Source organism: Thalia democratica, chromosome 5, assembly GCF_965202585.1.
Source record: "Thalia democratica chromosome 5, ktThaDemo2.hap1.1, whole genome shotgun sequence".
Classification (NCBI taxonomy): Eukaryota; Metazoa; Chordata; class Thaliacea; order Salpida; family Salpidae; genus Thalia; species Thalia democratica.
Genome location: NC_139169.1, coordinates 75,309,993 through 75,454,171, shown reverse-complemented (window position 1 = coordinate 75,454,171; position 144,179 = coordinate 75,309,993). Strand labels below are relative to the sequence as shown.

At 25.3% G+C, this 144,179-nt stretch overlaps 4 protein-coding genes and 1 long non-coding RNA gene across 7 annotated transcripts; 1 reads left to right on the top strand and 4 right to left on the bottom strand.

Moving 5' to 3' along the window:
• Window positions 1-10,373: 10,373 nt before the first annotated feature.
• LOC145836108 (uncharacterized) lies at window positions 10,374-12,066 on the bottom strand. The gene is made up of 2 exons (XR_014369883.1): window positions 11,948-12,066; window positions 10,374-11,092 (listed from the first exon to the last, which is right to left on the bottom strand). It is a non-coding gene; the product is annotated as an uncharacterized LOC145836108 (long non-coding RNA).
• A 10,126-nt stretch (window positions 12,067-22,192) lies between these two features.
• Window positions 22,193-33,268, top strand: LOC145836188 (uncharacterized). The gene is made up of 4 exons (XM_082944005.1): window positions 22,193-22,368; window positions 29,104-29,234; window positions 31,992-32,063; window positions 32,527-33,268. Exons 1-4 carry the CDS (start codon window positions 22,227-22,229, stop codon window positions 32,674-32,676), a joined length of 495 nt encoding a protein of 164 aa, XP_082800131.1. The 5' UTR covers window positions 22,193-22,226; the 3' UTR covers window positions 32,677-33,268.
• A 37,857-nt stretch (window positions 33,269-71,125) lies between these two features.
• LOC145836900 (uncharacterized) lies at window positions 71,126-73,824 on the bottom strand. The gene is made up of 3 exons (XM_082944673.1): window positions 73,755-73,824; window positions 73,102-73,268; window positions 71,126-71,494 (listed from the first exon to the last, which is right to left on the bottom strand). Exons 1-3 carry the CDS (start codon window positions 73,822-73,824, stop codon window positions 71,300-71,302), a joined length of 432 nt encoding a protein of 143 aa, XP_082800799.1. The 3' UTR covers window positions 71,126-71,299.
• Window positions 73,825-74,100: 276 nt separating this feature from the next.
• LOC145837117 (sushi-repeat-containing protein SRPX-like) lies at window positions 74,101-79,055 on the bottom strand. Of its 3 annotated transcripts, XM_082944884.1 has the most exons (5): window positions 78,926-79,055; window positions 77,441-77,645; window positions 75,830-76,026; window positions 75,100-75,309; window positions 74,669-74,800 (listed from the first exon to the last, which is right to left on the bottom strand). In XM_082944884.1, exons 2-4 carry the CDS (start codon window positions 77,550-77,552, stop codon window positions 75,139-75,141), a joined length of 480 nt encoding a protein of 159 aa, XP_082801010.1. In that variant the 5' UTR covers window positions 77,553-77,645; window positions 78,926-79,055; the 3' UTR covers window positions 74,669-74,800; window positions 75,100-75,138. The 3 variants fall into 3 exon arrangements, with proteins under 3 accessions (XP_082801011.1, XP_082801010.1, XP_082801012.1); XM_082944885.1 differs by lacking the exons at window positions 77,441-77,645; window positions 78,926-79,055 and adding an exon at window positions 74,101-74,296 and having other exon boundaries at window positions 74,618-74,800; window positions 75,830-75,958; XM_082944886.1 differs by lacking the exon at window positions 78,926-79,055 and having other exon boundaries at window positions 77,493-77,632.
• A 12,875-nt stretch (window positions 79,056-91,930) lies between these two features.
• LOC145835537 (sushi, von Willebrand factor type A, EGF and pentraxin domain-containing protein 1-like) lies at window positions 91,931-115,216 on the bottom strand. The gene is made up of 18 exons (XM_082943183.1): window positions 115,079-115,216; window positions 113,902-114,033; window positions 109,514-109,658; window positions 108,830-108,933; window positions 105,568-105,798; window positions 105,110-105,304; window positions 102,324-102,521; window positions 101,536-101,742; window positions 101,071-101,289; window positions 100,255-100,494; window positions 98,329-98,550; window positions 96,716-96,913; window positions 96,090-96,299; window positions 95,605-95,787; window positions 95,192-95,303; window positions 94,790-94,926; window positions 94,319-94,485; window positions 91,931-92,638 (listed from the first exon to the last, which is right to left on the bottom strand). The coding sequence occupies exons 1-18, from the start codon at window positions 115,143-115,145 to the stop codon at window positions 92,438-92,440; spliced, it is 3,168 nt and encodes a 1,055-aa protein (XP_082799309.1). The 5' UTR covers window positions 115,146-115,216; the 3' UTR covers window positions 91,931-92,437.
• Window positions 115,217-144,179: the final 28,963 nt, after the last annotated feature.

Genomic DNA, 144,179 nt, shown 5'->3' with positions numbered 1-144,179 from the left:
TGTGTTATCTTTTATTAATTCTGGTTAAACTATTTTATTAAATGTTTATTTGATATTTTAAAAGTTGCAATAATTAATAAAAAGTATCTTTTTTAAACAAGAACTAAGTTCTAGAACTGAAATAAAATTTAACGAGTACGCAGAACCAAAATTTGGTATAATTACTATTTTTCTTTGGTTTCTATTTGCTTCTATTGACACTTTTCTTTCACAACAATTTCTTAAGTAAAACTTAAATTTTATCACTTAATAGATTATTTAACTTCTGAAAAAAGAACAATTGACTTGTTCCTTTAACAAACTAAAACAGTGAAGGAAATATTGACTAATGCACTCAATGTTCCGACTTTTAAGTTTTAAAATTAAAAGTTTATAACTTCAAAATAGAAACTACTTTATGACAAAAACGTGGTGCCATACTTGGAAACAATCAACAATCAAATATAACACTATCTATATCAGGGGTCGGCAGGTCAAAAAGGAACGTTTTTTTAAGTGCAAAACTTTGTTGTTATGGAAACAGTAATGTTTCAGCATATCTATATCAACAAAAAGTTAGAGCTGAAACAGTACTGTTTCCATAACAACAAAGTTAGCTAACACTACACAGATTTATAAGTCATACAGGGTTGCCACTGACTTTTGGCAAATTTTCTCCAGGTTTTTCAAAGTACTTGTTTTGGGTCTAATTTTAGTTTAAACTGAAATTTAAGGTAAAAAACTGTGTTAAGTAGTACAAAAACATTAAAAAGATACTGTAAAGCTACTTCAAATGTATTTTTTGATTAAAAAAATTTGGTGATGACAAAAAAATTTTATTTATATGGTAGATTTTTCGTGTCAAATCAAAATTTTTCCGCTTAACATGTAAAAATTGTTTAAAATTCCAGGTTTTATTTGCCCAAATTGTCTACCCTGCCCAATATACAAAAAAAATGTTTAATTAAAATTAAAAAATTTTGAACTTTGAGGTATCTAATTAAAAAAATTCGTAAAACTTACAAAGTTTATTTAAATTTAAAAAATTCAATTAAATAATAATTTTTAGGTTAAAAAACTATTAATAAACATTAAATTACATAACTGGCAATAAAGAAACTTACCCCTAAAACAATGGAGCTTACCCCAATTTTAAAATCGCTAATCTATAGGATAGATTTTTTGTATCAAATTGAAGTTCATTACTTAACGTGTGAAAATTTTTGAAATTACAGGTATGTAAAATGATGTCAAATAAAATTTATTGATTCTACTTTTATTTTACGGATCTGAAAAACAAAATTTGTTTATTAAAAAAAGATTATTAAACGGATTTATCTAAATCGTCTCATTCTCGGTTACAGAAGTTTTGAAATTTAAGGTTGTTAATTTTATTGTTAAGGTTTTATATAAAATTGACAACACGTATTTCCTTGAACAGGAAAAATAAATGTAAAGAGAAATGAAACCTTACGCAAACAGATACGAATACATCAAACCTGTCAAACTAGTTGTTGGCTTTTATGGACCGCATGCTTTCAGTTGGTACTTTTGAAGCAAACAATTTTTGAGTTTATGTAACGCGAGTTTTTAAGAGAGCGCTCAGCCAATGTAAACAAACTTAGTTTACGTAACTGGGTTTCGAACGAAATTTACGTAAACGATTTCTTGTTAAAGTGGTAATTCGAACACAGCACGAACTGTTTCGTAACCTTTTTGTTTTGAAACGCAAAAAAAAATGTTTGTTTTATTTTTCCCAAGCAAAAAATTTTTTTTAAAGAAAAAAAGAGTTCATTTAAGAAAAACGTATTGTTTTAGATTTTTTTCATGCAAATTTGGTTTTGAAAATTTTGAAAAAAAGTTGGTATACTTCAATATTGTAAATTTAAGTAACAATTTTTGTCAGTGTGTAAGTAAAATACAAAAAAATTATTGACAGATCTCAATAAAATGTATTTTTTAAATCTCTTTAAATTTATCAATTGGAGAGATTTAAATTTTGCTTGAAACATTCAATGACACTGTTTGTCAGCAATTACAAGTTAGATTTTTACACAATTAGCCTGACCTAATTTTTATGTGAAACTAACAAAATAACATAATCAGAAAAAAAACTGATTTGAAAAGTTTTTTTTACGTTTAAATTAACATTTAATTTTGATTGTTACTTAAAAACACAATATTGAATTCAAACAAGTTTTTGTCAAAATTTTCAAAGCCAAGTTTGCAAGAAAAAAAATCTTAAAAAATTTAAAAAAATTCCTAAAAAATATTTTTTTTTGGAAAACAAAACAAACATTTTTTTGCCTTCCCAAAACAATTCATTAAGCTGTTTACCCTTTAAAACTACCTTAAATGCGTACAAATTATTCAATCAAAATATTTTGTTTGTGCATAATTCATGAGCGCGGAGTGCGCGTTAGATAACAGCGAGGCGCATATGAGAGAATAACACGAGCGCCGATTTACGTAACTGAGCGCGCATCGCACACACACCCCGCGAACCTTTCCTTTCTTGCGAGCAACACGCTCAATTCAACCAAACTTTTGTTAACAGTCGCAGATGTGTTTTTGTTAATAAAAATTTAGAATTTTTTATTTGATTATTAAAAAAACCACTTAACTTTTAAACGTAACAGAGCGAGGTTCGCACGCAACCCGAGAAAAGTTTGAACTTTTGTTTATTTTTATTTTTATGTAAAATTTGAACTTTTTCTTTTTCATGCGCAACGCACACACTCGCACCCAATTTCAAACTGAAACCCAATTTTTGTATTGCTCGGCGATGGTTTTATTCTTCCAAAAGAAACTTGTCGTTTGGGAAAAGTCTCACTGCTTAAGATTTTTTCGCACAAAATTGGCTTTAAAAATTTTGTCACGAGGTCGGTCAAATTCATTACTGTGCGTCTAAGCAACAATCCAAGTCAAATGTTAGTTTGAATTGGAAAAAAAAACTTTTCCAACCAGACTTCTTTTCCGAATATACTATTAGTGGAATGGAAAACAATCCGCCTTTTCGGGTTGATAGGTAGGCGATCTTGTGACTTTCTGACAAGTAAACTTTCGCTGGATCTATTTTAAGGTGATGCAAAAAAAAAAGTCAATTTTGCTCGAGTCGAACGCGGAAACCGTTGCGTAACTTTGTTTTTTTAGTAAACAAACTTTTGAAATCTGAAACTTGCTTGAAAGTAAAATAAAAACTACAAGACGCGTATCGGAAAACTTTAGATAAAAACTAGCATACATGGCCTTTTATCTAAACGTTATCAACATCATTACTTATCTGTTTCTGAACAAAAACACTTGCTATTTCAATATGGAAAACTTGAGCCTCAAATTCAGTGCCTGTGTTACGTAACAATTTTCTAAAGTTGAAGAACAAGCCGTTAAATTTTTCACTTTGCTCGACTAAATTCTAGGTCAAAATACAAATTGAATAAAAACTTAACCTCGCGAGCTTATTATGACGTCAAATACAGAGTTCAAACACAACATTGAGTTTGCGCGAACTTATCCCAGAGGAGACTGGCTGAGATAAAAATATTTTTGTGCCAAATACTCGCGGCTTGAGTGTGGACTAAAAGATATTCAAATATTGGAAATTGTTATGTTTTTTTTTTACTTTTAGTGAACAAAAAATAACAACTTTGGGCGACCATAATTGAAAGATATGAAAGCGATTTTCTGTGCAAAGGGAGATCTAAAAGTGAAAGAAATATTATTTTTTACGTAATATTTTCAGCATTGGATTTTTCAAAGTCTTTCACTATTTTTAAAGCGCCCCAAAGCATGAAAACTACAAACAGAAAGTCCACTCAAAAAAAGGTACATTCATTTTCGATGAGTTTCAAAAAAATATTTAAGAATGTCAGAAACCCAATTAAAAATGAGTTGAAAATAAGTTTAATAGGTTTGTCCTTGTGGTTTTAAATAATAAAATAAAAACCAGCAACGAAAAATTGTGTGTGCTCTTGCGTGAGGAGTGGGTGAACATGTTAGATAACACAAAGCAGAATGGTGAGAAGAAAAAGAGCAGCTTTCGAGCGATTTGCGAAACAAACACGTACATAGCTGCTTTTCTGTTTCGGTGCGCAAGAAAATTTCAACTTTTCACAAACTTTTCTACCGAGTTTTTTAGCTTGCATTACAAAAATATAACTTTTTATTAAATTTTTGGTGATAGCGTCAAAGAAAAAACATACTAAATCAAAAGTGTCATGGTTCAATATTTTTCAAAGTTTGTGCTTCATTTTTCTATTTGGTGCAAAAGTTATAATTTTTACCAACTTTTTAAAGTTGCTTACATTGCAATTGTATAGATGTGAAAAAAAAAATTAAGTTTATATTTTTGTGACTTTGCCACAAAACTACTAAACAGAAAAAAAATATTTAATGCATTAATACTTTCTTTTTCAATACAAATAAAATATAGATCATTGCTGTTTCACTGAAGTTGCTCACAATAAAACATGTTTGATTTAGTTTCAAACTGTTATTTTAGTGGTTACGTCATAATGAAGGTGATGACGAAATTTGAAATAACGCAACAAGTTGTGACATAATGAAATATGAATAGTGCAAGTAATTAACTTTTAAGTGTTATGTAACACAATAAAATAAGTTGCATAAATTTCAAGTTAATGAAAAAAAACTCATTTTATTTTATATACTTATTTTTTAATTGACTTTTAATTGTTATGTAACACAACAAAATAAAGTACTAAAACTTAAAGAGATAAAATTATTTATAAAAATTATTTTAATCGTACATGAACTATTTTTCAGAAAAATAAAAAACTAAGTGAACTTTTAAGTAGATATTAAAGCTAAAAATGATCTTGAAAAAATTTTAAAGCTCACTTCCGAGTAAATGTTAAACAGTCTGAGTTCAAAACTTGAGAGTTCAGTTACTCTGGCCTTCAAGTGCCTTACTATACATACATAATCGAAGTCAATGAAAAAAAAAAACTTGTTTTATTTCACTCTTTTTTTTCAACAGCCTAACATCAACTATGGGCGTTTTTAAGCAGACATTTGAACCAAAAATAAACTTGAAACACATTTCCAAGTGAATGTAAAATAAGCTGAGTTCGAAACTTGTGAGTTCAAAGATTCTAGCTTTCAAGTGTCTTAATATGCAGAAACGTACCAAGCTACGTCCCTGCTATAAACAAAAAAGTTTGAAACACACTTCCAAGTATGTAAATGTAAAAAGCTGAGTTCAAAACTTGTGAGTTGAAATATTCTAGTTTTCAAGTGCCTTACTATACACATGCATGTTTTTTTATATATTGTTCAAACACTGATCAAATTTGAACACTGAAGTGTCATATTGGTCAGCAGCATGAATTTATGAAGGTAAAAGCAGCATTTTTAATTTTACAATTTATAGTAGAGTTTATGGAAATGTTTTAAATTTGTGGTTATTTTTGGAATTTTAATACTATATTATAGCCATACGAGTTTACAAACAATATAACACAAAGTGTAGTATAAATTAAGCTAGCTGAAAAATATAAAAAAACAGTTTTAATATTTTTATCACAACAATTTAGTTAAAATTTTAGTATGTTATTATTGTTTTATTCAGGGTTGCCACTCGTTTTTAAAAAAAAATTTCCAGGTTTTTAAAAGTACACATTGTTGGGTCTATTTTTAGTTTTAAGTTAATCTATATAAGGAACTGTGTTAAATAGTATAAAAACATTGAAAAATATTGTAAATTTACTTAAATTTTTTTTTTAATAAAAATTTGTTTGATGATGACAAAAAAATCATATTTATATAATAGTTTTTTTTCTGTCAAATCGAAATTTTACTACTGAAAATATTAAAAATATTAAAAATTCCACGTTTTCCAGGTTTTTTGATCAAAATTCCAGGTTATTCCAGGTTTTTTTCAAAATTTCTCAAATTCCATGTTTTTCCAGGTTTTTTTTTTGCCAAAATTGTCTAATTCCAGGTTTTTCCAGGTTTCCAGGTAAAGTGGCAACCCTGCTCATTATATTTTTTGTTAGGGTAAACATATTATCAACTTAACAATATAACAAGTTATCCTAGTAAAAATGTTTAAGTTAAATAAAACTTAATGTTTAAATTGGTTTTTAATGTTTAGTGCCAACATTAGACACTGAAAAAACAACTGCCCTTCTTTAAAACTCAACTGAACAACAATAAATTAAGAGCCGAATCATAAAAATTTGAACTTATAAAACTTCAGCCTGCTAAAATGCAGATATGCTGACAGCTTTTAAATTTAAAAATAACTTATTATGTCAGTGAAATCCAAAAAAAAAAAAAAGTGAGCTTACATTTTAAACTCAGCAAGAAATTTATATTTAAATATGTTGATGTAAGTGCAAAAAGGTAAACATATTATTTTCAACTTTATACCCAAAACAAACTATTTTCAAAACACAACACCAATCATTTACTTTAAAAATATTGTATTTATATTTTAACAAATTAACTACCTATCAACCTATGAAATTGAATTATAAAATCAAGCTCTGACTTTTGTAAATTTGACTTAAATCAAAATCAACTTATACATGGTACCCACTACTTTTTTAAATCCTTGTAATTCTTTTTTTTGAAAAATATATATTTACCAGTGTAGTGGGATATCCTGCTTACGTTTATCACTTGCAACAAAATCTATACTTATAACAGGTAGGTGTCAAATTTACAGGATGGGACTAAATTGCATGAAGATACTTTTGGACGAGCAGACAATTTTGCACAGATCTTTTTTACTATCACTGTTACCCCTAACCCTTGGTCAGAGACGTAATTTTTTTTTTTTTTAATTATTTATTAACATTTTTTTTATTATCACTGTTACCCCTAACCTTATACCTAGGTTGGTAAGTTTTTTTTTATTAATTTATTTTTATTTCTCTTTTTTATTAGTTATTTTTTTACTTTTACTATCAACGTTATCCTTAACCCTAACCCTTTATCAGTACCTTTTAGTTTATCATTTAGCTTTATTTTTCTGTTTTTTATATAAATGTTTTTTTACTCTTGTGCAAAAATGACCATCCGTGCAAAATTGACCCTTGGTGCAAAATTGTCTTTGTGAAACTTTGACCCGTCTCCACTTAAAACATATACAACAATTTCAATAACTATGAAATACTTACAACTGCTTATGCTTATAACTTACAACAACAAGACCACTTTTTTACAAATTTACACCTAAATAAAATCAACCTCATACAGACAGGGTTCTGGTGAATTTTCAAAAAATCCTGATTTTTTTTTTTTAAATTTCTTATTATTTAATTTTATTCAATCCAGTAGGAAAACCTGCTTATAATTATTACGTTAACTGTACTAAAAAGCATAATAAAAACAATAATAATTATATTTAAAAAACTAAGTAACAACAACAATTCACCTTCACAGTGCATTCCGGGTGCACGGAAGAGCGCCCCCTGATGGTCATCAACTTGCAGTTCTTCAGGGTGCAGTTCCCGAACCCGTCGCTGCGCAACAGCGTTCCCTTGACAACCGACCCGTTTTTCATCTCCACCTCCACCACCTCGCCCCTCATGCCCATGATGAAGGAGGACAGTGTGTTCATCGCGTGGAACCTCTCCCGCTTGGACATGCTCATCAGCGTCTGCTGGAAGTAGGTGGGTCTCTGGTTGCAGCCGCTCATTATTTATATATCTGTTGACGTATTGCTGTGTTTGAAAAAGTAAATGTAAAATTTGTTGCCACTCTAATCTGTGGCAAGAACATGTATTTTAGTTAAAATTGAGTATTTTGTTATACTTATCAAAGGTTTTTGGCAAACTTTCCCCAGGTTTTTAAAATTACACTTTTAGGGTCTATTTTCATAGTTTGGAATTAAGTTTATGGCAAAAAAAACTGTGTCAAATAGTATAACGACATTAAAAAGATATCCTAAAGCTTTTTTAAATGTGTTTTTTGATTAAAAAAATATTTTGATTGATGACAAAAATTTTTATCTATACGATAGATTTTTTGTGTCAAATTGAAACTTTATAACTGTACATAAAAAAATTGTTTAAAATTCCAGGTTTTTTTTTTTTAAATTTCTCAAACTCCAGGATTTTTTTAGCCTAAATTGTTAAACTTCAGGTTTTTCCAGGATTCAAGGTTTTTTGGCAATCCTGATCATATGTAAAAAAACAAATTATCATTGGCATATGGTTAGGTGAGATGCTCATTAATATTACTAATATGTGGAGCAAAACTAATTTTTTGAGCTATAAAATTTCCAAAGTAATAGTATGAACAATCTGTGGTGGTAAAGAACGTTTTTATATTTTAAAAACTTTTTCTGTATGTATCAAGTATGAAAATGAATAACTCAGTATAACTAATGGTCGGTGGGGACAGGTGTAAAAATTAGGGTAAAATTTTTAATGTTTTTAAAGTATCCTCAATGGTATAAAAATCATTAAAAAATCATTATATTTTCAAAAAATATTGATGCTAAATAAAAACATGTTCCAAGGTATTTAGTTTTCTTTTATGAATTAAACTGTATATACTTCTGTATGATACTATACTTTTTTCTTTGATACTTATTTAGCTAATATTTTGCTTAAAAATATTTTCATTTGTATAGCAATAGTTTCTAAAGAAAGGGTGAGCCATCTTTGTTACAAAGTTTTCTTGGTGCAAATATTGCCAAACATTGATCAAATTTGGAGCAATAACCATTGACACATGAACAACTTCTCATACAAAATGAACAGTTTCCCTAGGGAGCAACAACGCCCCCTACTTTAGGAGCTACTGCTATTGATTGCCAAATCTTTTAGAGAAATTTCCTCCAGGTTTTTTAAATTACAAGTTTTTGGGTCTATTTTAGTTTAAAGCTAAGATAAAGGTTAGTGATTTTTGTTTAAAACTCTAGTTTTTTTTTCTAAATTTCTCAAAATCCAGGTTTTTTTAGCCTTAATTGTCAAATTCCAGGCTTTTTGGCAACCTTGTGCTTTACAGTCTTGGATTAGAGCTGTTCACGATGTTACAAATATTCTGGGTTCATTTAAACAACTGTCTTACTTTCTATCAGGTTTTCTCAGTTTAATACTAGTCTGAGTTTACGAGAAAACTGAAAAAAATAGTATTAGCCAAAAACTGATAATTTATTTTAAATAATTGACTACTAGAGCTCATTGAATACAAACACCAAAAAGAGCATTAAGTAAATCAATCAGCACTATAGTCTAATTCTTTTTTGCCTACCAAGGATAGGTTTTCAATTTAAAATGCATGTAGCTTTCATTTTGACCAAGTCAAAAACATTAGAACAACTTCTTATTTTCTTAAATCTCTCCAAATTGCAATTTTCAGCTTAAATACTTGAATTTTTATAAATAGAACTATTGAAAATACATTTTTAAAATCCTGAGAACTAATAAAAATATCTCAACTAGACTGATTTTTTTAGTTTAAACTAGCCGGAGTTTGTAGCAGCCTGTTTTATGTTTAAGAATAAGAATAAATAGCAGTAAAACATTGACAACAACAAATAGAGAAATCTTTTAAAATAGTTGAGTTTCAACTTTAATATTACAAAACTATAAAAATTTTATTTAACAGTTGTTAAACAATACTTAGACATTGCGAACTTTAAGTTCCAGTCACCTTTTGTACAAAGCTATAATCATGTTTATGATTATACAGAAAATCAAAATATTTTAATTTGAAATAAGGACAGCTTTCATAAAGTTTTAGTTTTAAATGATAAATACAAACAATAAAATATTTTTCAACAGTAATTACTAATGTATGGACATTAAATGGACAGAATTAACTTAAGCTTTATTACGTAATTTCAAGAAACTTGAAGAAAACAGTGGAATAGTTTTTTGTAAACCAGTGGTCTGAAATTCCCTTTATCTTTATCTCTATACAGGGTTGCCACTCATTTTTTCAAATTTTTTTCCAGGTTTTCCAAATTTCTTCTAGGTTTTTAAAAGTACACATTTTTGGGTCTATTTTTAGTTTTGAGTTAATTTCTATTTAAGAAACTGTGTTAAATAGAATAAAAGCATTGAAAAGATACTGTTAAGTTACTTCAAATGTGTTTTTTAATAAAAAATTTTTGATGATGACAAAAAATCTTAATTATATGATAGATTTTTTGTGTCAAATCAAAATTTTACAACTGCAAATGTTAAAGTTATTAAAAATTCCAGGTTTTACCAGGTTTTTTGATCAAATTTCCAGGTTTTTCCAGGTTATTTTCAAAATTTCTTAAATTCCAGGTTTTTCTAGCCTAAATTGTCAAATTCCAGGTTTCCAGGTTAAGTGGCAACCCTGCTCTATAATTTTTAATGTATATTATTCTATTACAAACAAATACTTGTTATATAAAATATATATTATACAAAATAATGAGATTGTTTTCAAGTATTCAATTTTTATTACAAAAATGAATGCAGTAAAACAAGTAATCAATATAATTCATATTACACAGGAATTTCAAAGCACCAAAAGTTTTGGTTGGGTATACCTCAAATTATTTTGAATCAAATTTTTAAAGCATACTACAAGCTTAAACAAATGTTTTTTTTGCTTAAACATAATTAAACTTTAAGGAATTTCAAAAGCTTCTTACTACAACTCTTTTAATTTTTTATTACAACTCATCAATCTTTCAATCACATTTTCAAAAAATCTAAACAACATAAAAAAACTTCTACAAAAATCAAATATATAAATAACATGAAAAAATAATAATAACATATTTGCAGCAGACACAAAAAAAATTAAAAACTTCCATAAACAACTAGTACACATACATATGTTTAAACGTGGTAAAATTTACAAGCGTCCTTAAAAATTATCCCAGCTTATGACATTAGTCCCCATAGATATTTTTCTTCTTTTTTTTTTGTTTTCAAATTCACACCGACTCCTGCTGCCCAATCCTGGAAGCCCCCTCACTCTCCATGGGGCTCGGGTCGTACCCGATCCTGCGCTGCACCTCGCTCGCCCTGCTCTTGTTGGTGGTCAGCAGCTTGCGCTGGTTGCTCAGCAGCTGGGGCACGCTGTTGATGTTGGCCTGGGTGATGGAGGCCGGCTTCTCCTGCACTTTCTTGCCCAAGCCGCCCACTTTCTGCTTCTGTTTTTGATTTTTTTTTTTGATAATTCATTTTTGCACAAACAGATTTTATTTTGTTGAGCTACAAGTTGCTTTTTACTTGTTTTTAAGTTGAAATAATTTTATAAGTACAGCTAGTTAAAGTCTGCAATTAGTTCCTAATGGGAAACTAAAACAGCAAAGAAATAGAAATCAATAAAAATCTATCTCCTGTGTTTTTTGAGACAAATGCCTCAATTTTTTTAGGAAATGTACTTTAAATACTAAGAAAATATTTTGTAATAAACTTTTAAAAGTTATACAAATTTATGACAAAAAAACTAATTTTTAAATTATATTAGCACTTAATTATTTTTTTTTTAATTTTTGTCCCCTATCCCTTAAATTAGCTTGGCATTAAAAATTTTGGAAATGACTATAAAATAATAATTTCTTATTTTCTAAGCTTAGCTGATAAAAATTATTAATTTTAATTAACCATTTTTCTATCATAAAGAATTTTATTTAATTGTATAAACAACAAATTAGATAAATATATTTCTAAGGTCATAAGGGTTCCTTCAAATTTTTTTGAAAATGCATTATTTATTGAAAGTTTTTAAGTATTTTTTATAAAACTTGGTATTTACAATTAATTTATGAAATACAGAATGAAACTTTTTATTTGTTAATATGAACTATATACAGGATAACTTAAAACTTGTAGAATTACTGTTCATATACCAGCTGGCCAATTATACTAAAACTTTATAAATACCGATCATAAGTTTTATTTTTTGAAACTAAAAGTCTTAATTATTAATTTATTTATTCCATTTTTTCTATATTACTTAAAGTAATTTATTATGCTTACAAACAATTAATAATTTTTCTCACCTGATAGTTGAAAAAGTCTGTGAGGTCATCCAAATCTAAAGCTATTGATGATGGTTCACGCCTCAGCATCTTGTTTGAGTGTTGGAGTTACTTGTTAAGCACAAAAATCTGAAAATAAAATTCAACTGAAAATAAGAGTAGTAATTCTTAGTTCAGATTTTAAAAACTTTAATACAAAAAAAAATATTCTTAATAGATAAATTTTGTCTATTTTATAATGTTATTTTGTTACTTATGTTTAACATTTATTGATTTATTTTTTAACATTTTACAGGGATATAAATTTTGTCAAGTGTTTTTAATGAATAAGAAATTAGTTTAGGACAGAGTTTTGCATAAATAAAACAGACCATAAAAAACTGTTATATACTATTAACTTAACAAAGAATTTGTACTTAAAGTATAACATGCTTGCTAAAATAAAATAGTGTATTTGAATTCAAAATGAATTGACTGTTTAAAACAATAAAATCTGGGTAGACTTTAGAAATTTCAAATGTTACATCATTTGGTTATTTTTAAAATATTAGTGAACAACTAATTTTGGTTCTGCACAACAATTGGAATTGCTTAAGCAAATGGTAGGGAAGTTGGTGACTGGTAGTCATCATACTGTATAATTTCAATTTTAACCTCAATCAAAAGTTTTACAAAAAAGTGTATCAATCAAATAACTATAAAATAAAAACTTAAAATGAAGTTTATATTTTTTCTCAAATAAAATATTGTTAAAATTTTGTCAAGTTAAAGTAATACTTTTTTTTCTATTTTTTTTTAAATGAGAGATAAAAAAAAAACTATTACTTCAATTAGACAAAATTTAAACAATTTACTTTAAAGAAAACTAAAAATTTGTTTTTTCGGTTTTATTTCATAGTTATTTATTTTAGTTAATCGTAATTATTTAATTAGTTAATTTAATTTTATAGTTACACAACCTAACTGTCAAACTACTTAGTTTTATATTCTGTACAAATTTAAACTTGTGAGTTTTGATAAAGTTTAAATTACAAATAACTGCACATTTAAAAAATTGTTATGAAACATTCCAAGTTGACAAATTTGTGTTATACAACAGCCCAGCTTTGTATGGGAAACCAATAATTTTGTTACAAATCAATAGTTATGTAACTTAGAAAAAAAGTCCAAAATGTACTGGCTCACCGAACCTAGTTTTAGTTTTAGTCAGTTAGTCGCTGCTATTTAAAAAATAATAATTTTGTTATTAATTCAAACAAAACTTAAGCAATTGAAACGTATAAACATTAAATGTTGGCTTAAAATAAAGCTAACAACTAAATTAAGTTGAAACAGTTGTAACTTCTTAATAAAATTTTATTGAAACATTTCTTTGATCTACATATATATCGCTTAATGTAATAAGATGTCAAAAATTTAAACAATTGTAACATATCACTCAAACTTTTTAATAATTACTTTACTTTTATATCTATTTTGTTAGTAAACCTACAAACTTTTATTAAAGTGTGCATTACTACTAGCAAGCTGAAGGTTTTTAATGATTTGTAATAAAATTAAGTCTTAAAAGGATAGCTTTTAATACAATTTAATAGTTGTATAACTTTTAAAGATTTTCAAATCAAAAATAAAAACAAAATATAAAAACAGACGATATACAATAAAGACCTGAATTTATATTTTTATTGATTTAAATGCATTGCTTATATTCTTTAGATTTAACCTTTTGCAGTTACTTTTGTCGTTTTTACACTCATGTGCAAAAAATAGAAAATGTTAAGTGAAACCTTAAATACTTCAGTAAATGTACATATAGTTTAAAATGTTTTACGGAGGTTTAGAATCTTTTGAAAAAAAAAACTTGATATAAATAACATAAATAAAAACAAATTATACAGTAATCTTCCTTTATTCTACCAACATATGTTTCTGTGTGTCAACGAATCAACACACTTCAACTGGGTTCTGTAAAAAAATAATTACTGTAATGAGAGAATAGAAGCATAGAATAAAGTAGGTGTATATATGTTTTCATTAAAATAAGATATATTCTACAGATAATAGTTATTAATAGGTGAAATACTTAACATTAAATCCGACTGTTATAAAATTATATGATATTTGTAATTATTAAGTCTAAAATAAATAAGTAAGCTAAACTACACAACAAAATATAATATAAACAAACAACTTACGTTAATAGGAAAGATAACTAAATCAAAATTTACCGTTGTTAACTAACGAAAAAAATACATTCGTTACAACTAATAATTACGTCACAATGTAAATGAGGCCACCTAAACTATTCAATTTGTACTGCAAGAAAACTAATTTTGTTTTTATGTAATCTATTTTGAACAAAAATAAAACATTAACCATCAGTTAGTAAATCAATAAAATTCAACAAAACTTAACGGCGCTGAAGGCAATAAAAGTCACAGAAACTCGGTGTAACATGCACATTATACATTGAATGTTAGCAATGATTGAATCAAAGTTATATAGAATTAGGAAGCAGATTTAGTTCAAATGTAAAAATCAAAGAGTGAAAAAATGAAAAAATTAAACTTTAAGGAAAAAATTAAACTTTAAGGAAAAACTAAGCACAAAAAAAAAATAATTATTATTACTAGGCTTACAATGTACTGACCGATAATTAATTTACAGCGGCATACATAAAATCATAGTGACCTGAATTAAATATATATTGTATTTTATAATTAATAAAATAATTAATTGGTAAAGTAGGAGTCGGCTGTTTAATTTAAATATCCCTTACAGATATTTTATATATTTAATAAGTAAATTGTGTTATATGTGAAAGTTAAAATGTAAAACAACAAGGTAGTCATATGCTAAGTATAAACCTGCAGTAAAAAACCTACTAGCTCTCTTGGGCGTAGTAGGTAAAAAAGCACGGTTTATCTGTGATTTGAATACAGGCTTCCAATTAAACTTGGAACTTAACATATAAAGGTGTGAAGAATTATAGTCGGAGGGTAAAGTGAATATATGAAATTTCAGAGAATAGAAAGTGACTTGTGTGAAATAGATATAAATAATAAATGAATAAAACTATATGTTACTTAGGATATATAATTATATTAATATATGTTAAGTGAATGTGTGTGTGTATGTGGAAGGTGAATGAAAAGTATGAAAGGTGAGAAGGCGCCAAGGTGTTATTTGAAGAAGAACCGTCGGTTGTGTACACAGTTGTTTGAAATATCACGTCTTTTATTTAGTAATTGTTTACTATCTTCTGCTAAAATTGCCATTCGTTCAAGGTTGCATATTTGGCAGATCTTGCTCGCGCTACTGATGTTATTGTTGGCGTGGTGGAGGATGCTCCATTCCATTTCTGGTTTGGTTCCATACCTATCAAAATACTGCCAAACGAAATCTGACAATCTTGTACTATTCTTTTTATTTACATGCTTAAAAGTATACTTGTGCCCGGTGTACCTATCTTTAAAGTGACCTCCTGTCGAACCAATATACACCTTATCCTTATTATTATCATTAACATTATTATTGTTTATGTTTTTATCTTCACTAAGTTTACATTTAACACGCATCTTATACACAACATTTTTAATTAAGCAGTTACCATGTAACGGACAGTTTATTTTATTCGACTTACGACAGTTACAATTACAATAAACTGTCCGTTACATGGTAACTGCTTAAGATGCGTGTTAAATGTAAACTTAGTGAAGATAAAAACATAAACAATAATAATGTTAATGATAATAATAAGGATAAGGTGTATATTGGTTCGACAGGAGGTCACTTTAAAGATAGGTACACCGGGCATAAGTATACTTTTAAGCATGTAAATAAAAAGAATAGTACAAGATTGTCAGATTTCGTTTGGCAGTATTTTGATAGGTATGGAACCAAACCAGAAATGGAATGGAGCATCCTCCACCACGCCAACAATAACATCAGTAGCGCGAGCAAGATCTGCCAAATATGCAACCTTGAACGAATGGCAATTTTAGCAGAAGATAGTAAACAATTACTAAATAAAAGACGTGATATTTCAAACAACTGTGTACACAACCGACGGTTCTTCTTCAAATAACACCTTGGCGCCTTCTCACCTTTCATACTTTTCATTCACCTTCCACATACACACACACATTCACTTAACATATATTAATATAATTATATATCCTAAGTAACATATAGTTTTATTCATTTATTATTTATATCTATTTCACACAAGTCACTTTCTATTCTCTGAAATTTCATATATTCACTTTACCCTCCGACTATAATTCTTCACACCTTTATATGTTAAGTTCCAAGTTTAATTGGAAGCCTGTATTCAAATCACAGATAAACCGTGCTTTTTTACCTACTACGCCCAAGAGAGCTAGTAGGTTTTTTACTGCAGGTTTATACTTAGCATATGACTACCTTGTTGTTTTACATTTTAACTTTCACATATAACACAATTTACTTATTAAATATATAAAATATCTGTAAGGGATATTTAAATTAAACAGCCGACTCCTACTTTACCAATTAATTATTTTATTAATTATAAAATACAATATATATTTAATTCAGGTCACTATGATTTTATGTATGCCGCTGTAAATTAATTATCGGTCAGTACATTGTAAGCCTAGTAATAATAATTATTTTTTTTTTGTGCTTAGTTTTTCCTTAAAGTTTAATTTTTTCCTTAAAGTTTAATTTTTTCATTTTTTCACTCTTTGATTTTTACATTTGAACTAAATCTGCTTCCTAATTCTATATAACTTTGATTCAATCATTGCTAACATTCAATGTATAATGTGCATGTTACACCGAGTTTCTGTGACTTTTATTGCCTTCAGCGCCGTTAAGTTTTGTTGAATTTTATTGATTTACTAACTGATGGTTAATGTTTTATTTTTGTTCAAAATAGATTACATAAAAACAAAATTAATTTTCTTGCAGTACAAATTGAATAGTTTAGGTGGCCTCATTTACATTGTGACGTAATTATTAGTTGTAACGAATGTATTTTTTTCGTTAGTTAACAACGGTAAATTTTGATTTAGTTATCTTTCCTATTAACGTAAGTTGTTTGTTTATATTATATTTTGTTGTGTAGTTTAGCTTACTTATTTATTTTAGACTTAATAATTACAAATATCATATAACTTTATAACAGTCGGATTTAATGTTAAGTATTTCACCTATTAATAACTATTATCTGTAGAATATATCTTATTTTAATGAAAACATATATACACCTACTTTATTCTATGCTTCTATTCTCTCATTACAGTAATTATTTTTTTACAGAACCCAGTTGAAGTGTGTTGATTCGTTGACACACAGAAACATATGTTGGTAGAATAAAGGAAGATTACTGTATAATTTGTTTTTATTTATATTCCAGTGAAGTTACTTTACTAGGATCTTTTGTTAGCAAACAATTAAAACTATATTTTGAACAGATATAAATAACATATTTTTTTAATTTCATAAACAGCATAGATATAAATGTGCATTGTTAAAAAAGCGGTGTCTAAAAATCAATGAATTTTTTTTTAAATATATGTCTACATTTTATTAAAATTGAAATAAATATTAATACTGTAAAAGCTGATATCTCAATTGTTTTTATTCTTTACAGATAAAATCAATTACAGTTGTTACACTGAGTGAAAAAATTTAGACATTAACTTGAAGAAATAAAATTTATTTTTGAAAACTACAAGAATTAAAAAATATGTAGAATTAAAAGGTAACTTGGAGGAGGGTTTTACGTTTATAAAAACAACAAAACATGATATCTTTCACTAGATTTTTTCTTAAGCATACCTAAATAATAAGATCTGGGTACAGCATTCAGAAATATCCGTTTGATTTAAAAAAGATACTGACCAGTAAAGTACGACTTATTGCTGAAGAGTTGTCTATGATATGTGCCATTCCATCGCTTTTTTTACATCAGTATCTAAAGCATAAAATATATAAGTTTGTGATACCAGGAAAAAATAATTATAACTATAATTTTTTTATTTATTAAAACTGCATTAATTCATAATAGAATTTAAATTTGTAGTAATTTAAAGTGTGTAATTTTTTTATGAAATTTTTTAAACATACTATAAATGGTTTAGATCATTGTGTGTATTTTTATGCCTATTAACAACAAAAAAAATAGTTTTTGTTTACAAAATAAAATAAGCTTAACACAGTTATCTTGCTGATTTATATGTTAGAGAATAAATATTCAAAATATAAACTTAAGCTTTTGTTAACAAAAGATCCTAGTAAAACAAGTTCACTGGAATATATAATAATAATAAATTGTACAGTATCCTTCTTTTATCACACTGACATATGTTTCTGTGTGTTAACGGATTAACACACAGAAACATATGTCAGTGCAATAAAGTTGGATACTGCATAATTTGTTATTATTATGTTAGAGAACAATCATTCTCATTTGTTGAATTTGTTTTAAGCTCTAAGCTTACACTTTATAAAGGTAAAACTTTTGTAATTTCGTTGAATATATACAAAAATAAAAAGTTAGTCACAATAAAAACAATCGCTTAACCTTATTTGCAGTACCTAATGTAAAAACATTAACTAAGTATATTAAAATGCTAAATCACTAAATATAAAAAACTAGTCTTTTAATTTAAAGAAAATAGATTGCTTTGTATTTTAAATTAAAAGATTCTAGTTTATAAATTTGTTTCAAACATTTTGAAACATGTATGGCTTTTGTTAAGAGCAGCAAGTTTTGAATCAAATACCTAATTTATTTTCACTTAGAGCTGTTATCTGTCTCTATCAAACTTTTTCTGTTTTTGAAAATTTAATTCAATTGCAGACGCAGACTGTTTTTTTTTTTTTGCTTCTTATATGTACTACGGTTAAAGTCTCATATAGTTTCTTTCCCTACATGAAAAACATTAAAAATATTCACAATAAAAAAATTTTAGAAGGTAAGAGCAAATGGACAACATAGCTGTAGAACTAAACTCAATTGACTATTCAATGGTGAATGCCTTTAAAAGGGGATTTATAAAGCCACAGTCAAGAATAAAGAATACATTAGTTCAACCGGAGTTTCATTCAAAACAAGAAGGCAACAGCACAAATACAGTATTGTAAATCTCAAACAACAACTCTGTCTAAATTCGCTATACCAAATAATATCAAATTCTATGAAATAAAGTCGCAAGTGCTACATAAATAAACAGTTTAGTACCAAGAAAATCAGAAAAATTTTCTACTTGTATACTTTAAAGGGCCATTGCCGATGCAGATAGAGTTAAACGACTATAGCCATGTTTCCCCATTTAAGGTTTTGTTATTTCTAATTTTTCAGCTATTTACAAAATTTTATACTTAATTTATTAATGGTTACATTATCATAAGTTTTTTTTTAAATTCTATTCCATATTAGTTTTTCTTATTATACAATTTTGACAAGTGCTATTTATTAAGTGCTGTTAGGATAAAAAAATCTTCGTTTGATTAATTTCCCTCAGATTTAACTAAACATATTGATAAAATGACTAACTAATTACTAGTTACTTTCTCACTTTTTGATTACTTGTTAAATTGGTCGTACTGTATATATGTATGCTTCATATTATTTATTGTTACTTTTAAGCTATGTAGTAAAGCGCTAAAAATAATTGATCCTAAGACATGGTGCACGAAGAACCTTAAGGTTATCGATTCGTACACCACGGATACATTTCAACGTCTTATCCGAGACATCCTATGGTGATCCTTTTAGGTGAAACTTTTGTAGCTCAGTGACGAATTGTTGTACTTATGTAATTAAGCTCTCTAGTTTTTTATACAGATTTATCACTTTAAGTCATATAGGTTTTTAACTTATGCATTAAGTTATTAAGAATAACATTTAAGTCATTTATCTCAAAAGATTTTAATTTCTGTTATCTCAAAAAAGTTTCATAAACAGTGTTTCAGTTCATCTTATTACTATACATAAATACATCTGACAACAAAAGTTATTTAGTTTAGAAGTTAGTTAGCATTAACTTTTTGCTGAAACTTGAATATAGAAACCAAGTAAACTATAAGTTTAAAACAGGTATTATAAAGTTTTAGTTAATTAATATCTGAGAAAAATGCAGAAGATTTTTAGTTAATATTAAGTGTTGGTTGTTGCTTTAAGATACAAAAAAAAGGTTGAGTACAAGAATTAAGAAATGAAACTAAAAATATTTTTATAATTTGTACGTAGTGCTAGTAAATATTAATTAGTGATTAGAACCTTTACCTAACTTCAAACTAATATATGTTAACTATGTTAATTATTGGATAAAACTTTAAAACTAAACTTTTAACAGAATTATTTTAACTAATGATAGTAAAATTTCATTATAAATAACACACTTTTTTCGCAATAATATTATTATGTTTATTGAACGACAAAAATAAGCGCACGATATTATTGGACCTAAACCTATTGTACAAAAAAACCTTTCGATTATCGAGTTTCACAATTTTTGGATACAGTTTAACGTCTATTAGAGTAATGTCAATTTAAAGATAATATTAAAACAAAACTATTTTAATGTCGTGTCGAATAATTTAACTAACATGTTCAGTTTTTATAGACTACAAAATAAAAACCTATAAAACATAAGAAAATAAAACGTTTTTAAAAGAAAAAAAAACCTTTAAAATGCAGAATAATTTTCTAAAAATATCTTAACTAAAAATTTTTGTCCTGGAAAAGACGTTAAACTGTATCTAAAAACTGTACGACAGTTCAACGATAATCGAATGATTTTTTGTACTTAAAATCCTAGGATCAATTATTTTTAGCTTCTTTTTTGTCGTTCAATAAACGACATTACTTTCACAAGTAAAAATTATAGTTCAACTTTAACGTTTCTGTTGTTTGAAGTAAAAGCACAAAACATATTTCAAAAGTAGTGCATAAACGTTTTAATAATACAAGCATTTGCACTTAAAATCTTATGAAGTTTAGTTAAAATTTACTTTTTACTAACAGGCTTTCAGTATATAAGTATTTTATCACATGATAAATAATGGTACAAAAGCGAATTTACTATTCTATTTATTACTTAACAGGTTTCATTTCAGTGGAAAAAATCTGACATTGTCAAATACCAAATTAAAAAAGGAAAAATTTAAATAAGCTCTTTACCCAGTAAATTAAACAGTTCTTTTTTATAGTCAGCACAAGTAATCACATGACATGATACTGAAATTTTAGTAGTATCAGCTGTATTTGAGTAGCGTAGACTCTGTGCCGCAGAGCACAAAAACTAAACTACTTTATGATTAAATTTTTCTACATGTTCATACAGCATTTGGCTGTTTATATTTTTATACTCAACATTTACATACTATGAAAAAAGTACAAGCAGATCTACTAAATAAAACTATCATTGAATAAATAAAACTTACTTTTTTTTGATTTTATCAAGTTTTTTACAGATTCTAGGAAATTAGTTCTCGAATCACTGTTCATTAAAACTTACGAGACGAAAATATGTACACAAAGAGATGTATGTAACGTTAAACTACATAAGTAGTGCAGTTTTTTGTATTTATTATTGTAGTTTTTGTAATCTTTTCTACTTAGTACTTTTTATTCAGCTTAAATTTAAATTTATTAACATTTTCAATGTTTTTATTTTATTAATTATATCTTAAATTTAGCATTAAGTCGGTAAATATTAAATCGATTCAAAATTAAAACCTTTACACGAACACGTTTTAAGTTTTTATGGCGTAACAAATTTCTTTAAACCTTCATAATATACAAACTTCCTATACTTTACTGTTACTAGTTTTTATTGTGACAAGAGCTAAACGAAACTATAAAAATTTTACGTCTTTCGAAACGCATAACTTATGTATCAAATTAATTAACGTTCATAAATTAGCTTTTTTTAAATTTTAAATACTTTTTGAATACAATATTTGAATAGACTCTTTGTTTAAAAACTACTGTAGAAACCATTATTATATATAAAAATACAATTGTTTTACTTTATATGCAAAAAAATGTTTTGTATCTAGTTTAGTCTTTATGCTCAAAAACTAAGAGATTAATTAATAAAAGTTCAGTTATTTTTTACTTAAAATACTTACAGTGTTTTTTAGCATATTTCAGTTTTTAGATTTAACCCATGTTTTGAAAAAATAAAGTTATGTCGAATATTGAGTCTTAAAAATTTAACATGCTTCTGAACAAAATACATTGAAACCAAGCAAACTTCATACATTTGTTGCAATATAAAAAATATTAATAAAATATATAAAAATGTCTGGAAGATTTGTAGATATAAACAAAAAAATTGCTTATCTGACACATGCCAAGTGCAGGCATAGCAACAAGCTGAAAACAAAGGACCCAATTGCACTTCAGAACAAGTATTTTGCCAAGAAAGCCAAAAACTCTCAAGGTTAGACCAGATATTACATATAGTAACTAATTTATTACAATATTTTTAAGTTTTCTTATTTTCTGTTATTTATTTGAGTTTTTGATAGCTGTTCAACTGTAATATATAAAATTTGATAAGCTGTTTTTAACAACAGTTTCCAATCAGATTAAAAAACTAAAGTTCTTTTATTTTTATGTTTCATTGTATTTTTTTTGACCACAAGTCAGTAATCTTTATTAGATGTAATCTCGATAATAAATGCTTTTATAAATTGTGTAACAAATTTGAAAATAAATAAAATCTTCAGTAAAAATCTTGAAAATTAAAAAAACAAAAAATCAACATTTGATAATGTGTTGTATGTAAATGCATCAACTGTCTTCATCTTACAAGTAAAGTATGACAGTACAAAACTTTTAGAAAAACAAAATGTTTTTATAAAAATACAAGGTAGTAAAAGAAGGTGAAAACAGAACATTGTACACATATTAAAAAATAAAACATTTAATAATTTTTAACAATTAAATAAAAAAACTATTAGTTTCAAATATAATCAGTACATCTAGGTTAGTGGCCTTAATTGAAATAAAGTTATGGAGAAATATGTTAAGTTTTATTCTATATTAAAACTTTTTGCAGTTTATATCTAACATCTTGATATGAAAACATCACCAAGTAAAACTAAAGTGTTAGTAGTTAAACATATACATAAGATAAAATTAGTAAATGTTTTAAATTTCAAATAACCATACTAAAATATAAAAGTATCACGTGGTTTTGTTTAAAAATAAACAAAGATAATGTTTATATTTGAATGTAATAAATAAAATTTTTGTTTGTGGGCGTTTAGAAGTTCTGAGTAATATATTAGTAAATATTTTGATCATATCAACATTTTTAGTTAACTAAATGGCTAAAGTAGTAATGAAAAGATATACAAAACTAATAAAACTTTAAGAAAAAAATAATCATAGATATGTACATCAACTTTTACTCTATAATATTTTTTATAGAGTCATTAAACTTAGTTTTTAATATTTTGGTCATTTGATTAAGTATATTTGATATTTATCTTCAAGCTTGGACAAGGAAAAGTAAGAAAAATTGGGCATAAAACCTTGTATAAATATATATGCAAACTTCTTGTATAAATATAAGAGCACATAAATTCTAGTAAATATATTGCATACTGAAAGTTAGATCACATATTAGAAATATTCCTGATAAAAACTATTTTATGTATATCACTTTATTATGATCACAGTATTTTAGAACTTACTGTATGTCAAATAAAAGTATATAATATTTAAATAATGGTATGAGTAGAAAAAAAGCAGCTTTTTAAAATAGTATGTGAAAATAATAAATATAATGAACACTACTTTGAAATGTACAAATATTTAGTTTTAAGTAAATATACAAATTAATTTTATAGATTTTTTTATAATTATGTTTAATTTAATAAAAGGATTAAAAATTGAAAAAATTATACTTTAAGGCAAGCAATAATTAAGGCATGCATTTAACATTAATTCACAGAGTTTTGATCTTGCAATGCTCAACTTAAAAAGTTTTCAAAGTTCTCATTAATACCCCTTCATCAGGCCACACAAATACAAATAAAAATGTGTTACATTAAACACATAAGTAAACAATAAAAGAGAATCAAATTATAATAAAGATGAAAATTTGGTTATAAAAATCACTTATTATCTGCTACCTTTTTTTTATATAGATTTAAAAAAAAACTACTTGATTGTTGATTATAAATAAGCTGCTCATGAAATGTCAGCAGCCATTAGTGTTTAACTTACTCAACATGATCATAGTAATATTTAAGGCCATAGGGGGGGGGTCCACTTTGTTTTTTACAACTTGATCTTATTTTGTATAATTTAATCTCGGCTATCAGACACTTTTAACTGCTTAAAAAAACTCAAAGTAACTTTTGAGATATAAGCGATCAAAGAAAGGGCGTTCAATAGGTTCCTTATGGAAGGCGAAAACTAAAAATGCGAAAAAGACTATTTCACTAAAAATCTGTCTCCTCCTTCATTTTTTGAGTAATCTTTCTCAAATTTTCACAGAATGTGTATCATTAAACTTTAAAGAGATCTATTGTAGGAATTTTTTTAATTTTGAGTAAAAAAAAAATTATTGTCAAAAAACTACCCTTTTTTTTAGTTTTTTGTGGATAAAATTTTTATTTTTCAAAATTTCAAAAATTCCAACATTCAGATTCTTTAAAATATTAAAAGGAACATTTCCTGAAAATTTGAAGTCTCTAGGTCAAAAAATGAAGGAGGAGATAGGGTTTTAGTGAATTTTTAAATTTCCGAGAAAATTGACCCCAAAAAATTTGCGGTCCATATGTTTGTATCGGAAACTTTTTACAAAAAATAAAATATCTCAAAAGTTAAATTTTTTCTAAAAAAAAAAGTCGGACCCCCCCTATGGCCTTAAACGACAAACTCAATGTAAAAAGTAATTAATTAGAAAAGAGAAATGAAATAACAGTATAGAACAATTTGAATATTACTTCTCTCAAAGTTTTATTTACCTCCAAACATCAACTCAATGGCAATTTCAAAATTAAACAAGAAAATAAATAGTTACACATAGAAATTTGATACTAATACAAAAAAAGAAATACATATGGTAGTTTTTAAATATATTTTATCAATAAAACAGTTTTGATTTTAGCTTGAGGTTATAATTCAAATTATAAAATTTATACACTGCTATATGATGTCATGGTCTTTTACTATTTTTGGAATCAATTGATAAATTTTAGTGATTAACTACAATTAAAAACCCCATAATTCAAAAAAACCTAATATCAACTTTAAAGTATTAGATTAAATTAATGGTTTTAATTTGTACTGAAATCCTCTAGAGGGTTACTTTAGTTTTTGTCTTCCATAAGAAATCTATTTTACTTTCTCACTTTACTGGCTTTATCTTGAAAGTTATTTAAAGATTTTAAAATCTGTAAAAAGCAACTTAGAGCTTAATTAAATCTCAACAAAATAAATCAATATGTTATAAAAAGTATTTATGCCCTATGCCCTTAAATAGCAGTACAATATCTATAAGATTTAAACTGATTGAAAAACACCTTTTTAAGATAAACTCACTACTGCATATGGTCAAAAAAGATGTGCTCTGAAAAAGCTTGAAGAAAATCTAAAAAACTTAGAATCCTGGAAAATCTTTGATTAGCCTGGAGTTTTAAACAAATTGCATAATATTGTTAAGTATTGTTAATAATTGAATATTTAAATAATTCAAGTATTAAATTTGACTACATCGCACTAATTTACATTCAATTTGGATAATTTGTATAAAATAATGATATTTAGATTAGATATAAAAATCTATAACATACAATTTTTTTTGTATTGTCTACAATTTTGTTCATCATAAAACACATTTAAAGAAGCATTGTAGTATCACTTTAATGTTGTTTTACAATTTACAATTACAGACTGTTTTGCACCTTAAATTTTATACTAAAAATGAACAAAAAATTGGACTTTCAAAAACCTGGAAGAAATTTCAAAATACATGTGGCAAACCTAAAAGAATATTGTCTTATAAACTTATAAAACTGTTATTAAATTAACTCATTAACAATTTTTCATTTTCAATTTTCCTGGAAAGTTTAAAAAACTTCACTAGAAATATTTCTTCCCATTTCAATTTTGAGCTAAAGACCTCAAATGTTTACAAAATGTTCCTTGCAATATTTAGAATTATCTATCAAAACAAGTTTCAAAAAACTTGAAGAATATATGATCAAACAAAAAATGTCTAACTTTATGTATATCAAAAAAAAAACTATCTAAAAATTAAAAACTCCGTCTCAGAAATTTTCTTAATTTTTTAAAGATTGACTGAGAAATTTTAAAAAGACTGTTCCAAATTTGTAGAAGGAGATATATTTCAAGAAAAATAGTACTTTTTACCTATTTAGTTCAAATCTAGCATTGGGAACATATGAAAATTTCAAACTATGACCGCCTGCACCATATAAGTTTTTCTTTTTTCTAACAAAAAGTAAAGTTATACTGTTTCTTACTAAAAAAATTAGTTTTTTGTTCTTTCAATGCACTTTAGTTTCTTTTAAAACAACTGTATACCAAATTATACTAACAAAAAGCTTATTACAAAAAAGTATTAAAAACAGTAATAATACTGGTATTTACTTGTATATCATTTCTTTGTAAGTAAAAAAAACTTAACTAATTTAAGATAAAATATTTTTGTAGCCTTTAGTTAATCATTTTCTAACTCACGAAAAAGTTCAATACAAACATGTAGCAGGGTTCTATTTGTTAAATATTAAAAAATTTATGAAATTTTTTTAACATAGTACAGGTTTTGAAGCACATTGTCTGTATCAAAAAAAGAAAATTTATTTGAATGCTTTTGAATCTCATTGTTAAGCATTATTAAAACTCAAATATATAGGAAAATAGAATCATTTTTGTATTTAAAAACCAATTTTCTTTTAATTTTTGTTAGTTACTACAACTTTAAATAATAAAGATTAAAAATTATGTTATACTATATTGGTAAATTAAGTTTTTTACTTACAAAGAAGAGATATACAAGTAAATATCAGTATTATAATTATTATGATAATGCTTAGTAAACATGTTTATAAAGATATTATTGAGCATAAAAGCAACTGAAAAATTTTACTTAACTTTAAAAATCAATAAGGTATTTATTTTTCTAGAAATTTTTTGCTGACAAAAATTATTAAGTTTGTAAAAACACAGGAATCTTCAAAAAGTTGAGTCAAGTTTAGTTTAACTCAGTTGAGTTGTTGGACTTTCAGTCTGGCTTTTTTACCTCAAAGAATAGAAACCTAGTTTTTATTTTTCAACCTTTGTTATTATGACAATGTCTAGTATACTTATCATTATTCCAACAGTTGTATGCTTTTTATTCTTTAATTTGTAATATTTACTGAGCAACATGTTTACGGTTACTATTTGTGTATTGACAGCAATAAATAAACCATATAGTCCAGCGATTCTTAACCTGGGGTAAATTTACCCTGGGGGTAAATTCCTTTGTTTTAGGGAGTAAATACTCTTAATTACAAATTATGTATATTGTTAATAAATTATCATTTTAATTCATAAGTTATTATTTAACTGTAATTTTTAAAGTTAAATAAACTCCTTAATTTAACTAATTTTTATAGTTAATAAGCATAAAGTTCAAAAAATCTAATTTTTTCAACAAAATTACACAATTTTTTGTATATTGGGGATAAATATGGTAAATACTTTCCAAAAAGGGGTAAATTTGGTAATAACCTTCTAAAAAGGGTAAAACATGAAAAAAAGATTATGAACCACTGATCTAGTCTATCTTCTATATCTTCATAAGGAACTAATAAGTGAAATTATTAAATTATTAAGTTATAATTTAATTAAACTTTTCTTAAAGCATTTTTTGTTGATGTTCAAAAAACAGTTAATTTTAGATTTATGTTATAAATAATATAAAATGCATTTTACATGGATATTAATGAATAAACTAATTTTAAATAGAAATAAACTATTGTTTTTTTATAGTGTTTTTAAAACAGTCTTCTTTAAAGATTTTATACACTTGATTAAATTTTTTTAGTTTTATGTTTTATTTGAATCTTGTTTAAAAAAAAAAACTACATGAGACTTATTATTCACTCTTAAAAGAACATGCTGATCAACTGTACTGATGTGCAAACAAGCTATTGTTAGCACTTACTATTTTACAACCAGTGATGTATGATGAGGCCACACGAGGATCCATTTATTTTTACTTAATTTAGCTTAGACTGATGTATAAACCTTAAAGTATAAACTATAAGTCAGTTTTTGTATAATATAAAACATTATGTTAACTTTTAAGGTACAGTCATTATAAGAATTTTCCCATACAAACCTATGGAACATGGTCAATTTTCTTGAACATTTAGAAGATTACTAAAAATTTGTTTTATTATTTATCTAGAAACCTCAGACTTTCAGCGACTGTTCTTTGTAATATTTAGTCTCATATGTTGGAAAGGGTTTTGTTTTTGTAAAAAATAAAAGTTTCATGACCAAAAAAAGTTTATTTTTTTAAATTGTGTAAAAAATAGAATGTGAAAGTTGAAAAATAATTGCCCAAAATGTAGTAGGATAGGGAATTTAGTGAATTTTTTATTCATCTTTATAGCTTGCACTTTTCATAAAAAACCTATGAAACTCTCAAACTTAGATCACTTATTTAAAAAAAAAGTTTTATTGAATTATAAAAAAAAGTAGAATCAACTGGTTGTTTAGTTAATAATATAAAACAGATTAAGATAATCTTCTACTGTTTATGGCCTTAAAAAGTCGATGTTTTAAAACCTGTTGACAAGAATCTGGTTAAAAAATAAAAATATCATCATGCCATTTAAAAAATCTGTTTTGTTTTTTAATTACAAATAGACTAATATTTTATCCTCCAACAAAACGTGCCATGTCAAAATGACGGACATGTTACAAATACTTAATAAAACTTGTGGTTAAATATTTATATTACAAGTATCAAATTTTTTGCCCTAGTTTTTCAAAACTAAAACAATTAACAAATTATTTACAATCATAATGCTAACAACCAGGCATATAATAATAAACAATATACATGTAAATGAATAATGGGCTTTATAGTTTTATTATAAAAATTTTTAATGTAAGTTTATACTTATTATACTTTTTACAGCCACCACATCAAACAACACTTGCCACGTTGAAATGATGGACATGCTCGATTGTTTGAAGAGAAACAAGGGTTGCAATCACAAGTGTGGGGAGTTTATCACAAGTTTGCTCGCTTGTGAGAAGAAATACAAGGTTTGTTTGTAAATATGAGTTGTTGTGAAAGTTTGATAAGTGCATTGAAATCATTGCATGGTTCCTGAGCTGTGAAAAGCGGCATAGAGTTACTTTTTACTGAAGTTGTAAATGTTATTTGTACCTGTTTTGGGTGTAGGATTCAACTTAATAACTTTTTGGTTATTTCGTTCGTTATTGCTTTTTATAGCTACATTTCAATGACGCGTCTTGACATAATTCTTGTTTTTTATTGGTCAGTTGATATATAGAACAAACTTCCAAATGAATTAGTTTCTTGCAAAAAAGTTGAAGAATTTCGATTAAGGTTAAAGAAGTTTGATTTATATAAAGTGTTTGTTAGCTGAATTAATAAATTAATTTTATCAACCGTTGATTTAATTTTGAGTTTTAGCTTAGTCCATAGTTTAATTTTATTAGCAGCACCTTTCCTCTACTAAGGCCATGAGGGGGGGGGTAAAACATGTTTTTTACAAGTTGGTCTGATTTTATAGAGTTTTTTCTAAGCTTCAAGATGCTTTTTACTGTTTTAAAAAATTCAAATTATTTTTTGAGATTATGACCAGTCAAAGTCGGGCCGCATAATAGGTTCCCTATGGGAAGAGAATACTAAAACAGCAAAAAAAAAAACTATTTTATTTAAAATGTACTTCCTCCTAAATTTTTCAAGCAATCTTTTTCAAACTTTCACAGTCTAATCTTTATACAATAGCAAAAAAACGTTACTTTGGACTTCAAAAAAATATTTGTAAACATTTTTTTTTAATTTTTGTAATAGTCGGGGTTGCCACTTTACCTGGAAACCTTGAAAAACCTGGAATTCGACAATTTAGGCAAAAATAACCTGGAAAAATCTGGAATTTGAGAAATTTTGAAAAAAAACCTGGAAAAACCTAGAATTTTGATCAAAAAACCTGGAATTTTTAATAATTTTAACATTTTCAGTATTAAAATTTTAATTTAAACTAACTTTACAGCATCTTTTAAATGTTTTTCTACTGTTTAACACTGTTTATTTTATAGAAATTAACTTAAAACTAAAAATAGACCCAACAATGTTTACTTTTAAAAACCTGGAAGAAGTTTGGAAAACCTGGAAAAAATTTAGAAAAAACAAAAGGCAACCCTGGATGGTTTTTGTTTTTTAAATTATTAAAATTCATTCATAATTAACGTTTTTTTCTTATAATCTAAGGAACATTTCCTGGAAATTTGAAGAAGATTGCTTAAAAAATGAAGGAGGAGATAGATTTTTAGTGAATTTTAAAAGAAAAATTTGCGGTCCATACGATTGTATTGGAAACTTTTTACAAAAAACAAAATATTTCAAAAGTTAAATAATATTTTTGAATTCTATAAAAACTGGCTTGTAGTTTGTACTTTTATAAGCGACAATATAAAAAACAATATTAATTTTTGTAAAAAAAAGTGTTTACCCCCCTATGGACTTAATGATGAGTACTTTTTCAATGTGTTCAATGTTTATTTATCTGGCCAGTTTATTGTTAATGTGCTTGCGGCTTTAGGTTTTTATTTTTGTTGGTAGTCAATGCATTTAAATATTTCATGTTGATCGTTCTACATCAATGCGTAAATAAGTAAAAGTTTGTAGTTAAAAATTTTGCTTTTTATATTAATCTACAAATTTTATATCAAAATATGTTTTTATCTTTGTTTTAAACAAAATGAACTTTTTGTTTTATTTCATTTTTGATTTATTCGCCATGTGTCTTTCTGTTCAAGTGACCAAGGTTTTGATGCCTAGGTCCATCATATGGAAAATAAACTTGTAATAATAATAACTAACACAACTTCATAATTTAAATGCTACAATTAACTTAAGGCCATAGGGGGGTCCAACATTTTTTTTTTTTTACAAAAATTAACTTTGGCTTTTATATGAAAGCTTAAAGTACAAACTACAAGCCAGTTCTTATAGAACTCAAAAATATCATTAAACTTTTAGATATTTAATTTTTTGTAAATATTTTTCTATATAAACGTACGGACCGCAAATTTTTTTGGGTCAATTTTCTCGGAAATTTAGAAATTCACTAAAAATTTATCTCCTCCTTCATTTTTCAAGCAATCTTCTTCAAGTTTTCAGGAAACGTTCCTTATAATAAAAAGAAAAAACGTTACTTTAGAATTTTAGTAATTTAAAAAAATAAAAATTTCATCACAAAAATTAAAAAAAAAGTGTTTTATTTTCAAAAAAAATATATTTTTACAAAATTTTTTTTTAATTTCAAAGTAACGTTTTTTTGTTATTGTATAAAGATTAGACTGTGAAAGTTTGTAGAAGATAGCTTGAAAAATGTAGGAGGAGATAGATTTTAAATGAAATAGTCTTTTTTCGCTGTTTTAGTTTTCCCTTCCCATAGGGAACCTATTATGCGGCCCGACTTTGACTGGTCATAATCTCAAAAAATAATTTGAATTTTTTAAAACGGTAAAAAGCATCTTGAAGCTTAGAAAAAACTCTATAAAATCAGACCAACTTGTAAAAAACATGTTTTACCCCCCCTAATACCTTAAAGAAAACTGTTGCAATAATAAGAAGGGCCAATAATTTTTTTTAATATTCAAGTAGAATTGCTAAGTACACTTGTATTCGAGTTAGTTATTGAACAGTTTTTACAATTGAATAGAAATTATTTTGACAGCAATGAAAAATTTAAATATAAACAAATTTTAAGTTTTGGTATCAAATTATTTTGATTGTCATTATTTGAGTTAAAGAAGAACAACTCACAGGCAGAACAGGAGAAGATCAAGATTGAAACTCAAGCTTCGGGAATGACCGAAGAAGGCCGCATTGACCCCAAGGTAAATTGTATATTATTTTCATTAATATTTTCATTAATATTTTCAGTACTATTTGTTGTTAAAATACTTATCGAATACACAAGGTTGAAACATTATTTTCATTAATATTTTCAGTATCATTAGTTATTTGAATACTTATCGAATACCCAAAATTGAAACATGTTTTACATTATTTTCATTAATACTTTCTATATTAATAATTCTTATTTATTTACCCCAAGGTAGCGTACGTGTCATATATTGTTTTCATTATTTTAATTTGTATTATTAATTATTTTTTATCAAATTTCAAGTGTCAGATTATGTATTTTAGAATAAGTTAAATTAAGAGATTGATTTAGAAGAGTCAGAAAAATTTTGGTAAAAAGTCGGGAAATTTTTCTCAGCTTGATCTGTGGCAACCATGTACATGTCATATATTGTTTTTATTATTTTCATCTGTATTATCAATCAAATTTCGCAGGTGGCCAACAACCTGCTGGGGAAGCACCCGAACCAGCCTAGCAAGCAGGGGTGGGCAGAACAGCGGAACTCGCTGGTGAAGCTGGACAGCGTCAAGGTGCAGCCGTTCCCGTACGAAGACGATGGCAGGCAGTACAGGAGCAAGTATTAGAAAAGATAATTAATATTACATAACAAAATTAATATTATTAAAAAATAATATATTTGAAAGTTTTTTTTGATAAAAAAATAATATATTTAATTGGAAAAATATTCAAAACTGTTCTAAAATACATTTTGAGTTCAAACAGTGCTTTTTTAATCCGGTTTATTAAATAGGAGCAAGTATTAGAAAAAATAAATATTATAATATACAAAATATTAAATTAATAAGTTGAATTTGATTATTGGGTTTGCAGTGTAAGATTTGTTAATTGAAAACTTTGAAAATGCCGTAACCGAGTGTAAGGTTCTTAAAAAAATCTTTACTGTAGTTTTTTAAAACTAGGTTTTATACTTGTACTTTGTATTTGTTTCATCTATAAAAATATAAATAATGTATTATACTCACAGAACTTTTTAAAATTCTTAGTACAGGGGCATGTAATAGGTTTGTTTTATTTTTAAATTCATGTTAGTTAATGTTTTTAGTTTTGAAATATCAAATCTGTTATGAAATAAGTTTTAAGTTTTTAGAAACTTATTTGTTCTCAATGAAACTTGTTTTGTGTTATTTATGCGCTAATAAAATTTTATTTATGTTGCTCAGAAGCTATTCTAACATAAGTTTTAAAATGATATGATTTGTGTATTAGTTAAAAAATTTTTATATGAAAATGAAAGACTGTTATACATTTTTTTGTATAATAATAGAAGGTAGCTGGTAATATTTTAAAATATGATTTTAAATTAACTTTCATGTTTTTGTATATACTTTATGGAAAATGCTTTTGTTGTGTTAAAAAAAAAGGTCAAGCTCTTTCAACACATAAAATTAAGAAAAAAAACTGTTTCTTGAAATAAATTATATTAGTGTTTTTTTGAAAGTTTTATATAAAATATGCATAGTTTTATAATCTTTATCACCTAATTAGCTTTGCTTCAAAGTTTCAATCTGTTTAACACATGTATTCACACTGATTTATTGGTTTACAGTCACTAGATGTAATACAAATTAATAAATTTCTTAAAAAAAACAACAACAGCATCCGAGACAACCTACGACCGGTTTCGTCCTTTTTAGGACTCATCAGGCAGGCTTAGTCGCGAGAAACCGCTGCTGTGATCTTAACCAAGCGGGCTTAAGTGCAAAGTACTGAAGCGATCGTTTGGTTAAGATCACAACAGCGGTTTCTCGCGACTAAGCCTGCCTGATGAGTCCTAAAAAGGACGAAACCGGTCGTAGGTTGTCGCTGTTGTTGTTGGTCGTGCGGTGAAGTTCATTGTTTACTATTGTTTCTTAAAAAAAAAAAAAAATTGGATGGCTTACATCATCTTAAACTTCCTATGAAAAATATGTTACACATTTATTAGTTATTAATATTCACAGCACTTTTCTCCTTTGGTATGATGGTAGCTGTTGCAATAGATCAAAAATTTAAAAAGATACATGATATTAAAACTTAACTTCGAACAGACCACTTATTTGTTAATTACTTATATATATTTTTTAAATATAATGGAAAACTACAACTGTTATGTTTATAAAAAATTTTAAAACTTTTCTACACTAGTACAGGGTTGCAACGCTCTGGCTAGTACAATTTCTTTGGAAGCATATATTATTTTTTGAATTTCTTAAAAATTTTTGCTATAAAAGGGTGGTAACTTCACTTGAATGTCCTTAAAAAATGAAAAAATTATTCAAAATGATAGTTTTCAAAATTGCCTACTATTTGAAAGCTGTTTTATTATCTGTTGCTAATTGAAATAACTTGAGGCTATAAGTTACTTGATCAATAATACCTATGTGCAAGAAGGAAATAGTTATAAGTATTTCAAAATTGTCTATTTTTAATTTTACTGTAAATTTGTGCCAACAGTAAAATTATCAAAATAACATTGCTGTTAGCAAAAAATCAGTTAAATTTATTTATAAGTTTGGTTTTATTGTTTAAAAAATTAAAATTTATACACAGTTTTAAATTACTGGTACGTAAAGTTTTTTTCAATTTATGTTAGCTTATTATTTTTGTTGTTTAAAAGCTTACTAAGGATTATGTTTGCTAAGTTTTAAAAAAGGTTTAAATTTTGTACTAATTATTTTAGTTTTAAATGCATATCTTTCTTTTTGATGCATAAATAAACATACTTGTACCAGTAATGTTTTTGTATTTTGATGACACATCTTCTAGAATAGTTTTAAGTTAATTAAAGTGTTTATAAGTTTTACTATAATGTAAATTAAGTCAGTCCTAATATCTATAAACCACTTGTATATTCTTATACTTTTTATTAAATGGAAAGTAAATTGTTTACATTTAAATATTCAGAAACCTTTTTAAGAGGAATTTTCAATAAGTTGTTTTGGTTTTTCCAATTAGATATATACTTAATAACTTTTAATGTTAAAATTCACTCATTAGCTAAAGTTTTATACAGTGCACAGGTAGGTAAAAAACGTTTTACATTTTGTAATATTTTGTTACAAGTTTCGTGTATAAGTTGAAAAATAAACTTATATTTTATTTATTGAGCTTCAATCAGTGCTACTTAAAATATACTCAGTTAACTTTTGTAAGTAAAATTTAAAAATAAAAACAGGGTTGCCACAAGGTCAGGAAAAATTAGAAAGATGACAAAAGTCAGGAATAAATGGGGATTTTTGAAAAAAGTCAGGAAATTTGACAAAATTTGAAAAAGTCATATTTTGTCAGCTCAAATTTTCTTAATTTCCAAAGCCTTCAAGTTGTAAAAAATTAGTTATAAGTCCTTTAAAGTCAGATTGAAATTGCAAAATTTCCCTAAAAACTTACAAAATAACTTAATTTCCAATGCCTTCATCTGGTAAAAATTGATAAAATATCCTTTATAAAACTGCAAAGTTTTTATATTAACCTATTGAGCAACTATCTTATTTGAGCAAGCAGTTTTTTTTTATGCTTTTTAGTATTGATGATTTGGGCAAGGAAACTTCCATAATGAAACTGTGACATATGCATAAAAGTTTTCTTGCATTTTTTTAGTTATATGATATCTCTCATGCAGCCTTTTTTGACATTGAACTAGAGTACCAAGCCTTTCTTGCCTTTAATGCGTGAGGACATTTCGTGCTTGGTAATTAAATTGCTGTGCATCATTATGAAAGACGTAATAGTTACGAACCTCAGCCTTAACCAGTTATTCATGGCTGAATTGAATAATCAAGCTTCCCTAAAACCTACCCTTGATCTTGGGTGTGCTGCAACCAATTTGCTTGCAAATTAAAGGAAAAAAGACCTAGTTGAGGAACAAAAGGTCTTAAATTTCTACAAAGAATGTAGGGTATTTGTTATAAAAGCGGTTGAAAATCTCCGGAGCAGAATGGCTATTGGAAGTAGATTCGTAAAAAACATGTCATGCCTAAATCCGCATAGCCTTTTTAATTAGAAGTCAAAATTGTTGTTAAGTGGTTTGCCAACATTTGTGCACTCCTTAAAAAAGTATAAATGTGCTCCAACTCTGAAGGTGATGCTAGCATAGAACAATTAAGAACTTTGGTAAATTGTCAAATGAATGCATTAAAGTTAAAGAGTTTCAACCAAAGTGAAGATAGTTTTGACCAATTATATTTTGAAACATTAAAAGTTACTACCAAATCTTCTCTTGAAAAGTTGTTGCAACCATTATTTGTGTTGCACAATGACCAGGCTGAGGTCGAACGAGTGTTTAGTATTAACAAAGCTCTGCTTGAAAACAGAATGAAAGTACTATTACGCCCAGAAGAATAACTAAGGATTATATGTATGCATACAAACTAGAACTATACCAAGTTAGAAAATACAAGTCTTTTCTGATAGAGTTGTTTATTGCAAATACATTAATCATACGCAGGTGGTTCAAGTGATGTAATGGAAGTTTGATGATTGAATTCATCAAAAAAAAAAACTGTTGTTTTAAACTGTATAAAAACAAAATTGAAATATTTATATAGTTTCAAGTGTTTGATTATGTATTTATGTAATAGTAAACTAAGAGTTTAGATTTAGAAAAGTCAGGAAAATTTTAGCAAAATGTCAGGAAAAAGTCAGGAAGTTTTTCTCAGCTTGATCTGTGGCAACCCTGAATAATTATAATTCTAACTTAGTTTATTACTGATTTCATTTATAGTGTACCCTGCAGAAGCTGTATAAATTGATAAGAATTTGAGTATATAGAGTATAGCTTTCGCTTCATATCAAAAGTTTTTGTCTTGTCGAAGTCAGTTAAAATAAAGAATAAATTATAAAATTAAATGATTATTAATACAAAAAAAGTTAATAAATGAATTTGCATATACAGCACGATTTTATATTATACATAGCAAAAATATTTTTAGACTGTTAGGTGTTACATTTGCACTAATAAAAAGTTTGTAAGGATAGTTTTTAATAACAATGAATTTTTTTGTAAAAGCAAGTTTTGTAGCTTTGAAGAGTTACAATCTTGCTGAAAAACTAAACACATTATGTTTAATGAATGTTTTGTTGTATAGTTAAACATTCAATTTGTAACTGGCAGCTCGACAATATATACATGTGACCAAAATGTCACCTCATGTGATAAGACTGATGCTACTGATGATTGTAAAACTGTGTTAATTTGTTTTGTTTGGTTAGCTTTGGTGTATATAACTGTTGTTCTAGGTTCTAATCAAACTAAGCATGTGTAGACATAAAATTACACGCGTCTTGAACGTAGTAAATTATCAAGCAACAAAGTAATCGAGCAACAAATGAAAATATATATTTCTTAAAACACTACTTAGTAGTGTTTTAAAACTAAGTAGTGTTTTATGGAATATATATTTTTAAACAGATTTGCTACTCTTTCAGTCATAAAACTAACTTTAAATCTAAATAACTGCACAGTTATTGTTGGTAATAATAAAAGAAAACACTACTCTAGCAGTTACTACCTAAAAAACTCTTAACTTTGTTGCTTGATAATTTACGACGTTCAAGACGCGTGTAATTTTGTGTCTACACATGCTTAGTTTGAAAAGAACCTAGAACAACAGTTATAAGTACCAACATTAACCAAACAAAACAAATTAACAGAGTTTTTCAATCATCAGTAGCATCAGTCTTATCACATGAGGTGACATTTTGGTCACATGTATATATTGATGAGACTAATGAAAATATAGTTTAAAAAGTCAAAATTTTGTTATCTTTATTTTAGCTACAAAAACATTCGCAAAAGTCTACAGAGCCCAAGTCTGGACTTTCGTATGCCGTGAAAAGATCTCACGTATTGCTCAGTTTACCGAAGGATTGCGGTCTGATGATCGAATTGGTACAATCAAACTTATGTTAACTTAATCCTTGTTTTATTTTTCAATTTGATTGTAAAGATAACTTTGGTTTTATCCAAACAAGAAAGTCTTATTTATTTTAATAAATGTATTTAACCTTGAAAGTTGAAGAAGTGGGTAGATGGTAATAAACAAATTTTAAAACTTTAGGTAATATCTATTATTACTACTAGTAATATTTAAGTGTTTTACACTGGATATTGCCGAGATTAAAAGTGCATTAAATAGTCAATAATTGTGCATATTATTTCACGTAAGTGATAACTCATCATGCATTGTTATAATTTATTGAACGAAAAAAAAACGCTCAAAATATTTCGTCCTAGGACGTGGTGCACAAAGAACCTTCCGGTTATCGAGTTACTAACCACTTGGATACATTTTAACCTCCTGTTCAGGTCATACATAAATATTTTTATATAGAAAATGCATTGATCGTAATCACAATTGTATTTTTAACCAAGAAACTAAGTTAATTTTTTTACTAATTTAAGTCAGATTTAAAAAGTTATAAAAATTTTATTAGTACAACTATTTTTACTTATCATTTTTTTTTAATAAATTTAATACTATCAATTGTTTTTAAATTTATATCATAATATCTACAGAATTTAAAACAGTTTAAAACATACACTTAAGTAATACTATTAAAAACTGGTCACTAAAAGCAAAAACTTAATATTTTACTATAGAGTTTAACAATAAATGTAGAAAAAACATGAAGTTTAAAATAGTTTCAGCAACTTCAGCAAGTAACTAATAAAACACTTTAAAAAGCTTAAATATCTATAATTTAGACAGCAATTTTTGTGTCTCAAAACATAATGTACTTGATACAATCTGTGTAGTTATAAATTTCCAATTATTTTTTAGTGAACCTTATGAAGCTATATTTTTCTAGAAATAGATAATTGTTATATTAGCATCGTCAAAATATTTTCAAATTAGAAGCTAAGAAATTAGTTTAAACATTATGTTAATACAAAAATTAGTAGTCACAGATTAGCACTTAAAAAGCTAAAATTCATAATAGTTACATACTTTTAATGGTGAGGTATTAATTTACTTTTTAGCCTAAACTCAAGCAGATCACAAATTTAAAAGTTTTATATTTTGACCCTAAAGAAACAAAAGAAGTTAAAGTTTTTTAATTTTTCGTTAAAAAATCTTTTAATTAATTATTTTTGATGTACCTTTGAACTTAGATAATTTGTTAGTAAAAAAAAAACAAATAAACTATTGTTTATGAAAACAAAACAAATTGTAAGTTTTTGACCAAATCAGACTTTAGATTGTACTCAAAAAAAAATTAGATGATGAAAGTCTGTAACTATATGAATTAGATCTGTTTATGTTTAAGTTAGCTGATAACAATAATTTGTTACCAGCTAACTTTAATAATTAATATAAAAGTGTAAAAATGTCCATAACTATCATACAAGATCTTCAAAAACAATTTTTTTTCCTACCTAGACTCAACAGCAAAATTGTTCATAAATCGCTATCCTACCAAGGAAGTAAGTTATGGATTAGGCTACCATTATGTTTAGGAAATACAAGTCGTTTTTGAAAGTTCCAGAATGAGCTTTAAAATTATCTATTAAATAGTGATTATCATGGTCATTAGTGATCATTGCTACTCTTCTGTTTATTTTTGTTTAAAGAGTTTATAGTGTTTGTCATTTAAAGCCTAACTTATTTTATATATTTTGTTTTTTTTGGTTCAAAAGTTGATTTGTTTGGTTACAATGAAAATAGTTTAGTCTAGATCGCAGCATTTTCTATCTGATTATTATTAAGATTATTATTTGAGATTACTATTTTGAGTTAAGTTCAGAATATTTACAAACTTTTATTTTTATTTTGTTTTTTTAGCATGCCAATGTAAAAAAAAAGTTATAAGTTATAGTTAAAAGTAGTTAAATAGTAAGCTGAGATAACTGTTTAAAGCAAACTAATGTTAAAAAAATCTCTTTTTCTGAGGAAATCAAAGAAAAAATTTCTTTTTTGTTATGTTTGCAAATATTGTTTGCTTTCTTTTATTACAATTTCAGACTTAGACAAGTATTCAAAATATTAAAAAGTATATTTTAAAATAGAACGACATTTGATATGGTAAATATTATGGGTGGGTGTCAGAATGACACAGCGACAAAATGACACGGTGCGTCACTTTAGCACGGTGCGTCACTTTGACACGGAGGGTCACTTTGACACGGCGACAAAATGACACCGTGGGTCACTCTGGCACGGTGCGTCACTTTGGAACGGAGGGTCACTTTGGCACGGCGACAAAATGACACGGTGCGTCACTTTGGCACGGTGACAAAATGACACGGTGGGTCACTTTGGCATAGCGACAAAATGACACGGTGCGTCACTTTTGCACGGAGGGTCACTTTGGCACAGCGACAAAACGACACGGTGCGTCACTTTGGCACGGAGGGTCACTTTGGCACAGCGGCAAAATGAAACGGTGCGTCACTTTGACACAGCGACAAAATGACACGGTGCGTCCCCTATAGCATGGATAAACAAACTTATAAGCAAAACTAATCTTCTTCAGTAATATAACTTAAATTGTAAAACTTTGATAGTAATTAGTTAAACAAAAGATTTATTATATTTTTTCCAAATTATAGTAGCTTGATACATTTGAAACTATATATGATATAATGCTTTAAAATTTAAGTCCAAGTATAAAAATAAAAATATTCTTTAGTTTTATTTTTTACGTTTCACAACTTTTCATATTTATGTAATGAATATAATTGAGTTTTTTTTTGTTAAGCGTTTAATTAATTATTAAACATTATTTGACATTAGAATAATTTCTTTCAAACTATATAAATGAGACTCAATTTTTAGAACAAGATATATTTCATGCTTCTTTCATCAGTTGTATACTAAGCAATAAAAATAAAGTTTGAAATTTAACTTATATAGTGGAAATGCAATCAACGTAATTAATAATAATAAAGCAAAGAGTAATTAACAATACATAAGTACTTATAATTACAATGCAACTAAAAAATTAATAATAAAACAGAGCAACAACTTATAAAACAATTTAAGAAAACAACGAAACAGTATAATCAAAATCTTTATGTTTACATAACTTAGGTTTTCTAAAAAAATACAAATAGCCTCAAGTTTAATTAAATCCGAAATGTGAAAACATTTTTTAACAATTTTAAATCTTTTTAAATTATGATTACTAGCACAATCAAGGTTATTTACTAAGTGTTCAGAAATAGCAGATCTTTTTGAAGCATTTATTACTCTAATAGATTTAATTTTCTCATTACTCTTACAAAATTCGTCAATAATTTTTGGAATATGTTCTTTTATTCTTTTGCCAAATTGTCTTGAGGTCATCCCGATATAACTGGCTTCACAGAAGCAGTTAAACTGGTAAACTACCATACTTTGTTTAATTTCTGCTATCGGATTTTTTCCTCCAGGTCTGAACATTGGTTTCGATATAAAAATAACAATTGGCTTATGTCAATAAGAACTCAGGAGTGTTAGAAAGAGAGATTTGTAAATTAATAAGTAGGACGTATCATTCGGCTAAGCCAATTGTTATTTTTATATCGAAACCAATGTTCAGACCTGGAGGAAAAGATCCGATAGCAGAATTTAAAGAAAGTGTGGTAGTTTACCAGTTTAACTGCTTCTGTGAAGCCAGTTATGTCGGGATGACCTCAAGACAATTTGGCAAAAGAATAAAAGAACATATTCCAAAAAGTATTGACGAATTTTGTAAGAGTAATGAGAAAATTAAATCTATTAGAGTAATAAATGCTTCAAAAAGATCTGCTATTTCTGAACACTTAGTAAATAACCTTGATTGTGCTAGTAATTATAATTTAAAAAGATTTAAAATTGTTAAAAAATGTTTTCACATTTCGGATTTAATTAAACTTGAGGCTATTTGTATTTTATTAAGAAAACCTAAGCTATGTAAACATAAAGATTTTGATTATACTGTTTCGTTGTTTTCTTAAATTGTTTTATAAGTTGTTGCTCTGTTTTATTATTATTTTTTTAGTTGCATTGTAATTGTAAGTACTTATGTATTGTTAATTACTCTTTGATTTATTATTATTAATTACGTTGATTGCATTTCCACTATATAAGTTAAATTTCAAACTTTATTTTAATTGCTTAGTATACAACTGATGAAAGAAGCATGAAATATATCTTGTTCTAAAAATTGAGTCTCATTTATATAGTTTGAAAGTAATTAATTATTATCAGGAAATGTTATAAAAAATAACTAAGATTTAATTTTATACAGTGTTATTTCGTTGTAAGAATAAGTCATGCGTGTTTTAACTCTAGTTTTTGAAAATACAGAGTTTAGCTGCTTTTGTAGTATCTAGCCAGTTATATTAAATATGTTTAATATTTTAACCTAGTAGTTTGTTTAAACATAAAAGTTTTATTACTACTGTTTTTTAAACGACAAAAGGTTATCGCTCGAAAAGTTATACCAAAGAACATTTCAGTTATCGAGTCGTAAATCACATGCTTTAACAATCTATTACGTGCAGTTAAAAATAAATTTTTTTAAATTTAAGTCCTAAATTTTCAAAAACATACAGAAAAAAAAATTCATCAAAAGTTAATAACTTAGGATGTTTACTTAAAACTCTGTATTGAAAATGTATAATAAACTTGTCTAAAAGCAAATAATTAAAATAAACGGTCCTGGAGCATAAATTTTTGAAAAAGTTAAAAATAGTATTATGAACAGTTGAGAGAAAATTAAGAGTCTGATGCAACCATTCATGCGCATTTATAAATTTATCACTTTTAAGAAAATTAAGCACTAGAGGTTATACAACTTGAGTCCTAATAAATCAAAGTTAGTTGTTCTTAAAAATAGTCTATTAAATGTTAAGTTTATCGTCAATTTAGTTAATTCTAATAAAGTTAATACTTCAAGTCTTTTTAATTTTTACAAAACTTTGTAGCCTAAAATATAAAGAATTAAACTTAGAGTATGACAGATATTATAGTATTTTTTTCATTTAAGGAATTAAATAGCATTTATACTATTAGTTTTAGTATTATAATAGTAAGAAAAATTGTACTTTGTTAAAGCAAGTCTACAATAGTCTATTACAAGTGTGTAATAGTGGTTTATTGAGTTTTATTTAAAGAGATGCTTGATGTAGGGAATGTTTTGCTAAAAAAACTAATTTATTTGCGGTTATTTGCACTTATACTTTTATTTATGCAGTTTTAGTGTTAGGTGCACAAATTTATTTGCGAATAAGCATTATACTTCTACTTCTAAGTGCACGATATATGTTGCAACTAACAAAAGTCGCATAGAGGCGTAAAATTTCGATCTTTTAAGTCAAATGCACAATGATTTTTTGAAGATGTTGCTACTAACGTAAATCGTCAGGAAACGCAGTATTTTAGTTCAAAATTGTCAGCTATTAGGTCGTCAAAAGAGCGCAAGTATCACTTTTTTTAAGCATAAAATCGAAAAATAAGAACCGCATTACAATTTAGAATTACAACAGCAGAAAAGTTGTTTTCGATAACGTCTGAGTTTTAGTTTATAAAACAAATTATCCTCTGTGTTAACACCTACTAGTTTATTGTTTTGATATGCTGAATGATTGATCTAAAATGTAGATTGTATTTTATAAATCAGAATGTTGCTGAAGTTTAAAAAATAGGTTTATATGAGTTTTTATCTTTTTAGTCGTAAAATGGCAAGTCATTTTCTAATTTTTATTACTCGTATCAAGTTCTAGTACAAAACTGTGTTTAAGTTTTTCCATTCGAAAGAAATCAAAAATAAATTCCCTTTAACTTTGGCAGTCGTATTTTGTTAAAAAAGTTGCTGCTTTTGCATCTTTGTGAACTTTGTTTGATACAAATAATTATTTGTCGTTTATTAAGCACAGCTTTTAAGCACACCTTACACCTTGCTACTGCTTAAAAATGAGTATGTTGTTTATAAGTACAACGATGGACAATAGAAGGTTTAAACATTACGTGTTTCACTTTATTTTATGAAGTCACAATCAAAAATTCCTGCGGTCTTTGTTTTTAAAGTTAATCAATGTGATTGTTGCTGATTCTACAAAACTGGTTAGAAGACAGGAAACCGAAAAGTTTCCTAGAAAAACAAGATCGTTGTCCATACCAATGAAGATTGAAATTTCACAACAAATCGTTCCCTTCCTTATTAACTACCGTGTCATTTTGTCGCTGTGCTAAAGTGACCCTCCGTGCCAAAGTGACGCACCGTGTCGTTTTGTCGCTGTGCCAAAGTGACCCTCCGTGTCAAAGTGACGCACCGTGTCGTTTTGTCGCTGTGCCAAAGTGACCCTCCGTGTCAAAGTGACGCACCGTGTCGTTTTGTCGCTGTGCCAAAGTGACCCTCCGTGCCAAAGTGACGCACCGTGTCGTTTTGTCGCTGTGCCAAAGTGACCCTCCGTGCCAAAGTGACGCACCGTGTCGTTTTGTCGCTGTGCCAAAGTGACCCTCTGAGCCAAAGTGACGCACCGTGTCATTTTGTCGCCGTGTCAAAGTGACCCTCTGTGCCAAAGTGACGCACCGTGCCAGAGTGACCCACCGTGTCATTTTGTCGCTGTGCCAAAGTGACGCACCGTGTCATTTTGTCGCCGTGTCAAAGTGACGCACCGTGTCATTTTGTCGCCGTGTCAAAGTGACCCTCCGTGCCAAACTGACGCACCGTGTCTATTTGACGACCGTGTCATTTTGTCGCTGTGTCATTCTGACCCGCTCCCAAGTATTATTGTTGTTTTTTTCTTATTAAAAGCATAAATTTTACAGTACTAATCTTTAAACTTTAATTTATAAAAGTTAAGTTCAGTTCTGGTAGAATTCACTTTTTTAGAATTATCAATAAATTATACAATAGTTTGTTTATCTATTCAAATGTAAAATTTATTTTAATATCCAAATAAAACTATTAAATAAAATTACACTTTTACTTTCTTTAAAAAGGTTGTAACCTATCATTCATTTATTCACATGTTTGCTATTAGTATGGTTTATCTCTTTTTATAAGTTCAATTGAAGTTATATATATATATATTTTTAGTTCTTATGTTACTAAACAAGTTTTTAAATAAACTTTTAAACACAAAATTTAGTTAATTTACGTTTAACTTTCTTTTCTTTCATTTCCTGTAATTAATTGATTTATTACAAAAGACTAAATATTTAAATGATTAAAAAAAAATTATGTGTAATAGCTCGTAAGAAACTTTATTTATATGTGGTGTACGACTCGATAACCGAAAGGTTCTTTTGTACACTAGGTCCTTGGACCAAACTTTTTGAGCGTTTCTTTTATCGTTCAACAAACAATATAGATAGTTATTAGGTTTCAAGCTATTTTTTTAAATCAAAAGACTTTCTAATTCATATTTTACTTCTCATTATACATTTAAGATAAATTTTGACTACATTATTTTGATTCATGTTAATTTTGAAGTTATGCACAATTAAGTTTGAGATTAAATATCTGGTCAAAAAAAGTTTAACAAAATAATAAATTCAAGTTAAAAGTCATTATATTGGTAAATATTTATTACACACTTAGACTGTTACTAAGTTTCATCGCTGAACGGATTGTTAAATTGTGATTCTTGTTTGAATTGAACAGTTAGTACCAATATTAACATAAAAAAGTATATTTTTACAGTTTTTTAATTTGATTGATTAACCTAACAAACTTGTTTTTTTGGAAGTCTAATGTCTTTATAAAAGCTTATCATAGTTTTTAACTTTCACAACAGCATATACTTTATCTGAAGTAGAAACAGCCATATATTACATAAGAAAAGTATTAAGAAAATGTAAAACGATTTGTAGTTTATTAATTAGGACTTATTATCTAGTGGTATTATAATATTTTGTAACTTATTTAAAGAGAGTTTTAAACGTTAAGTTGTTATTTTTCGTTTTAAGAAAAATATCTTGACATAAAATAGATTTTTTCACCATAGTACTTAAGTAGAGGCAGATGCATAATGTCTAACTTTTGAATTGAGTTAAACTTTGACTTTCTACATTTTAACTGATTCCCTTAATATATGTGCTTGCTTCTCAACGAATTCTTTTACTAGACCTTCTTATTACTTAAAATAATCTACTCCTCAACTTCTTCAAGTCTATATAAATAAAAAATTACGTTTGTTCTAATTATACTTTAATGTTATTTATATATAACAAGTATTTGTAAGCTTTGTTTTAAGTTATTTTGGACAAACAATTTCAAATGTTAATTGATACTCAAATAAATATGTCAATAAAATTATTTTTGTTTGTTTTACACAGAGTATTTATAAAATTAGTATACAGCTAGACTGTTGATTTACTCCTAACTTTTTTAAACAAACTTTAATCTCCAATAATTTCCAGTCGTGAATTAAAATTACAACTTATCAGGAAATTATAGTGGGAACAAAATAGAAATTAAATACACAACTAAAATTTCTTTATAGAGTTTTATCTAAAATGGTAGTCCTATAGAAAGCTTAAACAGGATTTGTTTATAATTTAGCCTTTTTCTTAGAAGTTTTCTTGAAAAAATTAATACTTTAATTGGAAAGTTTTTGATTTGTAGTTTTCGCTTACTTATCTTTATTTTTTAAGTTTTGATTAAACGAATGACTAAATAAAAAAGGACTGACAAAATAATGTAAAAATATATTTCTAAACTACACTTAAAGTGGTATTGAAAACAGAAAAATAAGCTTAAAAAAACACCGACTATCATAAATTTGGTTACCAGGTGTTGAAAAATCAGTAAAATACAAAACAGTATCTATCTAAATTGAGCATCAAACTCAGCAGAATTCCTTTTTTCAATACATGTCTCGCACTTAGGTATGTTATGCTACATAAAACTAGTTACTTAAAACAATGATCACAAATAAGTTTCAATAATATTTAATATAAGAGTTGGTTACAAACTTGTATTGTATTCAGAATACTTTACCGTGGAAAAAAAATATTCTGAAAACATTTTAATAAAATCAAAGTATTTGCGGATTTTTCAATACTGTCCTTTGCCTACATTTGTTGTGAAGAAGTCTTGAGATTTCTTAACGTAAAACGTTGTTTCAAAATATTTTTATTACTACTTCATAAGTTCATAAAGGTACAAATTTGGTATAAGATAAAGTTAATTTTACTTAAATTAATTGTGCACTTCTATTCTTTGTTTTATTATAGATTAAAATCTCTAAGGTGATAAGAGATAACACAGTTTTAATGTCTCGCACTAAAAACATGACTTGGACAAAACATTACAAATACAAATAAAAAAACTTAAATACTTTGGAAATAATAAAAACCATTCAACATAAATTTAAAATCTGTTCTAAAAATATAACAGAACATTTTAGTTTTACATTAAACTTCTTTATCAGAGAATGCACTGTCAAGAAGAAAATTTACAAAAAGTCAAAAGTTTAAACAAATAAATCAACATGATTTGTTTATTGTTTGAATTTAACATTAGAAAATAACAAACCTGAATGAACTTTATCAGTATACTTTACTCAGAAAGGCGAAATATTTTATAATAAAATTTATTAAAATCAACGTATTTGCGTATTTTTGCATATTGTCTGTTGCTAACATTTATTGAGCAGGTGTCTGAAATTTCTGATTACAAAACGTTGTTTCCTAATAGCTAAAACATGTATTCTGTCAGGTTTAGATTAACTTGTGTGTATAGGTGTAGTAAGTATCTTAATGTTTTATAACTTTTTACAACTTAACAATTTGCGTCAAAGATTTTAAACTTATACTTGAAAACAAAGTCATCATATAATCAGTGTATAGTTTTCAAATAGAACTTCAGTGCTTGTTTTATAAAAAATATTAACTGTTTATTTGCAATAAGTTACATGTATTTCAGTGAAAGTTGGATATCTTTATTTAAATAACTTATCATGTGAAAGAAACTTTATCCCGGTTTTATTTTATCTTTTATATATAATTCACTTCCAGTTGATCTGTTTAAAATTGAGAAATGCTACTATTTTATGTTCTTAAAACTTACAATCGAATCCGACATTAAGAAAAAGTTATATGTTACATAACTTTTTAAAATGAAAAGTACATTGTTCAAAAAAATAAAACGTACACTTAATCAGAATTGTATACACTAAGAGTAGCATTAACTCAAAACCATTGCTAGAAATTTTTGTTTTAACTTTAAATAAAACATACAGATACTGAAATTGAAAATTGAAACAAACAGCATGTTGAAGTTGATTAAAAGTTTGAACCTAATTTTTCTGACGTTCAGAAATTATGCTTATTTGTTTTACTTATTACAAAATTAATTTTTTGCACGAATCCTTCCAGTGGTCATATGTTGCGCAACTAATCCTACCAAGCGTATAATAAAATAGTTTTAAGTAATCATAAAATAAAGTAGTTAGAACACGGTCCATGAAAGCTTTTGAAACAGTTGTTAAAAAAAAAAAACAGTGAGTACTTTTTGATTTGTTGTGTGTTTGATATCTTTAAGTTTTAGTTTTTAGAGGATCAAGTATTGCTGTAAAGATAAAATATATCTTAATGTCCTTTGACATAATTGAAATATAACTAATTTCCTTAAGCTTAATAAAGAATCAAAATAAAAGATTTTGTCATAACATCTAAAATTTTAGGTTTCAAAAAATGTGCTTAAACTAATATATATATAATCAAGTCTTCGAATGTTTAAGAAAAAAAAAACTTTTCTTTATTTGTAATGTATTTTTTTTTCATTATTACTAAATATTTTTATTTAATAAAAAATACATACATCAAAAACTAATATTTTGCTTCATTATAACCTAACGTAATTATGAATAATAAAAATCTCGCTTAAGTTTGATTTAGGATCAAAAACATGCTATAATTGAAATTAGTTGGTAACCGTATTCAAAATACGGATAAAAAACTTTAATAGAAATTAAACAATAAATATCACATTATGAAAGTATTTATTTTAATACAAATTTAGCTTTTTTAAAAACATTTTACCTTTTTTTAAACAATTATAAAAGTCTTAGAGAATTTTATTTTTTATCTGAGTTGTTTGATTTCATGCATTAGTTAAAACTCTAATCATTTTATTTTGAATTTTTTTATTGGTTTAAAGTTTAATCTTTTGGTTTTTCCTCCGAATACATTAAACTCTTATTAAATCCTATATTTTGTATATAAACTTTAGTATATAATTAATATTTATTTAGTTGGAAAGTTCTGTAACAAAAGTTAGATTTATTAGATTATAACCACTACAGGAATGATTAATAATTTAATAAACTATTAGCTTTTTGTAGAATGTATATGAAATATATATAATTCAATACGACTTTAATGTATGTGGAGAAAAAAAGCCACAAAACTTGAACTAGAATAAAAAATTATAAAGAGCAAAAAGTTGATAAAAACGTTGTAAAAGTCTGCTTAATCTGCCTGAATATTTCAAAATATTTTTCAAAAAGTTGTTGTCTTAAGTAAACACTTTAAAATATATTTTCAAAAATAGTCATTTTATTTATTATACGTTTGTTAATATTTTACCATCGGTTTAATAGTATCAATTTAAGTTCATAGTTTTCTTAACCTTTTTGTTTACTATTTTACACACCATCGCTACAAAAATGGTTGGATATTTTAGCTCATGGCTAAAACACCCCTATTTACTTTATCAATTACAAAAAACATATAAAAATGAATGCTTTAAGCTATAAATATGCCTAGGTTTAGGAAGTATTTAGCTAAAACAAATATTTAGCAAAAAAGTTACTACTTACAACAGTGTTTAGTTTAGACTATCAATTAAATGAATTACTAAATTAAAAAAAGTAGTAAAAAATTATTTTAACAATAAAAAAAAAATTTTTAACATAAAATAAAATACCAGTAAAGTTTTTCTTATTATAATATATATTTAAACTGCTTTATTAAATTACAGTTGTTTGTTGTTACACTTAGCTTTAAAGACGATTGAATTAAAAAACAGGGTTCAATACATACACGTGTTTAAAGTTTGACATAATGTTCTAGCAAAGATATTTTTTAGAACTGAAACATGGCTTAGAATAAAATTTTGATTGTACTAATGTTTTGCTACAAACTTGAACTTTTAATACCTAAAAATTTTCTAGCATTAAATGCTTTAAATGCGTTTTTAACGTTTGGAGTTATTAAATATATTTTTAAATGTAACTTTAAACACAAGTAAAAAAGATTGTGAAGTTAAAAGATAAGAGAAATTGAAAATCAATAAATCACCAAATAGGTAGTTTAGTAGTCTAAATGTTTAGAAAGATTCTTTATATATCAAAACACTTTACTTAAAAGATACCTTTATATAAACGGTATTTAAATAAGGTAAATGATAAAAAAAATAGTACACCCACCCAACGAAAAAAAGTTTAAGTATGGTTTTGTAAACCTAACTGAAAAAATCTATTGGATTTATTTTGATGTGTATTGTATTACATATTACGTAAAACATTTCTGTAAAAAAAGTTGTAAAATTAATCTTATTAAATGCATAATGTAATTAAAAACCGTAAGAACTTGTTTTGGTTTACCAAAACTTTCTAATAAATAGTTGTAAAAAAAGTATCTCAAGTTTGACTTTATTTGTTCAAAGAATAGCTGTTTTCATAAACTCCTAAGTTTTTAGTTTTTTATAGAGTGTATACTATAATGTCAAAAAACTATTTTAATACTTACCTAGTTTAACATTAACTTAAAATAACCTGTTAAAGAGTCATTAACATATTTCTACAAGTATGCCTTCCTTTATTTCAAACACAGTTTAGTTTAAAAAACTTTATTCAAAAAAATAAGTGCAGACTAATTTGAAAACAGTTAAACTTTTTATGTTATGAAAAAATACAGCCAAACTAGTGTATAACTGCAATGTATATTTTTTATAAAACATAGTAAAGCAATTTTAGTGTATAAGTAACTAAAACAATAGTATAATAGAAAATCGGTAAACTAATTTTAATTAAGATAATGGAAGATTTCAGCTAGTAGAAACATAGACGCTAAAATATTCCGAAAAGACAAAAATGTCATAATAAAACAAAAACAAGGAAAAAAAGCATAAAACGGAACCACATATAAGTTATTTCCAACGTAAAAAGAATCGAATTGTGTAATCAAAAATCTTTATATTTTGTAAAGCTCAACAAAACATTATTAGATTTGATTAAAAACAGACATTAAGCGACACGATCCGTATTCAAAAGTAAACAATTTTGTTAAATGTTAAAATTTTATCTTACAATAAGCAAAAATTTCAGTTCGCTGGCAGTACTTTTTGTGAATTGTTTAATTTCATGCAACAATTAAAAAGAAACATTTTTACTTTTTTTTTAGCTGGTTTTAAAGTTCATTTATGTGTGTTTTTAACCGTTTAACTTTAAGTTTAAAGTTTACATAAAACCTTCTGTTTTGATGGTAGCATATATAATGGGATTAATTTAAATATTTTATGGTAAAAACAAAGTAGTTATGATAGAGGCACAAATTTTCTGATACGAATGAAGTTTTTAAGGTAAGTTGAGAGAAGTACTGGTCTGGCCAGTAAAACAACAATATGTTATAGTAGGGATTGGAAATCAAGTTTTTTATTTATTGTAAGTTTGCTGAAAACATAGTTTTATCTAAAAGTTAGGCTGTGTTATGAACTGACTACAACTAACTACAGCCCTTTCGAAGAAACAACATTTAAAAAGTTTATCAGCCACTGATTTAGGCTGTATTTAAAAAAAAACTTAAAAGTTTTACAATTGCTGTTTTGTGTAGATAAATAAGATTTTACGTTTAAAAAACCCAATTTCAAAGTGATATTTATAATCTAAACATATATAAGTCTACTTAAAATTAAATCTATGCTGCTAAATATTTTTTGCTGTACATAATAAAAGTTTTTTAATAAGTATAACAGTATTCAAAGTTATAGTTTAAAAAATGTTTTGAATAATCAAAGTGGTTGTCTTAAATAATTAAATTTTTATTTTACTAAATTTTGAAAAGTATAAAACACAACACCTCTTACCAAATATAATATGAAACTATTGAATTATGATTTTAACTTGACTTTTTATAACTTTCTAAGCAAATATTTTAAATTTTAAAATTCATAATAATGTACAAAGCTTGAGGTATTAAAAATAACTATTTGCATTTTGTACTTAAGTTTTGTTACTTTATTCAAAATACTTTTGTAAAAAGTTTAAGTAAACTACATTTAATAACTGAAGTCTACGAAGGAAATTCATATATCTTTAAAAGTGTATCTTACGTTTTAAATTAACAAACTTTTATGAAAAGCACTAAGATTTTTAAACAAGTTATTTTCAGTCTAAAACTTTTCAAATATATATTTCAGTATAAGTTTGATGTATAATATAATAATTAAGTTTAAAATTATCTATATATTTAAATTATGTTTTTAGCAGATTATTTACTAACAAAAAAAAACTATAAAAATATTAAAAACTAATATAATAACTAGTTTATGTCTTCTAACTTTTTAAAATAAATTTATTAATTTTTTTTAAGGAAAAGGTCTATATGGACTACATACTACTTTTTGTTATTAGCTAATAGAAACTTCTTTTAGTGTATCAATAATTTTCATTTGATCATTAGTTTGTATTAAATAAAAATTCATTGACAATAGTAAATTACAAGTAAAGCTGCTAAACATTATTTCAAATCCTAGACTACCACCTCAGTTCTTCACATATGCCGCATATATTCCCATGTTAATTTTTAATTTTTTAATAGAGTTGAGCAGACGAACTTACACAGCAGGTAACTGTAAATTACAAGTATTTTCACTGATTAAATTCATTTATGAATGATTTTTAGACAAGAAAATTGTTCTTAGGTGTTAATGTATTTACAGGTTGACGTTTTATCAATTACTTTATTTATTTATTGAATTAAAATAAATTTAATACTGATGATAAAGCATCTGTAATTGTTTGACAACATAATTAAAGTTGTTTGAAATAAGTTGGATGTCAAATGTATTGTTTACATAAGTATATTAATATATTTGAGAATTAATAAAAGCTTTAGGGTATTTAAGTTTAAATTTTAATAAGTTTGCGTGAAAATAAAATTCATTTAAAATGTTTTTTGAAAGTAAACTGCGAATTGAGTGCTTCTACTATTTGTGGCTAACAACATAATGGCTAAAATAGAATAAAAAATATTAAAACATTGTATTTTAAATAAAGCAAGACTGTAAAACAGCTTAAGTCTATATAGAAACAAGCTTTTAGAAATAAAATAGATTTTAAAGTTTGGTCAAGAAAGTAGTTGAATAGAAATAGTCTAAAATTAATCTGAAAATTAAACTAACTTAAAAGTACTTATAATTTTGCAGTTCAATAAACCTTTATCAATAAAAAAAAACATTTTAATTTTTAAGCATCTAATTACCTATTTATTTACGTTCTAAATTATCACTCGAGGGTCAATGATAACACAATAACTGTAAGCGTTTATTAATGTTGTTGACTATTATGTTGTTTTGACAATACATTTTGTATTTTTAAACCGTAGTCACGAACATTTTCTTATACTGCAACAGAAGACGCACGAAGTTCTAAATTTAGAATTAAAAGTACCGCAACAGGATTAGGATCTTACATAAACACTACAAACTCTTGAAAGGTGTTTTATATAAAATGTTATTTTGACTGCTGTTATTTTGAAGTAAATTTCAAAAGCAAAGCTAAAGTTTAATTTGTACATAAAATAAACAGTTTAAAAATTGAGCTTTTATAAAAACTATTCCGAATGAACTGACTGTTTTTGTAAACAAATTAACACTTCAAGTATTTCTAAATTAATAAAATGTTATTTAAAATTTATTTAAAACTACAACTTTGTACGTTAATTAATGACAAACGTTTGTTTATCTAGTTACTTTTTTTATGGTTGTTTTTAAAGTAGATAAAGAACAATACCCTTTGTAAAATAAGTTTGTCAATGTAAATAGTAATTGCAAACACTAGATTTTTATTAAAAATGATGAAAAAATGGTCGAAGTTTCCCTGTTTTCGTTTTTAATCGATTAAAGTATAAAACCATAATTGGTGGTCATTAGTTAAAAGGCTTGGTGCTAAATATTGTCAACAAATACCTCAAAATAGGAAGCCTCTGCTTTATTATAAAAAGTTTAAGTTTTTATATACTGATTTGAAGCTGAATTATTGTAGCTTAATATATATTTAATTTTAGTTAAACTTCCTTAGATAAAAAGTTGTATTACCAGATGCTTAAAGACTTCTAATGTTACTAGTTCGACTAGAACTAGATTCTTAATTAGATTTGTATTAAAACTTTAATATATTTTTCAATAAATCATTTGTATTTTTTGACAGCATAATTTAATTAGTTCATAAAATTTGCTTTATTATTTGAAATTAATCAAGTTATAAACAGCTTGGGACTTTTTTAATTAAATTAAAGTAAACACATGATTACTTAAAGATAAATACAGAAATTAAAATGTATTTTCATCGTTGTTACTTTACAAAATAGTATTTCTAAAAATACAAAGTAATATGTGTTTATACAAGTGTAAGTTTTTCGAAATTAATAGTTAGAAATGTTTCAAACATTTATTAAAGTTTTTACTAGACATAAAAAAATGTTTGTCTTTAGTGGCTATTTGTTATTAGCTAAAATTTAGAAACCACTGTTTCCTAGTTTGTTAAAATAATTTTAAATTTAAGTAACGTTACTCTCATTATAACAAAAAAAATGATTTTATAAAAGTAAATAAATACCAAAAAAAAACAGTAAAACTTAAAATAATGGTTGTTAACTAGCTCAAAAATAATAACTATAAAGTAGCATATTTGTTTGAGTATTATTTTGATTGCCAAATGTTGTTGATAGTTTAATTCTCATACAATAAATATACTTTTTTTTAGCTGAACTGCATATAATTGATTTAATAACATCACACCTCATTTATTAACTTTAATAAACTAAAATATGTGATTTAGTGTTCAAATTAGATGATAAAATAACTAAAACTAGAAATGATTTTAGAAAAACTGAATTTGAGCGTTTGCACTTTTTTAAAACGCCATTAAAAATATACTTTATAATTTAAGTAGATGATAAGGTTTACAAGTATGCAAATTTATTGTTCAAAAAAAAACAGTTTTGACGAGGAAAACTGACCTATTGAAATCGAATGAAACAATTTAACTATACTAAGATTTATATTAATTTAAGTATTATTTAAAAACTGACATGTTTATACTTGAATACTATAGGGTTTATGAAGTTTTTGCTTAATTTAAGGTTCAAACAACACTAGATAAACTCAAAAATATACTTATATTGGAACAAATTTAAAAAATAAGTGTTCAACGTATTGTAATCAATATAATTATAACTTTTAATATTTATCAGTATTTTAAATTTTACTTCATATAAAACAAATAATAACACTTTTGAAAATAAAGGATACCAAATATTTTAATTGTAGTTTATAAATTTTAAAAATATCAAACTGATAAATATAATGTTTAGTTACATCAAAGGTTACAATATGTTATAAATCTTTTAATCAGTCTATTATAATTTTTCATGTAGACTTTTTCTGTTAAATACTTAAAACTAAAAAGCATCATAGGCTAGAATGATAAGCGTAAAAATATATTATATAAAAAAAAGATAAAAATTCTTAAAAATACAACATTATCATATAGAAATATATCTTTTTAAATTACACTAGCTAAATGTAGGATCATTAATTATGACAAACAATAAAAGTCTAATGTTGTTGGAGTAAATTTTTTTCTTACTGTCTCTTTTATAAATAAAATGTTTTATAACTCATAATTTGTTGTTTATGGTAAAATACTTTGAACATGTTTTTGATTTACTTATAATTCGAACGAAGCTTTGTCACAACTTAAAATAATTCAAAAAATTTTGTTTTTGTGATGAAGATTTTTTTGTGATTAAGTATATATATATATATTAAACTACAGTTTCAATTGTATGCAAACATATTCAAATATTCATGGGTGTACGTTACTAATTTTGAATAGACAAGGTTTCAATAAAAGTTAGCTAGTTATTTAAATATATTTTTTCGACTGTGTTTTATGTTCAAGAATGATTAATATTTTTCTAAAGTTAAAAACAAACTACGGGTAAGTACTAAACTTTATTGCAGTCTTCAAACTTAATATATTGCAGTCTTCAAACTTGTTATGTACACTAAACTATATTTAACTGTGTAAAATGTTTTTATAAGTGCTTTTATTTTAGAATTATTTTTCAACGAGCAATCATACAACACGACCCAAAAATATTTTTTAATAAAATTATTTTGTTCATTTTTCTGCCGTTGCTTCACTTAAAGGTGTAAAAAATGTGCTCTAATACTTATAAACTTATTTGATGTAAAAATAAAATATCAACAGTTTTTAAGCAACAATTAAAATATAAAAGTTGTGCTTAAATGTAGCTGTGATGAATTCATAAAGCGTACAGGCTACTTTCAGTAACGTTTAGTAGGCAAAAAAGTAATAAGGAAGACTTCTAAAATCCCAGATTGACAAATTTTGTTAATACTAAAAATCTCGTACACAAAGGAACTTACCAAATAAAGTATGTTTAGCTAAACACCGTGAAAAAAAATCTTACCAATTTAGTAGCATATAATAAAATAACTTTAATGTATCAAATTACGTGATGTTATTTCCAAATTATACAAGTAATGACTATACAAAATACTTATATAACATATTAAGATATTATGTTGTAGTTTTTACCTAACTTTAGAACTATGTTCATGTAATTGAAGTTTTATGAAAAAATGTATAATATAAAGTCAGTAATAACTGAATAAGGACTAAACATTTTTGTTCATAACTTTGCTTTAAGCAGTTTACACTCTAGCAATATTTATAAAGTTTCTTAAAATAAGAAACACATATTGACGCTAGTTATTTAAACAAGTACATATAACGAAAAAAAAATCTGCTTCAGTATATCTTTTGTTATATAGAATTTTTTATTGTTGTTGGCTTTAATTGTTTGTTTTCATGTATTAATGCTAAATATTTACCATTATATCGTTATAAACAAACAGAAAATCAAAAGTAAGTATCATTAAATATGTTTTCGTACTTAGAACATTAAAGTTAGTTCATATATTTTAAGTTTATTACTCATTTAAATTTTTCATGAAACAAACAATTAGCTTGCTATAAGGTTATAGAATGCTAAATTTTTACAAAAAAAAAATATAACACAACATTTGTTAAGTTAGCTGTTAAATAATGCTTATATTTTTGACAAAATATTTTGTGTATAAAAGTTGTAAAATGTTTAATAATCTTCTTTTTAGCAAAACAAAGTTTATGATGACAACTATTTGTTTTGGATGTAACTTGTATTTGGAACTGAACAGATTTACATTGGACAATGTACATATTTTAAGGATTTTTCATCCAAACTATTTTAAATATCATAAATACTTTACTTTGTAGTTATAAAATCATAAGTTCAAAGATATGTGAATTACATGTAATAAAACTTAAGATAAAAGTATACAACTCAGATCGGTTTTCAAAAAATGTAATAAAAACTATTTTACAAGAAAATACAAAAAAACAGATAAAACAAAACGTTTTATTGTTCAAATGATTTCAACTATTCTCAGTTTAAAGTTTAGTGGGTTAGAAAACGTAAGACTTTAATTAAATTTAATATGAAGCTTTGTGATTTCATACTAAAAAATATGATGTAAATATTTAAATAACTTTTACGTACAACCATGCTATAAATTTACTTTAAATATGTACTGACTACATACTTATATATCAAGATCAAAAGTATTATACAAATCGGTTATTTTTATTTTCACATTTATTTTGTTTGCTACAAATTCAAGTATTTTGGTTATCTATAAAAATTAAATTGAAATGTTTACCGATATAAGCGTTGTTTTGTTTTTAATTTAATTAAATTAGAATTTGATAAAATTTTCACTAACTTTTTCAAAAAAGAACTTTGTCGTGACAAAATATTTTGTAAAAAATCGTGTTTACAACTTCAAATAAACACACTGTAATGTTAAAACAAGTATTTAAAAAATTGTGTACTTAAATAAACATACTGTAATTTTTCTAAAACAAGAATTTATTACGACTACGACGCCCAATGTTTTACATAAATGTTGTGTAGTGATGATTAAAAAAAAAACCAAAAATTTTACTTTGAAATTCTTGAAATTTTTAAACAATTTAACCTTTTACTCTGAAAATCTGTTGTAGCACTAATCACGAAGTTAAACATTTTATAATTCATAACTGTTACGAAAGTATTTCATAATGCTTATAAATTAAAATTTTAGCTGCTCCGATAAGTTTAATCATCTGAATAAGTAATTATTTAAGTTTCTGCAATTTGAAAGTTTTCTCACACGCAATATATGCTGAATATGTTTTGAACTCTGCAATTAAAATATTTAAAGTTTAAAATCATGTATCGTCAGGAGAGTTTTAGTTGAAGCACGAACATTTTGAACAGTAAAAATATATTTTTGTTTCCTAACATTTTTAAGGTTTTTTTTCTTTAAGTTATCATTAAGTTCGTTGTTAGTTTAGTTTGTTTAGCATTAACCATTCAAAAATCCAAAACTTGAATTTTTTTGTGTTGTTAAAATATTCCCATAATTAGCATACCAAATTTATATTTAAAACGTATAATTTAGAAAAAGTTTTTATTACTTTAGATTTAATCATAACTTTTGAACTTTTTTTTAAAGATTAAAAAACACTTTAGTTTAAAAAATTTAATGTTTAAAAACATACAGATTGAATATTTTTGAGCCACAAAAATTAAAGAACAGTTAGAGCATAATCTTTATGAAATTATTTATAATTAATTTCATTTGCTATTTCATTTATAATGAATAATATTTTTTGGCTCAACTTTTTCCAAGAATTTTTTTTTGTAAAAACATGATACTTATCTTTTTTTTTGTATTTAGCTGTAAACATCAAACTACAGAGATAACTATATTAATTTATTACTTTTGTTTTTAGATTAAACAAACAACGATCTTTTTACAAAACTATACACAACTTTTACAAATATTTTTAAAGAAAACCAAACTTAAACAGTTTCTTATGAGATTTTTTGGTTTCTAAGAATAAAAGTATGCAGTTAAAAAAAGTAGACATTAAGAATTTTAAAGAATAGAAACATTTTAAGAGTATGTTTTTTTTTAGTTCAGATTACAAAAAACATTTTAAAAGCGCCAAACTTCTATTATTTTCTAGAAAAATCACAAGTTGTAAATTCAAAACTTTAAATAGCGTTTTATATATAAAAAAACTTCCTAACTGGTTGTAAAAAGTTGTTTAGAAAACTATATCTAAATATTAAAAATAAAAAAATAAATTAAAAACTAAAATATGTTTGCTCCAGCTCGAGTGTTTTAATTTACTTAATTTTTTTTTGTCAAGAGTAGACATTTTCATGAAAAGCTATTTTGTGTTGCGTTTGTTAATATTTTAAAATTGTTATGCAAAATTACATTAAAAGTTTATTTTTAGAACTTATTTTTTTTGTATATCTGTTTACAAAATTTGCTATAAACATCTTTGATAATAATTTAGTTAATGTATAAAAACAGCCCTCTTTACTCAATAACTTGTTCTATGTAGAAAATGAGTCATAGGTTTTCAGCTTTAGAAGTAACATTTTAAAGTTAAAAACTTTTTAAACATTACATCTACTACCTGATAGCAAAGTATCTAAATATTTTGCAAGTGTCAAGAACTAGATGGAGATTACAATGTCTAAAAAGACAAACTATTAAAGAAATTCATTACTTGACGCTTACGGAAACATACACGATTGTATTTGAATAAAACGTTTAGTATGAAATTGTGTGGTTTTTTGTAAAATGTTTAATACAATTGGTAATTTATATTAAAACTTTCGTTTACTATTTATAAAAATGATTCGTATTTGTAAGAAGCACAGAAAATTAAAAGTTTCATTGTAAAAATATCTCAATTCTTTTGGGAAAGTAATAAAACTGTTTAGAACTTTCGACCCATAAAAATTTAGTTTAAAGTATGGAAAACAAAAATTAAATTACCCAATAATTTCATTATGAAAATATGTTATCGTTTTAATAAAAAACTTCAACTTTACATTTTAAAAGTTTCTTAAAAATTTGCAATACACAAATAGAAAGTTTACAATTTACTTTAATTCAAACATAAGTGTATTAATAATTGTTAGTATTTAATGTATACATGACACTCAATCTAACAAAAACACATTAATTACAATGTTTTTACTATTCCAGTCACGAAACGCAATACCGAACCTTTTAAATTCACAAAAAAACAGAAAAATTTCCCTACAAATTGGCACAAGATATTTCAATCTGTTTTATATTTGTAAGTTGTCTGGTCACGATGTGTTTAAGGTTCGCGTCAAAAGCGCGATGGAATTGAGTTAAGTCGTTTGTATTGTAAACTTGCTAAGTAAAGACTGAAATCTTGTTTTTAATGGTTTAGATTACGTTGGTAATTCCTGCGTTAAAAGTTCAAGCTTATAAAATATATCTTCAGAGACTGGATTGAAGATATTTAGCTAGCTCAACGTAAACTAATTGTAAGGATAGTCAGAACAAACTGTTTTTTGTAACAAACTATACTACATTTGGGTTAAAATGTTGTGTCTAAGACTAAAAACTGCATCAAAATTAATCCATATCTATTATGATAGTTTAAATTTTACAGCTAAAAAATTCTCCATATTGTTAATAAAATAAAGGAAGAGTTTAACCAGGTTTTATACACCTTATAAAGCATCGAAATTTATGTAAACACTTAAAACATCGGCTAAGTTTTTAATGATTATCAACAATTGCATTTTCGTGGTATACGTAAAGTAAAAATTATTTGTAACAAAATAACTTTAGAAATAATTGATAAAAAAAAATTGTATTTATTTACTTAACTATTCAAGAAAATAATAAATGTTATAAAATGATCTTTTATCTAAACATTCAGCTTAATTAACTTGCAGTAACAAAAAACATAACAAAAGCCTTCTGAATTATTTTAGTGCTAGGATTATTAAAATTAATAACAATTTTTTACTTGAGCGAAAATAGTGTCGTAGTTCAATTAATAGTTAGTTTTATCTTTCGCTTTTTTAACACAACAAGGGGGTGGAACGATGAATTGCATGACTCTATACTGCCCTCTAACGCATTTAACCTCGGAGTGAACCTGTATCGCATGTAAAAAAGAAAATAGTTTTTGTTTATATAAGTTTTTTATAAATCTATTTTACAACAGACATGCCAGTTTTTCAGTTAAAAATGTTTTATTTTCAGTCGCTGATTAAACTTCTGCCTTTTATCTCTTAAAATGCACATTAGATATTTGTGTTTACTTAAATATAAAGGTTCTGCGTTTTCAAACTATCCTTGTGTTCAGATTTTTTTAGTTTTAGACTTTGTATTATTTGGAAAAAAAAAAAAAAACTTAAATGTACAATTTAAATTCGTATAAATTTTATCTCTGAAAATTTTCAGCAATAACATTCTTTTATCAGCCACAGTAAACAATTTATTTATTGAATCTAATCAAATTTCATTTTTAGACTCTTTTCTCATTAAAGTTTTATAAACAACTTTGACAAATTATTAATCCACATGTTTTGATGATTTTTTAGTTACTTTCAAGTTACATGCTACAAGTTTTGAAGTATTAAGACTAGCTGAAAAACATAAGATTTTTATGGGAAAATGCGAAGAATAAAATTTAGTTATAATTTGATTTTAACTTGTAAAGTTTTTTTGAATGTAATATTAGCATAATATTTTATCTTTTGAAGTTATTTATATTGTTTTGTAAATTTACGGTAGCTTATACCAACATTAATAACCATAAGATAATACTTAGTCTACTAGTAAAAAAAATCAAACTATTTTTTATATAAAACAGTCTGGCCACAATTTATAGTTGAATATACAAATGGTATAATATATTAGTTTTAACTGTAACGAACACAGGTATACACTAGTTAAGTTTTAGTTTATTTCTAAAGAAATACAGTTCAATTATCTTGTTTAAAAAATAAAACTTTAACTTCATGAACAAATGACATTTTGGGTACATACTACAACAAATAATTATAATTACATGCAAAAAAAAATTCTGCACGTTGGATTCAGTTTAAAGATTTCTACATGGTAAAATTAAAAGACAAACTATACATCTTAGACTGTATTTAGACATCTACTTTTTAAAAACATCTATTGTTAGAGCAAGTTTTTTTAAGCTTTAATACAAGGTTTTTAACATATTGTTTAAAATAAAATAAAAGTCTACAACATTAAAACTTTAAAATAAAAAGTGTAAACTTGTTGTTGAATTTAAAAATAAAAGTCCAAGTTTTACGAAAAAGATCAATAACTACCTTCATTTTTCAGTAAAAAAATCAAAAGGTTGTAAGTATTAAACAAGCACAATACAGAAAAATTATAAAAAAGTCTGTAAAAAATACTTTTAGATTCTTAAAATTAAATTACGATAATTTTAAACGACATATCGTCAAAAACTTTGAACTAAAAACCACTTTAGTATCATATTTTGATGGTCTTGTAATCGAATTTAAGTGAAATTTCAAATCAATAAACCACCTAAAAATCCGATGTTTTAATATAAACTGAAGTATTAAAAACTTAAGATGTGTGTTAAGTTGTGATTAATCACATTAAGTTTTGAGGTTTACATTACAATTTTATTATAGCTACAGGTTCAACTATCTGTATGTAAACTTAGAAAAATTTAAATCTTCCTAAGTTTGTTTTTTTATTGCATTATCAACTTAAACTACCTATGTAAAACCCATTATAATTGGAAGCTTAAACAAAATTTTGTTAATAAGATTACAAAGAAGCATTACAACAGTAAAACATACTTAAATAAATAAATTAATTTCCCTGCAGATCGTTTACTTTAAACTTTATATGATCGTTAATGATGATTTGTTTATAAGCTTGTTGTTTTCGCAAAGTTTATGCACAACAAAGTAAATGCCTCTATGCGAATAACTACATGCATATGTAGATTAAAACAAACTGCAAAAAGAAACAAATAACAAGGATCAAAAATATGTGTTGCTACTAATACATGACAAATTTTCTCTCATTTGATACATTTAAAGTTCGAATTGTTGTAAATTTGCTACTTAAAGTGTTTTTCCTAAACGTAATCAGTTCATAAAAACTTCTTTGGTTTTCGTTTAAATAAACATGAGTATTTTTTTAAGTTTGTCAAAAAGTGTTACATTAAAACTAAATGCTTTATACTGCTTAGGCACTTAAAAATTTATTGCAAAATATTTTTCGTTTCATATAATAATCGTAAGCTTGAGTACATTTTTCATATTTAAGAATTCTTAAACGTTTGAAAATAATTTTAAAAATACTTTCTTGTTTCACAGTTTAATTTAAAGTCTTTAATTATTAATTACAAAGCATTTTAAACATTAAATACCTCCTTAATTATTATTGTTAAAAGATAAACTTTAAGTGCGAAAGTTTCCATCATAAAAACATTTGAAGATGTAAATATTACCCTTTAACTTTTAACACACCTTAAATTTGTTCCCACAGTTTGTAGTTTAACACATATAGTGTAAAATATTCTGATAATAAGCTCATTTAGTTTAAAAGTAGTTTCTAAGCTATGTGCTAAACGTGATCATATTACTTTTTCTGTTAATAAAGTTAAAAGTTTTATCAAGAAGTTTTGTAACCTCAGACCTATCAATTGTAATATACGTGTTTTCTTCGTCGCTAGTCGCTTTAACAAAACTTAAAAAAACATATTCTTTTTAAAGAAAATGTTTTACAAAAATTAGATCGTATTAATTATGATCAAGTATTAAGTATAAAAAGAAAATTTAGTTTTGTCAAGTTCGGTTATTACTATAATAGCTTATGGTTTCAATTACTTTTTTTTGTATAACATTTTTGATTATAGCAAACTGAATAAAACAGTATAACTTTTTAATGTGTTATAAAAAATAAATAAATAACATTTTTAATTTTTCTATTAATTTTTTTAGTTTAATTATTCTTTGATCAAAACATTTAAATTTGGCTAATTTTGTTGTAATGCTAAAAAAATAACACCATAAAAAACCTAAACATTAAAAGTTGGAACATTTTAACTCCACATTTAAAAAAACTTTTTGTTGTTTATTGAACGACAAAAAAAGCTTTTAAAAATTTGGCCCAAGAACTTAGTGTACAAAAAAAAACCTTTCGGTTATCGAGTCATACAGTACGGATATCGTTTAATATCTTGTCCAGGACATAATTAAAAATTGGTTAAGAAGTAATATAAATGTTAAAATATAACTAAAAAAGTGTATTCTTAATAGAAACAAAACTTATATAAGTATATTAAATAAGCAACAAATTTCCATCGTATAACAATTACTCTTTTTTTCTATACACAAATACCAATTTTCAGGTCATTTGAAATTTTTGATCAAAATCATTATTTCATTTTTACGTGAATGAAATGACCTTAATATCTTTGAAAAAGCTATCATCTTTATATTTTACCTTTGTTGTATATAACGTTTTTTTTAATAATTTTCTTTTATAAACACATACTTATAGTAAAAATCCATAACACTTGAATGTTTTAAGTTTCTTAAAACGAATTGTATATTATAAAGTTCTTAATATCAAAATAGCTTAGTTTTAAAAAAATCAAAAACTTCTGGTTTTAAAAGCGTTTTAAAATAATTATTATATATCTATACAATGTTTATATAACAACAAATTATTTTCGTTTTAAAACCTACAAATAGAAAAAATCAATCTTCTAACTTAAACTTTTAAATTCTATACGATAAATTTTTTAAAACAAACTAAATCGCTAGTTATTAAAACAAATTTTAACTTAAACCTTTTTTCATTTAACTTTATGTGGTAAACTACTTTATTGAAGAATTTTTGACACTAAGGTGTTAAACTTTATTTAAATGAAATTTTTGTAAGGTTACAGAGAGTGATTAAGCTTTGAAATATTAATTTTTCTAGAAAATAAGTAAACTTCTGATAATTAAATAATTTTCAATTTTACAAACGCTTAAGTCAAATGATTTCCAACGATTTGAAATTCATTTGTAAGAAGAGCTACTTTAAAAAAACAGCAATATATACACAAAATATTATCTTTTATAAGAAACTTGAGCGTTTAGAAAAAAAAGAAAAAAAAAATTACTAGCTGTTAACTTATTTTTAAACAGATTATTATTGCTTTTAATCAACTTGTACAGAGAAAGTCTTGAAGTATTAAAAGTAAAATGCTGAAAAACCAAAGATTTTATTAAAGTTTAAATTTAATACCAACTAAAAGTATATAAAAAACTTTAATTAGTTTTATAAATGAACATTTGATATGAACCTAAACTATATAAGTATATAGTTTGCACTTTAATAACATTACTGCAATAATTATTTTATTACATAGTGTTCAAAAAAAAAAAAAAAAAGTAACTTTGAAAATAAAAGATTAAAAAAATGGCTTGGAGTAGTTACTGATATTATTTAAATTTATCAAAAACATTTGGCAGTCGAATAACTCAACAAAGTATATGTAGTTAAAATTACAACTAAAATTCTTTTTTTAAAGTAGTTTAACTTCTGTATTTTTTAGGATTTTTTCTCATTTATGTAAATGCGAATATAATGTAGCACGAACAAGGATTAACAAATGATAAAACGAAAATTTCATAAAATATTTGAATTTAATGATCATTTATGTTTAAATTAGAAAAAGTTTAGTTGAGATTGAAAAACTATTAACCTTTTTACTCAACGCACAATAGTTTGAAAATAAAAACACTTTCTCTTTTTGATTGTAAGTATTTTTAATTATTAATATTATTAATGTAAGTTAATATAACTTTTTACCTACAATTCAAATCTATAATTATTACAACCAAACTAATTTGGTATATCAAAACAAAAGTTTACTAAACTTTAACTAATTTTGTTTAAGCCGTGTAAAGCTTTGGAGAAAGTTAAAGTTTCTGTAAAAAATAATACTACTAAACATTATTATTAATTAATCGAATTTGCTAGTCTATTTACATTATTTAATCACGTTTTAGATGTTTTAAATACATTTATGCTAAAACCCTACCTTTTTTTATTAATATAGTATTATTATTACTATACTATTATATAACTTATTGTGCAATGTTGGACTTAGGCATCAAAACCGGAGCCACTTAAGCAGGACACACAATGAGTAAAATGTAAATAAAAACATTATATTAAACAGAAAATAAACATAAACAAAACATCAAACACAGTTAAAAGTGTAAAAACTCATTAATAAGTTTAAACTTTTTTGATTGATATAAAAGGCCATAAATTAAGACTTACAAAAATATTTGAACAAAATCAATAAAACTAGATTAATATTCTGTTAGCGGGATGAAGTAGTAAAAAAAAAAGCTAATTAATATTACAAATAGAAAACGAAGAAATCGGTAGTTAGTTTAGATGAGAGAAATATTATAAGATTGTTTATTTATTTATTTTTCTGTATTGTTTTTGTTTGAAAAGTTTCTGAATTTTACCGATATTTATACTACTTAAATTAAATCGTTTTAGTTTTAATCGACAATGTTTCACCCTCCCACACGAAACCACATCCTGCGATAACTTTATTCCACATACTTGTTGTTCTGCAAAAAAAAAAAAGAACTTTGCCACTGACTGTTATTAAAATTTTACATATTGAAAAAACTATTTATCTTTACAATAAAGTACTATACTTCAAACAAAACCTTAAAAATAAATAAAAAACACTTGTAAAAAGAATAGATTATAAACTTAAATGCTGAGGTTTGCTTTTAAAATACATATTTATTAAAAGCGTCAAAGTTTTTTTGTTTACTTCCAAAACTATTGTTATAAATTATGTTTACTTTTTATCTACAAAAAAACATTTAAACTTTATATTTAGTCAATGTTTAACATATTTTCGTTGTTTTTGGTAATAATATAATTTACCTAAAACGGTGTTTCTTAAAAGTAAAGACAAAGTTTAATTAATTTTAAGCTATTTCTGTTAATTGTATAAAAATAATCAGATTATGGTTTTTACAGGAAATCATCATAGAAAATTAGCTAATTTTCGGTATACTATCAAAATCCAACCGATCAAAATATACCCAATTTTTAAAAATATTTTTTCATTAATTAATTTATTTAATATTTATTTTGCATTTTTAAATTTTATTTTTTATCTATTTTCACTATCACTGTTACCCCTAACCGTTACCGTCGATCGGTAAGCGGTTCTAAAATTTTATTGGGTGGATTTTGATCGCGGGTGGATTTTGGACGTATTCCAGAAGATTAGCTAGTTTTCAAATGTTAAAGTTAAATGTATTCGAAAAAACAGTTAGTGTTTTAAAGATGCAATTAGTGGAAAAAAAACTTAAAAAAATTATTAAATAGAACTAAACGTATTCTTTAACTTTACAACGAATAAATTTATAAGTTTTTTTAATTGTTGTTTAATTTTTGCATTTTGGTAAAACTTATACTTGCATAAAAGTATCGGAAAATGTGTTCTATCAATGTAAGTGTAAAAAATGAAATTAGTTATATTTGAAAGCATTGACTTATTTTTTTTAGTGTTCAAACTACATAAATAATTAAACTATAAAATAAAAACTTTAAAATAAACGATAATCGATCTTAAAACCAGGTTCAAACAATATTAATACAATTATTTACTGTAGCTAAACAATTATTATTTTTTATTTATAAATTAAATTAATGTTCTTAACGAAGGGTATTATAATTTAAGTAAGAAAGTTAGACACTTTTATTTTTAATATGACTTCTTTAAACATATTTTTTTACTTTTTACCAACATACAAAACATTAAAAAACTTTAACTCTTTAAAATTAACAAACATTTACTTTTAATAATTCATTGAACTTTTAACTAAAACACAACACTACTTATTTTTAATGTCTACATGTGTTTTCTTATAGCTTTTTATATATTTGAATTTTACAACTAGGTTAAAGCTGTATTACAGCTAAAACAATATAAAAAACGACAGACATAGTGCTTAGTTCTAGACAATTTAATTTAAACTTTTATAAAAGTATACTAAAAGTAATAAGAACAAAGATAAAGACTGTACTTTAAAGCTTTAAAGTAAATACTTTTTTCCAGCCATTTCCGTTTTCATTTCTTAATATTAGATCTCGGTTAAGTGGTCTACAGTATCAGATAATAAATATTTCTATAGTATTAAAAGTAAAATCAATAAACAGATTATACAACTAAAGTACTTTAAACATTAAATTTTCTTAAAATCAATTTACTTTCGACATTTCGAATATAAAGTATTATGTCATACAGACAGTTTTACTTGTTATGACCTAAAACTAAATGAAGATTTTAAAAAGTTATTTATAGAGAGTAAGTTCTAAAATTAAAATAGGTGTCTTATGAACTAACAAATTGTCTAAATGTTTAACCTTTAACTTGGCAAAGTAAACGTTACTTAATAGAAAAAAATCAGAGTCTGCTTGATAGTAAAAAAGTTTCTGTTTCTGTTACGAAAAACAGCAACCTCTGAATTAAGTTTTTATTGGTGACTTTTGATAATATTTTAGCTTATAGTTATATACCCTTGTTTGATAATGAAAAGATGTTTCTTAAGCTTTTACTGAATCTTAAAACAGATCTACTTATTTTTAAATAAGTGAGTTTTAAACTTCGAGGTTTATGGCCATTTCAATCTTAATAAAGTAGAAATAAACACATAAAATGTCTATTGTTTTATAAAAGTTCAAAAGTTCGACATACAAAGTTTTTGCACTGTTGGTGATATTATACTGTAATATAAAACACGAAGCACTTCAATAACAAACGTTCTGTGTTGTATATGGGATTATTAATTACAACGAAAATACGTTTAAACACAGCTGTTCTTACTAGTATCGATTACTCTGCAAATAGATGGTACAATGTATTACATGAGCAAATAAATTAAAAAAAAAACTGAAAACCTAGAGTTATATTTTGTTTGTCCAAATTGTTAAACTTATACTTTCGTTTAAAAGTAAACTTTTAAGGGATTTGTCTATGATTACTAATCACTTATCAAATATTTTCTTATCAATGTAGATTCAAACATGTAAACTATCTCAAAACTATCAAAAACTAAATCCAAGTTTAACATTTTCAATAAGTAACGTCAAATAAGTAAGAAACTGTGAAGTTCAGAAAATAACCTTGTTTTTATGTGATGTTTTTATGTGTATTTTAAGTACTTGGTGTTTTGTAACGTAAAATTTTTGTGGCATGTTATTCTATATATTATCGTATCAAGTACATCATGTAATTGCTCCAATGATTAAAACAACAAACAAATTCGTTATGTTTTGAAAGAAAACGAGCAATCGATTTTTCATAAACTGACATTCAGTTTTGTTTTTCAATTGTTAATTAAATAATAGAACATACTTTAATCTAATAACATACCTAATTACTAAAAATAAAAATTTCTAACTGTTTATAACCTAAACATAAGGTTTTAATTGAACTAAAACAAGCATAATTCTCTAAGTTTTGACTTAGATAATAAAATATTGTCTTGCACATAACAGATGTTTAGAAAACTAAGGTGAAACAAAACCACAGTGGATCTGTAATATACATCATCGTGAGTATCAAACTTACATTTAAAATCTAAACATTTCGTACAGTATTTAAGAGTACTTTTCCAATGATGCAAGCATAGTTTTACTTTTTTAGACAAAAGGCACTCTTAGTAGATAATATGTTTTGATTAACAAAACGGAGATTAAACTGTTTGAATTCGAGTTTTAAGCAAAGAAATAATTTAAAAAAAGTTTTTAAATCTGTATCACCAAACTTATCTAAACACTTAATTTTCTAAAAAAAAGTTTAGTGTATTTTTTAAATCGTACTTCATTTAAACACTTAAACATGATCTCGTTTGATCTTTTGATAGATTGTACTTTATTGGTTTAGAAGTTCATTGATGTGGTTGTTACGCTACTTACATAAATTTAAACTTCAAATTATTTTTATTTTAGTTTTTTTTTTTTCAAAACACCTGTGAAACTAAACATTTTTATAACATCTGTGTAGTGTAGTTGTGATAAAGCTTTAAAGTTGTCAGTAGTAACAATAATATGTGATAACTAGTTTAACTGTTTACTTAATTATTTTTAGTGACGTCTACAAGTACTGAAAAGTACTGTTTTGAATTCTATAAAAGTAAATTTTTAATTATTTATTTTGTACTTAAATATTAAAAAGTAAATAAATAAACTTAGATCAGTAATGTAGTCTTATTTTAACACATTGTAAACTTATAATTTTATCAAAAATAGTTTTTTCATATCAATAACCTGAAACTTTAAGGTATAAATAATTCATAGTCTTTATGTCCCTACAAAGTAGTTTTAAGAAAACTTACTAGCCATAAAAGTATTATAAATCGTTTATTATTTAGCTTTTGTTTAAGAAACAGTCACTTAATACATTAATTACTTTTATTTACTAAAGAATACACTTTGGCTTAGTAAGCATTAAGAAGTAGATTAGAAAACGATTTTAAGCTTTTCTTAAAAGGCTAGTAAAAAGCAAAATAAAACTTAGCAAAAGAATAAAATGAGAGTTTAACGTTTATTAATCAAGTTTTAAGCAAATAGTAAGTTATATTAAACAAAAAATATTTAAGCTTCAATTATTTCTAAATAAATGTTTTAAATTAGAGCTTTTAATCAAGTTTTGGCTCTATTTTTACACGAAATTACTTTTTTAAAAACATTGTAAAGTTAAAAGCAAACAGCAAAATAAGTTTAAGTATCTACAGTTTCGATAGTGGAAAGGGATGAAAAGAAACTATATATACTAAACATATCAATTAAAACATCACCATTTTAACATTGTAATAAAGTCCTTTTTGTAATATTAGTCACAGTGTAAATAAAAAATGTTAAGAATTGTTATTAAGATATTTCTAATACACTTATACTATGTGTTTAAAAAAAGTTTTCTGCTTAATATTTAAACATTGAAAATTCTAAAATTTACAAATTAAAAAACATTACAACATTCTACATTTATTCTACTCCTTCTCACGTATGACCAAACAGGCGAACTCCCGAGTTATGACAAATTTTGTTTCTGCACAACCGGTTGCCGACCACTTCCAATAGCTTGGCTGTCCAGTTGTCCAAATCTTCCCGTATGTCCAAGACCGCGTACGAACCCTGTCCCGATATTTCGTGTAAAGTGTCTTCCGCGCGGTTTCCGAACCCGAATGCTAGAATCTGTAGAAAAATTTATTTAGTTTGTTGTTGATTTTTCAATAGTAAAATAAACAGATACTAATTAAACTTTTAATGATAAGATTAAAACTATATTTTTAGTTATTGGAGTCATAACTTCTTTATTGAAACCAAGTAAAACAATCAATTGCTTACTAATGATGTTATTTCAATTGATGGTTTGTTCAATAAACTATAATAAACTTATACACTTAAAAACGATTTTCTATTCATATAAAATCTTTCAAACTTTTTATTATTTCTGTACTTAATAAGTTCATAGAGGTACAAAATTATTACAACGTTGAAATTAAATTCACTTAAACTAATTATGCAGTTCTAACCTTTGTTATTTTTGGTTTTAAAGACCCTAAAGTAATTAGGGATAATCTAATTTTAATTTCTCACACCAAAAGCGTGGCTTGACCAAAAACATTACGAAAATGATAAGTAAAAAATTCAAATAATTTTAAAACAGCGAAAGCCAATAAATACCAAATTTAAAAGGTATTGTATAAACATAACAGAAAAAAACAATGTTTTGGATTAAACTTGTTTATCACAAAGCTCATTGGTAAAAAACAAAATGCACAAAAAAGAAAAAGTTTATAAAAATAAATCAAAATGATTTGTTTGTTGTTTGTATTTCACTTTAGACATAAATAAACCTGAATGAACTTTTGAGGTAAAAAAAACAAGCAAAAAGTACAAGAAAAGTATAAAGCAATAAGTAATTTCTAATATTCTCAGAATTTTTTCACCTTAGAGTTATTTCTTGCTTCTCATGAAAAAAGCCATTTTAGACGGAGTAAAACCGCGCGTACCAGCCAATACAAATTGCCGCCGAACCTCAAAATAACACCCATCGTGACATTGAAAGTTATTATTAATTATTTAAAAATACAACGATTCAACCTCACAGTCACGAATTATTACTATTTTTATTTTATTTTTAAAATCCAAACTGTTACATTTTAAATGTATGTAGTGAGTAGTTTAAAAATAAATTATGGATCAAGTTTCCGTATTAAGACGCAATATTCTACTATAAGTACTAATTTTCTTGTTTGTAAACGTGAAAATAATTTAAATATTATTTTAGTCCTAAATTTATCAAAACTGAAATTATAAAATTAAAGATAACTTTTATTCAAAACCGTTTTAACTTAGCTATTTTAGTAAACTTTTATGTTATTAAAATTCTGTGTTTATTTTATTCTAACAAATAAATAATGTAATAAGTAAATTAAAGCAAGTCGAAACAACAATAACTTCACTACATTTATATCAAATTAAAAACTCCAGCTATAAAGCTAATATGAGTCAAGTATAAGGTTTAAATTAAAAAAAGTATTAAAAAACAACTTTTATAAATCAGTTTTTGAAAGGTTTAGTCTATATGTAACAATTGTAATTAAACAGATCTTGTGAAATGCCTAAAAATGTTGAACAAATAAAAAAAAAAGTTTTTAAAATTAGTTTTATAGATTAATATGCTAATAATTTTTTTTTAATGAAAAATACTAGAAGTATTTATTTTTGATAATAAAAAAATATTAAGTATTACTTCATAATTAATTTCTTCAATACTTAGGGTTGACAAAATTTACCTCAGTATTGCAAAGATCCAAGTTTTCAGCAGAGGTTTTAATCAGCTGAAGTTTTTCATTTGAAGCAGCATCGCTTGTAAATACGACGACTGACCTTTTCTTACCACCAGATGTTAAAACATCAAAATACTTTGGCAAATCTTCAAGCACTAGATGAAGCTTGCTTTCTGCAAAAATATATAAATAAAGACTTACATTGTTAAGAAAAAATCTCGACTACAAGTTCCTGTGAGATTATAATTAAAGAACACAGTAATTAAAGTATTATGCGGCTAACTGTGAAATTTTACATGTAATGGATAATTAGGATTTAAATTATTTGTTTATTGTAAACAAAGGGGTTGATCATACCAATTCGATCATCAGACAACAAGCTTTCGGTAGACTGAAACCAGTTTCGTCCCAATTAGGACTCATCTTTCAGTCACAACCGAAAAACTTGCAGTCTTTAATCTACAAACGGTTAATACATGCAACTATGAAGCAACCATTTGCTGTATGCATAATTAATATTTACTCGCCATTAGCTTTAAATTTGTATTCATTTTGTAACAAATAAAGTTTGTTGTGTTTAACTTAAAATGTGAACTTTTAACTTATAGATTTATAGCATTAAATATTTCTCATCGTGAAAAGTATATAAAAAAATCAACCTTCACTGTCGGTTTGTAAATGATGAATTTGGCTAGTTATTTCTGCTGAATCAGTAAAAAAATTGATCATTTTCTTAGCTGCACTGGAAAATAATAAAACTACAACTTTTGTGTTTTCATCAATCAAAACTAGTTGTCTGTTAAATTAGTATTTATGTTAAAGAGTTTTATTTTTGATTTAGATTTAAAAAACATTAAATTTATTGCAAATAACAAGTTTCAATTTAAAACAAACACTTTTTTAACTTTGGTATAAAAAATTCTAAAGCTAAATACAAAACTGTTGAGATTTTTTATGTAATAAAAAACTGTTAGGCATCAAATAAAATTTTAGTTTGCACGTATGAATGTTTAATACTTAAATTTTTGAATATTCTAAATAAAAAAGATTTGTAAACGTTTTTTATCTATTCTCTAATACAACTAGCAACATCACGAAACTTTCAATAATTGAAAAATAATTTGAAAGGTCATAGTAGGTGTTGAATGTGAAACGTCCAATGAAATTAGCATGTTCGTCATTACTACAGGTGGGTGAATAGCTGGAAAAATTGTTATAAACTAATTTTCAAAATAAAAAAAAAGCACAGTAAAAAATTCAGTATACTATAACTGGTTTTAAAATAAGTAAACACAAATGTTAAACTAAAATATTTTTGAAGCTTTATGTCTAAGTATTTGTACGCTTTTAAATTTAAATAACAGCTAAATGTTTTATACTAGTATATTTTGTATTTTATAATGTATTTTTTATACGCACTCTGGATTTATATTGAAAAAACATAAAAATATTTAGCTTTAAAAATACAGCAAACACTAAACTATTATTTTAAAAAACTATTAAAATACTTAATCAAACTAACGTTGACAGCATCTTGGGAACTGATCGTACTTTCCAGCTACGGTGCAAGTGTTAGAAGTGAAAGATTTCGGGTGAATTGTGTAGTTAGCATTGCATTTGAATGCACATTCTGAATGAATCTGGTTTCCGTTTGTGCAAGTTACTTCTCCGTTGAATGTCGTCTGTACTGCACATTCTGATGACTCTATGTACATTAAAAGTAAGTTAATTTCATTCTGAAAAATATTTTAATAAGTAACCATTTCTTTTCGCAACTAGTTCAGCTTTTTATTAAACAATGTTCTTATTCTGGGAAAAACATCAATTAATTTATACAAGACTAATTATAAGTATTAGTTTATTTAACTCAGCTTTTTCAATGATATTGTCGAATATTCCTTTTTTTTTACAAAAAAAATGTTCAACTCTTTTAAGATATAGAAGAAAAATATTTATATACAAAACTATTTAGAAATAAAAACAATAATTTATAATACCACAAACTAATTATTTTGGTGCAAATAGCCCCTAACGAGATCCAATTTAGATAATTTCTGCTCCCCAATTTGCAAAAAACCTGTCCGTCCCCGTGAAGTTCGTAACCATGGTTACAAGCAACCAGACACACTGTGCCCAGTTTGTGGGGTCCGCATTCGCACATGACCCTTCCGTTGTCAGGGGCAACCACTTCCGTTGTGCAGTAACCAGCGTTGTCTGGTGGGAATAGTTTATTTGTTTGTTTTATTACTGTATGCGTGTTTATTTATACTATATTTTAACAGTTTATACTTTTAGCATTTGAAAGTTACAGAAACTTTAAATATTTTCTTAAAACTACAGTCAACAAAACAGTTTTCAAAGCCATTAAATTTTTTATACTAAACTTTTTACAATCAATGTTTTATTAATATAAATACTTAATTTTTAAAATTTGTTTTGACTATAAACTTTTATAGATCAAAAGAGAATAAAACTATTTTGCAAAATTTTTATAAAAACATAGATTAGAGTTTTTAAAAATACAAGTTAGAATGAAAAAGTTTCAAAAACAAAATTAAGTCAAGTATTTTTATTTAATTCATAAATTTTCTATGCATCATTAAAAGGTTCTTTCTTAAAAATTTTTCTTTTAAAAGTCGCAGTTTCCCAATTTAAGCCAAAGGAAAACTGTTGTATTGCGATATGAAAACAATTAGTAAAAGCGTAATCTTATAAAAACATTGCAAAAACGAACCAGGCAAAGGAGCAACGCATTTAGGTTGTTCCGAATCCACCCATTTGTTCCACCATCAATTTTACTACACTTCACTACAGATTGTCCATTCAGGTCGAAGGGCTCGTCGCATTCAAACACGCATGTTTCAGCCAATCCTTGACCGGTACACCGGACTTTCCCGTTCTCGAAACTATTGAACTTCTTTCCACAACTCTCTGTTTATCAAGAGACATGGTTATCTGTAGCATTTATTTTAGAAAAATAGGACATATTTTAATATTTCATCTATAACGGTACATCTTAAAGATAGATTTAAAGATTCATAAACGATATTAAATAAATTGAATAACTTACAGCTTAAACGATTTGTGTTATTTTAGTTGTTTTAAATGACTTTGTTTTTTGCTTAAAACATTAATTAAATAGTTGAGTGGGTATTGCTAAACTAATAGATGGCCTTTAATGTTGCTTTAAATAGAATCTTGTTATTTTTTAAATTAGTTATGGGTCATATATACGTATATATATATATATATACATATATATATATATATATATATATACATAGTTATAGGTGTAGTTTTGTATATAGTTAACATTATAAAAAAATTTTAAAGTAAATAAAAAAAAACAAAAAAATCTTTTTATTGGTATATTTCAGTATTTATTAACGTAACTTGCTAAATCAATTTTAATTTCATTCGTGAGTTCATGCACAAATTTTCCATTGATACAGTTTTGGTTTCGAATACAAAATTAAATTTTTCATGTTTAAGTTTTAAAAAAATATTTTGACTTAAAAAGGTCATTCGCTTCTCAACGCATAGTATAAAACAATTAATCATTATACATAAATTGAATATAAGACTTAAAAATATGTTCAAATACACGTGTATTCGTAACTGAAAGTATCTTGTGTCTCCCTGTCCGTCATGTCTACATGACACCCGATCTTACAAAAACACATCAATTACTATATTTCTGTTATTCTCGTGACGAAGCGCAATACCGAACCTTTGAAATTTCACAAAAAATCTTAAATTTCCCCGATTACAAAGTGGCACAAGACGTTATAGCTTTTTTTATATTTGTAACGTGTCTAGTCACGACCATAAATGTCGAAAGTACAGTTTAACAACGTTTTAAAATCTGACTGGTTTGTAGTGTTATATATAAAGACTGAAATTTTGTATTTACAAATTACAGTATACGTTGGTACCTCTCGTGTTAAAAATATGACTGTGACGTAATAAAAACAGCTTTGTTGAGTATGGATTGGATTAAAATGTAGGCTTAACGTAAACCAGACATTACGATTATAAAACAAGCTTTGTTGGTTTCAAATCAGTGTAACTTTTAAAAGTTTAAAATAAAAAAGTATCTAATTTATTTCTAAACTAAAGTCATACAAAAATATACTTTGAAATATTATGAAAAATACGTTTTGCGATCTAAAAACGCTCTATGTTGTTTTAAATAAACCTTAGAAACTGTGTATTATAAATAAACTTGTATAAATCCAATAAAATTATTTACTTATGTTGTTAGTATCTTGAGAAAACGTATCTTAAATAGTTATTAACCAGTTAAAATAAACTTGCTGTTACAAACATTTATACTAAAAATTACCTATCTCTTTAGTTTTTTCTTCAAATATTTCAACAAAACAAGGGGGTTTAACCTTTGAACTGCATGACGCTATACTGGCCTCTATCGTATTTAACCTCGTGGTACGCTGCATCGCATTTAAAAGTTCAAATTTCACCTTCCGGAATTTCCCTTCATTTGCAATCGCTTCTTCCGTTTTCAATTTCCATTATGTCGCATGTCGTTTCTAACTTTTATGACTTAAAATAAATTCGTGATTTCGATTTTTTTTTAGTTTTGTATAAGTTTTTTAAGCATGGTTTCAATATAAATTTAAAATAAGTTATTTCTGTTTTTATTCAGATAAAAACTTTTACTTTGCTTTATGCATTTTTTTCTATTACTTATTATTGCGTTAAAAATACTTCTTACTTTCATCAACTCATTGAACAAAAACAACGAATTTGACAAAAAAAAGATACATTTCTTACAGTAGCAATTTTTAAGAAAAACAATATTCTTATCTCAGCCGCAGAAAACAAGTTCTAGTTCATTTTAGTTCAAAATAAAAATTGTTTTGAACTTTTTTCTAATAAAGTTTTATAAACAAAACTTGACAGATTACCTAAGTACATGTTTTAGTGCATATTTTAATTACTATAAAATTACGTACTTTATTTTTTATATATTAGGAGTGGCTTTGAAAATACAAATTTTTATAAAAAAATGAGATGGTAATTAATTAATTAAATAATAATTTTTATTTATCTCGTAAACACTTCTCAAGTGTAGTGTTATTATAAGATTTCTTTTAAACATATTTGCTAAATTAGCTACAACTACTCATGTCTTATATCAATAGATTAATATTAATCTATTTATTAACAGTACAAAAAGTAACCATATTTTAGGTTTTAGTCTCTTATTTTATAAGATATATTTAAATTGTCTTGTTGTTTTTTAAAAAATATTTGAACGTAACGTTAAAATATAAAGTTTTTATTAAGTTAGTTTTTATTAAAATGAACAAAAAACAAGCATAAGTAAAGTAATCTGGTAATCATGCTTGTTAAAAAATAATTTTAAAACGTTGTTCAATTGATAATTATAATTTGCCTACTGTACATGAACTGTATCTTGTCTCTGGTGACAAGTGAAGATATATTTAGTTTTAGAAATTTTTGAACTTTGTTTTAAGATAATAATTCGGAATTTACTTAAGAAGTGTTTGAACAAACATTTTGGAGACAAAAAATATTTAAAATTAACACAAATATAAAATTGTGTTTCATTTAATAACATGGTTAAAGTATTAAAGTTAGTTTCTACACAGTTTGTAAAGCTACTTTCGTAAAAAACTTATAGCTCAGAATTTTTTTAATCATAAAACGTGTTTTATAAAATTTTACTTTATAAACAAATTTACAAAAAATAAAATTTTTATTGATTTTTTTTCTCCCAAAAATGTAATTTAACACTAAGTAGATATTTCAATGTAAACTAGAATCTTGTTAAACAAAACAAAACCTTTTTTACTTTCCTTGCAAACTGGAATCTTGGAATCCCACCCCAGGTTACCATCCTGAGATGTGTGACAAGTGACGGTTTCGGGTCCCAACAAATCCCCGTCACCATGACAACTGAAGTTGCACGTTTCACCGTACCAACTTCCCTGACAACAAACAGAAACATTTACGAATGTCGAAGGTCGCGGCTCGCATAAATCTTTTGAAACTATTTTTTTCAATTATATATATAAGCTCAACTTTTTTTAGATAAACATATTAGAAATTAGTTTTTTAACGTTTTTAGAGCTATAATTGATGAATAATAAAATAAAAATAAACTATTTGAAGCATTTACAAAATTTCATTAAGAAAAGTTAACATCTTTTATGATTTAAAAAAGTGTTGGAAACTATACAGATATATATTAAAGTTGAAAGATAACTGAGTTTTGAAAATATTTAAGAGTATATCTTAACTAGCTTAAATTGTAAACTATAAGAATAAACTTTGTTCACTTTATTATACGCAAGTGAAAGACTTAGAATATGTGAAATTTGAAAACAAATTTATTTCAGTTTAATTACACTAGAAGTTTTGACATGTTGTAATTTTGTCATTTTGTGTGTTACGCCTGTCTGTATCCATCTCCTAGATTTTTTCGTGGTTTTTCTTACGAATAAGCATGAGTTTTTTGAGTTTAAATAAACTTTCATATCAAAACTGAAATGTTTTATAGATCTTAGTCATCCAAAATTAGTTTCAAAATACTTTTTGGTTTTACCGGAAAATCAAAAAAAATTATTACTTAAGTAACAAATTTTGGTTTGGTTTGGTTTAAAGTGTTGGCTACTTAAAATTACAATAATCATTGAATTATAAATTCTCTCTTTATATATAGTTTTTAAGAAAAAGATATTTTGATATGAAATATACGAACGATTACAATTAGCACTGATTATCGAATACTTAGCTATTAAATGTTTTACACACCTTAAAACCGTTCCCACAGTTTGTAGTTTAACACATACAGTGTAAAATATTGTGATAATAAGCTCATTTAGTTAAAACGTGGTTTCTCAACAATGTGTTAAACGTGATTATATTTTTTTAAAAGCTTGATTGTTTTAACTTTTAAATTAGCGTACTTTTAAGTTCTAGAGGAAGAAGCTAAACAACCTCAAAGGTATTGATTGTAGTTTACGTAATTATTTTATACTGTCAAAACTATTCAAATATCGAAAATATTGATCTTTGAATACATGAAATTAAACGAATACAGCAACTGTTGAAATTTAATGCTTTACATTTTAAATAAAAGTCAATTATATTATAATCTAAAGTTAAATAAAACTGAATTTAACTAGTTCAACTTAATTAAGCGTTAAAGTAAGTTTAAAGCTTATCTTAATTAATTACGTAAATCAAAATTTTAACACGTTTTTCACAAGTATAACTTAAAATAATAACAAAGCAAGGTAATGTATTTTAGTATAGGAGGTTGATAATTTTCTATATTTACGAGTAAAAAGTAGAAAAAAAACCATAAGTTTTGGAAAAGTTTTTTTACTAATTACGTAATTTTTAGCATTTTTAATTAATGCTATAACATTAATTAACAGTTTTTAGCTAGATATTTGTATATAAAGACATTAAAAGATTTATTTATGTTTTAATTTACTACGCATAGCTTTTAATTCGGCTTTAAACAGGTTAGATACCACTAATATACACAACAATTATAATGTTAGGCTCACTAGTAATAAATTAAGTACTAATAATATTTCTAATTTCGAGCTATACACATTACTACAATATAAAACTCACAAGTTAGATGAGCCTGGCAGTAAGGAATCTCACTGACCTGAACTTCTGCACGTGATGTAGTCCTCACCAATTATATCGCTGTCCGGGTCGCACTTGAACTTGCACGTTTTCCCGTGCACTTTATCTCACCATGAGGGAAACTCAACGGTTTCGGGATTCAAGGACCTGTGTTTTATTGATATTTAGCTAGTTTTTAGAAAAAAACTGTTGACTACTACTATGATAACTTTATTCTTAAATTAGTTACGACTAAAGCTTTATTTCACTTGACTTTAAGATGATCTTCTAAACAATCAAACATTAGTTAGCTTAAACTAGTTTCTATACAAAAACAAATAAAAAATGATGCAATAAAGTTTTTAATAAAATAAAGTTGGCTAAACTATTACGGGTAATTTCTATAAAACAACTAGTAGTTGGTTTCGATCAAAATAAAAAAGATGAAACAAACAAATGATAAAAACATTTAAATAAACTTGACCAAGAACTAACGTTATACGCTTGCGCGAATGGGGAAGTTCCTGCTGAACACCTTTCTCCCGTCCCTGGTCGTGTGATTGCACCTGACAAAATTGTCGCCTACCAGCACGCTATGGTGGTCGCACTCGAACTTGCAGGTGTCGCCACTAGGTGATGCTGCGCACCGGACTTTCCCGTTCTCGAAAGTAGTGGGGAGTTGTTGCGAGCACGTGAACTCCTCTGGTTCGTCATAGTCGTAACTGTCTGTTTATAACTTAAAAAACATTAAATCACTTTTATTGACAGATGAAAAATTAATCTTTATAATAGTAGAATCTGTTGATTAATAAAAAAACATTTTTTTAAGAAACAAAAACTTTAAATTCAGGGTTGACAGCTGTTGAAAAATTATTTCAAAATTTTCATTTGCACTAACGTTTGTTTTGTTTAACATAAAAAAAATATATTTATTTTTTTCGGTTGTTGTGAGCGAGCGGACTACTCAATTTAATTTTTGTAAAAGTATTTAAAGTTAATATTTTGTTGATTTGATAAAAAGTTGAAGTTTACAAAAACATGAATTTCGATACAAAGAATTGTTGCAACTTTTTATAATCACGAAACAATTTTGGAAACTATTGGTTGAAGTACACAAATTTAAAAGTTTAGATTCCAAGTCGACGTTTAGAGTTTAATTTAACTTATTTTTGAAATGTCGTTCCAACGTTTATTTTTGTTGAAAATTAGTTTCATATTTAACTACTTTCAGTTGCAACACTATGTTCAAAAGTTAATACGGTATGAGCATATAAAAGCATATATAAAGAATAAAATATAAAACTAATAAAAAAAAAATCACAAACTTAGACAAAAAAAGTACGGCTACAAATATTTAATTTTTTCTAAACATATATTTTTTAACAACATTTGTACGGAAACGAACAAAGTTTAAGTAATTTTTTTTTGAAACAATATTAGACAAAGTTTGTGAGACATTAAAAGTTAAGTATTATCAATTGAAAAAATAAGTCTTATTCATCAAATTTGAAACTAGAACTACTACAAAAATTGAAAAAGAAACTTATATGCAGAAACAAAAAGATATTTAGAACTATTAAACGAACAACCAAATTCCATCATAAAAACGTTCGTTCTATTTGTGTATACACAAATATAGGCTTTTTGTTAACGCTCAAATTATTCAGTTAAAAATAGTATTATGTTTTTGGATAAGAAGAATGACCTTAAGCTTATAGAAGTAATTATCATAGTTTTAATTATGTTTTCTGAAAAATAATATCATACTTTTTTGACTATTTTTATTTTGTTTATCAATTTTTATACTTTTTATCAATTAAGTTTGATTTTTTGGTTTCCACTCAAAGAATAAATTTTTAAAAGTGGTTTTAAAAACCGTTATAATTTTAAATAGTAAATGTTTAAAAAAAAAGTTAACAGTGTTTATACATCTACACATGTTTCAGTTTAAAATAGAAAAAAATAAAATACAATAAATCTTATATATGCTCAAGTCTTTATCAAACTTTTGAAATTATTTGGTTTATGATTTATTTATTTTTAATACTTAAAACTTCTTTTCTATCTGCAATGCAGTAAATTTAACTTTTCAAAGGAATTTACCATAAGGTTACAGAAAGTAATTACTTTTCAACTTTCAACTGTGGTTAAAGTAACCAGCAAAAACTATTTTATTTTACAGATTGCTGAAAATAAGTTTTCAAGATATACTTAGTTTTAATTTTTGATATCATGAATTAAAAAAGTTATGAACAGTTATTAGAAAAATTTAACATTGTTTAAGCGAAAAGGCTGTATTTAAACTAATCTTTTTTCATCTAAAATTGTAGAGCTTAACAACTTAGAAAAACTAGTTGATATAAAGTTGTCAACAATTAGTTACTTAATTAAATCTTTGAACAATTTTTCGAAAACTAGTTAACAGTTTATTGATAGAATGTTACGGCACGATGTTTTTAAAAATAATAAGCTTAGTTTAAATCTACTAAAAATGTATACACATATAATTTAAACTAAAATTTAGCACTAATTTAAATGTTGATGTTACTTTCAAAAAAATATTTTTTTTTATAAAATATTAAGTACAGTCAGTGAAATTTATAGTATAGATGTTTACAGTTTTAAATACAATACTGACGAAAAACTTTTAAAATTATATGAAAACTAAATAGATAAAATGTTTTTTAAAACAAATCTGAAAACTAGTTTAGAGTATGAAAACGGCCGTTTTATAGATTTTTCTTTATAAATAAAATCTTGTTTTTATTTGTATTACAATAAGTTAAACTAATTCCTTTTTTTGTACATAAATGTCTGTTGAATTTCCTGAAGTATAAATAACTATTTTTATGTTGTAATTCAAAAATACTAAAATACCATATTGATACTGACTAAACAAATTACTAGTTTAAGCATGCTTACAAATACTATATCATCTTTTTTCTTTGAAATTAACAAGTAAAACACACGTTTAAAACTCATTTTTAATTTTTAAGTTAAAGTGTAAGAATTTTTATTGCATAATTTTAAAATTTACGTAACTTCTAATATGTATGTGCAATAAGTAACTTAAAGTAAAAACATTTGCTCAAAGTTTGATATTGTGTTACAAAAGATTTTTTGTCCCTTGTAAGTAGTACTTAAAATATTTAACATTTTATTGTAAGTTAATGCATTACAGTATCCTATTTAAAGTTTACAGTTTTTCTTTAAATATATAAATTGTAAGACTTAGAAAAATTTTCAAGCTTGTTAAGATAAAAGATGCAACTAGGAACCGTAGCATACTACTTATGTATGACTGTAATATCTTACTCAAACTTTTTTTTAATGGTTTTGTAAACTTTTATTTTAAAACGTTACAATTTTATGTTTTAGTTTATAAATTATAAACAAGTTTATTATCACATAGATTTATAAGTTTAGAAGCGACTACTTAACATAAGTTTTAAATCTTAGTAACAGTTAATGGAAAAGACATTTGTAGTTTTTAGAAATATTTCAAATAAATACACTATTTGTAGTCGATAAGTTTAACAAAGTGTGTGTATTCAAGTTACAATTGAACAATTGTTTCATGAAGTATCTTTTGAAAAGTTAATCTTTATTTCATTGATAATGAGTTTATAATGTATCACCATAAACCATGCAAGCTATTAGTAGAAGATTTTATGCCAAGATATAAATTAAATGAAAAAAAATACTGTGTGTTAGAAAACGTTTATTGAAATGAAATATTAGCCAAAATGTAATCACAAAACTGATTTATAAGAGGTTTTATATTTACTTCTCTTAGAATATAATTTAAATTTAATTTTTAATAAATTTACAATATTTCAACAAAAAACCACGTAATTGATAAATTCAAGTCTTTATAAAATGCTGAATTTGAATAATATTTCGATTTAAGTTAAAAAGTAAAGGCAAATAAAAAAACAATTAAGATCATAATTTACGGCAGCTAGTTTGAAAGTAAATAAGTTTTTGTTTATTAAACTTTATGAAGGGTAATATAGTTTAATTCAAGTTAGGAACATAAGCTTATATTCTTTAGAACTAAAGCAACATTTCCAAAGTTTGCACCTGTGCACATTTTATTATGAGAGACACTTAATTAAAGTAATAGCGTTCAGTCAATTAGGTTCAAATACAAAGTTTAAGCTTACTGATAAAAGAACATTTAACTCTGTATACTCAAACAATTGTATGTAAAGTTTTAGTTTGTACCAGGGACGTAGCTAGCTCAAAAAAGTTACGAATCTGCAAAAACTAAAACAACTGAAATAACACGTCCTAACGGGAACACAGCAATTTAAACTACCTCTAATGTTATTGATTTGTATCTTAAAATATGCAGTTATGTTAATACATCAAAAATGGAATGTTGTAGTACGAGTGATAACTGTATACAAGGCAATTTATTTTGCTCCACACCCCCTATGACTTTTTATTTATGTCATGCCACTTGTGTAAACCTAGAAAACGTTTATTAAAAAAATAAGTATAAAAAAATCACAATTTAACTCAAAAACAAACATTTATATTGTTTTCAAAATCAAACAATTAACGTAGTCAATAGTATCAACAAGTTATGCAAATCTTTGTAACAAAAAATTGTATGATTTCGATTTTTGAAACTATAGCTTCCATTAGAATCTATTTTGCAATGCAGATTTTGAAAAATTAAAGCTTTAATGCGCTAAATGTTACAATTTGGATGTATTTGATTCGTTTAATTTTTACGATACTAAAAATGCTAAAGAGTACATATACGTCAAGTATACCTTTCTGAAGATTTGAAGAAACGTACCAAGCTATGTCCCTGGTTTGTACGATTAAACTTGTTCTGCAACGTATGAAAAGTTTTTGCAAACTATCTGTATCGCAAAATAAATTTTGTAACTATAGTCTTTCTACTTTCAAAGTTTACGTTACAATACTTTCTAAAAGTCACTGAAGGTTCACCCATCAAAAGATACTCTTCATCACAGGAAAACCTGGAAAAATGTTTTTTTTATCAGTTAAATATGGAAAACTATATGAATTATACAGTGCTTTATCTAGTAATATGTAGTTAATTTTTAGTCAACAGCAAGTCACAAAGGTTCTTAATACAATAATTTAAAACTATAACTATGTTTAAATTATAAATAATTTTTTTACGGTTTTTTGTAAAAACTAACTTATGATTACATGTAGTACAAAAAAAATTGTAAGTTATAACACAAACACAATTTTTTGAATATCTATAACACAATGTTTATTGATTTTGCCTAAATAACAAACTAACTTAAAAGTAAACAATAAAATAAATAACAACTTTTTATCTGTAACAAATATTTCATTAACTATCAAAAGTGGAGCCATTAGTCAGCTAACTAAGAAAAAAACCATTAAGCTTTACAAAAAGAGCTATAGTAATTATTGATAAGCTATAATTATTTTGTTTTAATTTGTTTTAATCAGATACACAAGGCTAAACTACACAGCTTTTTAAAATTAATCAATTAATTAAACTAATTTATCTTAAAAACATACTTTAAAAAATCATTAAAAACAAGGATCACAAAAAACTTAAAAGCAACCGCAAAGTTTGTTTATTGTTTTTAACGTTGTAATCTTTTTTTTTCTTTTACAATTAGCACAGCCGTTTTAAATATGCATATTTATTATTATTATTTTTATAACTCACTCGCACGAGCTGCCCTCATTATAGAAATCGGTGCACGTGACGTCACCGTTAGACGGCGCTTCAGTCTTTGTGACGTCACAGGACATGAAGTCCCTGCAGTGGGGAATGGGATCCTTCCAGTCGTAAACCCACTTGCCCAAATTTACTGTAAAAATAATTTATATATTATAACTTTTTGTGCAGTGAAAATGATTTGTTGTTTAGATATATATATATAATTTTATACCTGAAAGTGCTTTATTTTAAACAGTTTGTTTAAAAAAAAACTGTTAAGTTTTTTTTTACCATTTAACTTCTTTTTACCTTAAAAACCTTAGTTTTTTTTTCTTTTATATACAAGAAAATATTGGTTTACACTTTATAAAATCTGAGTTTTATTAGTATTTATTGTATTATTCTTAGAATTTTTTTGCAGTGAAACTGAGTCAATTCTTACAAATTACAATCTATGTCTTTATTTTTTATTTCTTTGTTATTTACAAAGATAGACTGAGGTTTTTCCGGTTATGCGATAACTATGTACTTTTTAAAAACAAAAATTTAATTCCATAAAAATTTAATAAAAACGTTTTATTTTTTATAAAATGTTATTATAAACAATATTTATATTATAATTGGGATTAAGAAAAAAAAAGTAGTTTTTTGGGAGAACTAGAGGTTTTCCATTGTAAAATATAAAAATTAATGACATTATTTTCTTAATATATGTTAATTATAATGCTTTTAATCTTTAGCATAAATTAGAACTGTACTAAGTAAAGATTTCTTAAAAAGTTTTAAGTATTGAAAAATAAATTCTCTCTAATACTTTACAGAGTAGTTCTACTTTAAAATTGTTAGTACATATTTTTTGATATTTTGGTGTTAAAAATTGTAGACTATAACATATTAAAGTCAAACATAAATTATTCAAAAAATATTGTTGGCATTTTTCTAAAGCATTGTAGCACAAATGTATGACTGGACTATTAACAACAGAAATATAAATCAAGATAGATAATAAAAGTAAAAACACAATAAGTATTTTTTAATATTAAGTGTTGTTAATATTATAAAATAGGTAATGATTTTACTGCACGAAGTTAAATCATAGTTTACATTAAATAGCTACATGAAGTAAGTTTTTAATTTTAAACCTTTCGTATGAAATGTTTTTAAACAGTTTTTAATACAAAATACCAAGTATTCTTTTAATACGTAAAAAAACTTTAATCAAGAAACGTTGTTCCAAAATGTTATTTTGTAGTAAGTACTCTGTAGAGTTTAACTATTAAATTAAAAAATATTTATAAACCATTGTTTATAAAAAAGTTATATAAAGACAGTCTAAATATTAATTCTCAATTTGTCTAGTACTTTGCAAAAAAGTTATATTGTAATATTAAAAACGACAAAGTCCTCAATTACATATAACTTCAAATAAACTTACTAAAAGTAAGTAGAACAAAGATATCGTCTGTTTATTTAGGCTTATTAATGAAACAAATCTTTTTGAAAGTCATTTTTAATATTTCATACAAATACTTAATAGTAGCTTTTGGTAAAGCGGTCTGCATTGTTAGGCAATAAATACTTTCTATAGCATTGTTCTCAAAATTTAGGCACAATAAGCTGCTTTAACAACCAAAGTACTTTAGACGTTAGATTTTAATGTTTGATAAATTTAATTTCGACATTTCAAATGAAAATTTTTCTGTCATACAGACATGTTTATTTTTCCTGACCACAAAGTTATGTTGTGTTTGAACTAAATATCTAAACTTTTCAACCTGATTAAAAGCAAAGTAAACGTGAATGAAAATATTTTTTATTAATAATGTCTGTTTGATGTTATGAAGTATTTAGTTTCAATTATCGTAAAATGAAATCGTTGATTTAAACCTTAAATGGTACGGAGGTTTTATAAACGTTTAAGTCAGTGGTATCAGTCTGTATAAAACAAAAAAACAGTTTATTAGTTTCTACTGAAATTGGAAACAGACAGTAACAGCTTAATTTTAATTTATCATCTGTAATTTTTTTATATATCTTTATGTGAGGTATAAAATTCCTCTTTTGGGTCACTTTATTTAAATGTTCTAATAAATTTTACTAATGTTTTTAAATAAATTAGCTTTATGTTTTTTTTTCATATGACATAAAAACCTTTGTCCGTGCAAGAAGTTATATTTAACGATAAAACTTTTAATTGTTTTAAATATGATTTTTTCAATGTGTTAACTCAAATTATTAGACTTCATGTAGGCTGTTGTAGGATTGTTTTTTCTTTATCTTCTTAAAAAGTTTTTAATTTTTTGTTTAATATTTGTACATTTTATCTTGTTACTTAAATGCTTATAAACTTTTTAGGTAAGAGTTTAGAGTTTGTAAATAACTTAAAGTGTAAGTTAATCAAAGTAGGTAGCTGTTTAAATTGCACGAGGGGATAAACAGCTAACCGCACTCTATGTTAGTTTCACTGACATTATCAGATCAGTCGAATTTGCATAAACTTCTGTTGTCGTCCGTACATGCGTGTGTCACTCCATGCAACTCTCCAAATTTTAGACATTCTGTACTTTGAAAAATGTCTAGATTAAAATCATTATTTAAAAGGTAACGACAGTTTTACTTTTAACTCAGTTTGACAAGCGTATCTTTATTTTGTATTTCTGTAAATAAAACAATTCTTAAACATGTTAATAAAATTTTAAGTTTTCTTGTATGCAAAAATATAATAAGTAATAAATTTGATCTGTTAAAAAAATATCAAAACAACTTAATTAATTAGACTAATAAGATAGCCTATATAAATCCATAATGTTACGAAAAATTGAAAACAACCTACTCTTAATTTAATAGTGAAAACTCATACAAAAAAAACAGTTAAATAATTTTACTCTCTGTAAGTTTAACTACATCTTTGAGTAAACTTAACGAAAATATAATGGGTAATAAATAGCTATATTATGTTTTCTAAATATTTTTTCAAGCTTGTGGTACTAAAACAGCTAAAGTAATGTAAATTCTATTTATTTTTGAAATAACAACTGTTTATTACAATAATATTTAAGTTGTGTTTGAAACAAGTAAAGTTATTTGCTTCAGGCTAAACAAAAGAAAAACTTTTTTAGCTGTAATTTAATATTGTTTCATATTATACAAACTTTATTTTACTAATAAACTTATAGCTTAAACAACTCATTTTATATAACTAATAGCTTTTTGGCCATTTAATATGGTTAAAAAGCGTTATTAGCAAAAAAATATACACTGATACAAAAATTTATATGGTAGATATTACATTTACTTTTAGCTTATTATTTGTGGTTTGACTTTAAAAAATTTTTTTACATTAGATGTAAATCTAAAAGATTACATAAAAACGCATTGATAAATTTTGAGCTTTTTTCCAATCGAATTATAAATTTTCCAACTAAGAAAAAGTATATCAAAAATCAATACACTACCTTTTATACTGTTGACAATTCTAAGCAGTATTCTAATTCATAATTTACAAACAAATCAATCATTTACCAAACTTTGTATTTCGTATACTTAAAATTTGCAAAAAAAATCGTATACTAAAAATTTAACTTTTGTAACTAACATTTTATTAAAAGTTTTATTTGAATTTTTATTTTTCGATCAACAATTATCAGTTGTTCCATAGTAAAATTTTTATAATGTTTCTAACAAAGACGTTATGTATAATGATAGCGAATATGTATTTTTAAAACTAAGCACTCACAAAACTTTAATGTTTTAGATATAAAATAAGATATTTTTGTTGAAAAAAAATTATTTGAGTATAAAAATTTAAAATTCACAATAAAACCTGAATAATTCGTTGATATGTATATTGTTTAAAAGGGACTCGTGATAATGGAAACAATTTAAACTATCCTAAATGCTATTGGTTTTGCACTATATAAGCTATTTAGGTCAAAAATACAAAAAAATTTTAAAAAGACAAAACATTACCATCTATCATAAAGAAACAACCAAACTTAATTAACAACTCATTACCATTAACAGACACATCACATCTGTTTTGTAATATTGGGATATTTTTGAACGCAAAATTTTTGTGGTATGTATTGTAAGTCTAATCGCATCAAATACACAATATAATTATTCTAAGTGGTTTGAAAAAACAGGTTCATTATGGTTTTCTTTTTTTTAATTAATAATGTAAAATTTAAACACACGTTTACTTTTTAGCATTTTTAAATAAAATTACAGTTATACGATTTTTACAGTTATTAAAGGCTTAACAAAGTGTACTTAAAGCTAACTACTTATCCTTTTAGTAAAACAGATTAAATTTTTTTAATAGAAGTATAATATGTTTTAGAATAAAAAAACTTGTTTGTCTTACAAATAAGAGTTTTAATTTAAAGTTTAATTTTATTTAGTAAAGGTGAAAAAGAACTACTATGTATTTTAATAAATATTGTATTATAAACATAAACAACTTTTTTGGTTTTCAAAAATCTGAATTAAAAAAGCATTTAAAACCGGAAATTACTAACTATGTTTTTTTAATTTATTTATAACTTGTAAGAGTTTACAAATTTTTTAACCATTAACTATAATATTTAAACAAAGAAATACAGAAACAAAAGAAACATCTTAGTTAAATATAGTAATCAAAAAGGTAGTTATATTATAATCTTACATACAAAAATGAATTTAAGTCTTTTTTGTTCTTTTAAATATTAGAGAACTGCTTTAAATAGCTAAATGTTGTAAAAGTTTAATACAGAATTATAGTTTATTTATAGTAAATCAATTTTAATAGATAAGTTTACACTAGTGTAGTCCATAATCTTTTGATATATATGTTTTTGCTGGTTTGAAATCTTATTGATGTGGTTATTGCTCTAATTGCATTAAAGTATACAAGAAAGCGTTCATTTTATGTTCCTTTTTAAGTAACCTTAATGTATTCATAAAGTTACCTAAAGGAAATTTTAGTTTAATTTTTTCAAAGATACGTGAAGTTATCTTTTTTAATACAGCTGTGTAATTTAGATTTACTAAAACTTATAAAAGTGATAAGTATCAGCAATTAAAAGTTTATCAGTTTACTTATTTGTTGTTAGTGAAGTCTACAGGTACTTAAATTTTTACTACAAAAAAACGTTTTGATTTTTAAATAAATAAAACCGTTTTGAACTAAGTTTGGTAGGTTCTAATTAAATATATAAGGAAATTGTATAAGTAATTTTTTTGGTAGAAATTTAGACATTCTTTTTGTTATTTTTTTACTTTTGTTAACTATACTTTAATGAAAACAATCTAAATTTGCTAGTAAAGCTTAAATAAATCATAGCCTTATTGTCCCTACATTCTAGTTACAAGTCATAAAATTAATTAGCTTATATCTAAAACAATAAATTTTTTAAACTAATTACCTCTAAATATTTTATTAAAGTAAAGGCATTTAGCTATGAACACGCTTTCGCTTAGTAAGTATTGAACAACAAAACAAAAAAGAAAATGTTTAATAATACTTAAGTGCCTGTTAAAAGTGGGATTTCAAAATAAAATTCAGCGATGATAAAAAAGAAACAACACTTTTATAACTAAAGGTTTAATGCACATAATATGTTATTTCAAAACAAAAAATATTAATGCTTCAAAATACAGTTTTTAGAATTAGATTTGTTAAACAATTTTTAGTTCTAATTAAAACGCAAACAGAAGTTTGTTTTCAAAGTGTTGTAAAGTTTAAAGCAAACAGCAAAATAAGTTCAAATATCTACAGTTTTAAGAATGGAAAGGGTTAAAAAGAAACTATATATACTAAAGTGCTATCAATTAAAACATCATCATTAAAATATGGTAATAAAATGCTTTTTGTAATAAGAGTCACAGTGTAAATATTTAAAAATGTTAAGAAATATTGTTTATTTTTGTAATACTTTTGTACTATATTTTTAAAATAAAGCTTTGTACTTGATATTCAAACATTAGAAAAACTCAACTTTACAATTTAAAACACAATACAATGTTCTACAAATTTTTTTCTTCTTAAATGTGACCAAACAGACGAACTCCCGAATTATGACCCGGGCAAATTCGGTTTCTGCACAACCGGTTGCCGACCACTTCCAACAACTTGGCTGTCCAATTATCCAAATCAGCCCACATATCAAGAACTGCGTACGAACCCTGTCCCGATATTTCGTGTAAAGTGTCTTCTGCGCGGTTTCCGAACCCAAATGCTAAAATCTATAGAAAATTTTATTTAGTTCATAAAGTATTTTTAAGTATAATTATGTTTTTTAAATAATATAATCAGTAAAACTTTTTAAATTTATAGTTTCAACAAGCTTCACATAAAAACTACATTTTTAATTATCAAAGTAAGAAAAAACAGAAAATAAAGTAGCTCCCTTTTAAAGTTAAGAAAATCACTGAACTGCTTACCTAATGATGTGTATTGAATTGATGAGCTTTAGGTAAATTCAAAAAACTATAATGTTGTTTTAACTTAAACGCATTTTTATTTGTTAAAAAACTTTCAAAACATTTTTTTCGCTACATAATAAAATCACAGAGGTATAAATTTGGTAAAATTTTAGAATTAAATCCACATAAGTCAATTATGCAGTTCTAACCTTTGTTATATTAGGTTTTAAAATCCCTAAAGTAATTAGGGATAATCTAATTTTAATTTCTCACACCAAAAGCGTGGCTTGACCAAAAACATTACAAATATGGTAAATAAAAAAAACAGTATAAACCAACCGATATCATATTTAAAAATTATATTATAAATATAACTAAAATACAATGTTTTAGATTAAATTTGAAATTCTCAAAGCTCATTGACAAAGAAAAAAATGTACAAAAAACAAAAAGTTTAAACAAATAAATCAAAATGATTTGTTTATTGTTTGTATTTCACATTACACACAAATAAACCTAAATGAACTTTAAGGTGAAAAATATAAAAAGCAAAAAGTACAAGAAAAGTATAAAGCAATGAATAATTTCTAATATTCTTAGAAAATATTTCACTTTAGAGTTATTTCTTGCTTCTCATGTGAGCCATTATGAAAAAAGCCATTTTAGACGGAGTAAAACCGCGCGTACTAGCCAGTACAAATTGCCGCCAAACCTCAAAATAACACCCATTGTGACATTGAAAGTTATTATTAATTATTAAAAAATACAACGACTCAACCTCACAGTCACGAATTATTACTATTTTTATTTTATTTTTAAAATCCAAACTGCTACATTTTAAATGTATCTAGTGCGTAGTTTAAAAATAAATTATAGGTCAAGTTTCCGTTTAGAGACGCAATACTCAACAAAAAGTATTCTTTAATGGTTTTTTATGCGTAAAAGTATCTTTAAGGTTTTTAAGTCCTAACTTTATCAAAATTGCAATTTTGAATTTAAAATACAACAGTAATTCAAAAAAAAAATTACATTCAGTCATTTTAGTAAATTCTTGTGACATATAAAATGGTTTGTTTATTTTATTTTAATAATCGTCTTAATAAACTTTGTACCAAGTTAGATAAAACAAAGCGATAAAACAATAGCTTCAACACAGTTCTTTATATTAAATGTATATAACTGCTACGTAGCTGATATAAACTAAGTAAATTTTTAGTATAAAGTTCGAGTTCAAAATCGTATTAAAAAAAAACAACTTTTATAAAATACCTAGTTTGAAAAGTTTTTGTTTATTAGTAGCTTATTTTTATTCAATAGATCTTGTGAAATACCTAAAAATGTTAATATAGTAGATTTTCAAAATAAGTTTGCATAGATGCACATACTCGATGTAAAAACTTTGTTTTCTGATGACAAAGACCAGAAGTATTTATTTTTATCAAAACTTTGTACATTACTTAATCAATAAATCTTTTAAAATCTTAAGTTATTAAAAATTACCTCAGTATTGCAAAGATCCAAGTTTTCAGCAGAATTTCTAATCAGCTGAAGTTTTTCATTTGAAGCAGCATCGCTTGTAAATACGACGACTGACTTTTTCTTACCACCAGATGTTAAAACATCAAAATATTTTGGCAAATCTTCAAGCACTAGATGAAGCTTGCTTTCTGCAAAAATATATAAATAAAGATTTACATTGTTTAGAAAATATTTCGACTACAAGTTCCTGTAAGATTATAATTAAAGAACACAGTAATTATAGTATTATGTGGCTAACTGTGAAATTTTACATAAGATTGAAAATTGCGATTTAAATCATTTGTTTATTGTAGGCATAGTTTATCTTTATTTGCTTAAAGCTAAAAGTTTTGTTCATTTTTAGCAAAAAACAAAATTATATGCTTAAGCTAAAGTATTGAGTTTCAATATTATAAAATTCTTTTAATCTTCGAAAGTACTCAAAAAATCAACCTTCATTGTCGGTTTGTAAATGTTGAATTTGTCTAATAATTTCTGATGAGTCAGTTGAAAAATTGATCATTTTCTTAGCTGCGCTGGAAAATGGTAGAACTCCAACTCGAGTGCTTTCATCACTCAATACTAGTTGTCTGTAATATTTATAATTTGTTAATTTGTTAATTTTAATCATACTTAAAATAGTTTACTTACACACAGTTTAAAGTCTATCAAGAGTAACAAACTAAGATTTTTTTAAATGGTGTTATTATAATGCTAGTTATAAAACTTTTTTCAATTTTAAGACAACGTTCTTTACTGTGCACTTGTCAGCTTTAATTACGCATTTACTGTCTAAAACTTACAAAAATTTTAAAGTAAAAATTTTTAGGAGCTTTGTACATTTCAAACAAATACCTCAAGAAATTTTCAATTAATGAAATGTAATTTGAAAGGTCATTAGTAGATGTTGAATGTGAAACGTCCAACAGAATAAGCATGTCTGTCGTTACTACAGGTGGGCAAATAGCTAAAAAATAATTTATTTTTATAAGGTAAACTAATATAAATCTAGTATTATAAAAAAAATACAATTAAAAATTAATGCTTATAAAACTTAAGTTGATATTAAGTGTTTTTATGTATGTATTCTTTTTTGAAGCAGACTGTGTAATTTTGTTTTCTGCTTTTAAGTTTAAATAACTTCTTAGAGTTTTATACTTTTGTCAAACTTTTGTTACCAATATCGCAGAACAATACCCTATTAATTTAAAAAACCAATAAACGCTCAACTATAATTTTAAATTAGCTTGTAATCTTTTCAAACTAACGTTGACAGCATCTTGGGAACTGATCGTACTTTCCAGTTACGGTACAAGTGTTAGTAGTGAATGATTTCGGGTAAATTGTGTAATTAGCATTGCATCTGAACTCACATTCCGAATGAATCTGGTTTCCGTTTGTGCAAGTGACTTCTCCGTTCAGTATTGTCTGTACTGCACATTCTGATGATTCTGTACAATTAAGTTTTTTTTAATTGACATATATTAATAAATTTCAATAAGTAATTTTTTTTATTTTAGCTAGTTAAGCATTTTTTTAAGATAATTAATTTTTTTTCTTTTGTACTAAAAAAATAGCCTTTAATTAAAAATAAATTATATATAAAGATTTTTATTTTTTATTTTTACCTATAAATGTCGTTCAAAGACCCCTTTTTATTAGCTCAAACATTTTTAAGAAAAAAAATTATTGGTTGTTATTTTTTAAATTATGAGACATGTTTAAAACAAAATGAGTTTATATAGAAACGAACCAATAACTTTGGTGCATATAGCCCCAGACGAACTCCACTTGGGTTGGTTTCTGCTCCCCAATCCGCAAACAATCTGTCCGTCCCCGTGAAGTTCGTAACCATGGTTACAAGCAACCAGACACACTGTGCCCAGTTTGTGGGGCCCGCATTCGCACATGACCCTTCCGTTGTCAGGGGCGACCACTTCCGTTGTGCAGTAACCAGCGTTGTCTGCCGGGGAAAAATGTTAAAAGAAATAAAAAAGTTAGTTTTCAGTGTGTTCTTGTCTTATGCTATACGTTGTACTATATTAATAGTACTAGATAATAATCTGCTGTTGAATTTTTTACTAAAACGAAAAGAGAAAATAAATTGATAACTTCTTTTAAATCTACTTAAATATAGTAGTTTAAACAAAATAGTTGAAATAAAATAGTTTAAATAATAAAACCAAGTCTCGAAAAATAGTGAAACTTTCAATTAATATGCTTTAAAGACATAATTAGAAGCTTCTTTTTGAAAAAGATATAGTATGATAAAATATTGTACATACAGTTATACTCATTTTTTACCGAATAAAACTATATTATTTCCCTATGAAAGCAAATCATTCAAGCATAAACTTATAAATATAATCGAAAACAAACCAGGTAAAGGAGCAATACATTTTGGTTTTTCAGAATTCCAGCTAATTCTACCGTCATCATTTTTATTACACCTCACTACAGATGGTCCAATCAGATCGAAGTTTTCGTCGCACACAAACTCGCATGTTTCAGCCAATCCGTGACCGGTACACCGGACTTTCCCGTTCTCGAAACTATCGAACTTCTTTTCACAACTTTCTGTTTATCAATAGGTGGCATGTTATATTTAATTTTTTTTTAAATAAGATTTGTTTTGTTAATTTTACGGAAAATTTTAAACACAAATTATTAAACTAATAAACGATTTAAACGATATCACAAAAACTAAATAATGTATTGCTAAATCGATTTATGTTATTTTAGGTGTCAAAGTTAAGTTTATTTTTGCTTCAAAGATTTATAAAATAGTTTCGCTTTTAAATAAAGTCGATTTTGCTATTTGAAGTATAATCTTTAGTGTTGTTTTGTATTGAACTAAATTTATTTTACTTTTTTATTAATTAAAGGTAAAATATTTCTTTTTTGAAGCATACTGTTAGCTTTTCCATATTTCAATGACATTTTAAAGCAAATGAAAAACCAAAAAAATAATACGTTTTTATTCATATATCATAGTATAAGCTTATACATAACCACAATAAACGTGCTAAATTTATTTTAATTTAATTTGTGAGTTTATGCAACAGTTTTCAATAAACATAGTTATTGTTTCAAACACGAAGATTAAGTTTTAATGTTTAACAACTATGTTTTGACTAAAAAAGGTCATTCGCTTCTCAAATCATAGAACCAAGTACGTTAACTAAATATACATAAACTGAATGTAAAACTTAAAAATGTGTTCAAAAACACGTGTATTCGTAACTGAATGTATCTTGTGTCTACCTGTCCGTCATGTCTACATGACACCCGATCTTACAAAAACACATCAATTACGATGTTTTTACTATTCTCGTCACGAAACGCAATACCGAATCTTAGAAATTTCACGAAAAAATAGAAATTTCCCTACAAAGTGGCACAAGACGCTCTAATTTGTTTTATATTTGTAATTTGTCTGGTCACGATAGTAAATGTCGAAAGCTCGCTTCAAAAGCACCGTTGAGTTTGACCTGACTGGTTTGTAGTGTAATATAAAGACTGAACTTTTGCATTTACACATTAGTAGAGTCTACGTTGGTACTTCCCGTGTTAAAAATATGAGTGTGACGTAATAAAAATAGTTTTCTTGGGTATGGATTGGATTAAAATGTAGGCTTAACGTAAACCACACATCACGACTATAAAAACAAATTTTTATGGTCGTGTTTTGAGTAAGTGTTACTTTAAAAGTTAAAATAAAATATTATCTACGTTATGTTAATATGAAAGTCATAAAAAATCTACTTTTAACTTTATAAAACGTTTTATGATTGAAAAACATTCCACATTGTTTTAAAATTAACTTTAAAAAACATATAGTTAAAATAAACTTATGTAAATCGATATAACTTGTTTTACTTATCTTGATAGTTTACTAATATATATATTTTATCAAAGTTGATAAAACAATTAGAATAAACTTATTTAAGGGCTTTTACAAAAATTAAAACTAAACATTGAACAAAAATTACCTATCTCTTTAGGTTTTTCAACAATGTTTTCAACACAATAAGGGGGTGGAACGTTGAATTGCATGACGCTATACTGCCCTCTAACGCATTTAACCTCGGGGTGAACTGTCGATTGTTTGTACCCTGCATCGCATGTAAAAGTACAAATTTCATCTTCCGGAATTTCCCTTCCTTCGCAATCGCTTCTTCCGTTTTCGATTTCCAATTTGTCGCATGTCGTTTCTATTTTTAAGAAATTATGATTTTAACAAAATTTTTAAAGTTCTGTGTGCATGTATTTAAGAAAAGTTTTAATTTTAACCTAATAGAAACTATTTATGTTTTTATTTAGTGTAAATGTTGTTTTCATTTAAGTATCTTGTGTATTTATAAATTGCAATTGTTTTTAACATGTTTCTAATGTTATCAACGCTTAGTTATAATGAGAATATCTAGTTTTATAATTTGCATTTTTTTGAAAACAAGTGTATTGTAAAATAAAAACGAAATAAGATAATTTTTACAGCAGCATTTTTGAAAAAAACAATATTCTCATCTCAGCCACAGTAAACAATTCCTAGTTCAATTAAGTTCAAAATGTTTTTAAATTTCGTTTTGATTTACTTTCTAACATAAACAAAATTTGACAAATTACCTAGGCACATGTTTTGATGCATATTTTTATCGCTATAAAATTACGTATTTTGTTTTCTATATATTAGGAGTGGCTTTTAAAATACAAAGTTTTATGAGAAAACGAGATGATAACTAATTAAATCATAATTTGTTTTTAGCTCGTAAACATTTCTCAAATATTATGTTTTTATACGATTTAATCTTTTGATATTTGGTAAACTAACTTCTAACTAATTATGTCTAATATCAACAGATTAAGTTAATCTACATTAACACTACAAAAAGTAAGCATATTTAAGGTTTAATTACATTATTTTATGAAGTATAATTTAACTGTTTTTTTTTGTAATTATTTGAATATAACGTTTAACTATAAAGTTTGTATTGTTTAAATTTTAATTAAAATGAACAGAAAATTAAATAAAAACATAAGTAAAGTGACATATATTGATCGAAAACATTTAATTTTATTTTCTTGCTTATTGAAAAATAATTTAAAGATTTGTTCAATTTAGAAATTGTAATTTGCGTACTATGCCTGTTTACAACTAAATATACAAACACATGTAACAATTTAACTGCATCTTAACATATAAAATGTAAAAATAATCAAATAAAAACCTGTAAGAAGTTTTCAAAATTACATTGACGACTTATACACTGTAAAGATAACATAAAAACATACAAGACTGCTTTCATTGTATCTACGTTTTAATTGTTTTACAAGTTGTCTTTTACATCAACAAGTATATTTCTTTAGTAAATACATTAAACGTTTTCTAGCTCACAAGCATTTTGAAATTGTTGAGCTTTAAATTTTAGATGTTACGCTTAAAAAACACACTTTGTTCAAATAAAAGTTACAAGCAATTTTGAACTTACTTATTTAATTTATCAAATTTATAAGAAAATGTTCAAAGCACGTATGTTATAAAAGTATATGCTACAGAAAATTGTTTAACTTTTTTAGAAAGTAAATAAGAAAAAAAAAATCTCATAGATATCATTAAAATAAGTGAAAATAGTAAAAGCACAAAATTAAGTTTATCATATTTACTAGAAAACACTCTTTAAATAATTTAGTTTCTAAAAAAAAAGTTATTATACTTTAGGTTTCATAGAATTAAGTTATAATCAAAGTCTTAATAATATTTTATTTTATTGTATATATTTACAGGAAAATACTCTATAAAGAGTTTATTTTCTAGAGAAAAGTTAATTTAATTTAAAATTCATAGAATTAAATTATAATTAAAATTTTACTAATATTTTAATTTATTGTATATATTTACAGGAAGAAAAAAAACAAACTTGGTTTTTCAGGGGAGCAGATGGGGATGTCGGCGTTCCACCCCAGGAGGGAATTCCCCTCTTGGTTGCCGTGGGAGCTGTTGCAAGTTGCCGTGGTTACGCCCACCAGGTGGTAGTCTTGCTCGCACTCGAACGTGCACTCTTCGCTCACGTCCGTACCCACGCACCGTATGCTGCCATGCGTGAAATTGACGGGAAGTTGGAGGCAGGAAAGAGGGTTGATGTATGTTGGGTCCTCGACTGTGGAAAAAAACAAAAGTAAAATATTAAAAGTTTAAAGAAAAATTGTAAGTTTGTTTATAAAAGGTTCTGTATGTTTCGATTTAAAAATTAGATAGTGGATTCTCAATTTAGGATCCTCGAGTGAAGAAAAAAATATTTAAGTGAAGCATTTTGAAATTGAAATAATAATTCGTTTGGGTATATAATTGTAACACAATGTAGTTGGTTCTGGAACAATTTGTTAGCTTTTTGTTAGTTATATTTTTTAGCTAATAGTATTAGATCTTCTTATGGATTAACAATCACTAGTTTTTATTCATAAAGCTCTTAAAAATTTTATCTCATATTCACTAGTTTTTTGTTTAAGAAATTATTATACATTTTTACCAAATACTACAAATCTAATTTCTTATATACCATATGATCTTCTGATATAGTAACATTTTGGGCTAAAATTTTCAATAGTTATTTACTTAAGCAACTTTTAGAATTTTTACAAAACAAAACTTATCTCTGAACTAATCTGTGCTATATCAACTATTTTAAGTTAGAAATTATTAACTTTTATTTTAACAATACATTTTTTCTAGTCACCTATATTAGATCTTCTTATGGAGTAGCACTTGGGAGCTAGTGAGCTCCATGCCATTTCTCCTTTCTCGTTCTCCTGACAAGTGATCGTCTCAGGTCCGTGCAGGGAGAAATTTTTGTCGCAGGAGAAACGGCACGCTTCGGTACCGGTTGATTTGTCGAAGTGACAATCTACTTGTCCGTTGCCGATGTGGCTGTACACCGGATAGCATGTTGATGTGGCTGTTGTGATTGTATTTGGCTATGAATTAAAAAAAAACGTTGGATGTATTTATTTTTTATTTTCCATAAGACTTTATAACAGTTTATAATATTTTTTTATTTTTTATCCTCCAAAAAAAGCAGGACAAATGGCTACACAAAAAAGCAGCACAAAAAAAAGGAACATTCGTTACAGAACATATTTGAAATCTTTTGAACAACTTTTTTAAAACAACACTACTTCCAAATACATAAAACAAATCTTACTTTGCTTCTGATCGCAAGTCCCAAACCTCCCGCTCCACTCGAATCCGCCTTCGCCGTTCCTCTGACACCTGACGAAATCGGGACCCGAAGCTCGGTATCCCTCGGTGCAGGCGAGGACGCACACGTCGTGCAGCCTGTTGCCGAAGCACACCAGTTCGCCGTGGTCCAGCTCCATTGACATCGGCGGACACGAGTTCTGGAGCTTGTCTGTTTGATGGTTTGTGCTGAACTTTTTTTAAAATATAAATCTGACATATTTATAAGCTCTGACATAATACATCTTGTCAATAAGTAAATTTCATTGTAAATGTCTTGACAATAATAAATCTTGTCTGGTTGATGGTTTATGTTGAACTTTGTTTGAAAAATAAATTTGTTCTAACATAGTATTTAAGGGTGTTAAAAACTTCATATTGATAATAGTTTTATGTGCTAAGTTATAAAAGTTTGAAATTGTATTTCCAAGCTATTTTAACAAGTTTAGTGCTTAAACTACTTTGTTTAAAATACAAATAAATTTGTTCTAACTTAATATTTAAGGTGTTAAAAACTTCATGTTGATAATAGTTTTATACGTTAAGTTTTAAAATTTTGAAATTGAAATTTTAAACCAATTTAACAAGTTTAGTACTTGAAACTTTTTTAGTTGTTAAACATGTTTTAAAAAACTTTACTTTGTTCGTAACCGTTGAAATTATTAAGCTTTAATTTAAACAATTTATCACAAAAAGTGTAAACTAATATAATGTAGATATTTCAATGGAAACTAGAATCTTGATAAGCAAAACCTTTCTTAGCTTCCTTGCAAACTGGAATCTTGGAATCCCACGCTAAACTTCCATCCTGAGAAGTGTGACAAGTGACGGTTTCGGGTCCCAACAAATCCCCGTCACCATGGCAACTGAAGTTGCACGTTTCTCCGTACCCGCTTCCCTGACAACGAACCGAAACATTTGCGAATGTCGAAGGTCGCGGCTCACATAAATCTTTAAGGAATAACTATTATTTTACAAAAGTTTCATATATATAACTTTTCTTAATGGATATTAGAACTGCCTTCACAACATTAGTCTTCTAAATTTAAAAAGCTTTCATAAATAAAAAAGTTAGTTTGGATACTTTTTAGGTGTACAGTTTATTTAAAAACTATCAAAAAGATTTTGATTTAAAAAAGTTTTGAAGACAGACATTAAAACTGAACATAAAAAACATAAAATTGAATTTAGAAAATTTTATACAATTACTTTATTTAGAAGCTTTTGTAAACAGTAAAATAAAATAAAAATTTCATTAATCTATGCAAATAGCTTTAAAATAAGTAAATATTTGAAAACAAATTTATTTTATTTTAATTACACTAGATGTTTTGACATGTTGTAATTTTGTCATTTTGTGTGTTACGCCTGTCTGTATCCATCTTCTAAATTTTTCGCGGTTTTTCTTACGAATAAACATGAGTTTTTTGAGTTTAATTAACTTTTCATATAAAAACCGAAACATTTTGTAACTTTTGGTCATTAAAATTTAATTTCAAACTACTTTTTGGTTTTACCGGAAAGTTTATAGAATATTGAATTAAAAAAATTTGATTTAATTTAAAGGGTTGGCTACTTATAATTACAAAAGACATTAAACTATAAATGCTTTCTTTGTATTTTTTTGTTCATAGTAAATTTATTTTGATATAAAATATACAAACTATTACACTTAGCACTGATTATCGAATACTTAGCTATTAAATGTTTTACACACCTTAAATTTGTTCCCACAGTTTGTAGTTTAACACATACAGTGTAAAATATTGTGATAATAAGCTCATTTAGTTAAAATGTGGTTTTTCAACAATGTACTAAACGTGCAACTTACTTTAAAGGTTGAACATATTAACTTTTTATATTAAATGTTCAAAGTCTTCATCAAAAAGTTTTAAAACCTCAAAAAGTTATTGATTGTAATGTTTATAATTGTGTTTATTGTCCAAAGGTTATTAATTCATAAAAATAATTGTATACAAACGAGGTAAACTTTAAAAATGGAATGTTTTCAAAAGTAGTATTTACTAACAGTTTAAAATCAAATTAAACTGAATTCACCTGGTTTAATTAAATTGATTGTTTGAGTAAGTTAACTAGATAATGTACATTAATCAAGATTTAAATATGTTTGTCACATATGAACTTTATAGAGTTATTTAAAATAGGAGACATAACTAAAATAAAATTATGTAATTTAATACTACGCTTTTTGGTAAAATATACCTAAATTGAAGTTATAAGTAATTTTTTTGTAACAAAAATACATAAATACTAAGCAAGGTAGTTACATGTTTAACAATATTTAAACTTAAGAGTAATGCTGAAAAAAATACACAACCTTCTTTTATTACACTTAGTAATACTTTTATTTTAAAATAATTTAAAACAAACTTCTTTTTTTTGTAAATTTTGTTAGTAGTTGCTTTCTACAAGTTATTAATGGTCAAATTATTTAAATATATGTTTAATTTTAAAAACAATTTAATTCTCAATTAAATAGAGTAGCATAGTCATTGCTTAAGTTCTTCAGCAAACTAAACTTTTTTCTTCTAAAATCTTTGTATTTTAGAGTAATAAAATCACAGTGTTAAAATATGTATTGTTTTACATTTTTCGTAGTTACACAAGCTCAATTATGACATTAACCCAATAATATATGTAATAGAAATAAAATATACTTTTAGAATAAATAACTATGACATAGCTAAGAACATATAAAAATTGAAAACGGTTATTACTTAAACACTATCTACACTATCCTTTTCAATTATTTTTAATAAATAACAATATACGAGATAAGATACATCAAAATTACATTACAGATTAAAAAATAAAATTTTCATATTTATCATAAAAATTATTTTTTAATGACTTCTTTGAGATAAAGTAAACGCCCTATACTACTTTAAAAAAATATTATACAAAGTCTATTAAATAAGATTTAGTACAATTTGTAGTTAATTTCATAATTAACAATCACTTGTAACAAGCAACAGTAAATACTTTTATTGTGTTGTTGGTCATAAATTAGTTTATACGAATAACTTAAATTAAATATAAAAAGTTAAATATAATTGCTTTAGTGGTACGGTACACACAATGTATTGATATGATAATATTCCATAGCTAAATGTACACTCACTAGAAATATACACCTGACAGTAACTACTTGAAGGTGTTTACTAGTAGTTTACATAAAAAACACAGGTTAAAAACTAGTTGTTTTCGTTTAGTGACTACTTTGAAGTAGAGTACATACATTATGTTGGTCTCATAATATTTACAGCTAGCTGTACAGATAAGATTTACTGGTAAGGCTCGCTTAGCAGTAAATTCTTCAGGTGTTAGTGACGAAAAAGATTATTTCAAACATACATCACGTATAAGAGAAACACATGTTGAAAGCTGATTATAAGTAAAATAGTATCTAACATTTGATGAGCCTGGAACTTTACTTTTAGATTTCAACACTATTCGAAAAGCTCTGAACGAAGAAATAAGTAAAGTACATACTATATTTAAGTGTTTATCATACTCACTAGTAAGATGTGCCTGGCAGTAAGGTATCTCGCTGCTTGCCCTGAACTTCTTGTTAACGAGTGTGCACGTGATGTAGTCCTCACCAACCATATCGTAGTCCGGGTCGCACTTGAACTTGCACGTTTCAGTAAGACCGTTACCCGTGCACTTCATCTCACCGTGCGGGAAACTCAATGGTTTCGGAATGCAAGGGTCTGTGAGGTGGAAGGTTTGTATAGTTATTTTCTATCAAAGAATAAAAATGTAAGAGCCATTACTAATTATTTCGATCGTAACTTACAAGGAACTTAAATGCAACCAAAACAGTGAAGGTGATCAAAATTTTAGCAAAAACCAAAAAATATCGAAGAAAATGACATTTTAAAACATATTTACTTCAATAAAAACCTACAAGGAATTTCTAAATCAACAGCAATTATAGCAAAATACATTTTTATTAATTTAGCTGAAAACTCACGTGGAACGCTCGCACAAATGGGGAAATCCCTACTGAACACTTTTCTCCCGTCCCTGGTCGTGTGGTTGCACCTGACGAAGTTGTCGCCCACCAGCACGCTATGGTGGTCGCACTCGAACTTGCAGGTGTCGCCAGTAGGTGACGCTGCGCACCGGACTTTCCCGTTCTCAAAAGTGGTGGGGAGTTGTTGCGAGCACGTGAACTCCTCTGGTTCGTCATAGTCGTAACTGTCTGTTTCAAATTAAAAAAAAAATCATTTTTACTGAAAGATTAAGAATTAAGTTTTATGATATTATTACCAATTCAATATTTTCCATGTGATCTCCTATGTTACGTCAAAATTTTAGTTGTCTGTTGATAAAATTTACATTGGTGTTAAATATTATTATTTTTTAATTTAAAGGATTTTATTTTTACAGCAAAGAAATAGCTTTTTTATAGTTTTTTAATACGAATATGTGAATGCGTTTGTTGCGTCATAATCGTATGTGTCTCTTTATACTAGTAGAATTATTTAAAGATTATGATTTGATAAAAAGTAAAAATTTACAAAAACATTTAAATCGATGTTATAAACAAAACTTCTCAGCTTTTTTGATGTTTTGTTTATTTTACTATAATAACGAGACATTAACTATTAGTTGAAGTTTATAAATTTAATTTTTTTAATTCTAAGTTGATGTTTAGATTTTTATTCTAACCATATTTTCAAATGTCATTCCAACATTTATTTTTGTTGAAATTTAGTTTCATATATAACTACTTTCAATTACAACAAAATGTTCTTTTAGTAATACAATAGTATGAGCTTACATAACAAAATATAAAACTTTTTTTTTTCGTACGGCTATAAGTAAATTATTTTAAATAATTTTCATTAGGCTAACAAATAACAATACACAAAACACTATAACAAAATTTAAACACTTTTTTTAATAGTAGATAAAGTTTGTGAGACAATAAAAGCTAAATAGTATTTAAGGCTAACTTAAATCCCGTGAATCAAAATTCATAAAGCGAAACTATAACTACTACAAAAATTTGTATACAACACATATGTAAAAGTCAAACATTTTTTACAATTATTAAATGAATAACTGAAAACCCATAATAAAAAAGTTCATTCTGTTTGTGTATACACAAATATAGGCTTTTTGTTCATGTGAAATTGTTCTGATAGCAATATTATTATGTTTTTGGGTGTGTAGAATGGCATTAAGCTTATAGAAGTTTATTAGTATACTTTTAATTTATTTTTTGTTCAGTAAAAAGTTATTGTAAGTTATCAGCTAGTTTTATGCTGTATCTTCTATTTTATTTTAAAAAACAAACCCAAAGGAACTTCTCAACATTCATTATAATGAAATATATTTTAGTTCTTAAGTTAAAATATATAGTAGTGTTCTTAAAAATTAAATAACTTAGAGTTGTTATTGTGCAAAATTTTTTTTAGTCAATTAAAAAAAATCTATACATCGTTTAACCTTTTTTTAGCTTTAAGGCTATAAAATGAAAACAATCGCAGTTAAAATTTGGATACACTAAGTGTTAAACATTAAAAAGTATTTTTTTTCTGAATTTTTCTTTTAATACTTAAACCCTCTTTTTTATCAGCAATGCAGTAAATTGAACTTTTCAAAGGAATTTACCATAAGGTTACAGAAATTAATTACTTTTTACATTCATTAACTGTGGTTGAAAGTAACCAGCAAAAAGTATTTTATTTTATAGATTGCTGATAATCAGTTTTTTCAGATATACGTAGTTTTAATTTCTGATATAATATATATTTGAAAAAATTAAGAATATCACTTAATAGAAAAATTATTATTATTCAAAAGGAAAAGCTGTATTTAAACTAATCTTTTTATCTAAAATTGTAGAACTTAAACAATTTAGAAAAACTAGTTTAATGTCAAAATGTTAACTATTAGTTATTTAATTAAAGCTTTGTATAATTTTGAAAAACTAACTAAAACAGTTTGTTGATAGAATGTTACTGCTTGATGTGTTTTTTAATAATAAGTTAAATTTAAGTCTACTGAAAATGTATACAAATACAAAGTAAAACTTTTACTGATTTAAATTTTGATGCTACTTTAAAAGAAAAAAAAAGTTTTATAAAATATTAAGTACTGTAAGTGAAATTTAAATCATTTTGTCTATAGTTTGAAATTCATATTGACAAAAAACGTTTAAAAATAGATGCAAACTGCATAGATAAAAATTCCTGAAAATTAAATCTAAAAATTAATTTATACTATGAAAACAGTTATTTTATAGAATTTTGTTTATTAATAAAATCTAATTTTTAATTTTATTTCAATAAGTAAAACTATAACTTATTTATACATAAAACGTAAACTGAATTTACTGATGTATAAAAAAGCATTTTACTCTTGTAATAAAAAAAAAATAAAATGTTTAACTTATTTTGACTAGACAGTATACTAAATGAAATATATTTACAAATACTTTAGCATCTTTTCCTTTGAAATTAACAAGGGAAAGGCACATATATATTAAAAAATGTTTAAAACTCATTTTAAGCTATTAGGTTAAAGTGTAAGAATTTTTACTGCATAATTTTATAATTTACGTCATTTTAATACGTCTTTGCTGTAAATATCTTAAACTTTTAAAAATTACTTCAATATTTATTATTTTAACACAAAAAATTTATTGTCACTTATAAAGTAGGTAGTACGTAAAGTGTTTAATGTTTCATTTTAAGTAAACCCATTAAAGTACACTAAATAAAGTTTTCAGTTTTTCTTTAGATGTAGAAAACATAAGTTACTTGGAGTCGATAAATTTAACAAAGTATCTGTATAAAAAATTATAATTGCAGCAGTTGTTTCACCAAGTACATTTTAAAACTTAATCTTTGTTTCATTGATAATGGGTTTTCAATGTATCATCATAAACCATGCAAGCTATGAGTAAAAGCTTTTATGCATAAAGATAAATTAAATAAACACTTTGTGTTATTAAAGTTTTAATGAACTGAAATGTTAACCAAAATATGACCATAAAACTGACTTATGAAAAATTGTACAAATACTTCATTAGAATAGAATTTCTACTTCGTTGATAATGAGTTTACGATATTTTATCAATAAACCATGTAATCGATTAATTCAAGTCTTTATAAAAGGCTGAATTTAAACAACAGTTTACTTTAAACTAAAAAGTTTAGCCAAAAAAACGACTAAACACAATTCCACTCAAGGAAAATTAGTTTTAATAAGATAAAACAAACCGAAATTAAGTTTAACACAGGTTGGTTTCCCATGCCCCCACATTTGATCGAAGCAAGTCACTGAAGGTTCACCCATCAAAACATACTCTTCATCACAGGAAAACCTGGAAAATTGATTTGTTCATGAAAAAAGTTTTAAACAAAAAAAGTTCCTAATTTTCAATTGTAACAATATCGTATTTTAATTTAATAAAAACTATAATCAAACTCAAAAACAAATTTTACCTTACAACAAAAACATTGTTTTTGAAATAAGTAGAACTTTATTTAAATTAAAAAAAAAACTTCCGTTGACTCATATATGTATAGTTTAAATTGAAAAAGCAAGCATTTTTTTCTCTGGCCTTCAAAAGTAAAACAGATTGTCATTCACCTTATTAAGATTTAACACAAAGTAAACATTTTAAATGGCAATTTAAGTGACATTTTAAATAAAATTTTTAAGACATCGAAATGTCTTTAAGTTGTTCATCTTCTAGCAGACACAGTGGCTTAAAATTTTAAAGATTGTTTAAAATAAAGGTAATAAAGCGATTACCGCAATGTTCGTTTATTTGTTAATGCTAGGTTTTTATTTAATTTTAGAGTCTCATTTTTATGTTACAAAGGTACTAAGTCTTAAAAAAAAGTTGAATAAAGTTTTCAAACTAAAAAAAAAAGTATATATATATATATTGAACTTACTCGCACGAGCTGCCCTCATTATAGGAATCGGTGCACGTGACGTCACCGTTAGACGGCGCTTCAGTCATTGTGACGTCACAAGACATGAAGTCCCTGCAGTGGGGCTTGGGATCCGTCCAATCGTAAACCCCATTGCCCAAGTTTGCTGTAAAAATAGTTTATTGTTTTATTAATTTATTATTATACCTAAGAAATTTAGTTTTTTTTTAAATTTTTGTTACTGACTTTCTTACAATCAGTTATTAAGTTGTTTTTGATATAAAGTTTTTATTTTTATTTGTACAAACTTATATTTTTTTCTACTATATGTCAAAAATTGGTAGTTTTAACTTTTCAAAATCTGCTCTTTTTTAAATTTTGTTGTAATTAATAACTATAATTAATTCTTAGCATTTTTTCCAGCAAAATTAATTTAATCTACAAATTTTTATACTAACCAATTACAAACTATGTCTATATTTACTTTTTTTTTATTTGCAATTAACAAAAAAAAAAAAGACCGAGATTCACAAGATAATTATGTCCCTTAAAAAAAAAGGATTTTGTTTTTAAAGTTTTTAAGTAGAAAAATTTGAAACCCGCAGAAAAATTAAAGTTATAATTGGGTTGAAAAAAAAAAATTATAGAAACTTTATTTACAAATACGTTTATACATAGACACTGTAATGATTAAAACTCAATTTGTCTACGACTTTATAAAAAGTTACTTTGTAATATTAAAAACGACAAAGCGCTCAATTACATATAACTTCATATAAACTTATTGAAAGTAAGTAGAACAAAGATAGTGTCTGTTTACTTTAAACTTAATAATGAAACATATCTTTTTTAAAGTCATTTTTAATACTTAATACAAATGCTTAATACTAGAATTTGGTAAAGCGGTCTGCAGTATTAGGTAATAATTGCTTTCTATAGCATTATTCTTAAAACTTAAGCACAATAAGCAGCTTTAAAAACCAAAGTACTTTAGACGTTAGATTTTTTTGTTTGATAAATTTAATTTCGACATTTCAAATGAAAAATCGTCCGTCAAACAGACAGGTTAATAAAGACAGCTTTATACAGAAACCACATAGGTTTTCAAAATACAGAATTCATTAAAAGTTAAGTCAGTTTAACCAACATATGTTAAAATTATTCTTTAAATATAAAAAGGTTTATCAATTATTTTACTAAAGTTATTTTAGCTTGATAAAAATAGTATTACATTGAAACATATCAGAACTTAAAACTAATGATTTTAGTGATAATTTTTTTTTTTTTGCAATGAAAATGTTAAAACAAACTTGCACTATGTTACAAAGAAAACCTAAAAAGTAATATGTTTAGTCAGGAAGAAATGTATACATTGACATAAAAGTGTATAAAACTTAAGAAAATAAGTTAAACTCTACTACGAAAAGTTTTGTATGATCAAGTAGATTCATTATGATAATAGTTCTTTTATTGATTTGACAATGTATTAAATAGATTAAACCGCGTTTTTTAATGTGACTAAATTTGTAACTTTGGGTATTGTTATTTATTTAAAAACTTTTACCTGTTTAATTTATTTAAAGTAAAAATTTCTCAAAGAATTTTTTTTATAGTAAAACCCTTGGCGCAGCTCAATAAATTTAAAGTTACAGAGTATAATGGTTAAACTAGCAAGTTTAATTAAAGTTTTTTACATAACTTTATCAACTTAATATACATCATAAAATGTTTTTTAGCACTTCATTGAGTTTTGTACAAAGTTAGTAAAGCTTAAACATGATTAAGTACCTTTTTCTATACAATGAAAACTAGATTTATATGAAAAAATAAAAAGAAGAATTCAAATTTAAAACAATTAAAGCTCAAAAAATGCTTTTTTTTCTGACCACAAAGTTATGTTGTGTTTGAAATAAATATCTAAACTTTGCACGCTGATTAAAAGCAAAGTAAACGTGAATTAACGGATTTTAAAAAATAAGGTCTTTGTAATGTTATAATGTATTTTATTTTAATTACCATAAAATAAATTCGTTGATTTAAACTTTTTATAGTAAGGAGGCTTCTATAAAAGTTTAAGTTAAGGTTTTGAGTCTGTATAAAATAATTTTTTATTTTTATTTTTTACTAAACTTGTAAACAGGCAGTAGTATTTTAGTTTTAAATGATTGTCTGTAATTTTTTTATACAATTTTGTTGTAGATATAAATTACCATTTTTTATTTTTTTAAGTGCCATATCATCTTTTACTGATGTTTTTAAAAAATCTAGCTTTATGTTTTTTTTTCATATGACATGAAAACCTTTATCCGTGCAAGAAGTTATAAAATATTGATAAAAGCTTTTAATTGTTTTAAGTATGATATTTTCAATGTTCTGTTTCAAGTTATTATACTTCATGTGAGCTTTTGTAAAAATATCTATTCTTTATATTCGTAATTGGTTTTTAAAACTTTTCAAACATTTGAAAATTTTATCATTCGAATAAAGTGTTCTAAAGTTGTTTTTATTTTTACCAAGCTATTTCATGTTATAAATGATAAATATTTACACTATTTTAATTATGATTAACTACTTGTATATATGAAATTAGATTTTAATCTGATTTATTCTTTATCTAATTCAGCTACTGTAAATTACAGATAAAATAAACGTTTATTAATGAATTGCTGGTTACCCAAGTTGGGTTACGTAAAGGTGATTATACTGTTGTTTATTCTTATGTAAAATATTTTTTCCTTAAAATGTCAGTTAAGATACTTATTTTCTGTTGAATTGTAGTTAAGCTACTAGTCACTTTTCAACTTAATATCGGGTAAGAATCATTAGTTTGTAAACAAATTTAAGCGTAGATTGTTTTTAGTATGATGATCAAATTAACATATTTTTCATATTTTAAAATTTGAGCTCAAAATTTTACCTGCAAATAAAGTGACTAGATTATTTAATGTTTATGATGGTATAACGTTGTAATCTACTTTAGATATTATTAAATAAAGTATACTGCTTAAATAGTATCAGATTATTATGCAATAATACGTTAAAAATAGTGAAATTGTAAAAAAGTAAGTTAAATAAAGTATTGAAAAAGTGTTGATGTTACTTATAAAATGCAGAAAAAACAGCTAAAAAGGTAAAAACTAAATACATTTGAAAATTAATATATACTTGTCATTATTTAGCACTTTTTAAAAGTACTCTAAATAATATTAATAATAATAATAAAAATTACATATAATAATTTAAAAATTATTCTTATAGTTTCAGCGTAAATTGTATATATTATAGCAGCATAAATAGGTGCTTAAAAATTTATTTATAACTATTTCAAAAAGCTGGTTATTCCAGTTAAGTAAAACTTTTTGAACCTAAAAGCTATTAATACTGACACAACAAATATTATGATTAACTATTTTTATATAATCAATTATAAAAAACAGTTTTGCAGATCAAGTTCATTTACATACAAATTTAGTCTATCACGATTTAGTAAAGCTACTTAAGGATTTAGTTGTTCAAGTAACATGATATTAACTTATGTGACCACTAATTGTTATAGTTTTTTAAATTTTATGTACTGAATGGTATTTAAATTGAAGATTATGCTCGATTTTAAATAGTATACTATAGCAAACTTATGATGTATTTTTTATAGTAAGCATTATATTTTAAGTTACTTGCTAAATATTTAGTTTAAATAAAACAAACGCTAAACATAACTTAAGATGTCAAGCAAAATGTGATACTAAATTTTTCTCACGAGCATAAATATTAAATTCTATGTAGCACACTTAAATTAATGTTAAGCCATAAAAATAAGCTCAATTTATTCAGTTATTATGACTAAAAAGTTAAGGAATTTTTATTTTTTTTATTTCTCCATGAATTTTTCTAACAATTTTTGGTACAAACCTTGTTTTTTTATTTCTAATAACCTACACCAATTAAAATATTTATTATATTTTAGAGTGTTTTACGAATATTGCAACAAATAAAGAATTTAATCTGAGCAGCTTACCTTCTTTACAATAGGTACTAAACTTTTTTTATGATTGTTTTTTGTTCTAAAAATATATATAAAATAAAACTCTTTTTTTAAACAAAAAAAAAGTATTGAGAATTTTTTTATTGAATTTAAAACAAGTCTAGATTTGCAAACAAACTCAATACTAACCGCACACTATATTACTTTTATCGCGGACATAAACAATAGGTACACTTTTTTTTTATGTTAAAAATTAATAGCAACTTACAAAAAATTTTTATTAATATTTTTTATAATATACTATTAAATACACTCTATGTTAGGTTCTCTGCAAAATTACACCTTTTTTTCATTTATCAAAAAGAAATTTCAGTATCTTACAAAAACATTTTTTTTGTATTTTTTGGTAAACAAACTTAAAACTAACCGCACTCTATGTTAGGTTCGCCATACATTAACAGATCAGTTCTGATGCAGTCGAATTTGCACAAACTTCCGAGTCTGTTGCCGTCTGTACATGCGTGTGTCACTCCATGCAGCTCTCCCAATTTCGGACACTCTGTTTGATAATAGTGTTTTAAACAAGTAGTTACAAATTAAAATTTATCAACAGTTTTACTATTGAACTTTGCTTAAAAAATAAATTTTCTATAAATGCAATAGGTGGAACTAAAAGGTTTTTAAACAGTAAAAACATTCTTTTAAAGCTCAACATTGTGTTGGGAATTAAAAAAAACACTTTTTTATTAAATAAAGTGTTGACTGTTTTGAACTTATAGTTTATTTAAGGTTAACTGTTTGTTCAACTTCGGACATTATGTTAGCAAGAGTATTTAACTGAAAAAAAAATTAGTCAATTTAAGCATTTTGTTATTTGAACTATAAAAACCAATAAAATGTCTTACTTAAGCATTTAAACTGTACTTAACAACAAAAACAACGTTTAAAAAGACTTTAGTATGATAATTAAAGATAGTATGTTTTTAAAGTTTTCGATAATTCATAGTTTGTTGAAAGTAAAGTATTTATCTAAATAATTACGATCGTAACTTAAATTTAATAAGCATATCTAAGATGCATTAACATTAACAGGAAGTTTTTTTTATACAAGGTACGCAAAACAAACTCAAAATATTTTAAACTAAATTTAATACGTATCCTTTCGAAGAATTAAAATTAAAATTAAATTAAACACAGGAAGACAGCTTATTAATTAATCATCTTCTTCGAAAAATATTTTGCGGAAACTTTTAAAATATTTAAACTGAAACAGGATTATGTTAACCGTACCGCCAATTTCAAACAACTTTTTGGTCAAAAATTGAAAAGAAATTAATAAATATATTTCAGTACTAATCCGGTCCGTCAGCTTTTTCACTGATTTTATACTTACAAAACCAGAATGTTGAAAATAATTTTAAGTTCATTTGTTCAAAATTGAAAGTGAATATTGAAAGATATTTGTCACTATTCTATCCGCAAAGTAAATGAACTGTTGAAATTACTAAACATAATTTAAAAAAATTAAAAGTAAAAATAATATATACAGTCTGGTTTACAATAAATCTTAAAAGAACACAAAAAATTAAATAAAATTAACTCACCAAACGATATCACTGTAGAAACTTCGAAAACGAAAAACAAAAATAAAAATTCAATATATCTCTTCATAATTCAGCTAATCTGTTGACGGCACGATGTATGGCACGCTTAATGTGAAATGTTAATTTGCTCGAGCTTCCCAATAAATAAAACGAACATGAATGTCCTCGGGTTATATACGAGCTTCAGTGACGAAACATATCTTTTTTCTCAATATATTCACTTTTTTTGATTAGATCTGATCTGTTTAAAAAAAAATGTATAAAAAACTTTTTTTTTTCTGTTTAAAAAAGAAATGCTTTGAATAATTTAACTGTTTCATAAACCTTTTAGTTGTGAATTCTAATTTATCTGGGAAAATTCTTAAAAATAAATTTTTGAAATAATCATAAAGATCCTTAAAACAAGTTAAAACTATTAAAATGGTCTTATTATTCTTTTTTTGATATATAATAAACATTATAATTTTAAAATGTAGAGTTTTTTCTTTAGAACCAAATTGACTAATAAAAAACATTTCACTATTTATTTATGCAAAAAGTATATTTAAACATTTTATAAAAACTTATTTAAAACCGTTTGTTAAAGTTAAAAACAAAACTAAAACTAACAAAAGTTATACTTAATTTGTAGCTTAATTTTTGTACTCTAATACAAAAGAAAATTAGAAATAAATCACAATTTAATTACGTTTTAAGTTGAACCATGGAAAGTTCGTATAAAATCAAGAAATATATAAACATTAAGTTTTCAAAATACTTGCGGCTAAATAATTTAAAAACATTATTCAATATAAAACAAAATTTACTAACAAAATAAAATAAATTATGCTTATTAGTTTGTGTGGCTCAAAGGATGTTCTACCTTAAATGTAGTTTAAACGTTAAGTGTTTTACATAAACTTGTTTAAAACCGTTGAATAAAGGTTGGAAACGTTACGGCCACATATAAAAGAAATAAAATGTTTTGTAATTTTCACATTTTTAAATAGAAGCATACGAACTATTATTTAAGTTTTATAGTTTAGATAATTTAGGATAAAAAATGTGATGTTTCACACACAGAATAATAAATAGAAAAAAGACTCGACAATATAAACACAAATTGCTCATACAAACTCTATTCCTACTGTTTGAAACTTTTCGTGTTTAAAACAAAATTTCTGACCTTACATGAGTTTCAACGTCAAATGTTTAATTGCAGAGTTCAAAACTCAGCTTATATTGCGTGTGAGAAGACTTTTAAATAGCAGAAACTCAAATAATTACTTATTTAGATGATTAAACTTATCGGAGCAGCTAAAATTTTAATTTACAAGCATTAAGAATTAATTTCGTAACAGTTATGAATTATAAAATGTTCAGTTTTGTGATTAGTGCTACATAAGGTTTTCAAAGTGAAAAGTTCAATTGTTTAAAAATTTCAACGTATAGCTTTTTGGCTTTTTTTTAATCATCACTACACAATATTTATGTAAAACATTGGGCATCGTAGTCGCAATAAATTCTTGTTTTAGAAATTACAGTATGTTTATTTAAGTACACGAACTTTAAAAATACTTGTTTTAACATTATAGTATGTTTATTTGAAGTTGCAAACACGTGTTTTTTTACAAAATACTTTTCTTATGACAAAATATTTTATCAGAAAGTCAGTAAAAATTTTTACAAATCCTTGTTTGGTTGAAGAAAAAAATATTAAAAAAAACAACGCTTATCTCGGTAAACATTTGAAATTAATCTTCACAGATAGCCAAAAATTTTGAGACTGTAGCAAATAAAACAAATGTAAAAATAAAAAGTACCTGATTCAGAGAACAAAGTTTTGATCTTGATGTATAAGTATGTAGTCAGTACATATTTAAAGCAAATTTGTATCATTCTTGTACGTAGATGTTATTTAAAGATATGTATCATATTTTTTAGAATGAAATCACAAAGCTGCATATTAAATTTAATTAAAGTTTTACCTTTTCTACCCACTAAACTTAAAACTGAGATTAATTGAAATCATTTGAACAATAAAACGTTTTGTTTAACTTGTTTTTATTTTTATTATCTCGTAAGTTGGTTTTTGTTACAACATTTGAAAAATCTAATCTGTATCGTATACACCAATCTTTTAATTTTTACATTAAATTCACGTGTCATTAAACTCATGATTGAAAACAAAAAAATAAAATATTGATAATATATAGAGTAGTTTAGATATACACAAATAACCTGTTCACTTTTACATACAAAATATAACTAAAGCAAACAAATGATACAATAATCTTGTTTTGTCTTAGCATTCGATGATCGAGCAGTATTAAATTATAATCAAATTAATTTTAATAAGATAACTACAATTTATCAAAAAATTATACAATCTTTATACGATAAGTACTTTGTTAAAAATAGAATACATAATAGAGTTTATTACCGTTTAACAACTAACTTTTTAGTTTTAGTTGTTCATTTGTATTAAGTAAAAGCAAACTAATCAGGTTTGTTTTTGTTATAATGTTTAATGTGTTACAAGCTTTTAAGTATATACACTTTTTATGAAACTATTAAGCACAATAATGTATGAAGTATAGTTAATATGCAAATCAGTTTTGAAAAAAATTAAAATACTAGTTTTTACATTTAAGTTTATGTATTTCTACTTTACATGGTTTATTTTTTAAGTTTACGTAGTATAATAACCAAACATTTTTGTAAGCCAGTGTTGGCGTGATTAACCTAAATCTTAAAAAGTAGAAAACTAAGCAACTTTGAGGTTTTGAAATTATTAATGTAAATAATTGTTGTTTATAGGCTATTTTTATTTCTTAGTTTTATTTACCAAATGAAATAGTAAATATTTATGCACTAAACAATAAAACAAACAATTAAAACCAACAAATACAAAATTAAATTTACAACAAAAGCTAAATTTAAACCACACTTTTTATTGTAGTTGTTTAAACAAACAACTTCAATGTTTGTTTGTTTTTATTTTTTAAGTTTATAAATAGATCTTAAACTGCTTAGAGCAAAGTAATGACACCAAACATACTTTGAAAAATTATATAATAATATTTACATAAAAGTTCTTTTTACTGCATAATTTGGATATCTCATTTCGTAACTTAATACTTGTAAGATGTGTAATGATTTTCAATACTACAAACTTTTAAAATATTTTCATGCCGTACCTTATCTCATTTTAATAATAGTTTAATTGGTAGAAATAAAAGTAAAAATTGCTTGATAATTAGATGTTTGTGACATATTTTTTTTAACTACTTACCTAATTATTTTCTGCCCATTTTGGGAAATCTTGTGGTAAATACACTTTGTCTAGTTAACCCTTTTTTATATAAAAAATAAACTATAGATGAAATTCAACAAGGCGAAATATTCTAAATCCTCCTTAGCATTTTATTGTTGTTATATTTTTCAATAAAACGTAATTTAAAATACTATACGTTGATCATCCGCACATTATTTATTTCATAATTGTTGACTAAAAACAACTAAAGTTAGAAATAACAGAAAAAAAACAACTAATAATAGTGATTTTGTACCAGGCCAGTTTACAAATAGTGCTGAAAAGTTGAACTGCAAAAGTCAAAACTAAGACAGAAAAGTAAACAAATTTATTAAAAAAACTTTTCTTAACTTAAAAACTTATAATAAAGTTCTACAGTAGTTGTTTGATTTTGGAGTAGAACTAATGTTACTTTTTATATGTTTTGTATACTTAAAGATTCAAGTTAAGATATTTGATTTCTAACTATAAATCTACAAGTATATTTTAAAGTTCATAAGTTACACAATTTATTTGTTGTATACATTACGTAGTCAAAATACATAACTTACGTGTACAACAGTATTAAATATGTTTTTTAAATGTATTAAACAGCTAAGTTTAACTTGTAACGACTCATGGTTTGAAAATTAAATTATTCATTTTGTTTTATTAGTTCAGTAGTATTTAAATTTATTTTGAACACTAACTCGTATTTATTTCTAAATTACTCAACAGTTTAAAACACGTTCTTTAAATTTTAATAAAATTCAAAAACTATATTTAAATTCGTTCCTAATCTTTGAATAAAACATCTCTAATTTATTTAAACTAAAAAAAAACGTGCAAATTTTGATGCTTGAATATATTTGTAAACAATTTCTTGAATTAAATTTGAATACACTTAATTACAACTTTGTAAACATATTTGTTGTTCATTTTAAGTCGTGATAAAATTTGGTTCGATTTAAAAATATGATTAAGTACTTTACTATAAGCAATAAGATAAACGTTGTTAAAGTTGGAGATTGTGAGGTATTATATTTAAGTACCAAATCATTTAAACAGTATTTGATGTTTATAATAAGAAGTTTTTTTAATTTTGAAATAATCCTTGTTTAAGCTAGTGTTTTTAAACTATTTTTAAACACTAACCTTGTAGTTTTAAGCGTTTTAATCTATTTTTATTAAAAAAAAATTTTTATGTTCCTTTTTTTAGTCTATGAATAAGTTGTAAGTCAGAATTTTTTGTTAGATATGCCTAATTTAAAACTTAATAAGCTGATCTAAAAGTTCAAAACATATTGTAATTTTAGTGCAGCTAAACTGTACTTTTTCTTGATTTATTATATCTATTTTTTAAAAACTATTTAAAAATAGTTTAATTCATTTTTTTTCTTTATTCATACAAGAAAAAGTAAAATAAAATAGAATGAGTAAATTTTAAAACTTGTAATTTGTATTGATTTCAATGTGTTAAACGCATAATTTTTAAATTTATACGAATATAAGTTGAGTGATCAATTCATATAATGTTGTTTGTACCTTTAATTACATAAGACGATCACATTGTTATTAATATACTTTTCTGAGAAGTTTACTTCAAAAAATAAGACACTTGTTTCATACAACTTGAATAGGCCATATTACCTCAACAAAACCGTTCTTTTTTTAATGATAATTTAATATGCTTGTAAATCCTAATATTTCTTTTAACTGCAAGGTACTGTCTTGCTGATTAAAAAAACTGCAAATACTAAAACTCAGTTCTTCGAAAAATTATGTCTAATATTAGTTATTTTAATGTTCAATAATATTTATGTTTCATTTAGTTTGAGCACTAAATAACGTTATTTGGTTTGTTAAGGTTAATAAATGAGGTGTGATGTCATTAAATCAATTGAATTTATTTGCAGTTCAGCTTAAAAAAATGCATGATTATTGTATGATAATTAAACTGTCAGTAACACTTTTAGTATAAAAAGTAGTTAAACAAGTCTATTCTTTTATAGTTTCTATATTAGTATAAGTTATCAATTACTTTTTAAAGTTTAACCAGCTGAAACTAAACGTTGATATATCAAACATTTTCATGATTTTATTTTGTTTTGGTACGAGTATCAATTAATGGCAAACTGTTTTTTTTTTTAAGAAAATAAAGTAGAGTAAGTTGAAATAAACAATACAATAGCATATAATTGTTATGTTCGTAAAACTTTATTTTTATATAGTTACTGCATAGTATTTTTTGATATTTTTTTTAATAACATTTATTTACTTTATTTTTTATAGCCAGTAGTTTACAAAAAATAGTTTCTTCTTAAGATACTTTATATTTTACATCTTGTTTCAAAAAAGTTATTTTTATTCATTGATAATACTATTACTTTAAGATGAGAAGTCTGTAACCAACATTTTCTTATTAAGATAGGTTTTTATACTTTTTTTAAGATTAGTTTTAAAAAGGTTTTTATCTTTATTTCAGCGATGGTAGTAACTATTTAAGAAAAAAAAATACATCAAATAATTCCTTACTAAAATAATTACAAAACTAAGCCTTTTAGCAAAAAAGTTTTAGTTTTTATTTTTATTTTCTTAAATTTACTCTACCAATAACGAGTTCAGTTCTAGCCGAACTAGTTATAAATTTAAAAATCTGGTAAAACTACTTAAATTTTTTTTTTAATATCAAATTAATTTAACTTTAGCATTTATTGTGCTCAGAAAACTAGTATTAAATTAAAGTAGTAACAATAACAAATGTTATGCTAAAGCAGAGGCTTTGTATTTTCAGAGTATTTGTTAACAAAATTTTGCACCAAGCCTCTTAATTGTTTATCGACATGTATGGTTTTTATGCTTTAATCAATTTATAAAGAAAAAAGAGCAACTTACATAATTTTTCATTAGTTTCGATGAGAGTTGTAGTGTTTGCGTTAAATTTTATAACTTTTACCAAATGATAATGCTCACTGCCTCTTTAAAAAATAAACGCATATAAAACATTATACAAGATAATTAGCTTAATAAACACTATGTCATTAACACAAAGTACAAAGTTGCAGTTGAAAACATAATTTCAATAAAACTTTAGTAACTCGGAAATAGGCAAAGCATTAAAAAAATTTTGAAAAAAAAAACAGTTTGTATAATGCAGTCAGTTCATTCAGAATAGATTTTTAGATGCAGCGCAATTTTCTAAACTTTGTATTTTATAAGTTAAACCTTAACTTTGCTTTTGAAATTTACTCAATCCAGCAGTCAAAAAAACACATTTTATATAAAACATCTTTTAAGAGTTTGTAGTGTTTATGTAAGTTCTTAATCCTGTTGTGGTACTTTTAAGTCTACATTTAGTTTTTCGTGCGTGTTCTATTGTAATATAAGAAAAAAAATTTAAATTTTTTTAAAAGTCAAAACAACATAAATGTCAACTAAATTATTTTTGCATTCAACTTTTTAAATTGCTGTTTGAGCATTGATCGCTGAGTATTTATTTAAAAAAAATAAGTAGTTAAATAAAATGTGTCTGTTATTATTGCTCACTAAAAGTTAAAAGTTTTTTTAGAGTTTATTTTTCAGAAAAACTGTGATTTATTTTGATTGTGTTCTTGACCAACTTTGGAAAAATGTTTTATACATAATAACTCATCTTTGTCCTGGGCAAGACGTTAAAAGGTATCCGTAGTGTGCAAATAGATAACTGTAAGGTTTTTCGTGCACCAGGTCCTAGGACCAAACTTTTTGAGCGCTTTTTGCCATTCAATAAACAGAAATTATCTTGAAAATATATGGAAAGTTTATAGCAACTTTAAGATATTAAACAATATTTTATTTGATGGAATTTTTAATATTTTTATAGTGTTTTGTTGGCAGCAAGTAGTACAGATGAATAGTTTTTGATATAGTTAAACAAATCAAATACATCATTTAAAGTAAATTAGTTAAACATCTAATTTAACACCGTGAAGCTATTGTGTGCTGGTTTATTTATTTACTTGACATTCAAATAATTTCGTACAACTTTAATCATATTGTCAAAATGAACGGCTAATTTATTGTTAACAAACTATGTTGTTTTTACTTCAATCACGTGAATAAATAAATTGATTAATAAAATGTTGAGCTATGAAAACATTGACACGTAAGACTAATTTTCTTGTCTAAAAACTATTTTTAGTAAAAATTTGTAGCTGCTCACTTAAAATATTTGTAACTTATTTTACCTGCTGTGTAAGCAATTTTTGTATGCTTAACTATTTAAAAAACACGAAAATATATAGCAGTTAAGAAGAATCGTAGCAAGCACTAACCTTAATTTAAACTTATAATTTAACTAGTAATCTAGTATAATTTAATAAATGCACAAACTTTATTCTTAAACTAAGTTCTAGTGACTATAACATAAACTAGCGTATGTAGTTCATAAATATTTTTTTTTTAAACTTTAAAAACATAATAAAAATAATTAATAAAATGACAAGCTGCAAGACATATAATAGTTATTATTTTTTTAAATTTAAATAATTTTTTAATATATTATTTAATCACTAAAAATAAAATACATACATAAATTGAAATATAAAACTTAATCTTATTTTTTATACCGAGCTTATACGGTAAATAAAGTTATGCAAGAGATTACTGTAATATATCTTTGAAAAGTTTTAGAATAAAAATAAATTATTTTGAATACTATTAGAGTTTTTATTGACATATAATTAAAATAAAACGCAAGGTAAAACTTCAATAGTATTAAACTTTGTAGTATATATTTGTTGAATATGTTTTTTTAAACATAAGTAAAAGTTTTGATGCACTATTTCAAATAAAATAATAAATTTATAAAATAGATACAATGGTATTCTAAATATCTAAAGCTTTATACTTTATTTTTACTTGAACAGTTAAAACAATTTATAAAAAAAAGAAAGCTATAAAATATAATATACAAACGAAAAGTAAGTATTTTCCTGTTATAGTTGAAATAAGGTTTTTCTTAGTTTTCAGAGTGTAATAAAAAGACAATTATACTTCTTAAGAAAACCGCTTTGATTGCTCAAAAAAACTATATTTTAACTTATGACTTTAAATCAATTTTCAAATACTGTAATACTTATACAAAAATATTTAATATATTTTAACATAGTTTTAGCTTTAAGTAGACTTATAATCATCTTAACTATCAAAATCACTTAAACATGAGCTTTTTTATACATAAAATTGTTATTAACCTGAAAATAACAGCGATTGTTAAACTTCTATTAAGTATACTTTTTAAATCAGTTAAGTCTAAATCAGTGTCTGATAAGCTTTTTCAAATGTTGTTTCTTTAAAAAGGGAGTGATTAGTTATATTTAGCTCTTAATACAGCAGCAAAAACCTAACTTGAAAAGAAAATTTTCTTTTTAGTAAATTAAAAATAGAAAAAAAAATTGCTTATCCCTTATATAACAGACCATTTTTATATTGAAAAGTAATTTAAATTTATATACTTTAAATTTAATTTAAATGTTACGTTAAAAAAAACTACAAATGTATGAAAAATCATTGTGTTTTCTAATATAATTACTTAATTTTTTACCATAGAATGTATGAACTAATCACATTATATACGCTTATCAACAAAACAAAAAGTTTAATGTAAACTTTAATATAAACGGTTAAAAACCCACATAAATGAACTCTAAAACCAGCAAAAAGTTAAATCAAAAAGATCTTTTTAAGTAGTTGCATGAAACTAAATATATCGCATTAAGAACTAACAGTGATCTGAAGTCCTTGCTTATTGTGAGATAAAATGTAAACACGTTAACTGTAATTGGCATACAGTCCGTGAAGTAATGACTTGTTTTATAATTCAATCTAATTACATTCAATTGAGGTTTGCAGAATATTATGTATTTTGACTAAAACTTTTCGTTTTACTTTGTCAGTCTTAAATCACTTTTATATGGTGGTTCGGTAGTTGATATAATTTTTGATTTTTATTATCGTAATTTTACGTAACTACAATATTTCAGACATTTTGGGCTTTGTATAACTTTTCGGCAACTATGATTCTACCAGTTGAAATTTTTCTTATACTTAACAAAGTAAATATTTTGATTTTTTTTTTAAATATTGTATTAATGACTGGATTACTAAAACTATTTTAATATACATAATAAAAGAAAACTGCAGATACAAAGTAATTAATTTTTCTATCTTCAACTGTGTAAAAATTATGCAGCACTTAGGGTTTAATTGTTTTTTTATTCATTAAGGTAATTATAATACATAGGAAGGCTTGTGATTCCTCGTTATTGACTATCTAAAAATAATATTTAAGACTACAATTAAACAAAGTAATTTTTCAAACGGATTTTTTTTGCGTACTAGAACTATTATACACTTAAGTACGTACATTTGCATTCCTTGAAAAACTACTACTAAACGTTTATGAACATTAATATTTTTTTAAGTAATAAAATCAAACGAGTTGCACACAAAGCTATTTTGAAAAGCTTTGGTAGACCCAAAGAAATGCTTACGGTTTTTAATTACATCATAAATCTAACAAGATTACTTTTCCACAAAAACTTTTGTATAAACAAGACTAATACAACAACACACATTGAAATAAATCCCATAGCTTACTTTCAGTTAGGTTAACAAAATCAAAGTTATTTTTAGATGAATTTATAGTTGGGTTTTTATTAATAATAGTATTTAAACACCCTAATAGAATGGTAAAGTTCTCATAAAATTGATGTTAATATTTTAAGTCTATTTTAAAATATTAACAGGCGTAAATTATTTCCAAAGTGCTTACTAAAGAGTAATCAAAATAACTTTTTGAAAAGTATTTTTTAATTTTAAAGCAGGATTAAGCAGACTTGAGGAATTCTGAATTTATTTAAGTTGCTGTTTAAAGAATTTTTTTCACTTTGTAACTTATTCAGTTCCAATATAGTCAGTTTTGTATAAAACGATATTTTTCACAAAAAGTTTAAAGTATATGGTAACGAACCTTAACAATCAAGACAACCACTTAATAGGTTGTAAAGTAAAACAAGTTGATAATATATATGATATAGTTAAATTGTCCTTATTCTATATTTATTTTATCATTACTTCAGCTCTGCTTGAAGCTGGAAGACAACAAATTTTATTTTACCTATTATTAATATTTCTGTTAATGGTCAACCTGATGAAAACAAACTAACTTTTGTGCAACAACTTTCTAAATATTTCTAATTACTTGCTGAGCAACTGGTATTTTGTAAAGTATGTATACAAAATATAGGATCTAATGTGAGTTTGATGTATTAGGAAGAAAAACCACAAAATTAAACTTTAAACTAATCAAATCATTTGTAATATAGTGGTTGGGGTCTTAATTAGTGCATGAAATTAGTCAGTTCGTATTAAAAACTTAATTCAATTAAATTTCAATAATTTTTTTTAAACACTAAAATATTTAAAACAACACTTTTTTTGATTCAGAATACACACTACCAAAAAAATGTTTAATTAATATGTTATTAAATTACTTTGATAGTTAAACATATATTTTGAGTACAGTTACTAACTAATATTATCTAAAGTATGTTTTTTGGTCCTAAATAGAATATAAATGAAGTTTGTATTAATACTTTTTAGGATTCAATAAAAACTTTTAGTTTCAAATTTAAGCATTTGCAAAACTTCAAATACAAAATATTTCAATACTTATGATATAAATTTATTGCAGATACAAAAAAGGTTTATTTTTTCCTAAGCTTTTAAAGATCTGATTAACTTTTTTAATTTTCAGCACTTTCTTTGAAAACTAAACTTTTGGCAATAGCATTTACGTTTTTATTTAGAACTACCTTAAATTTTATTTGACTAACGAATTTCGAGAAAACAACCATACATTACTAACATAGAAAGATACAAAGACATGTTTCATTACATAGTTAATTGTTTAAAGATAAACACTTGATCATAAAAAAACTATAACTTCATAATTTAAAAAACAAACAGCAAAATTGAACATAAAAACATTCAATACGTATTTTTTCAAATAAGTGATTCAAAAGCTTTAATGAATCATATCGTAATATTCGGTTTATAATTATTAACAAACATTTTAATATACACAATTAGCAAGATTAGATGTAAAATACGCCATTACTAAAATGCTTGGTGAGAAAAAATTCTATAAAACAATAAAATGTAGTAATTACGCATTTTTGCTGAAATTCAACAAGTTTAGGTTTTTTAATGTGATTCAATAAGTACACTTTTATTACAATTTGATAAGAAGTTTCTAATGATAATTTTGATAAAAAGTTGCTCTTAAAATAAATAAAATAATAATGAAAAATATTCTGAAAGTAAATTACTATTTACAAAATAATATTCTTAAACAGATTACTCTTTTTCATGTTAATTTCGCAAATAGCTTATTTTGTATTATATTGTGTTTTTTATCAAATATACAAAAGTATTTTTAGAATTTTATGCGGTTTTATACAAAATTCTTGGATATAAATTGTATACAACAGATATAATAAAACTATATTTAAACTTTTTAATCATAACTAGTTTGGTAGATATTTACTCACTGAAATATATTTGAACTACTGCAAATATATACCTTCAATATATTTTCAATATAATAAGCAATGATTTTCTCTTTAAAATCACTTTACTTATCATATAAAAAATATAATTTTCAAAAAATTTTTACGTAAGTTGTCAATGTAAAATGTTATAAAACATTAAACACCTGTGAAACAAGTAAATCAGATTAAATCCTGACAGGAAAACATCTTTTAAGTAATAAGAAAAGAAAGTTTTAATTGTTTTACTCAGAAGTTTCAACACACCTGCTCAATAAATATTGGCGCTATATAATATTTAAAAATCTGCAAGAACTTTAATTTTTCGAACTTTGTTCAGGAACTTTGTAAATTATTTTTTTTTCAGGATAATAAAAAAGTAGCATTTGTACTTAATTTTACACAGATTAATTGGATGTGAATTATATATAAGAAATAAACTAGGATAAAGTTTACTTCACATGATAAGTTACTGAAAAAAAAATGTTTACTTTCTTAAAAAATACATGTGACTTCTTGCAAATAAACAGTTAATCTTTTTTGTATAACAAGCACTGAAGTTCTATTTGAAAACAATACACTGATTATATGATGAATTTTTTTTCAAGTATAAACAGTAAATCGTTGACGCAAATTGTCAAATTGTAAAAAGTTATAAAACATTAAGATACTTACTTCACCTGTGAAACAAGTTAATCAGATCTAAACCTGACAGAAAACATGTTTTAGCTATTATGAAATAACGTTTTGTAATAAGAAATTTCAGACACCTGCTCAATAAATGTTAGCAACTGATAATATTTTAAAATCTGCAAATATATTGATTTAAAAAAATTTTATTATAAAAAATTTCGCCTTTCTGAGTAAAGTGTACTGCATGAAATAAAAATTTTGAAAAATGTTTTAATAAAAGGTTCATTTAGGTTTGTTATTTTCTAATGTTAAATTCAAACAATAAACAAATTGTTGTTGATTCATTTGTTTAAACTTTCGGCTTTTTGTAAATTTTGTTAGTCGACAATGCGCTTTCTTATAAAGAAATTTAACGTAAAACAAAAAAAAAATGTTATTACATTTTTAAAACAGCTTTTATATTTATGTTGATTGGTTTTTATTGTTTTAAAAGTATTTTAGTTTTTTTTTTTATTTGTGTTTGTAATGTTTTGTTCAAGTCATGCTTATGGTGTGAGACATTAAAGTTGTATTATCTGTTATCACCTTAGAGATTTTAGTTTGTAATATAACAAAGGTTAGAACTGCACAACTAAATTAAGTAAATTTAATTTTGTCTTATACCAAATTTGTACCTCTATGAACTTATGAAGTATTAAAAGAATATTTTGCAAACAAATAAACGTTGTGTTTATAAAATCATTATATTTTGTTAAACAAATCTACTGCTTATCAATTGATACACATCATTAGGTAAGCAGTTGAGTGATTTACATAAATTCAAAAACGAACTACAAATAACTTTATTTTCTGTTTTCTGTTACTTTGATAACTAAAAATTAGTTTTAGTCTTGTTAAAACTATAGTTTGAAAAAAGACTTAATGTTTTTTAACGAAAATTAAAAGTACACAGAAAATATTCCAGATATTTTGTACACTTAAGTAAACTTATACTAAAATTTATACTAAAATAAACTTAAATAAATTGTATAAATACACTTAAATTTTAATACAGATTTTAGCATTCGGGTGCGGAAACCGTGCAAAAGACACTTTGCACGAAATATCGGGACAGGGTTCGTACGCGGTCTTGGACATGTGGGAAGATTTGGATGATTGGATAGCCAAGATATTGGAAGTGGTCGGTAATAGGTTCTGCAGATACAGAATTTGTCCGGGCCATAACAGCGGAGGTCGCTTTTTGATCAAATATAAAACAATATGAAAATAAAACATGTAGAATATTATTGCGTACGGAAGTAAGAATCTTTTGAAATGTTCCAAAATGCAAACAAAAAATTGCATTTACAAAGCATAAAGTAAAAATATTTAAAAAAGTCCAATACTTTTTTTTTGTTTACACTGTTATTTTTATTACAAAAATCATTTTTAAACCATACTTTAATGGTGATGTTTTAAGTAGTAGCACTTTAGTATATATGTTTTTTCATAACCTCTTCATTTTTAAAACTGTAGATTTTCTTAATTTATTTTGCTGTTTAGTGTTAACTTTACAACATTTCGAAAACATTTATGTTTGTGTTGAAACTAAAACTAAGCTATACGACTCTAATCCTTATAACTATATTTCAAAATCTTAGAAGCTTGTTTCTTTTTTACAAACTCTTTTTGTATTAAAAAATTAACATAAAGTTGTTTTTTTTTACGATTTTGCTAAACTATGTTTTCAGAAACCTCTTTTTTTGCCACACACTAAGGTAAAGCTTAAAAATTTAATTTTTCTCCTTTTGCTAAATTTCCACTAAGTCATGTCGTTTTCATAGCTTAAAGCAATTACTTTAAAAGAAGTTTCAATAGTATTTATTGTAAAAAAAAGTTTAAAAAAGTGTAAAAGACTTTTTTTTTTGACGTGAGCTAAATAGTTCAACGATTAAGTTTTTTAATAACTAGTAGTTTTTCTTCAAACTAAGCTGTGGGAACATAAAGGCAACAAATTATTTAAAATTTATCTGCAAGTTGAGGCTTTAATCATCAAAAAGTAGTTTACAATAATGTAATAGAGTTTAAATTAAAAATTCTAAAACTGTTACTACTTGTTAATTTTATTTTAATTGTGGTTTTAAAACTATAACATTATAATAAAATTGTAAAAACAAAATTTTATTTAGAATGTAAACAATAATTTACTTTTAGCAGTGAACATTTAAGTAGTAGTGGACGCTATTAAAACGAGTTTATTAACGGATTAATAATTTATTACAGGTTATTTACTATTGAAAGTTTTTTGTTTTTTTTTAACTAGATTATACAGGCAGTACAAAAATAAGCAATTTCACAGGTGTTTTGAAAACATATTACAACTGTGCTTGTATAGTTCAATATATTATGACTACGAGAAAGTTACTTAAATTTTATATTTTTAATCTTTTAAGTGAATCATACTTAATAAACAATTAAAATAAGCGTATTAAACATCAAATTAGTGTATCAACCTCATCAATGAGCTTTTAAACCAATAAAATATAATTTATCAAAAGGTTAAACTAGTTCAAGTTTAACTGTTTAAATGAAATATTCATAAAAAAACTACATTTATTTATTTTTAGAAACCTAAGTATTGAAAATGTTTCTTGATAGAGAGATTAAAAAAAAATAATTGTTTTTTTTGCAAAGAACTTAAGTTAAACAAATTATGCTCGTTTCGATATTGAATACATCATTTTTAACTAAGAGTGCTATTTGTCTAAAAAGTAAAACTGTGCTTGCATCTTTAAACTAAAAAGTATGATATTCACGATAATGTAGATAAAAGAACTGTACTTTGGTTTTACATTAGTTTTCTAAATTTCTGATGTGTTTCGGACGATTTTTTGATATTAAATTAAAACTTTAGGTATTAATATTGTTTTCCTTCTATTAAAAACCTTATGTTAATGATTCCAACAGTTTGAAAGCTTTCTACTAATTAGATATGTTAATAAGTAAAAGTATATTGTGTTATGTAGTTGTAAATTAAAAACAAACTTAAACGTTAGTTTCTAAAAATCAAACGTTTTTTGATTTCAAAACTTAAAAGTTTTACTTAATCATAACGAACTTGTTTGTTGTTTTAATTACAAGATCAATTACATGATGTACTTGATACGATAATATTTAGAATAACATGCCACAAAAATTTTGCGTTAGAAACACCAATTACTTAAAATCACATAAAAACTTTACAAAAATAAGATCAATATATCAAACTAAATATTTTGCTAACATAATTATAATTGTACACTGTTTGGTCATTTTATAAAATTACTTTTGAATAAAAGTTTGTAATATACAGTTTGTACACTTTTTTTGTCCAGCCTGAAGCATTTAATATTACATGTTATAGAAACACAAGAGTTAGAATTAACAAAACTATAATGTTATAAATATAATAACTGCACCAGTTTACTGTAACTATAATGAGAAAACTATATATGCTGAAAGTTTAGTAGTCGAACTTATTGCTTATAGATCAAGCTATATTATTAACTATTGATTTGATATAACCAAAAAGTTAGAACTCAGCAAAAATATCTTAAATTAGTCAAAAAACATGCTATATACCAAAAGAAAAATAATAATACAATTTATAATGTTTTACTATAGAAAATAATTATATAATATTTTCAAAAAGTAAGCAAAATTGGTGATTTTTTTATTTAAAATCGCTAAAAATAGTTTTTATCTGCATTAAATTTACTTACACGTGATTATCTGAATAAGTTTTTAAAGTTTTCAAGGTATTTTTTTAATTGATTATATACAAATAAGTAATCACAATTAGGTATGTTTAGATATTGTTCACGTATAAAATTGAATAGTTTAGTAAAAAAAAGAGCCAAATAAAGTATTTCAAGATATAAAGATAACTCACAAAATTGAAAACAAGCATTGTAATTAAAACTTATAACAACAAATACTTTTTACAAAACCTTAAAAAATGTAGATAACTTTCTAAAAAATATCAAAAAGTATCATAATTTTTACACCAATATGTCTAACCAAAAAACCACAGAGCTTTACATGAATATAAGTTTCTATAGTGTACGATGTAAAAAATTAAAAAAACTAGTTAAGAAAATTATACGAAAATGTATCAGTAAAAAATACTTGAAGGTTCTGCATAAATTGTGTACTGGACGAAATAAAGATCTTTGTTGAAAATTTAAAGCTAAGCTTGTAAGAATAGTAAAAAAATAGCCTTGGAAATTTGTACAGATACTTCGACAATCAAACTTTTAAGACCATTCAAAATTTCAATATCTATTCATGTTCGAAAATTGAGACTTAAAAATTTTGATGAAACTTTAAATACAAATTTTTTAACCATTAAAATATCATTATCTCAAAAGGCAAGTATTAAAAATTAAACTATTTAGATCTGTTTTATAACAAGTAAAAGCTTCAGATACGTCTTTTGTATACTTCAAACAACAATTTATCATTATTTATGCAATTTTAGCAAAATTCATCTATGAAATTTATTTTATAGCTTGTTATGTTTGGTAACAGAAATAAAATGTTTCTTTTATCAGAAAATACTGATTTTTCTTTATACTTCAAATCTAAAGTGACTTTTAATTTACTATGGTTAAAATCTAAGGTTAAACATTTAGACAACTCGTTAAAACGCAAGACACCTGTTTAAACAAAAAATACTCTAATATTTTTCTTAGAAAATCTTAATTTAGTGTTATGTCATAAAAAGTAAAACTGTCTATATGACATTAGACTTTATGTTTGAAATATTAGAATTGAATTGATCTTACGAAAACCTAATTATAAACTACTTTGGTTGAAAAATTTGCTTATTGCGTTTAAATTTAATACTAAAGAAATTTTTATTACCTAATATTGTAGACCACTTAACCGACATCTAACATTAAGAAATAGAAACGGAAATGGCTTGAAAAAAGTATTTATATTTAAGATTTAAATTACAGTTGTTGTCTTTGTTCTTATTACTTTTAGTATACTTTTATAAAAGTTTAAATTAAATTGTCTAGAATAAAGCACAAATATGTTGTTTTTTGTATTGCTTTAGCTTTAGCGTAGCTTTAATTTACTTTGTAAAATTTTTAAAAGTTAAAAAAAACACCATTAGGTATTAAGAATTAGTAGTATCGTGTTTTAATTAAAGTTTGTATGAAATCTTAAAAGTAGTTGCTTGCTAAATTAAATTAAAAAATAAAGTTTTGCAGCTTTTCATGTGTTGATAAAAAATAAAACTTGTTTTTAAATAAGTCATAAAAAACAAATGTATTCGAACTCTCTTTAGTAAAAAATATTATACCTAGCGTTGAGTATATTAATGTAATTTATAAATAAAAGGCATTAATTGCTGAAGTAAATGGTTGTTTGAAACTAGTTTTAAGATCGATTACCGTTTATTGTAAAACTTATTTATAGTTTAGTTGTTTATTTATTTTCTAACCTTAAAAAAATAAGTCAGTAGTTTTTAGAAAACAACTGTCGTTGTTATTAACCCTAAGATTAAGAAAACAAGTTATACAACAACTATAACTTTTACCAAAAGACATGAATTAAGTACAGATTATAACAGCTTATAAACTATGTTTATTGTAAAGTTAGAGGAAATAACTATCCTCAATCAAGTAAGTAGTTCTAAATGAAAAAATATTACCAGTCGCACATTTCTTATTTTTGCATGTTTTGAACTCCTATAATTTTAAACTGTAGCTATTAAAAAAATATCCAATTTTATATGGTAATTTCCTGTAGAAGCCACAATCTGATTTCGCTAATAAAAAAACAAATAAAATTTATAATTAATTCTAAATAAAAACTTATATTAGCTGTAAATAAATATCATTTTTTCTTAGAAAAGCTTATATTTGTTTCTGTACCCAAAACAAAATATATGTATGTTAAAAGTAAACTATTTAAAAGATTTAATTATTCTAACATAGATAATAAATATGCTGAATAAATAAAACAAGTTTTTAAATAAATAAAAACCTATACCACTTATAAAAACAACTTATTTTAACAGAAAGTCTCAGCAACTGAGTTTATAACCAGACTATTTTTATTACAATTTCTTTTTTATCTTAAAAGCTTTCTTTAAAGTATTAGATCTTAGAATTAAACATCTTTGTTAATATTTTGACATGTGTAAAGTTAGTGTGAAACATCTAAAACATTAGTAAATAAATATAAAAGCCATACAAATTTTTGGTCTCAGTAGTTTATTGAGCGACGAAAAAAAGCGCTCAAAAAAACTTAGTCAAAGGATCTAGTGTAGTTAGTAAAAATACTTTCGTAATCGTACTCCACTAAGATACAGTTTAACTATTGTCCTCGATATAAAAACTTATCTAAGCATGCATTTTATAATTTTTGCAAGAAACTTCAATCTTTGTTAATTTCATCTTAAGTTTTACACGACTAATACTAAATCACTTTTAGTTTAAATGTATATGCCTTATTCAATTTTTCATCGAATGCTTTAGATTTTTTAAGAATGTTTTTCTGAGTATTTATAAAGTTTTATTTAAATATATAAAAACATGTAATTTTTTTACAAATAAAATTTAAAATCGTTTAAGATCGTATGATTTTAGAGTTTTGAGTATCAAAAAAATATTTTTGTTTCTATTATTTACCACATTTAAACATTTTTAACGTATTTACTTTTCGTAACTCCACAATAATATAATTTTTTTAAATCAACAAACATACTTGAAATATTCTTCAGTGCAATAATTAAACTACAATGCCTTAAATTACAACAAATGTTTAAGTTTTTTAATGAAATAACTGGTGGTCTAGTCTGCTTTTTAAACTTTTGCAAAAAACACATATGACTTTAATTTACAACCGTTTTTTTTCTTAGATTTTATACTGAAAAAAAAAGTTGTTGATACATAATCACTGTCCAGACAAAAAATTTAATATAAAATAGTTAGACGAGTTATAATTAAGTTGTTTTTAACAAGTCTATAAACATGTAAACTGTTTAATTTAATTCAAAGCACTAAAAGTTTAAGGTTTTCACTAAACATAAGTTTGTTGAGTCAAAAGTGTTAAGAAATTATAATAATAATAAACAATGTAGAAATTTAAAATAGAAACTTTATTTGACAGATTAAGGCCATTTTCCACACTTTAAAAGTAAAGTAATAATTTTTTTTTTTTTTCGTCTGCTACACAAAAATTATATGTTTGTGTATAAACAAAAATAGTGTTTTATGATGAATTTATTAAACTTATGTAAGTATGGTTTTATAATTTATATAATTTTTTTACTAAATTCCACCAATTTAGATCAATCGAACATATAAGTTGTTAAAAATTAGATTTGTCTGCGTTATTTACTTTTTTGAAGAAACCTACAAAAACTTCCAAAATTTATTTTTTAAGCTGCTTTTTTATTAGGCCAAAAGAAAGTTGTACACAAACATAAGATATTTTATTTGAATTTTTTTTTTTTATTCATAATAATACATAAACTTGCAATAATCCAACTATCAAAAAAAGTAATTTAAGTAAACGAAATTAAAACGCTGAACTTGTTAAAATTAGTTAAACTTTTTTCGAACGTAGTTAAAACTAATAATTTGTTCAACAATGCACAATGAATTAAACTTTTATTAGAATCAACTCAACAGATAAGGAACACGTATATTAAAGTCAACAGCTCTTACAAAACTTTTGATAAAAACTTTAACTTTATTAAAACAACAGTAAGTTGCACGTTTAGCTCAACTTAGAAACCACATTTAACTAAATGAGCTTATTATCACAATATTTTACACTGTATGTGTTAAACTACAAACTGTGGGAACGGTTTTAAGGTGTGTAAAACATTTAAACGGCAATATTTACATCTTCAAATGTTTTTATGATGAAAGCCTTTACTTTTGGTTTAACAAACAAGTTGTACTAAGTCAGCACATCACCGAAATATTCATAATGTCAAAAATATGTTAGATGGAACATTTTTTTTTTTGAAATCTCACTTAAAATAATTTCAAGGGGAAGCTATTTTAAAAAAAGCTTAAGACTTACTTTATTTTTGCAGCTTAAGAAGCTTAAAGCTTATAAAGACTTCAAAGTTAAAGCCGTATGAAAATAAATGTTTTACTTTTTTTCATGTTTAAAAACTTTTTCAACCTTGCTCACAAAGAGTTCCTTTAGTATTTTCTACTTATCCCGCTTGGTAAGATCAAAACAGCGGTATCTAGCGACTATGCGTGCCTGATGAGTCCTAGTAAGGATGAAACCGGTCGTAGGTTGTCTCGGATGCTGTTGATGTTGGTCGTGTGTTGAATTTCATTATTTTTATTTTGGTAGCGCAACCATCTCAATTTTGTTGATGATGGCTAAAATAAATATAGGTTATCACAAAAATAATACTATTTTTTTCTATTGACAATTCTATGGTGCTGCTGAAAACATTGTTTTATTTTTTCTGGTAACATACTTTTCTTATATATTATTGATTGCTTTATATCTTAAGGTTTAAAAGTTCAGATCAAACATTCTTATTTTATATCTTGTAAAAAATTGTTAAAGCATGTTGTGTACGACTCGATAACTGATGGGATTTTTGGCCTACCAAATCCTTAGACCAAACTTTTTGAGCGCATTTTCAATAGTTTAATAAACAATATACATATAATAAATTTTTCTTTTGTATTAGTTTTAAAAAAACAAGTTATGAGGAGTTTATGTGTAACTTTAAAGTAACTGTATAAAGTTTAAAAATTTTTTGTTTGAATTAAGTTTAACAGCTTTAAAATTTAAATATTTACTTACACAAATAAAACTAAGATAAAGGTTGAATCGTTCCATTTCGATCATCTGACCACAAACATTCGGTAAACTGGTACCCGGGTTTTGTTTTTTATTAAAACCCGTTGCCAGTAACAACGGAAAAACCTGCAGTAGTCAATCTACAAAAGTTTTATGAAGTTACAGCTTGCTGGCCTGAACAGTGACGTCAGCTTTCTAATAATTGTAGAAGTATTTACCTAGTTTTAGTTATGTTTTGTATTACAGACTTTATCATTCTTGTAATTAGTTTGTGAATAAACTCAACCAAGAAAGGTATATATATTTATGATAAAGTCTTATTCAAATAGAATCTTCCTTCTATAAAAACACAGAACATTAAAACTTTTCTTGACATCTTTTTCTCAGTCTAACAGAAAAGACAAACTTTTACAGTGGTATGTTTGCCTTTCTCAGATAAAGGATACTACTTAGAGATTTGCAAACAGGAGGGGTAAATCTTCTTAGAAACTTACGATTTTGAACAGTTAAGCGACCTGAACCATCAACCTTGACAACACATTGATGGCAGTCCTTCACTTCCACCACCACTCCACTATTCCCCCATTTGCTAGGAAAATTACCTGTTTGATTTAATATCACGACATGATCACCACAATTCAGTGGTGGCAACGATTTTGTGTTCTTACTTATATTTTCCAGAGATTTAACAAAACAAATACTGAGAGATTCTTCCTTTTTATTCCAAACGTCACGCCAAATTTTTGAGATCTGGGGATTATTGTAAGTCATAACACTCTTTCTGACGTAAGGTAATGACTTCTTTAAATTTCGTCGCGATCCAGTGTGTAAAAGTACGTTTTTCTGTACCTGTACCTCCTCTTCTTCTTAACGTTTTTCCGCTCGAACATATTTTTTCTACGACCTCGGCTGCAAAAGCCATCAAAGTTTTGTGTATACAATCCACCAACTAGAAGTGTATTTGACTCATCAGAATAATTTTGATGACTTTGATAAACTTTTTTACGGGACTTTATCCAGCATTGTTTACAGGCAAAACACTCAACAAACCTCATATTTTTACTACTCAAAACAAATTTTTCAGTTGTTTTATTACATATGCTACAAGTCGTTTTACCAATTGATTTTTGTGTGGTTTTCTTTAAGGATTTGTATACATTTGGTGTATACAATCCACCAACTAGAATTGCATTTGACTCATCAGCATAATTTTGGTGACTTTGATAAACTTTTTTACAGGCAGAACACTCAATATACTTTCTAATTTTACTGATCCAAACAAATTTATCAGTTAGTTTATTAAATATGCCACAAGTTATTTTACCACTTGGTTTTTGTGTGGTTTTTTTTGAGGATTTGTATGAGAAAACTGATGCTGTAACAGCAGGTTTTGACATTGCATCACGTGCCATCTCTTTTCCTTCAATAAAACCGATTGTCTCATTGACATTTTTCTCATCTAGATTTTCCCATCCTAGCACCTCTTTACGGATATCCTCATCGGCTAAACCTGTTACTATGACCTCTTTTAGGATTATGTCTGTAAAATCTATCATTTGATTACAGCCATCCTTTGGACATTTACATGTGTACGAGCATGTACTGGCTTTTCCCTTTAAACGGGCAGCAAATGATCTAGTGTTTTCAGTCAAATCCTGTCTTGCACTAAGAAAGTCTGATCGTCGTACAACAATTGAAACAGGAATGACTGCAAGCTGCTTGATCATCCCTAAAAGCTTTTGATCACTTAAATTTACTACATCTTCATGTCCCTTCAGAATAGCATCGCCTAAATCTTCCTCACAGCACTGGTACAGTTGACGGCGTTTTTCTACATCTGTCATCTCCATGCTATTTTTAAAAATAGTCCACTTTTGTAAAAATATGTTCCAACCCTCTTCATTGCAGTCTGTCCCTATTCGAGGACGGTCCATCTTTGGAAGCTTTGGTTTTGAAGAATTTGCATTAATGTGTACATTGTTGTGAATGATAAGCAAAGAGACAACTACAGAAGCATCGACGTCTGGTGTTTCATATGTGCAACTTTCAAGAGGGCATTTAATCACAGGCATTGTTGATCCAATTTAGCTTGACTTTATCATAAATAAATATACCTTTCTTGGTTGAGTTTATTCACAAATTAATTACTAGAATGATAAAGTGATGTGACACCGATGTTGCTGATATTCATTTATTGTCAAGTTGGAATGTTCACTGTAAATTAATGTTTTATGGTCCATTGAATGAGTTTTAGTCCAATGGTGACGTCCTAAAGTTAGTAGTTGACTTTGCAGCAGACTAGTCTAACAGCCATCTGTTTAAAGTGATCTTGGATGAGGACGTGGAGATTAACTTTCAAAAATTTTAACTGTTGGTTGGTATCGAGTATTTGGAAAATAAGTGTAGCAGTATTTCGTCAGTGTTCAATGCTAAAAGTAATGCACCTTCTACTTTGTTTAAAGTCGAAAATATGATAAAGATGTTTATCAGCAAATTAAGTAAAGTTTCAAGGTGGTTAGACGAATGACGTGTGGTTTCGTTCTTCAAAGCTAAAAAGTTCAAATCGGTGAAGCAATAAAGTTTTTAAATGCTTGTATTCAGCAAGTGAGTGAAGAAAAGTAAATATTAAGGCTCAAATTTTTTATTACAGTTTGTTTGTTTAAGTTGTAGTTTGTTAAAACAAATCATTTATTAGTGAACTAAGTTAATCGCAATTTTTGAAATGTTTTTGTCTTTTTGAGTTTAATTTTGTTGAATTTTAAACCTGAAAAATGTGTTTAAGTTGTAACAAATTGTTTAAAAAAGATTTTGTTTTGCTAGGTAAACTTATCGTTTTATCTCCGTAGTAGATAAAATCTGGGGGGAGATGTAGAAGTATTTACCTAGTTTTAGTTATGTTTTGTATTACAGACTTCATCATTCTTTTAATTAGTTTGTGAATAAACTCAACCAAGAAAGATATATTTATTTAACAATGACATCACATAAGTTGTAAATACACTGATTATTTTATTTTTGTCACACAGATATATAAAAAGTAACTAATTAGTGATATTTCTATTAAAATAACATTGTTGAAAAGCTACTTATTTGTTTTTTATACTCATTTCAAAAACTTTATTTATTAAGTCTATTTTGATCTTTAATTGTGTTTTTATTAGTAATACTGGTTATTACTACTTTTTTTGATGCATATAAATCCATACAAGTAAGATAGTTCAAAAACATATTTTTTGTCTATCAAGTAAATAGTATAATTAAAAATTTTATCTAGCTTTGATTAATAAATTTTTTCATTACTTTTTAAAGTTTTAAATAGTTTTTTGTTCTTCAGACGAATGTATGAAGTTGTTTTTTATAAGTAAACTTTATATTTTTGTCATTATGATAATTAAATTTAATTATAGGTTGATTTTTAGGATGAAAAATTGATGGGTAGGGTTTTAAGTTAAGGTTTCTTAAAAAGCGCTAGTTAAAGATAGCTTGTAAGGTTTGTGTTCTTGTATTGTCAAAACAATTTTTTATCTTTAAATATATGCAAAATATCGAAACCTTGGTTTACTAAGTGTAAAAAATAAAAGTTTTAGAGTTGCTTTATTTCTAGAAGATTCATATAACGGCTATATCTTGTAAGAAATTTTAAACTTGACTGTAAACTTAAGTTAATAGACACAAGGGACGTAGCTAGCTCAAAAAAGTTACGAATCTGCAAAAGCATAAACATCTGAAATAACACGTCCTAGCGGGAACACAGCAATTTGAACTACCTCTAATATTATTGAATTTAATCTGAAAATATGCAGTTATGTTAATACATCGAAAATTTAATGTTGAAGTACGAGTGATAACTGTATACAAGACAACTTATTTTGCTCCACACCCCATATGACTCTTTATGTCATGCCACTTGTGTAAACCCAAAAAAACATTCATTAAAAAGAATCACAATTTAAGTCAAAAACATTAATATTGTTTTCATTCAAACACTTAAACGTATAAAATCAAACATTTAACGTAGTCAATAGTAACAACAAGTTATGCAAATTTTTGTAACATAAAATTGTATGATTTTGATTTTTGAAGCTATAGCTTCCAATAGGTTTAATTTTGCATTGTAGCTTTTTGACAAAACAAAGCTTTAACGCGCTAAATGTTACAATTTGGATGTATTTAATTCTTTCAATTTTTTTACGACACTAAAAATGCTAAAGAGTACATATATGTCAAAACTATCTCTCAGGAGTGCATAACTAAGCATAAATGAATACTGAAAGCTAAGAAAGCAGAGTATTTTCAAGCTGAAATAAAAGCAAGTTTTTTCGCACATAAGTATACGTTTCTGTAGATTTGCAGAAACGTACCAAGCCACCTATAATTAGTAGCTGTTTAATTCTAAATATATAATATTGAACGATCAGAAAACGAAATTACTAAAAAATCATTTAGAAAAACATAACTAGACAATAATTTTCAAAATACTATTCAGATAGCTTTATATTTTAAAATGGTTGAAAATATATTTTTTTGTACTTAATTTGTATTACATAAGTTTAATATTCAAACTTCTATATTTTTTTGACCACTTAGTTTTTTGACGTGATTTAAGAGATAAGAAATTCAAATGAAAGTTTAAAACGCTTCCATCATAAAACCAGGTTATCTATAAGGAAATGCTTATAAGCTAAACATTTACTTGACTTTAATAAACATTTTTAAAACAGTAATTTTAAAACTTGAAAGTGTTTGTAACAATTAATAGCGTTTTTCTGAAACATTAATAATAGTTGTTAAAACTAATCCTTGTATTTCTTAATTCAGTTAACTAATTTATTCCCATTTTTATGCCCTTTATTAACATTCTGATATAAATTATTAACAATAAGTATTAATATAAATACTACTTAAAACTTATAAACAAAATAGCGTTGTTTTTATAACAAAACAGTGAGTAATTTTTTATTGTGTGTTAGCAGTAGAGATCTACAAAATCTAGTCTTTTTGGTTAAGATCCCAATTAAAAACAAATTAAAGGACATCGAAAAAAAAATCATGATCATGATTTCAATAACAGAACAGCATCCTAAATTCCATCTAAAATTTGGTCGGATCCGTATCCAATTAATTAAAAAGTGCTATAGTTACTTAATTTTGAAATAAAACTTCTGAAATTATAAAATTTACACTAAATTTGTTTCAAAAAGTCCTTAAAGAAAAACAAATCTGCGGTTTCAAAAACTATTTCAATTGTAGTTAATACACAATATTGGCTTAATTTTTTATTTAATATTTTTTTGTTGCGATAGAAGTCAAAAATGTTTTAATGAAAAATGAAAATTTACTTTTTTAGCTTATTAAATATGACCAATAATAAAGGCAAGTTAATTGAATTATAAAAATTTGCCTACCCATATTCATGACTATCAAATATCTGTTTTTGTAATTTTCTGTTTTAATTTCGTGTTATATTCCTATATTAATTACTCCTTTACAATGTTCTACAACAGGATTTGTTAACATCTCTACTCGGTGTCACAGCAGTTGTACACAATGGTTCAGATTCGTTTAACATACACATTTCAAATCAAATGTATATGCTATTTTTATTTTAAGACAAACTAGTTATAAACAAAGTTGTTAATGTTATACAAAAGCATCTAAAAACAACGGCTTTAAAATACTCAAAGGTTTTAGGTGACAAATAATAAAATAAAAAGTGTTGATTTTATGCAAAAATATAAGTAAATTTGAGCACATGAATTAAACTATAAACTAATTTTAATAAAACTGCGTAACTTTATATTTAAACTTGTATATCTTCACCAGAGCGGCAATGGCCTCATATATGTGTTTTCACTACCACTCTTTATACTTAGTTAGTGTCTTCCAATATGCTCTCCTACCGTGTGAGACTGGGAAGGTCATCACTTTTATCACCTTCTTCATCCACGTCGTCATTTTCGTCACTAAAGTCTTCTTCCTCATTGATGACGTCATCGCTTTTATAGAACGTCTCTTCTTCCGTGACGTCATGTGGTACCTCCTCGATGTTATCGGATACGTCATTGCCTTCTGGTGTGACGTCATTGTCGTGCGACGTGAGTTTGGCTTTTCTTCGCAGTGTGACGTCACAAGTGTTTCCCTCAGCAACGTCGGGAAGATTCTCGGGAGATCCGAGAAGACCGAGATAGCCGGAATAACTGGGATTTTTTGGCGCATGTGGTTAACAGTAGTATTTGAAAGTTTGATAAAAATAAAGCTAGCACAAGTTTGAAAAAAAAGTTTGCGCAGACCTTTTTTTTACTAGCCGAAGTTTCTCTGTGTTTACTTATTAAAAATAGTTCCACGAAGTTGTTTAGATCCAAGTTGTTGCTTTTTTTTTATTTATATTTTATTTATATTTAATGTTGAAGTACGAGTGATAACTGTATACAAGGCAATTTATTTTGCTCCACACCCCATATGACTCTTTATGTCATGCCACTTGTGTAAACCCAAAAAACATTCATTAAAAAAAATTGTATGATTTTGTAGTTTTGTAATATCAAACAATTAGATTTTAAAATATTTGAGCAGTCAAGTGTTTTGGGTAAAAACTTGTAAAAATTAAAAAAAAATGTCTTGAGTAGAAATATTGAGCTAGTAGTTTTTCCTACAAAAAAAAGTTTCTTTAAAAAAACAAGTTAAAACTGTTAGCCACACACATAAAATAATCAAAACTATTATTACTTGAACAAAAAGTTTAGTTGTAAATATACTTCAAGGAACACTTTAAGCGTTTTTATAAGGTTTTGAACCAGTTTTATTTAAGTCAAATGCTAAGAATAAAAATAGTAATAAAGTTTTTGAAACTTAAAAAGTATTAAATGTTGCATATGCAAAATACAATTAAAGTATAACTTTATGACGCAAACTCTACAAGTTATTATTGTTAATGAAAAATATACTAGTTCATTGTAACTAATACTTTGGTTTAGGTTAAGTTTTGTTAGCTAGCTTTCACACACTTAAACACAGAACTTTTGTATGATTATTAAATTTTTAATGTATACATTTCGTTAAAGTTTTTAAGAACTGAGCTTAAGTTTATTAAATTTTTCAAAACTGATTAAAAAAACTAAGTTAGGGTTTTTGACTAGGTCTTTATTCACTTAATTAAAGTTTTGATAAATAACTATTTGCTGAAACTAGAAAAAATATTAAAAAGGATTTATTAAAAATTACCCTTTAACACCAAATAATAGCTAATATCTACTAACTTTTAATTGAAAAAATATATACTACAGTGTATTTTAGCGACTTTATCTTGTAAAAAAATATACTACAGTGTATTTTAGCGACTTTATCTTGTAAAAAAATTATTTTATACAAAAAATATTACAAAGTCAACTGATTTTTTTTATAATTAAAAAATTTTGTTGTACTTGCTTTATTTTGAATTAAGATCTAGGCTTTGATTGTTTAGTTTTATACTGAATTGTGTGAATTGTATTTAACTGTTTTAGCCTTTTTGTATTAAATTAAAACATTTCGTTACTTACTTTAAGAAAAAAAAACAACTTAATTTCGAATTCAATAACAGATAAAAAAAAACATTACAAACTTTTTTACTCAAATTGAGTGAACTACAAATAGTAGGTAGTGCAAAATCTCAACAGAATAAAGTTCTTAATAAGTAGAAGATTGAATGTTTAAAAACTAACATTCATCAAGTTTTATAAATATTTTAAAATATTTAAAAGTCGAACATTTAAAAACTAACCTTCATCAAGATGTATAAACATTTTAAAAT

Excerpts from the sequence above, each read along its gene's own strand:
- LOC145836188 (XM_082944005.1), top strand. The coding sequence starts at position 22,227 with ATGTCTGGAAGATTTGTAGATATAAACAAAAAAATTGCTTATCTGACA. Across the intron at positions 22,369-29,103 it reads GAAAGCCAAAAACTCTCAAG|CCACCACATCAAACAACACT; the intron begins GTTAGACCAGAT and ends TACTTTTTACAG. Across the intron at positions 29,235-31,991 it reads CTTGTGAGAAGAAATACAAG|GCAGAACAGGAGAAGATCAA; the intron begins GTTTGTTTGTAA and ends AACAACTCACAG.
- LOC145836900 (XM_082944673.1), bottom strand. The coding sequence starts at position 73,824 with ATGATCAATTTTTTTACTGATTCAGCAGAAATAACTAGCCAAATTCAT. Across the intron at positions 73,269-73,754 it reads TTTACAAACCGACAGTGAAG|AAAGCAAGCTTCATCTAGTG; the intron begins GTTGATTTTTTT and ends ATATTTTTGCAG. Across the intron at positions 71,495-73,101 it reads TGGATCTTTGCAATACTGAG|ATTCTAGCATTCGGGTTCGG; the intron begins GTAAATTTTGTC and ends ATTTTTCTACAG.
- LOC145837117 (XM_082944884.1), bottom strand. The coding sequence starts at position 77,552 with ATGCAGCGTACCACGAGGTTAAATACGATAGAGGCCAGTATAGCGTCA. Across the intron at positions 76,027-77,440 it reads AGAAAAAACTAAAGAGATAG|AGAGTTGTGGAAAGAAGTTC; the intron begins GTAATTTTTAGT and ends CTTGATAAACAG. Across the intron at positions 75,310-75,829 it reads ATGCGTTGCTCCTTTGCCTG|ACAACGCTGGTTACTGCACA; the intron begins GTTCGTTTTTGC and ends TATTCCCACCAG.
- LOC145835537 (XM_082943183.1), bottom strand. The coding sequence starts at position 115,145 with ATGAAGAGATATATTGAATTTTTATTTTTGTTTTTCGTTTTCGAAGTT. Across the intron at positions 98,551-100,254 it reads CTGCTCCCCTGAAAAACCAA|AAACGACATGCGACAAATTG; the intron begins GTTTGTTTTTTT and ends TCTTAAAAATAG. Across the intron at positions 95,788-96,089 it reads TATATGCACCAAAGTTATTG|AATCATCAGAATGTGCAGTA; the intron begins GTTCGTTTCTAT and ends TTAATTGTACAG.